Source organism: Mixophyes fleayi, chromosome 3 (assembly GCF_038048845.1).
Source record: "Mixophyes fleayi isolate aMixFle1 chromosome 3, aMixFle1.hap1, whole genome shotgun sequence".
Lineage (NCBI taxonomy): Eukaryota > Metazoa > Chordata > Amphibia > Anura > Limnodynastidae > Mixophyes > Mixophyes fleayi.
In genome coordinates, this window is record NC_134404.1 from 231,046,940 (window position 1) to 231,191,118 (window position 144,179).

Below are 144,179 nucleotides of genomic sequence, written 5' to 3' on the forward strand. Positions count from 1 at the left end.
TTTATCTGTCACGCTCCGGTCCCGCATACGGGCATCTGTCTCTTTTCCTGTCTCTAACAGACCATGAAACCGGCATATCCTGGCATCAGGCTCACACCATACGTCACCCTGCAGTTAGATCTACGCAGGTGCAGAGTCTGTCCTCTTTCGAGACCTCCTCTCTTCCCTCATTGGCTATGGGATTATGGAGCACTATTTAAACCTCCTATGTTCACTTGTCTCATGCCTGTTCTTCAAGCTCACTTCCTGCAGCCTGTGGTTCTGGTTCTTGACTTCCTTCTGGTTTGGGTTTGTTGCTGACAGTCTGCTCTTAGCTCGTGGCCGGGATTGAACTACTGCTGTTCCAAGTATCTCTGTTACCATCTCCTGAGTACTACATAATGTCAGCTTCTGTTCTCTCACCACTACCTCTCAGAGCTGCTACTGTTCCTGTGACTCCTCAGCTGTTGTCCTGAGTTACCATCGCTACTTCAGTCTGCTCTCAGCTCGTGGCCTGTATTGAACTATCGCTGTTCCAAGTATCTCTGTTACCATCTCCTGAGTACTACATCATGTCATCCTCACTCTGGCCCTCTTAATCCTCACTCTGCTCCCTCCTTCATTCTTTCGCCCCTCCATTGCTGTTTTCTATCACCATTTCCCCTCCCTTTTCTTTATTACCATACTTGGCCTTCTTTCTTCTATTTCTTCTGTCTTCTTACCAATCCGGCAGTGCCTGGGACCCAGAATCCTCCTCTCTCCCACCGCTTCTCATTGAATATGTCGGACATGATGACATCACGCCCGACATTCAGTGAGAGGCGAGGAGGGAGGAAGATGCTGGTTCCCAGGTGCCGCCGGATTGATGCATTTTTTTTTCCCCTTTTCTTCCTAGCCACGGCACCCCCTTCTTGTTTTTTTGTTCTTTTTTGATTCATATATTTGAAAATGGAAAGTCTTGTAATCTATGCATTATATTGTTGCATTGTTAGATCTTTATCTAGCTATGTTTTCAATAAACAAAGTTTAAACATCAAGAAAAAACAGAAAAGAATAGACCTTTAAAGAAGATTTTGTGTATTTTTATTCTTCAAACTAATACAGATAAAGATTCCAACAGTACCCTCATACTTGGGGAAAAAGGAAATAATATTTTGGGTTAATTATCTGTGGCTGCACTAACTGAATAAAATTAACTTCATTTATCATTTTACATTTTTCCCAATATCCATAGAATGAAAAAAGCTATTGTATTATAGCATATACATAGTGAAAAACATTGGTGTGAATTAGGCTACTATGGAGTATTTATAGGAAAAGGAATTAACTGTAAATATGATTTGCTTCTTTCCTGCTCAGTGCTCCATTGGAGCCTTAACAATGGGATGTAACCAAGCAATAATATGGAGGGCTACAAAAAAAGTGTAACAACCATATACTGTATGCTGCATGATTCAAGAATTCATTGTGTAGTTGCGTGAATAATTTGTCTCCCAAACTGAGCATCAGTAGAGGATATCACTTCTAGTAGATCATTTCTGGTGAAGGTATGAATAGATGACCACTCCACAAAAATATGCTATTGTGGCCTGAACCCTACATGCCAAACTGCTGCTTTATTTGAGTGAGCCTTCAGAATTTCTGGCAGTTTGTGTGTTTATATTATATGCCCGTGCAATAAATTCTCTAATCCACTTTGAGATTGTTTGCTTGGATGGGGCATACCCCTTTTAGAGGTCCTGTTGGAATGACAAAGAGTCGTTCCATATTTCTAAATTCTTTTGATCTAGAGAGATACATAGAGCTTGCTCTGTCTGATGTGTGTAACTTCCTTTCAATGTTACTAGCTGATTGTGATCATAAATATATAAGTAGATTGTGAATATTAGGATAGAAGAAAAATATGCTAATTAATATGGAAGGAGGAAACTAAAGGTAAGAATCCTGGATTGGTCCTCAGCACGTTATCCATATACACAAAAATGGTTCTTTACACCATAAAGTTTGCAGTTCCCTGTTTCTGAGAAGAGATTATCATCACAAGAAACATTACATTCAATGTAAGCTACCTAAGGGAAACCTGTTGCATTGCTTCAAATGGTTCAGACACATATTGAGAATGAAGTTGAGATCCCAGGGTGCAACAAAGGTCTTCATATGAAGTTGAATCCTCTTCACTGATTGAAAAAAACCTGACAAGCCAATCTGATGTCCAAAAACACACTGTGCAGAAATATTGAAATATTGGCCAGAGCTGGTTCCAGCTTAGGTTCTCACTATATTATACATTTTTTTTAAATTTTAAAATAGTTCACAGAAAAGTTATTTTTCCTTGCCTGTCACTAACTTATTCTGAGATTCCCTTATGATTCAACAGTGACTGCTTAATCTCCCTGCCATCAAAACTAGCCCCTGGATTATGAACTGGTTCTTGGTGTAGAATATCTGACCGAAGAGGTAGAGTCCAAGGTTGTTCTAGAAGCATCTTACAGGCTACTGTTAACCATGGATGTTGTAGACTTCTAGACTTAGCATACCAGTTGAGGTGTAATGGGGCTGGAGGTGCGGGTTACAGCTGTATTGCCAGATCAGACTGTTAAACTGGGAGCACCTCAGTCACTTTATCAGCCAAGTGCTTTGAGTGCCAGATTATTGTGTGCCTTCACCAGTGTCTAGCATTATTCATGTTCCTGATGTCTCTTTGTATACCGGACCTTTGGCTTACACTTGTCTCTTCCCAGTGCCTATAAACATTGAGCAGTTGTCATTAAACCTGTCTGTGCCTAATGCTGCACCTTTGTTTACATTGTGTGATAAATCCTGGAACTTTGCTTTGACTACAGTTATAGACTGCACTTTGACTATACTGTGTACCAGACCTTTGCCAATGATCATTGCTACAGATCTTTCATGGATGCTAACTGTGAGTACTTATACTTGTAAGCTCTAGTGTTCCACATGCTTGTAAATAATCACAATTTTTGGTACAGACTTCTTGTTCTTCTTAGCTTGAACCAAAGTATTTAATACTTTCCAGACTATCATCATCTTCGGGAGTTGTCTCTGTGTTGGTGCAGTATGATTAAGACTAATATTAACCCTTGTAAAGCCACCAGCCTCTGGGGTTCATTACCAAAACTAACTGCGCAAATTATTTACAGCAACCATTAAAGGCAAGAGGACTGATGGAGAAAAGAAGGCAAGACATACCCTAGCTGGAAGGACCATAAGATTTAAAGATTTACAACTATACTCTTTGTTCCTTGAACATTGTAGAGGAGGAATAACCTGACTTTTTTGATGATCTATCTGACACCATTTGGTCTATTTGGTGGAAGATTAAAAATCTTTGACAGCAGTTGACAGATTTACCGATTCAGGGTCCATTTTCCTGGATGAGCTTACTTTTGGCTTAAGTAGGCGGCCATGACATTAGGCTTGTCTGCAACGTGGAGTGCAAGAGTGACTTCAGATTTTCCTCTGCCCAGGACACAACTATTTTACTTTTGCCATCATGGTGATATTTCTACTTCCTCCTGTGACAAGACCGGGTAGCACAGTAGGAATAATGGGCCAACCTGGTCTGTCAGTCAGTGGGCCATTTGAGCTACATCGACCCACCCAGTTTAATAAATGCTGCCTGGTTGTCGAATCCAGCATTGTTTTGTGATCAAAGAGGGCCAGGGAGGATGCCCACAGGAAGTATGGAACAGCTGGGGACTCTGACACGACACAAAATAGTGTAAGGGTTAAGAATGGGAGGGTCTGGACTCTATCTAAGATCAGGAGGTGGAATTTGATTATTGACTATTATCATTGTCCTAGCACGTTCCAAAACCAGACTTGAATGCAGGGAAACAGAAGGTGGGCTTCTGCTAAGGTCATATTCTCCCTCCACCCCTGTTACCACCCAGAGCCCAGCCACTACCCATGAAAATAGATCATGGCCCAGTTTCCATCATATGCTAAATATGTCTTTAGTCATATTCTGATTGCTGCAAGAGCCTCCTTAGCTCAAGGTTGGAAGTCACCACAGATACCCTTGATATCGAAAGTAGTGGCCAAGGTGCAATTCAGCTTTGAAATGGAGACAGAGGGGATGCCCTACTCCACTGCCACCTCGTCCCCGATAATGAAGTGGTTCAGCTGGCATGTGTATGTTACGAACTGAGAAGGAACCCGCGTCCAGACCAAATAGACTCTGATTTACTACCTGCATCTCCTACACTTAGCGAAGTTCCCCAATGTCCCTATTAGTAGTTCCATGGTTACCATTCGACCAGTGTAACTTTCACGAATTGGAAGGGATCCTATTAGGTTCCCTCCCTCATGTGTTCAATATGGTTTAACAGCAGAATTGTTTAATGTGTTCCCCCCACTATGTACCCTTTCAATCCTTCCCCTTTTTATTTTGTGTCCTTTCCTTACCCCCCATCCCTTTCTTCTTTCTGTACCCCATAATTTTTGAAAAATTAATAATAAAAATACTATTGAAGTTAAAAATAGATCATGGCCCAGAAGAATGGCCAAAAAAGGGGCAAGGACTGGGAGATTTTGAAGGGAGTTAAAAGGTAACCCTGGAGGGACATTATGGTTGTTACAAAGGGATTTCCTTGGAGAAGGACTTAGACAGATGTTGAGTAGTTGTATTCTATCAGTGCCAGAGGAGATCATTTGAACAAGGAACCTGCTCAGTCAGATCGGGTGCTGTATCCTTGAGACTGATTTGTCATCACTGACATTGGGCGATTCTCGTAGATTCTGGAGTATTGGAGAACTTTCATCCGTAGGGAGACCGATGCCCAGAGTGGTGGTGAGCTGGTGGAGAGTTGGCCAAGCGGCCTGGATCAACAATTACACAGACCCACCAACTGGATCAAAACCCCTGGCACAATATCCCACCTGGATTGTTCAACTAGGGGCTTTGTTGCCAGGAGATTGCGACTTTTGGGACTCTGAGCTGTGAGGTAACCTGCTGGAAATTTTATTGGGGTTTTTGCCGACACTGAAGTTACTGACACTTTTCAATATTTGGTGGGAGAATACGTTTCTCCTTGGGGAGCAGTGTGTCATTTACTTTGTGTGAACACATTTGATCTTAAATGAAGAGGTATCTTATTTCAGTCTCCAGGACAAAACCATGTTACAATGCAAGGGGTGCAAACTAGTTTTCTGTTTTGCACATAAGTTAAATACTGACTGTTTTTTCATGTAGCACACAAATATCAACTTTAAATTTCAGTGTACAAATAAGCTATCAAGTATTTGTGTGCTACATGAAAAAACAGTCTGTATTTAACTTATGTGCAAAACAGAAAACTAGTTTGCCCCCCTTGCATTGTAACATGGTTTTGTCCAGGAGACTAAAATATGATACCTCTTCATTAAAGATCCTTAATGAATCAGGCCCGAGGTCATTATCTCTTTCTTGCCTTCTTACCTTTGTGAACTGTGAACCTAGAGGGTCGGGTACCTAGAGAACTACAGTTCCAACTCTGGTGCCTTTGCATCCTTATTTTCAGAACATTGAGATGTAATCTACTTTCTCTCTATGACCATGTTCCTTATGCTATTTTGCCAGGAGATGGGCTCCCAAGTCTTTGAACTGGAGTATTTCATGCGTGTGGTCCATTCTGACTATAGAAGCAACACTTCCCATTCCTTTAGTGTTGGATCCTGCCAACACTTGAGCGACTTCCTGTGGGTTCTTGCTAATTGGGTCACTTGATCTAGACTGGAGATGACAAGCCAATGACTGGATATTGGAGCATCTTTCTTTTGTTAAAGACACTTTGTTTCTCACAGTATATATAAGGACCCCAGGAAAATGACTTGTTGTGCTGGCACAAAATTAATATATTTGCCTTGATATTGATCCAGCCCTGTGTCTTCAGATAAGACATAACTTGACCTGTCCTAACTCAGGATGCTGCCCAGATAAGGCAAGAGAGTGATTCAATGGGGGGAAAAATCCCTGAAGGATCTATTCTAGTGCGTATTACTCCTCTCATTCTCCAGATTGGGGCAATTCAACGGGAGAGCATTTCCTTCTTAGTGATCCAGAGATCTACCAATCTGGTCATTCTTGGTCTGCCTTGGCTATGTCTCCATTCTCCCACTTTAAACTGGCAGTCTGTCATATCCTGTCCTTTCAAGGCTTATGAATGAACTCTTCTGAGACCTCTTGTATCAATTCGTAGTCATCTACTTAGATGACATCCTCATCTTCTCCAAGGACCTGGTATCTCATCGTAATACGTGTTGGAGGTTCTGACTCGGATCAGGAGGAATCGTCTGTTCTGTAAATTTGAAAAATGTACTTTTGAGCAGAGGCAAGTACCCTTCTTGGGGTATATCATTTCCGGGACCGGGCTACAGATGGACCCCACCAAATTGAGGGCCATACTTGACTGGCCTCAACCTTCTGGCCTTAAGGCTACTCAACGGTTCCTAGGATTCTCTAATTATTATCGCCGGTTTATTAAAGGATACTCTACTTTAGTGGCACCTATCACTGCATTGACCCGTAAGACTGTGAATGCTAAATTGTGGTCGGCTGAAGCTACCAAGCCTTTGGTATACTGAAGTCTCTCTTCTCTTCTGCACCCATCCTCCAACAACCTGATTGCTCACGCCCTTTTGTCCTGGTGGTGGATGCGTCTTCTGTAGGTACGGCAGCAGTGCTTTCACAACAGAATGTTTCTGCCAAACTTCGTCCATGTGGATTCTTTTCCCGTCGCCTATTACCTGTTGAAAGGAACTTTGGTATTCGTGAATTGGCTCTTTCTGAATGGAGGCATCTCCTGGAGGGAGCACAATTTCGTATAACCATCCATACTGATCACAAAAATTTGCTATACTTACGTACAGCCCACTGTCTGAATGCTCGGCAAGCAAGATGGTCCTTATTTTTCTCCAGCTTCGATTTCAACATCACCTTCCGTTTCTGGATCTAAAAATATCAAGGCGGATGCCCTATCTCACTCATTTGATCCTGCTGACGCAGAACCCTTGGAGGAGAATAAATTCATTCTGGATCTGAAATTGGGGGCAACACACCTCAATAGAGATTGCCCTCCGGGCAAAACTTTCATTTCTTCTCATCTTTGTACCAAACTCCTACGATGGGCTCATCGTTCTCTCTTCTTCAGCCATGCTGGCATTTGCAAGACTTGGGATTTGTTATCTTGAAACTACTGGTGGCCTTCCTTACCTGATGATGTAAGGAAATTTGTTTCAACTTGTTCTGAATGTGCTCAACACAAGACTCCCCGAAGGAGACCTTATGGACATATGCTTCCGTTACCTGTCCCTGAGTACCCTTGGTCGCAAATTTCCATGGATTTCATCACTGACCTTCCTCCATCCAAATCTTGTACAGTGGTCTTAATGGTCACGGATCGCTTCTCTAAAACAACCCATTTTATTCCTCTCAGAGGCCTTCCATCTTCCTCCTCCTTAGCCGTGATATTTTTTTTAAGGAGATATTCCACCTCCATGGTTGTTCTCAACACATTGTTTCCGATTGAGGATCCCAGTTCATATCCAAATTCTGGAGATCCTTTTGTAACAAATCTGGATCTGATTTTTCCTCCGCATACCACCCCCAGTCCAATGGTTTGACGGAGAGAACTAACCAGGAGTTGGAGAAATGTTTAAGAATTTTTGTTTTGGCTAATCAAGATAACTGGGTTATCTCCCATCCCAACTGGGATCTTCTCCCATGTGCTGAGTTTGCTCACAACAATCATTTCCACTAAGCTATTTCTAACTCTCCCTTTTTTTGTCCTTTATGGCTGTCACCCTAAATTACCCACCTTCACTCAAATATCACCTTCAGTGGTTCCAGCAGTGGATTCATTATTTCGCAACTTCTCTCACATCTGGGAACAAACCAAGATAAACATAAAAAGAGCTACCATTCATTCTAAGGAAGCTTACGATAAGAGAAGAGCTGGTCTAAAATTTGACTATCGGTGACAAGGTATTGCTATCCACCCAAAATATTCGTTTGAGAGTTCCCAGTAAGAAATTCGCTCACAAATTCATCGCTTCTCTGCCTTTTGGCTAAGATCAAGTGTAGTATCTGTTCTTATCAGTTTACCAACTACCTGGTGGAGGTTATGCTGAGTGTGGCTCATCCGATAGCGCACTCTAACATCGGTGAGGGGCTGATGTAGACTCTGCTGCATGGTGCACTTGTCTCTCTCCTGCCCAAAACCCAGAGGACATACCTGAGTGTGGCTCATCCGATAGCACACTCTAACCCTGGTGAGGAACTGTTTGAGACTTGTGTTACCCGATCAAAGCCGGCCAGGAGCAAGAAGACCGACCCCGGGGAAGAAGCGCTGCCGACCCCCCCTGCCTGCCGGGAATAAGACGCCGGGAGCACCTCCAGCTGAAGAAGCCCTCCTCTCCTCGGGCCCTGCTCCACCGGAAGAAGCGCCCCCTCTTCAGCGGAAGCCCCTGCTCCTCTCCACCCAGCGGGAGGATATCTGCACTGCTCCCTCCACCCCGGAAGACCAGCCTCTCTGCCCCAGGAAGAGCCAGGACGATGGCCTCAGCTACCCCAGCTCCTGCCTCCACCCCTGCTCCTGCCCCTGGGAAGAAGGGAGGAAAGACCACCGCCCCGAAGCCTCCCCCCGTGGCCGGAACCTCTGCCTCCACTGCCCCTGCTACTGCTGGACAAGGCCAGCCCAGCCAGGACACCCCCCAGAAGACCCCCACTCTGGAACCCTGGATGAGGCAGACCGTGGTCCTGAAGCTGAAGGAAGTGGAAGGAAGGGTCCCAGACATGACGGCCAAGACCTTCGGTAAGAAGATGATCCTGGACCAGGGCTTCTCCAAGGCTGAAACCCTCAGCATGCAGAATTACCTGAAAGGGATCTGGTACATCACCTTCGACTCCATTGCCATCTGTAAGAGGTACTGGGAGGCAGTGAAGACTGCGAGACCGGAGTCTCCCTTCTCCCGCTTCGTGGGGAACTGCCCCATCCAGAGAGAGGAGAGAAGAGTCACGGTCTCCATGAGAAACCCTCACACCCCTGGTAAGGACATCGCTACCTTCCTGAGCCGCTTCTGCTCCGTGGTCAAGGACCCCTCCAAGATCCTGGATGTCAACGGCTTCTGGACAGGCAAGTGGTCCATCATTATCAGACTGAGGAAAGACAGCACGGCAACTGACGGACTCCAACACCTGCCATCAAGCTTTGCCCTGGGCGGCTCTGCCGGCCTTCTTCACTATGCCGATCAGCCAAGGAACTGCAGGAAATGCGGCGAAGCTGACCACATGGCGAGAAGCTGCAAAGTCTCAGCCTGCAGGAACTGCAAGGTGGCGGGGCACGAGTCCAAGGATTGCCCAAGAAAATTGTCCTGCAACCTCTGCGGCCTGGCCAGCCACATCTACAGGGACTGCCCCCAAAGGGCCAGATCCTACGCTGCAGCTGCCGGGATTGGACTGCCAGAAAGCGGACCTGCCCCTGCCCTGCAGCCCAAGCCAGCCCAGAGGAAGCAACAGAAGCCCACACCGCAGCCAAGAGCTGGTAAGATATCTCCCACCCCTGTTGTGACAGCACCCCCCTCCCTGCTGTCACAACACCCCCCCCCTGCAGTAGCACTAACCCCCTCCACCGCTACTGCAGCTCCCTCCCTTTCCCTGGAGGATTTCCCCCCCTCCTCCCTCTTGTGTCTGCAGGTGATGAGAACAAACAAAGGAGGAAGCGGAAAGAGCTGGACAGCCCAGCTGGCGACTCTGACCCTTCCAAGAAAAAGGCAATCGAACTAGAAGAGGACCCTCTCCCGTCAGAGGGGGCCCTGGTAGAGATGGTGGATGAGTTGCTGGATTCTGAGCAGGAGGAGGAAGAATTCCTGCAACTGCCCCAAATCTGCCTATTCGACCAGCTAGTGGAGAAAGGTCTGCTCCCACCCGAAGGGGACACGGGCAGACCGGACCAAGTCCCACCGGACGAGGAGGGTAACTGATGTATTGACTGTGCTAACTCTCTTTTTTCTCCCAACTAATGGCTAACTTTTCTCTTTTTACCATTAATGTGAGGAGTGTGAAGGATAAGATTAGACGTCAGTCTGTGTTTACCTTTCTTGACAGTCAGAAATGTGATGTTTACATGTTGCAGGAATGTTCTCTCCCTTTCTCTAGTTCCTACAGGCATCTGGGGAGGCAGTGGTCTCACGGGCCCTCCTATTGGTCTGGGGGGAGTGACTGTAAGTCTGCAGGGGTCGCCATTCTTATCAGGGGAAGCCTCTTCACACTAGATTCCGTCCAGGAGTTTGTCTGCGGCAGATTGCTTATCGTAGATGGCTCCTGGGCGGGTGAGCCTATCAGGCTTATCTGTGTGTATGCATCCCCGTAAGAATGAGCGTTTGGAGCTTTTCCAGACCCTGCGGGCCCAGCTCGCAACCACCAGGGCGGTAGTGATGGCTGGGGACTTTAACTGTCCTATAGAGGAAGATGGTAGGAGTTCCTGTACTAATGCTAAACTTGATGTTTCTTCCAGGTTGTTGCAGGAGATGGTAGCCGAAGCATCCTTGCGGGATGCAGTGGGATCCATGGGGGCCGGCTCTGTGAATTATACTTGGAGTCGCCCCGATGGCTCAGTGCGTTCCCGGATTGACTTTGTGTTTACATCGAGAGCGGTAAGACAAAACAGGCATGTCATGGTTCCCTGCTTTTTTTCTGATCATAGGGCCATTCTCTTTGAAGGTGTTCTGGGTCACAGGTTTCCTCCTGGCCCTGGCTCTTGGAAGTTGAACTGCGCTCTGCTGGGAAAGGAAGAGGAGATGGTTGAGCTGAGGGATGCCTATGTAATGTGGAAAAATGACAAAATGTATTTTGACTGTATGTCTAACTGGTGGGAGTATGTCAAGGGCAAGTTTCGCAGTTTCTTTCAGGCTAAAGGCCGCAAACAGGCGTGTGAGAGGAAGAGACACTTCAGGAGGCTTCAGCGTCAGCTGCAGTCCCTGCTGGATCTCCAACTCTGCGGCTGGGATGTGAGGGATGATCTGGCTGAGGCCAAGGGGGGCCTGAAAAGGCACTTCGAGGAAGAGGCCAATCGCATCATCTTCCGTTCCAAGGTGGAGAATCTGGAGAAGGGTGAGAAATGTAATTCTTTCTTTTTCAGAAAACTCCACTCCGGCCACACGCCCCTGACTGAGCTGCGGGACGAGTCTGGCACCCCCAGGAGGGGGAAGGAGGGCGTCATGGGAGTCGTCACAGACTACTACGGCAAACTCTACTCCCCTAAGACTACAGACGACGACGCGGCTGAATCTTTCCTGTCAGGTATTACTAACCCTATTGATCCTACAGGTAGGGCAGCTATGGATGCCCCCCTCACCTTGGGGGAGCTGCACTCTGCCGCTAAATCCTTTAGGCCGGGCAGGACCCCGGGCAGTGATGGCCTCCCAGCCGAGCTCTATGTAGCGCTGTGGGACCTCATTGGCCCGGACCTGCTAGAGCTGTATGAGGAGATGGTGGTGGAGGGCAGGATGCCTCCTACTCTGAGAGAGGGCTTGATCACGATTTTGTATAAGCGCAAGGGAGAGAGATGTGACCTCAAAAATTGGAGGCCCATCTCCCTCCTGAACGTGTACTACAAGATTTTGGCCAAGGTACTAGCCAACAGGCTAAAGGTTGTCATTGGGCGAATTGTTCATCCTGATCAGACTTGTGGCATTCCTGGTAGAAGGATTGCAGACAGCCTTGCGCTGCTGAGGGACACGGTTCATTATATCAAAGACCGCCATGCACATGTGGCCCTGGTCAGTCTTGATCAGGAGAAGGCCTTTGATCGTGTCTCTCATGGTTTTATGCGTAAGGTTCTGTGCAGGTTTGGATTGGGTGATATGTTTTGTTCTTATGTTAACCTGATGTACCTTGATATTTACAGCTCGGTGTTGGTAAACGGCTGGAAGACTGACCCCTTCTCTGTACTGTCTGGGGTAAGACAAGGCTGCCCTCTTTCACCTCTCCTTTTTGTCTGTTGTATAGAGCTCTTTGCGATGTCCATCAGGCGAAACCCAGAGATCAGAGGGATCACCGCACCGGGTCCAGACCGACTAGAGGCCAAGTGTTCGCTCTACATGGACGACGTCACTGTCTTCTGCGCTGATCAGCGTTCGGTGGCAGCACTCGTCCAGACCTGCAACAACTTCGGCCAAGCTTCAGGGGCAAAAGTCAACTGCGGGAAGTCAGAGGCCATGCTATTCAGGCAGTGGCACTTGTCATCCCCCGCTACATTCCCCTTCACAATCAAGCTGGACTTCATCAAAATCCTTGGAGTTTGGTTTGGTGGAGAGGAGGCGGCCCTGAAGTGCTGGGAAGAGAGACTGGCAACAGTCAGGCAAAAGATTGGACTGTGGAGCCTCAGACGTCTTACCATCGAAGGGAAAGCACTGGTACTGCGCAACGAGATTCTTCCCGTTCTTCAGTACACGGCCCAAGCTTGGCCACCTCTTGCTGCCGTCTGTAAGACCATCACGAGGACAGTCTTTCACTTCATCTGGGGCTCCAAAATGGACAGAGTGAAGCGGTCAGTTATGTACAAGGAGCCCCACAAAGGTGGGAAAGGGATTCCAGACATCCCCACCATTCTGCGGGCTTTCTTTGTTTGCAACTGTATCCGTAGGACACTCCTTGAAAAGAACGTTTGCTCTGCTGGGAAGTCCATGTCCCGCTTTTTCCTTCTTCCTCTTTGGAGGAAACTTGGTTGGGACAAGTGGGACAGCTCCTTCCCTTACAACTGGACTACACCTTGGTTTTACCTGGATGTTGGACAATTTGTGAGGGAGCACCATCTGGAGGGACTTAAACCAGACTTGTGGAAACCTAAAACTATCCACAAGCTCATCAGAGCTAAGGACATTATGGAGTCTGTTCCAGGGCTCCCTGTGGCCGCGGCCAAACATGTTTGGGAGAATGTGGCCTCTGAGAGACTGACTAATGGACATAAAGACATTGCATGGATGGCCATTCAGGGGGGTTTGCCTCTCAGGACATTTATGCACTCCCGGAACCTGTGCAGATATGTTCACTGCCCCTTTTGTATTACCAAGAGGGAGACTGCTCAACATATCTTTTGGGACTGTCCCACTGCACAGGCATTGTTGGATGCCCTGGAACATGAACTTAAGGACAGTGTGCCCAGGACTTGCCTTTCATACCATTCGGTATTTTATGGATTATTTCCTGGGACTCACACCGTTGAGGCAATACAGGAGGCCTGGCGCCTTATGAACTGTTTTAAGGACGCTATGTGGCTTGCCAGGAACCGCCTCATCTTGAAGCGGGAGATGACCATCCAGGACTGTCGCAGGCTTATCCATAGCCTGTTAAGAGACTATAACACCCTTGACAGTCCTGAGGAAGATGAAGACGACGATTGATTGTAATTGATTGATTGTTGTCTCCTCTTCTCCTCCTCCCCATTGTGTCCATTTCCAATAAAAAAACTTTGGTTTGTGCTCCCCTCCCTCCCCCCCTTCAACCCACTCCCCTTCACAGCATGAAGTATTATTGAATGTCATGTCTATTTATGCACCCTTCCCTTTGTGTCTGTTCTCAATAAAAACTTTTTGCTCGTGACTCCATCACCCTACCCCTCTCACCTACCTCCCCCTCACATCCAATGTTATTTTATTGCACTGTGATACGCTTTAAAGTTTGAATGGTTAGTGCAGTACTTGATGTATATAGTGTAGGATGTCATGTCTTGTACTTTATGCCCTGTATTGTACTAAAACGTATGCATGATCATGTCTTACGGTGTACTGTGTACACTTGAATGAAATGTATGAACTGTGTTTTTTGTACTTTATACAAAATAAAGCTACTTTTTCAATCAAAAAATAAAAAGAGCTACCATTCATTCTAAGGAAGCTTACGATAAGAGAAGAGCTGGTCTAAAATTTGACTATCGGTGACAAGGTATTGCTATCCACCCAAAATCTTCGTTTGAGAGTTCCCAGTAAGAAATTCGCTCACAAATTCATTGGGCCTATTGCTACTTCTGAGGTCATTAATCCAGTAGCCTTTAGGTTAAGTCTGCCTCATTCCTTGCGTATACCTGATGTTTTCCATGTTTCCTTGCTGAAACCGGTGGCTACCAACAAGTTTTCTACTCCTTCCAGGGCTCCTCCTCCTATTGTTGATCAGGACCAGATTGAATATCAGGTAAAACAAATTCTAGACTCTCGTAAAATCAGAGGTTCCGTACAATTCCTGGTGGACTGGAAGGGCTACGGTCCTGAAGAACGCTTCTGGGTAAGAGCTGCTGACCTTCATGCCCCCCATCTACACAATTTTTTCCATAAGAAATTTTAAACCTTTTTAGGTGTCCGGAGTCCACCTTTAGGGTAGAGGGTACTGTTACAGACTTACCTCTCCTTCGTTCCAGCACCGCTCTGTCTATGTCGGAAGGCGCAATTCCGGGTTCGGCGGTCTCGGGGCGGGGGATTTGAATCTTACCTGGTATTTAATCTTCACTCTGACACTCGATGAGTGTCAGAGCAACTTGTCTGCTTCCTGGCTCCTGTTCTCTTCGTGGATCTCTGTGCTTGCAGCGCCTGTGTACCAGTACCTGCCTGTGTAACTATTCTGCCTCTCCTGCCCCTGTGTACCACCCGGCTTGCTGACTCTTCTTTGATTTCTGGTGACCCTGACCCGGCTTGTCTGATGTTGCATCGCCTCTGTCTTGTACCTCTGCCACCAACACGTGTACCAAACCTGGATATTCTTCATGCTGAGCCTTCTTGCTGATTCTGTACTACATTGCTCCCTTGTGTAACAGTCCCGGCTGTCTGACTACGCTCTCTCTACTTTCTCCTCCTGCCGCTATACTATATCTTGAGAAGACTCCCGGCAGCTAAGCCCATCCCGCCTTGCAGCGGTTCTTGGTGAACACCGGGGAGTTGACTTTGACAGAACATCACGAGATTCTATTTTGTATCCTCTCCTGACAATGTCCAGAATCCACTGATCCCGAACAGAATGCATCAACATTTTGGTATAATCCATGATTCTGCTGCCCACTGGAATCAATGAGGGCTGGGTCAGGCAATAATTATTACAATGCTTTTTGAACTGGCCTCTCATCCTTAAGCCTGAAAGGGGTGTTTGGATGTAATAACAACACCTTGGGGGGAATTCAATTGACTGTGAAGTTCTGATGAACATCAAGGCTATGCATTGTTACCGCTTATATGGTAAAAATATCCGCTTATTTTTGCTTGCACCTCTATGAAGCGCAAGAATAACGAGGGATGTTTCTGCGAAAAAAAATCTACACAAGGAGTCTCGCGGACATTCCGGAGACACCTTGTGCAGACTTTTTTAGAATTGAATTTCCCCCTTTGTCTAGTGTACAGTTACATCCTTAACATGTTGGCAAGATGAAGAGGAAACGAAATTGATAAAGAGGAACCAATATATTTAACCCTTCCATCTTGTGGCAGATGGTTGGATGTACCCCCAGAAAACTTCTAAATCATGGTATCTAGCTTGTCATCAAAGATCAAGAAACTTTCAAAGGAATTATAGTTAGACTATACTTAGTATCTGCTGCCCATGGACACAGCCAGAGTGCTCTTTTAACTACTGTTGATGAAGCCATAATATCCCAAGATGCCTCAAAAGGAATTATATTCCTCTATGCATAATTCCAATGTTTTTTTTAGCAAGTATTATTAATTTTCTCTTGAACATCAACATGAACTTTCTCCCCATAGTCTGAATGCTCTGCACACAAGAAGACATGCCCACACAAGCCTTTAAGGTAGTCCCAGAAAAAATATTATGTTTCTTTAAACAACTTTGACTCTTTCTATCCACAGGATCCCTAAAGGGAGAACCATCTTCTAAAGGAATAATGGTCCTAGCTTACAAACTAGCTATTGCCACATCCATTTTTTGTACCTAAACTCCATTTCAGTGCTTCTTTATAAAGAAATACATGCATTCTATTATTTTAAGGTTAGACTGCTGTTTTTCCAACTGATCCAAGGAAAAACATAGTTTATTTCCTGCCTGTACCAAAGGCTAGAAGGTACTAACCAATTGTTAAAGCTGCAATGGAGGCTTGAAGATTAAAAATATTTAGTCCAATATACTATCAATTAAAAACTTTATTTCTTCTGAATGTTATTTAAACATAAAAATATAAAATTAGCTTAAATGATAAATAAAATCTAGAATTTTTTAGTCATTGAGGTGCACTAACTCTGGTAATGAAGGGGTATAATTTAAATTGGAAATGATGGTTTTTATAGCATCTATTGTATAACAAAACTTTGTAAATGTTATAACGTGAATAAAAAAAGAATAAGTAACTTACAAAAAACACTACGGTTATTGAGTGTGTGCCTCAATTGTATATTGAATGTATAACACTAAGGTTGTTGAGTGTGTGTCTCAATTGTATATTGAATGTATAACACTAAGGTTGTTGAGTGTGTGTCTCAATTGTATATTTAATGTATAATAATGAAGTTCATCCAGAAACAAAACAGTTAATGTGTGTATGGTCAGTGTGACAGGATGGACCGCCTATGCCACCCTGTCTGTTGTTGCTGGGAACCGGCTGAGCTTACTTTGCCACCGTTCCCTTTCATTATCCCAAATGCACCCTCTTTTGCCGCAGTAGGAGGGGCTTACAGGTGCTACCATCACTGGACTCCTTACCGGCATCCTTCTGGGTAACTGACGCTGCTAGCATATCTTGTTGCTGGTGTACCTGGGCTGGTACTCCTGACCTCTTACTATGGATCAGGGAAGCTGTGGATGGATCCCCCCTGGCCTATCGCACTGACCAGGGCTGCATGGGTAGCAGGCAGAGCGGTGGTACCAGAAAGCTTGGGTCCAAACCTCAGAGACAGCCGGAGAACAGATTAGATTTAGGGTCTAATCTGCAGGTCACAGGAATACAGCAATACTGAAGATGTTTTCAAGCAGGTCTTTGAAGCAAGTGATGTTTATTTGCTCCCACACTGGTTGGAGGTACCAGTGATCAGGTCAGATAAAAATCAGAAGAACAAGTTTCCAATACAAGCTAGTGCCTTTTATACAGCTCAGACACAGGCTATTTTTAGCATCAGGATATAACCTGTTTACACAAACATGGATTTACATGCATTGCAAAGCCAATAATATTTACACTTAGCTATGAAATTCTTAAAAACCTTGCTGTGATATCCTGCATCTTATTTCAGAGGCAGGATACATGCAAGCAAGTCAAAAGGTCTAACTGACATGAATACCTTCTTCAGACAGTCGACGAATACACATTTCCACAGAACAACACAAACCCAAACAAGCCAATTCCCCACATCACAATACACCAAAGGCTTTGTTAACAAAGGCTCATTGTATCAGATATATACATCATACATAATGCATTACCTCTAGAAAGGCTAAACAGAAAAAAAACACATTTTCTACCTTGGTCTCAGAAATAAAGATTTCCTATCTCAAAATATACACAATATCAAAAATAAGTGCATGTGCAATTATATAAATAAGTGCCCTGCGCTATTTCCTTTAAATTAATTCATACCATAAGTTATTTATGAGTGATCCAGTCACAGTCAGTTTTAGTAACCTAGGAGTATATTTACTAAACTGCTGGTTTATTTAATTTGGAAATGTTGCCTTTAGCAATCAATCAGATTCTAGCTCTCATTTTGTAGAATGTACTAAATAAATGATAACTAGAATCTGACTGGTTGCTATAGGCCACATCTCCACTTTTTTAAACCAGCAGTTTAGTAAATATAGCCCCTAGAGTCTGAGTTAGGTGCACATTTTAGCAGCCAAGTAAACTATGTTGCACTGCAAGGTGAGCAAATGCAAACTTATTTTGTATGGAGGACAAATACTTCATGCTGCACACACATACTGGCCTGCATTTTAAGTACAGAGCCAAGCGCCCCGTCCCCTTACAATTCTAAATCAGGATTATGCATTTTTGTGTAATTGGATTTGCTAACTCTAAATCAATCACCTTTTATGTACAGCAGGTGAGACGTATTTGAAACGAAGGACAGAAAATATAAAGTCTAGTAGTTCCATATAGTTATTACTATTTATGTATATTCTAGTAATGCATATGCATAATTGCCTTTCCATGATACTACTTAAAGCGTTAAAGTATTGTACCTTTCATGTTATTGTGTATCCGTATTCTGCAAATATTAGTCATTTCCCCCCCAAATGCATCTTTGTGCTAACTCACCATTTCCCCCATTATATTGGCATCTAAAAATGAGATAAGTATTTCATGGTAAATTATTTTGTTACTACATTATAAGGACATTTGAATATTATAGTGCAGCGATTCTTAACCTCTGACGTAATCAGCGCCATACTGTATGCACTGACAATGAGAAACACTTGAGGGCAATCTGTCCTTAGCTGGGTGATAAACCGCCTCTCTGCAAGCAGTGCTCAGTAAATGAGTCACAGCCGCTGCACAGGCCTCAATGGAATAATATCCGTGACCTGCCAGCTGAGGGCCCCACTCGGTGACATCTTATACAACATTGCCGTCATCCTCGTTATCTTTGGAATGTAATGCGTGTTATCAACCTATTTAGTATCGACCTCATCCTGCATAGATTTGGTCAGCCCCTGCCCACCTCCATATGCAAACCAATGCCTGCTAGCGTGCCTCCCCTTTGCAGCTGCCTAATAGTGATCCTCTGTTGGAGAATGGGAGAGAGCGCCTGCGCGGGAGGATCCGGCTCCCTTCCTGGCAAATAGTGAACCACTCGGTATTTGTCGATTGCATCTTGCAACCAGAGGGGTCGAGAGAAAAAAACCCGAAAACAAACTCCCCCCAAGACGTTGGTCTGTGTATACAACCAAAACAGCAACTTTCCATTTTGTGTTTCTGCTGCATCAAAGGTCATTAGACATCATGCATGTGGTGTGGATCCTCAGGGAATCCATTAGGATGCTTTAAATAAAAAAAAGACTTGGACGTGAATTTTGTTCCTATGAGGTATGTGATTTTGAATTATTTATTGATTAACGCAACATGCAGTCATGCACTCGTCACGATCGTGCTCATTTCAAAACGCAGACATGCATACAACTTATACGTGCACCTATGTAAGTTGTGAACGGCCAGAGTGCCTCTTCTACACCCCGACGGTTTTTAGCAGAGTAGTCGCAGCCTTGGCTCGTTGCTATAATGAAAATCTCCCTTTTTATATTCTAGTACTTTTCCCTCTTTGTGCACAGCTGGTCCGGGGGAGATTTATTGACTCTTGCTGCACAAATCCCAATGCATTGATTTTCTCATCCGAGTGGAATATGTTTTTTTTTATTTATTTTTTTACATTTGTGGGTTGTTGCCCAAGTGAAAAGTTATTTTTTTTGTTTTTGTTTGCAGTTGTTTTAAATAGTAAGGGAATAAGTGACATTTAAATGGTTGAGTTGCAGAGATGCTAGTTGGTTGCTCTAACAAAGCTCAGATGGTTTGATGAGGGAAGTGACATGTAGTATAAGGGCAGGTTACCTGATGTGGTTATTGTGCCTTACTGTAAACTTTTTTTTTTTCTAAAGTGACTGTTCATAATTAGTTCATTTACTATTTTTTTTTAATATTGTTATAACTTATTTCACGATGGTACAGTCTGTATTATTGTTTGGGGTTTGGGCAACAATTCTCACTGTGAAGGAGTGGGTGGCATTTGCAACCTGTTTTACATCAGAAGGATGGCACTTCCTGTCTGTGGTGCATTGACCTCTGTTGCAGTTTGCCCAATTGCTCTATTTGAATCCTGGACCATTTTGGCACCAATTTTAGTTTTATCTTGCCTAGCATATGTACATGTAGATCCTATTGATTTCTTAATTGCACTAATTTGCTGAAATTCTATAAATTTACAGTGCAGTTCTGACATCTGTATTAAGCACTGCTTGTTATAATGCTGTGCTATAATGTTTTGTGTTAGAGTTTCATTGCCATGTACTAGTTATAATGGTACCCAGTGGATGCATTGTCAAAGAGGTATGAGTTGGAGAAGACAAGTCGAGGACACAGTCTAGTCCAGTGTTGACTAACCTGTGAAACTACAAGTCCCAGCATGCTTTGCCAATATAGAGCAGCTTATTGCTGGAATGGTATGCTTGGACTTGTAGTTTCACAACACCTGGAGTGTCACAGGTTAGCCAACACTGGTCTAGTCAGTGCAATGCATAATATGCAATGTCACTTTAAAGGTGGCTTGAAATTAGTTATTTACAAAATTGCTAGCTCCTGATTTTTGCCTAGCTTCTAACTTTAAGACTAGTCTGTCCTGGCTTGTGTTTAAATATTTCCATGATTATGTAATTATCATATAATGTTAATTATTGCTTGGGCTGGTCTGCTTTGCAGAAGGAATCGGAAATCCACTTCCTAAACAAATCTTTAAAAAGGATGTCCACACACAAGCTTTTTTTCTTTGTATATTCGAAATAGCGCTCATTTATAATAAAATCTTGATTGCTTGTATGTTATCAGTCTCCTGTAAAATCCACTTAACTTTCTTTGTAACTTATCTGGATAAGGCCTCATATCCACTTGTAAAATGCATGTAAGCTGATTTGACAATAAAAACTATTGTATCTAGTGTTACCATTCCCAATGGAATTTAGTTGTAGTTATAAACACATTGCAAAGCTTACAGTGATCTCTAAAATGCAAGTAGGTATGAGATAATACCAGAGCCAGTAGATGCTATCCTGGAATAACCCATGATTTCAGGCATGTATCCTTTGCTGTGACTGCAAAATTTGTGAGGGCACTAGCTTTGCAATTTGAAATATGCACGTGTACAGTGTATTGTGTGGAACTGCAAAGCCATGGAGTTGTGATTATATGGAAAGGCAGTGTTGTCCCCAGAATTTTTTTTCAGGCAGGTGGCATAAAGTAGTAGCCAGGTGGGGGCAATTGTAATACTTTGTAGTAATGTTGTAACATTTCGGAGGTTATTGTCCACACCTGCCAGGACTGGCCATATTGGTGGTCAAGAGTCTAACACACACACTGCTGGCTGTAGTGCTCACATAGTGCCTGTTATAATAGGAGAAACAATGGTTTATTCTATTGTATTAGGACTCTGTTGGGTTCCAAGAGCAGGATGACAAGTAGAAACAGCCCGGTGGAGCACCCTGGAAATAGGTGCTGGAGAGAACACTGAAGGAAGTAAATTACAAATGCTTGATAATGGTTAAATTTATGTAACTACTAACATGGTTTGCCTTTGAAGTACACATCTAAAATGATAGAAAGCACTATAGAGCATTGTAAGACACCAACAGGGGGATGGGGTCTTCATTAAGTAGTGACGTGTTGCCAAAGCCTTGTGTGGTGAGGCTCCACTGGAGATGTCCAGGCTGATCTTATCGCTCATCAGGGGCATATTACGTGGACTCTTATAGCACTTTGCATTTAGTTGAATTCCCCCCCCCCCCTCCCCCCCCCCCAATAAAAAGTCCCTTCAAAAATTTATATTATAAACATAAAATACAAGTTACATTATATAATTGAGTTACTAATAACATTCACAGTTAGATAGTTTGACATTGTATTTACAGTTCTTATCTAGCCGAATGCAAGATATTCTGTTATCAGCCAATTTCTACCAAAGGTGGCTTGTTTTCTGTGTTCTTTGTTGAGCAGGAAGTCAAGAAAATATTTCACCCCATGATTCCATATTGCTTAAAACAATTCCACCCTGACAAATTCCTGAACATCTTTGTAAATGTTATTAGTAGCTCAATCTTATAATAAACCAGCTTGTATTGTAGGTTTAGGTGTCATCTAATGTGGATGCCTCTTAAGTTACTTCTACCGTGCATCCATATAGAGTAGCAGCTATGCAGGTCACTGACAAATCTCATTTTGAAAGAAGCCATGAACAAGATACAATTGTGTAATGTGTTTTTAAAATGTAAGTATCATTTAATGTTACATTGTATACAATTTGATATTAAGAGACAAACAGTATAATAAGTCTACACCAGTCCTGCCAGCTATCTACTGGCACTGCATGCTAGGGCTTATAGTTGCACAGCATCTGGAGTGCCACAGGTTGGCCAGGCCCGGTCTAGACAGTTTTATTATTTTTTGCCTGTTGGTGTAAAAATTATTTACTGCCGTTTTTGTTTTATAGCCATGACCTGGAATTTTATAATGAAAACTTAGTTTTGTTCTAGCGTTACATAGGAATGAAGAGGAACATATGTTAAGTGCAACCTAGGAGCACATATCATATATGCAAATTTGTATGCACAGTGAATGCTGTGCATTACTATGGTGCTGATATTAAACACAGAACATGTCATTGCAGCATGCTTTGAGATTTACTTCTGTAGGACATGCAATGCCATGTAGATGAATGATCCTAACATTTACTACTGATTCAGTTTGTTGTGCATACAGTCTGCAGTATTAATGCATCATATCATTCGGGGCAGCACGGTGGCTAAAGATGGTTAGCACTTCTGCCTCACAGTGCTGGGGTCATGAGTTCAATTCCCGACCATGGCCTTATCTGTGTGGAGTTTGTATGTTCTCCCCGTGTTTGCGTGGGTTTCCTCCGGGTGCTCCGGTTTCCTCCCACACTCCAAAAAAAACCCCATACTAGTAGGTTAATTGTCTGCTATCAAAATTGACGCTAGTCTGTGTGTGTGTGTGTGTGTGTGTGTGTTAGAATTTAGACTGTAAGCTCCAATGGGGCAGGGACTAATGTGAGTGAGTTCTCTGTACAGTGCTGCGGAATCAGTGGCACTATATAAATAAATGATGATGATGATCATATGCACAGCACTTATCAACATCTACATGTACATTAGATCATTATGGCCTTGTTGCAAATATTCTTTGGTAATGATATCATAGTTACTCTTATATAGGTCACCATTTTTTTTTTTTTTTAAATTCCTCGACACCCCCATATGTGCAAATATTTTCTTACCCATATTAAGCTAGGTACACACTACAGGGTTTTCACCTAAATATTGTGCCAATCACACGATAAACGACCGTTAGGTCCAGTATTGTATCAGTTTGTATGCCCCCAGGATCCTGTTTTATCATACCAAAGCATTTCGTATCGTTTGATTTTTATCACTGGATTTAAAATTTCTATGAACCATGGGACGATGTTGGACAAATTCTTAAGTGTGTATGCACTCACGACCAGCAGTGCAGGCAGATCTCCGTAGAGTTTACAGAGTCACAATCTTTTCAGCCAATACAGATGAAGAGCTCCGATCTGGAGGTAAAACGGGTAGACATGAATGGGCATGCTAATCAGGACATTCAGTCGTCGGTAAAATTGTTAACAATATCGCATTGGGAGAAATTTTCTGTAGTGTGTACTCGGCATTAGTACCCATGCATTCTCTTACCTATATTATAAACTAACATGAAGGCAGTTTAAGGGCAACATTCCAAAGAAGGACATTATTATGGAATAAAAACATACTGTTGAGTGAGAAGCTGTACTGTATATCAAGTATCTATTTGCCTGCCAGCTTGCAAATATTATTCTTGTATATTATTCTGAAAAGTGTCTGAACATGCTAATTTACGCAGACATACCATCTGTCCGGAAGAAGATGCTACAAATAACTCTGTGATCTATAGCTCATGGCCTTGTTTTTAAGTAGGTATTGATTTATGTTTTAACACCTTCCTAATAGGAAAACTATGAAAACTGGGTTATACTCTTAGGCCCCTTATGCACTGGTGTAACATTTGGGCCTACAAAACCAAGAACGAACACTTTATGAAAAAGCATAAAAACTATATGCACATGCATCTGATAGATGTTTTGAGTTTTGTCTGTATGTGCTTGCTGGTGTGTCAAACTCAAGCCTTGGTTAATGGTACTGAGATTTTACCATTCATTGTCTTTGTCCCATTCATTTCAGTGGGGTTTTCTGTGTGTCCACTACATGTATAAACCCAATCAAAACTAATGGGAAAAGCTCAAGGAATCATTTAAATGATATATCATTTAAAACTCGTGCAATCTCCCACCATCCTCAACCAGCAGCAGAGAACCTGTGCTGGTCTTCAATATAGTTTCCCCCTGTCCTAGTAGAAGCCGTCCTACCAGAGATTACCAGTCTTGTGCTAAAAAAATAAGTTGAAATGGATGGCGAAAAACAAGCCAACACGTTTGTGTAACTGCTCTTTTCACTGCTTGTGGATATGTACATGATGCGTTCCATAGACATGGACTTTTTCACATGCATTCAGATGTCTTGCGATCACTGCATTAGAGCAAACCAGGTCCAGCAAAAATTTAATCATAATGCAACTGCAAGCGGACACAATTGCGAACATATGGTTATGGATTCATGCTGTGAAATCGTTTTTTTCTTCATGTATATTTGCATGACTTGCATTTGCATTTAAAATGGCACAGCATTTTAACTCCAGTGTGTAAGGGGTCTTAACCTTCTTTCAAGACAGCTACTGAAATAATAAAGCAGCTTTGGAATATATGATTTGTAGCGTGTGGTTTATTGAATGATAGAAAAGTGGGAATGATCGCTTGCATAATTATATTGTCCGAATGGCTAGCGTTTGTGGACGCTTCTATCAACATTTAAATGAACACAAAGCTTACGATTGCCATCACAAAGTATGTGTGCATGTATGGGTTCGTTCCTCAACATTGTTTTTTGTGTTTCTCAGTGTTAAATATTAATGCCCATGAGTACAAAACCTTAAGACTATGGGGTTCTTCAGAAAATTTACTTTTTTATTTTGTGGCAGTTTTCTGTATACTGATGTGGTTCCTTTTCACTGCACATAGCATCTCTGGGTGAGCTAATTAAGTGCTATGTATAATCCACTCACGTTTAAGTTCTAATGGAAGGTGTAAATTTAAGCTAGAATTTTGTCCTTTGTTCTTGGCCAAGCATTTCTTATCATCGTTTAGGAACAAGGACAGTTTAAGGCATGCTTCTTTAGACACATTAGAAACTGTCATGATGTCCAGGTTTGGCTCAGTTAAAAAGTAGTTAAAGCCAATATTTAACATTATTATATGCCAGACTGTGTTATTGAGCTAAATAATGTACTTTAACTGGAGTACTTCAATAAATATGTCACCTCTGTCAATCTCTATCTTGCAGCAAATTGCTATGTTAGTAGTGAGGGGCTTCTGTACCGCAGCAGAGACTTGCTTTGCACAATTCCACTGTTTAGATTGGTGGAAGGAGTTGCACTTGTTTCTAATGGTGTGGTGATATACAGTCATGGCCAAAGTTTTGAGAATGACACAAATATTGGTTTTCACAAAGTTTGCTAGCAAGATGCTCCATCATGCGTTGTTTGTCATCAAATTGATCAACCCTACATATGAATGATCTCGGGATGCTTTACTGTTGGCATGACACAGGACTGATGGTAGTGCTCACCTATACTTCAATTGTTTTTCCAGATGCCCCAAACAATCTGAAAAGGGATTCATGAGAGAAAATGACTTTACCCAAGTCGTTAGCAGTCCAATCCCTGTGCCTTTTGCAGGGATTAGACTGCAAACATTTTGATAATTTTTGATTGGGTCCTGTCTGTGACTGAATCATTTATAAGTAACTTATGGTATAAATGTATTTAAAGGAAATAGCGCAGGGTGCTTATTTATATAATTGCACATGCACTTATTTTTGAGATTGTGTATATTTTGGTATGGTAAATCTTTATGTCTGAGACCAAGGAAGAAAATTCGTTTTTTTCTGCTTTAACCTTGCTAGAGGAAATGCATTATTTTTAATGTATATATCTGGTACAATAAGTCTTTGTTTAGAAAGTCTTCTGTATATCTTGGTGTAAGGAAATGCCTTGTTTGGGATTTGCAACTTTTCATGGGGAATTCTTTTCTTTGGAGGAAATGTGTGTTCTGCAGCTGTTGGAAGAAAGCACCCATGCTAATCTCATGTTAATTAGAGCTTATGAGTGTCCAATACCCCTTTGATTTGCTGTCAGATGTCCACTGTGTCCAAAATAAGATGCAGGAAATCATAGCAAGGTTTTAGGATATCACAGATAAGCGTAATATTGTTTGCTTTGCATTGCATGTAAATCCATGTTTGGGTAAACAAATTGCATCCTGATGGTTTTCTAAAATTGTATAAATAGAGAGCCCTTGTACACTGAAATGTATCATTCTGATGTTCCATCTGACCTGATCACTGATACCTTTTAATCAATGGAACTGTCCTTGTCAGTACACTTGAGCGAAATAAACATCACTCTCTGCTTCAAGACCCTGCTTGACAACTTCTTCAATATTGCTGTAATTCTGCGACCTACAGTTTAGACCCTAAATCTAATCCATTCTCCGGCTGTTCTGAAGTATGGACCCAGCTCCTAGTACCACCACTCTGGCCTGCTACCCAGCAGCTCTGGCAAGTGTGATAGGTCAGGGGGGATGTACAGCACCCTGACTGCTTACTATGTATCAGAGATACCAGCCCAAGTGTACCAGCACAGGAATACACTAGCAGCAACAGTTACCCAGAAGGAACGTGGTTCTGGATGCCATAAAGGAGTCCAGTGGTGGCAGCAGGCTCCTCCTACTGCGGCAGGAGGGGCATATTCAGAATAACGGAAGGGGGCGGTGGCAAATAAGCCCAGCCGGTTCCCAGCAACGACAGGCGGTGGCAAAGGCGGTCCATCCCGTCACACAGTCTGTCCCTGATATTTTTCCTGGAGGGAAGTGGCTTCTTTGCTGGCCTTCTTGACACCAGACCATCCTCCAAAAGTCTTCACCTCAATGTGCGTGCAGATGCACTCACACCTGCCTGCTGCCATTCCTGAGCAAGCTCTGCATTGGTGGTGCCTGATCCCACAGCTGAATCAACTTTAGGAGATGGTCCTGTCGCTTGCTGAATGTTCTTGGGCACCCTGAAGCCTCCTTCACAACTATTGATCCTCTCTCCTTGAAGTTCTGGTTGATATAGGTGCAATCTTACTAGCAGCAATATTTTTCCTTGCCTGTGGTGCCCTTTTTGTTCAATGCAATGATGACTGCACGTCAGTGACTTCAAGCACCACCCTCCTTTTTAAAGCTTCCAGACTGTTATTCTAACTCAATCAGCATGACAGAGTGATTTTTGTCCTTGTCAACACTCTCACTTGTGTTAACAAGAGAATCTGATGTCAGCTGGTCCTTTTCTGCAGGGCTGAAATGTAGTGGAAATGTTTTTGGGATAAAGTTTATTGGCATGGCAAAAAGGGACTTTGAAATGAATTGCAATTCATCTGATCACTCTTCATGACATTCTGGAGTATATGCAAATTGCCATCATAAAAACTGAGGCAGCAGACTTTGTGAAAAATAATATTTGTGTCATTCTCAAATCTTGTGGCCATGACTGTAGTACTTTACTTTTTATGCATTTTGCCTTAATGATTTTCTTTGAAATACACATGTTCTCTGCGTGTTCCATTCAGATCCTTAATACATTGGAGAGTGTGTGAATTTCGTCTACATAGGTTTGTTTCTACCTTAGTTTTCAAAAGCCTTGTTGTTTTAGAATTTAAAGCTCTTTATGTGTATATGAGCAATAATACTTTTCCACTTTTCTCCCAAAAGGTGCTTCATCTTCACATAGTAAATGTAGATCTTATGAGCTTATTCTGTAGCACATAGTATAGGAAATGCGTTACAGCTGAAAACTATTGATTTATTCTTGCACAATTTATATTAGCAGGTTCTCTGGCTGTTGGTCTAAAATGTTGCAATAGTATGCATCTTTTTGTTAATCCACTCTATTGTTAAGACCACAACAATGTTGTTTTGGGTGTCTTGTATTAGCATTAAACGGCCTTGCTGCAGATCACAGCAAACAAAGGTGACTGATCTATTGACATACGAGAATTGTCTAGTTAGTCAGCATCTGATATACATGACTTCCCGAATCATAGGCATGTCATCACAAGCCTGTGTAAAGTTTGTCACTTAATGTACTCATTCATTCTCCTTTGCTCCTATATAGAGTTGAGGCTACTGGGTTCATCCATCCCTATCACTGTTAAGGTACAAACTATTTCTCTGGCACCTGAGTGATTTCCATTTGAGAACTCCTGTATGGAAACCATCGGTTATCGGCTCATGAACTTTCCGGAGATTTAACACTCTTAGTAGTACACCTTACACTTAAGGATTGCAGATGAGCATATTATAATTTTGTAAATTGTGAGTGTGCATTTTTTTTGATGTTTATTGAATACATTTCTAAACAAAAAATACTACACTATATGGAATTTTATTTTCAACATATTTGCTGAGCTGAGTTTGTTTGCTGTGACTGAACTGGGGGCTGCTGTTCTAAGCATAATATATAGACAAGCTGTCTTCACATCTGCCTTTCAGGAAGAGCTGAGGCTGTCTCCATGTATCCAAGATACAGATAAGCTGATTTATGTACTTTATTGGGTACGCTGTCATTCTGTGTTCTGTATTAAACTATCACTGGTGTTTAAGACCATTATACTCCTATCGTTTTTTTTTGTTTTTTTTCTGTCAATATATCGGCATATGGTTAGAGATTAAGGAAGCTGTGCGGTATTGATCTACTGAGCATTACATGATAAGCCTTAAAGTCTTCATTTCCGGTACGCATATATCACAATTTTGGTGATCTGGGAAATATTTACCAGATATTACACTATTTGGCTCCGCTATTCCTCCTATTATGTTATATAGGATTATTTCCTGACCGGAGTACCATCCGGAATTTCGGAGGAAGGCTGCCTCCTCGTATGAAGAGTGTACATTATTTCAGACACTATTGTTATTGATTCACAATTTTGATTTGTGCACCATTGTTTTATTTATTATATATAGATAGATATGTTTTCAATGTGCATTAAATTTTCACACTTTCACATTGATTTGTACTTGCTGGTGGTGTACAATGTGTGTTACATGTGTTGGCCCATAGTGATATGAAAGCTCTTCAGTGCTATCCAGCTCTAAAAGCATTTTACATTGAAAGTATTATAGACTACACAACTTTTAACATCTTTAGACCATGTTTTCTGATTCGGAAAAACAATTGTCACTTAAAAGCAGCCATGAGACCACAGGCTAGTGGTTGCCTGCTTGTAGTTCAGTGTTTACATTCTCTATTTGCCTACATCCTCTCCCCCCTACAGTGTTAAATTACCCAGAGCATCGCCGCGCTAAACATATTAATCCGGCCAGCATGGAAACTACAGTAATAACAGTATTTAAGCGCACTATAACGGTAATAGTGCGCAGTCCGCGTTACTTTTTATAGTAACCTGGCCAGTTGAGTCCCCCCCCCCCCCCCCCCCGGAGTGGGCTGTGCAAATGCCAAGTTGCTTACACACAAGCAATGATGAGCTCATTATATTTTTATTACCGCTGACAAGTCAACTGGTGTCTATTAAAATTCTATAAAATGTATAATAAAATAATAAGCCATGTCTAGTTGTCATTCTTGTTTATTATTAAAGTAAATTTTAGCAGCATTTTTAAAAGTAAACTTTTGTAAAATGGTTATTTTATATGCATATACTGGGCATGTTTTAAATATCTGCACAATGTCACTTAAAGCTGTGCTACCAGTGACAAAAAAAAGATATTACTAATGTGCCCCTCCCTCTAGTCAAAGTCCTAGTGACTGCTACATGCATCCTTTTTTCCTGGTATTTCATTTTACAGCCATGGGGAAAAGAGAAGCATGTAGCAGACTCCAGGGCTCATGATAGATGCACATTAGTAAAATCTTTTACATAGGTTGTAGTGCCGTTTAAGTGTACTGCTGTTTATATTGCTTCCAAACTATACAAGTGAGAATTCACTATAACTCTTTTCATAAAGTGTAACAGCTTTGTAGTTCCTGTTTGATTCAGTTTTGACCTTTGGATGCAGGCGGGATGCAGGTTGGTCTTTGAAAACAGCTGACAGTAGCCATTGGTGGGTGTGGATTCATGACTGTGGAAAATTGTTCCCAGTAACTGGAAGTGCAGAGCTCTGGGTGTTTGTGTAAACATTCAACCCCCGGTAACACGCCTTTGAATAGTGACCTTTATGGTATAGTTAAGAACATCAGGTTTGTTGCCAAGCTTTACTCATTGCGTAATGAATTTAACTTTACATAATTGTAGCTGTGTGTCTGTAGAAATCTGTTCCTTTATACATTGAGATATTCATGGTCATTCATCACACACAATTTTGTTTTGTTTTTATTGGAGACTCGGACAGAAGTGCACAGTTACACTTTTCTGTGATGTTTATTATACTTAGAATTTACAGTGGGTTATAGTATTATATATTTTTAGAACATCCCCCCTTGACAAGGAATTGTATTGCTTTGTCAATACTTATCAAGAATTTGTCAAGTTCAGAGCTGCACTGGCAATCTTCTGTTCCCATAGTAATATTTATTTCCTGGAAATAACTTGGAAAATATTTCGGTGAAAGAACACTGATCCACATTCCATTTGTGGCTTATATTTGCTGTAGGCAGAGCAGCTTTGTTGCAATTCTGTCACTTTTTGTATTTCCTGGAAATACCTCAAAAACAGTCTGCACAGCAAGTGAACTCATCAACAATTCTTACAGTGTGAGCTTGTCTTGCACCACACACTTGAAAACTGCTCCTTACTTGTCGTAAACTGGAAAAGTTGGTTGTGTGAGATATTTATTTTACTAGATTTCTACAACTGTCTAAAAGCTCTTAAAGTGATTTTAAACACTTATTAAAATGTATTTATACAGTACCAGGATACTCTACAAAACTTCATGATTTGCAATTTAAAGAATATTTTTACCTGGTCCACATGGTTATTATATAGTAGAGTTTGTAAATGAAGTTCTTTCTGCTGAAAATAAAACTGTACAGTCAGTTGGTGATGCTGTGGTTACTTTAACATATTGATAAATAAAATAGCGGGCATTGAACCTGAATTTTTGTGCCATTCCTTTATTTAAGGTTTGTGGAGTGGTCATGTAGTCCCTTTTTTTTTTTTTTTTTTTTTTTTTTTTTTTCCTCCTTCCTATCAGTGGCTACCTAATTTTACTGCATGACATCTTGTCAGAGCATGTTCACACTCTGGTATGTTTATAACATCACTGAGTTTTGCCATCCGTGCAAATTCTCCTTCGGGTAGATCATTTGACCTTGGTTTGATCTGAAGGAAATCACCTTTACAACTATTGGTAGCACCATGTGTTTAAACCTGTTGAAACAGAGTCTTTGGCAAGTGATGGACATGCATTTTTTTTTACTGACACTAAATCCTAAATTTGCACTGTTAAAATGTCGCTTGCTAAGCCCATTAGAGAGCTTACAGGGGGTTAAATTTAGTTCAGTTAGGATGTTTTCAATTTTAGTCATAGTATGTCAGCGGTTTAGCAGCCTTTTTTCTTGTTTCATTTTTAATATTTCTTTGCTTATGTAAAGTGCTATAAAACATAGATACCGTTTGGTTTGTCTTTTCAAGGTTTCACCAGTTGTAAAGAACAGTGTGTGTATGTATGTGTATATGTATATGTATGTGTGTGTGTGTATATATATATATATATATATATATGTGTATATGTGTGTGTGTGTATATATATATATATATATATATATATATATATATATATATATATAATATATGTGTGTGTATGTATGTGTGTGTGTGTGTGTGTGTGTATATATATATATATATATATATATATATTAGGGACCACTTTTGGTGTTTCATGTTTTGGATTCGGATTTCCGTGAGGTTTTGGATTTGTTTCGCAAAACACCTGACGAAAGGTTTTGGATTCGGATTTATTTTGAAAAAAAACATAGAAAGTGTTAAAATCAAGTTTTTGGGTTTATTTTCACTCATACGCTATTATTAACCTCAATAACAATCATTTCCACTAATTCCCAGTCTATTCTGAACACCTCCCACCTCACAATATTGTTTTTAGTCCAAAACAGGCTCTACTGAGGCAAGATGTCGTCCTCATCCTCAACCTCTTGATTCCTCTCCCCCCTACAGTGTGTACTTCCTCCTCCTCACACATTATCAATTCGTCCCCGCTGGACTCTACAACCACAAGTCCCTCTGTACTATCTGGAGGGCTGTACTTGATTGAGGAATTGATAATTCATTTTTATGAACATCATTTTTTCAACGTTCTGAGGAAGCAACCTCCTTCGCCACTCACTGACCAGGTTCCCCGCTGCACTAAAAACTCTTTCCGAGTACACACTGGAGGGGGGACAACTCAGGTAAAATAGACCCACTGTGTACAGGGGCTTCCAAACTGCCTTTTTTTTCCTGCCAGTAACAATATGGACTGTCTGACATGTCTATTTGGATGGTGTCGGCAAAATAATCCTCCACCATTTTTTCTATTGTGACAGCATCCAATGCAGCAACAGTAGACATGTCTGCAATGATTGGCAGGTCCTTCAGTCCGGACCAGATGTTATCAGCATCCCCGCCAGCGGGTCTTTTAGGAAAACTGAGATTTTTCCTCGCAGCTTTATTCTCCAAATTTTTGTTTTCCATTATATGTAGCACAAGAGAGCGTACCCCTAAGCCACACACACTCGGCAAAGCCTTTAAAAATTATATGCGGCACAGGAGAGTACCACTGGACTGATACTGCAGAATCAGTGAACTTTGTAATATTGCAGTACCACTGGACTTATACTGCAGAATCAGTGAACTTTGTAATATTGCAGTACCACTGGTGGACTTATACTGCAGAATCAGTGAACTTTGTAATATTGCAGTACCAATGGACTTATACTGCAGGATTGTTTTTGGATATTTTTTTTTTAATTTCTTTTTTTTATAATTATTTTTTTTTTTTTTATTACTTGGGAATAATAGGGAAATAACAATGCCCTTAGAAGGACAGAGCACAGGACACAGCACCACTGAACTGAGCACAGCACAGAATATAGCAGGGCAGAGGACCACCTAACACAACCTCCCTCTACCCTGATCAATGCCTGAGTGAAGATGGCGGCGGCCAGCGGGGAATTTATAGAATCCAAGTATCGCGAGATCCGACAACGGGATTATGATTCGGAGCCTCGCTTTCAGTTTTGCAATTGGCGGGAATACCCGGATCTGTCTCGGATCCGGCTCGGATCGGCAAGGTTCGGGTGGGCTCGGATTTCAGATATCCGAGCCCGCTCATCCCTAAAATATATATATATATATATAATTAGTTTCCATAGCAAAGATGATTGTAACATGTATTTGTATTCACAGAAGCATTATCATGACCAATAGCTGTATATTGCATTATGCAAAGCTCCAAATTGTGGGTGGTCAAGCGGAAATTGAAATTTTTATACATCATGCTCCCTCTTTATAACACCATCCTTATTTACCAGCAGATACATTCTCACAAAAGCTTGTAAAAATAAAGAGGGTGACTTATAATGGAAATAGTATATAATATAACACTCTGTTTTGTGCAATATAAAAATGCTTGTGCAACTCTGTTTCACCAGTGCTCATGAGACATTGTGGAAATATGCAGCTGATGCTATTAGCTTTTGGGAGTTGCTTCTCTTCAAAATAATATCCTTAGTTGTTTAATAAATGAGAACAGACCTGTACCAGCTATGTTACAAAATTGAATACATGCCCTGGTGCAGGGCATGATATTGTAATATACCTTTTCTTACTTTATCAATTCTATTTTGTAACGTTTTCAATATTTCTGGTTCTCATTTATTGAACAAATATATATTGCACACAAACATTTTGTTCTAGCTATATTTCTCTTTAATGTGTGGCATTCCTGGTTTTCTAGCTAAATTTAAATACCCATGCTTGTAAATCTGCAGGTATTTATATCCACCCTGAAGGTTTGGCCTCTGACACGTTGACTTGACAATTGCTTAACTGATATATTCTACTTTACAATAACTAAATTGTTAACCAAAGTATAACACTCATAATGTACAGTTTACTTATTCACAACTTCCTTCCCTTAATGGGGAAGGAAGTTGTGAATAAGTAAACTGTACAGTCTTTGTATGTCAATTTAGTGACATACAAAGATTGGCGTGTGAAAGTGAATAAGTATAAACAAAGAGGAAGTGGTAGTGATAGTTTGTTGATTTGTAATCTCTAGTGCAGTGCTGGCTAACATAACAGATTTTGGGGATCAAAATACATATATTTCTACTGGTCACCTTGTGGTTATCGTATAGATCTACCAGACCCACAGGGATCCAGACGAAGGAAGAGGACTTGTTAATCCTTTGTAGTTCTTCAGTGACACTCGGATTCTTCAGTCAGTTCTGCAATAGCCATAACTCCTCGACACACCTGATATTTAACTCTCAAACAACCAGGAATATAAGATGGTACATACTCAATGCAGTAGCATGTTATATAGAACCAAAACCAACTTCCACCCCTGTCATAAATTCAGATACACACTTGAAATACTTTGGCAAACCTAAAGGATGTTTGAACATGGTGGCCAATCTGGTAAAGGGGGTGAACTGCAATGAGTCCACCAATCAGGACTAGATTTGACGCCCATGGCAAAGACATTTTTTCCCCTGGCTTTTGAAGAGAACAGAGCTCTGTTCATGCCAACAGGGATACTTAATACAGAAATATTACATGATAATGTTTAGCAGAAGGGGGTAGTTCTAGCCACAGGCAGCATAAAATTAGGATTCAAACATAATTTACAGTAATAAATGATTTCCCAAGTAACTGCTTCAACACAGTTGCTTAAAATTAAGATATTTCTGCTGGAGATCGTTAGCATACATAGAAATGAGCACCCAGGCACCCTGATCGTTAAGTAATGCAATTGTCACAGTGGTACCCCCCCTCTCATTCCATATCACAGGCCAGATACTAATTTAACATTTTTCCCTGTTATATAGAGCCCTGCTGTGTGGTATATAACTTTTAAAAATTAAAGTAATTTTTACACTTACAATAATATTTACATCCTGGTTAAAACATATACATAATAACTGTATACATTTAAAACATAACTGGAGAAAAGGGTTAAAAAGTATTCAAATCAGAATCCCATACTATGTGAGAATAAAGGCACCTCAAATGGTGTTGTCAAATGAACCCAATGTTTCCTCCTAGCTACTACATGCAGTGCTCACCACCTCTTAAATGGAGATGGAGTTGGAGTACTAAACACAAGACACTCTCTTGATAGTTGCATGTGACTGGTCTCTTCACTTACACATACACCTGTTTTGCCCAGGATGTAAGAGGAACGAATGAATCCCAGGAAAACTACTCGCTGAAATAAATTTGTCTGTATACTTCAAAGGTCTGGTGCTAGTGAAATTTATAATCAGGGTACATTTCCTGAGGCTTTGCAATGGAAACAACCCCGTTGTTTTTTGTTTTTTTTTTAGAAATGAAATGCAAACACTATTTAACTTCTAAATCAATTTGACAGTTGCAGAGCAGGCAGCATCTTGTTGTAGACTGCTTTTGAGCCAAGATTTCCATTCTTTGTTTAAGGGAGTCCTTTACCTAAGACTGCAACTCTACGTGCACCAACAACAACAAACAAAACACTGTGGGCATTCCTAAAGTTTAGGTTTATTTTAAGTATCTTAAGCATGGCTGTGTTTTTATTTTTTTTGTTTGTTTGCCCCCCCCCCCCCCCCCCCAATGGGACGTTGTGTAAGCATACTACTTATTGGCAACGCATTCTCAACAAAAAAAAAAAATGTATTTAACTGCGGAGGGTGGAGTCAGGTTTGACTCTTTAATGTAGGGAGTTCCTAACCGGATTATCCTGGTGCAGTAGTCATTACTTTGCACATCCATGGATTGGGTTGACATATCAGTCAAGAATCTGGTGCGTCTAAAATACTCTGTTTTGAGCCAAGATATTTATTAAGATCTATGAAAATGGAGCTAGCAGATAATATATGTCTTCTCTTCAGAGAACAGTGTGGTAAGCTTATAGTCATTCCTAATGACTTAAAGGGCTGAATAAATTGTGCTATGTATTTTTTTTGGCTGTGGAGAATGTGAGAATTTGTCATTTCTGTAATGTAGCTGGCATGGAAATATTCTATTTTTTTCACTCCTTGCATTTGTTTAAAATTTTTGAAATAGTGAATGATTTATTAGGGCTGGTCCTTGTGAGGTAGAACTCTTGAAGTAATCGCTATCTGTACTACAGACTGATTGTGTACTCTGATCTGAAGCTTATTATTTTTATTTATTTTTTATCAGAAACTGCCAAGTTGATTGAAGATAAAAAAAAAAACAAAAAAAATATATTTTCTTGGAAACAAAAGTTTTACTTAGTAATGAAAAAATAACATTTGTCAGACATGGAAGTACCCTTGCATACTTGACTAGTAAAAACTACTCCTTTCAAAAGGTGTCCTGTTTCAATATATGGGGTAATTTTAAAGTTGGACGCAAGCATGTTTTTAAGCATCAAATACGCAGCTTTATACTGCACATGAGCTGAAAAATGCTTACCCTCTGTCCTTTATTGAGCTATCTATGTATCTTTGACTTAAGCCTCCTTGTGTGTTAAGAGGCAGGATGATTGAGGAAAGAGGTGTTTTAATATAGGGTAAATACGGTAAAGACATATTTCTGTACTGGCTTTATATTTAGAGGTAGATACAGCTGCAGCTACACTTTTCAGGAGGCGTATCTGTTGTGGATACTCTACCCCTGCTACAAAATACGTGCAGTGATAATTATCAGCACAGACCCACCTATCCTGTAGTGCACAAGGTACAAAATCCTAAAAAAAAAACAACCTTTCCAGTCCTAATCTGATTGATTTTGGTTAGATTATTATTTGACTCATTTCATACCACTTGCTGAGATCAAGCCAGGTGCCTGATATTGCATATTTTGCTAAAGGTGTCTGTTGAAGTAGTTTATTCAGAAAGAAAATATTGTTGAGAATATCTTGCAGACACCATTTTTTAAATAAATATGATGACTGTGGCCTGCCTTCATTTGTAACGCCCCTTATTTTCCTTTATGTTCTACATATTTGAATGTTTCATTTGCTGTATTTGCCATTTTTTAAAAAAAACAACTAATGTGATCAGTGAAATGTAAGGTTGAGATGAAGAAGAAACTTTAAAGCTGGGTACACACTACAGAGTTTTCAACCAATTATTGTGCTAATCCCACAATAAACGACCTTTAGGTCTGATATTGCATTAGTGTGTACGCTCCAATGATCTTGTTGTATCGTACCAAAGCGCATCCTAACTTTTGCCTTGATTTTTATAAACTGACTAAAAATCTCTATCAACGATGGAACAATGTCGGACAAATGTGGAAGTGTGTATGCACTCACGACCAGCAGTGTAGGGAGATATCTATAGAGTGTGCAGAGTCTGGATCTTTTCAGCAAATGGTTATGACAAATGAAGAGCACAGATCTGAAGGTAAATCATACAGGTGTGTACACCTAAATCTGCATGCTCATCAGGGCATTCAGTCGTGAAATTGTTACAGAAATCGCCTCTGCAGTTATCTTCTGTAGTGTGAACCCAGCTTAATTCTAATTGTAAATAATAATGACATATTCATTTATTGCTTCTATTTAATTATGTTTATAAAACCATGCTTGTATTTCCCTTGTGCACACACAAATTTAGCAGTGTACTAATAAGTGATAATTGTTGGCAGATGACATACCGTATTTCCCCATGTATAAGACGCACCTTTTCCCCCCCCCAAATTTTGGGTCTAAAAAAAGGGTGTGTCTTATACACTGCAAGTCTTACTTACCTCAATGAGGAAGTCGGCACCTGGATGTGAGAGGAGAGAGGAGTCCCCGCTAGCTGTATGAACTGCGTGTCCCCGCCGGAAGTCCCGCCCCGTAACCGGAAGTAGCGGGTCCGCCGGGCTGTTCCAACTCCAGCCCCTGGTCTCCACCGGAAACAGGCCACAATTGCCGTGATAGGCGCTCCGAGAGGTAGAGGTAAGGCACTCAGCTAGAAGCCACCAGGGCCAGGGGGGACTCTCAGAAGGCGGGGGCACCCGGGAATCTGGAAACCGCCAGGAGGGCAGCATGCTCAGAGCATGAGACGGTGCAGGAAAACCAGCCGGCAGTGGGAGACCCCAGTTGTCTCAAGAAGCTTTTTTTTTTCATTTTGGGCCCCAAAATTAAGGTGCGTCTTATTCATGGGTGCGTCATATACTTGGGGAAATACGGTAGGTCTGTGTCTTGATGTATTTTTGTTCGACACTCCAACAGCACCGCAACATTTACTTTATTGACGCACAGCACTTTCTGCAGGAAACATGATTCACTTAGGGTCAGGCAGATTTCTTCAAGAGCTTGGGGCACTAATTGAGATTTTATATATCTATATCTATATCTATATGTTAACCCGTGCATGATACTCATGCATTCTAGTCAAATCAAGCTACTTAAGGTGTTAAAAAGGTTCTTGTCATGCATTTGGGGCTAGGCCTCCTCTGGGGAAGAGCGTTACTTCCCGACGTAAGCGCCCTTTTTTAACGTGGTTTTGTCCACATGTCACCCCCTCATCATTCTTCTCCATCACCTCATCCTTAATCTCCATCGTCTTACTGTTGTAAAACCTCTCGATACACAACGTTTCTGCTAAACACCTTATCGCTGTGCTCAATCAGTCTTCCTTGAAGGGCAGTATTCATAACCTGCACTTTCACATCACTGCTTCTCTGTACTCATGAAAATGCGACATACAATTGTCCATGACCAAACACAGGCTCTGGTAAATAAATACCCACACGGTCAAGAGTTTGAGCCCTCAACTGGTAAATTTAGCCTTTACTACCCCTCCCACGGGGGGAAGGGGGGATGATGGAAGTTAACTGACTTCACTATTATAATTTTTTTTGTCAAATAATGTCAGTATACCAAATTTCAGGTCAATTGGATGAGCCCTTTCTGAGAAAATAGTTTTTTCCACACACACACACTGACACGCCGCCAGGCATATATATATATATATATATATATATATATATATATATATATATATATATATATATATATATATATATAATGATTCACTGATAAATGGCTTGGATATTGCTGTATTCCTGTGACCTGCAGACGCTCTTCCTGCTTCCCATGCAGCCCTGGTCGGTGTGATAGGCCAGGTGGGATCCATCCACAGCTTACCTGATACATAGTAAGAGGTCAGGAGTACCAGCCCAGGTACACCAGCAACGAGATACGCTAGCAGCCTGTTACCCAGAAGAAACCCGGTTCTGGATGTCGGAATCTGAGTCCAGTGGTGGCAGCATTTGTAAGCCCCTCCTACTGCAGCAAGAGGGCGCATTTGGGATAACGAGAGGGAACAGTGGCAAAGTAAGCCCAGCCGGTTCCCAGCAACAACAGACAGAGTGGCATAGGCGACCCACCTTGTCTAGATGGATAGATAGAGATATATATTTATTTCTCATTTGTTGCTGCTTGGAGGAGGATGATGTGCAGTTCACCTTATGCACTGTAAAAGTTTTTGTATTTCAACCCCTGAAATGTTATTTGTAAGTCCTGCTGTTAAAAATTGGCTTTCAAGGATAGTATTTTTCCACTTTTGGCACTCTCAATTATTTTGTCTTATGTGAGATGTGTGTTTGTTTTACTAAAATATAATAATAATAGTCTATAAGCATTGAATATTAGTGTTACTAATGTACATAGATTTTTCATATGCCTATCCATTAGATAAAAAAATACTTAAAAGAAACTTGGCTGCAAAAGCATAAAAGGACATATAAAACATTGTAAAGAGATATAAAAATTTAATTTTGGGTTGTGTGTGTGTATATATAATTGTTCAAATCCATATTTATTATTAGGATTTTTTTTATTATTAGACATTATAGTAATTTGCTTGATAAAGAAAGTTGGTGCTGTATGACTGTCTGAAGTGTGAGTAATTTTCAGGGTGATTACAGGAAATGAAACCTTTTGTCTATTGATATGTTGCTTTCTTTTGTGCTACTCTGTATTTGACAATCCATGTTTATGGCATATATGTCATACAAATGGCTTTTGAGAATCTCTCCCTGCTTCTTGAAATTGCTCTATAGTTCGGTTTCTTCCATACTCCTAATCCTCTGCATTCACTAAGGAGAGTGAGTGTCTTTTAATTCATTCTACTCAAGTCAGCCAATACCCAAATTGTTATTCTAAGAGGGCTCTGGGAATATATCAAAGATATATTCTTTGAATTATTATGAACGTAACCAGACAAATTGGCACTCTACTGTTTTTGTTGAATTGTTTATTACATAACTTATTTTTCAACATGGTATGTTTGTAACAAGCAATTCTAAATAGCTCATCTTTCATGTTAAGCAAAACATTGCAAAATGTTAAGCTTGTGTATGAAATGTTTAAGTGTCCCTAGATGTGAAGTGCCATATCTGTTACCATTAAAAACCATGATGAATGTAATTGTAATCTTTGCAAACATGCTCACTATGTTTAAGTATTTGTCATGATTATTATTTACCAGTAAATACCACTGAGCTCACAAACCATTCTACAAAGTGTAAATAACAAATAGTTGTGTATATATGAAAATTCTGATTTTAGCAGTAAAATATTTTATTGTGCTTGTATATGTAAGAATGAGTATTTGTGTTTGACTGATGCAATGTATATATTCCTCCATGCTTGTTATAATATTTGCCTCTGATTTGTGTGCATCAGTTTTAGCTACACAGTACAATGTACTTTAAATTTTGTATATTTGCATTTTTTTTAGAATGAATCCTTTTTCAGCATCTGATACTTTTCCCTTGTGTTCCAGGCACATGCGCAAAACAGAAAATGCTGCTGGAGACAATCTGGGTTGTGAAGCTGATGAGTTTTCAGATGAAGCAAATGTCGAAACCTTCTATAGCACCTCTCCTCCCAGCACTCCCCGACAGATGAAACGCATGTCAACCAAACATCAGCGGAACAGCAGTGGCAGGCCGGTCAGCCGCTCCTTATGCAAAGGTCAGTTAACAAGTGTCAATGACTGCTCTTTTGCTACATAACTAACAGTTTACAGAAGATTAGCTGCCACCAGACATATATTTGTAATTGTATGGTGTTGGTATACAGAAGTTAGGCCTCTTGAATCAAGCAAGGTTAATGTTTCATTATGGCGTGTATACTTGAATAAATATACTTAAATATAGTTATATTATGCTCCTTGGATTCTTAGTTATACAAAATAATTAAGCTTCACCTTTTACCTGAATAGTTTCTTACAAAGATTCTATAAAACTAGTAGGCTGAATCCGTGTTGTTAATAATACTACCAGTATTCAATGCATATTGATTACCCCCATTCTAAGTTTTTACAAACTGTAATTTAATGGGCATGTAAGCTATTTTGAGGTGTAACTATTTTATGTTTGCCTTGATAAATATTAGGCATTTTAGGTAATTTTATCAAAGTATTATTCACTTCAATAATATTATTATTTATTATATATTATTAAGTTTCAATTGATTCACATCAGCGAGAATAAAAAGGTTGTTCTTCATTCATAAATAATAAATACCGGTACTTTATTCATACAAAAGTGCAGAAATGCTTCCTTCATGCTTTTTGCCTTTTTCAATTCCTCATTTTCTGTTCTTGCGCTTAATGTAAGTGGCTGCAGTATCTGTCATTCTTATTGGTTTTCACATTCCCCTCCACACCACCTCAGATGCTGCTGTGAGGTCTGGAAATAATTGGCTGCATAGTGCAACCCTGGAGTGTCTGTGATAGTAGTGCCAGGTCTATATATAGCACTCTTTGCTGCTGTCTTGAATTAAATAACATCTGCATGACTGCACTTTTTTAGCTCACTGAGGGGTTGTTCAGCAGAGGGGGACCATTCCTTACCGGTTCAGTTGTTGCTAAACATAGGGAATGTCTCTCTAAAATCGCACTGGTTAGCCAATGTCCATTAGTTCGGGAGCTGGTTATGGAAATTGTAAAAAAAATGGACGTACTGCACTTTTCTTTAATTATTCATGCTATAATGTTGTGAAAAAAGTTTTTTTTCATAAGAAATTGATATGTGCTACACATTATAAATTCATTTGTGCTGCCAGCTTAATTTTGCATAGTGGTTTTTGTTTGTTCATTTTTTTAAATAAAGTTTATCATAGAAAAAAGGGCATTATGTAGTGTTAATATAACAAGATTACTATCTGTGTAGATTTAGGCATAATTACAAATCGTTAGGTGTGAAATTTCCACAATACTGCTGAGATAGTGATGTTTTAAACTTCACAGCGTGTAGTCTTTTAGAATAAATTTCCTTTCTGAACAATTTTTCCCCTAACTGAGAATCCTCGGTGGTATGCTTTTTCCAGTCTATGTGCTTTAATTCGGTAGATCTCTCTTCTCTCATTTTTATTTTTTCCATGCAAAGGTGCATTATAAAGGGAAGCCTGTTACATTTTACTGATAACGTGGATGAACGTAATATATTGAATATCTGAAATTTTATGAGACATTATTATTAAAATGTAGATAGAATTGGATAACATTGAGGAAGAAAGCATTACAATTTAAACTTTGCTAATGAAACTTTTAAGAATGTTGGTATTACCAGAAAAAAATACTTTATTGTCCTTTTTTATTTTTTAGATATACAAACAAATACTTTTGACAAAAACCTTAGCTTTGTCATGTACTTTTGTTTTCACTGGATGTGTACAGGAGCTTGCGTTTCTCTTTGCAATTCATGTTCCTTACTCTACAAATGTCTACATGCTTAGACATTTAGTAAATACACATTGTTATATAAGATGTCAGATTATAATCCATTAGAAGCCTGTAGTCATTGAGATATACATATGTTTAGTGTATATGTAAGTGTGATTGGATCACTTAGAAATAACTTATAGTATAAATTTATTTTAAGGAAATAGCGCAGGGCGCTTATTTATATCATTGCCAATGCACATATTTTTCATATTTTGATATAGGAAATCGTTATTTCTGAGATCAGGGTAGAAAATTAGCTTTTTCTGTTTTAACCTTGCTAAAGGAAATGCCATATTTCTGATGTATATATCTGATACAATGAGCCTTTGTTTAGAAAGTCTTTTTGTGTATCGTGATGTGGGGAAATGACTTCTTTGGGGTTTGTACCTTTCTTTGGGAATGTGTATTCTACGACTGTCTGAAGAAAGTATTCATGTGAATTATACCTTTTGGGGCATATTCAATTCTCGGCAAAAACGCAGAAAATCTCGCGGTCCGCGCACGATTACCGTTATTACAGTAATCGTGCGTGGAAAAATAGTTAATATGATGATTTACTCGCTGGATTTCAGCTCGCAGCTCCTTGCGCCGCGAGCTGAAATCCAGCTACATATTACCATATTAACTGTACTAGTTTTTCTGCGGCGCGGAAAAAAAACCTTTGACTTGCTAGATTTCCTGTGTCTATAAACAAGATGAAGGATATCACAGCGTTTCTAGAATTTCACAGATAAGCGTAAATATTGTTAGCTTTGCATTGCATGTAAATCCATGTTTGTGTAAATACATTGCATCCTGATACTAAAAATAGCCTGTGTCCAAATCAGTATAAAAAGCACTGTCTTGTACACTGAAATGTATCATTCTGATGTTCCATCTGACCTGATCATCTGGTACCTTCAACCAGTGTAAGAGCAAATAAACATCACTTGCTTCAAGACCCTGTTTGACAACTTCTTCAATATTGCTATAATCCTGTGACTTGCAGATTAGACCCTAAATCTAATCCGTTCTCGGCTGTTTCTGAGGTTGGACACAGCTTTTCTGATACCACCTTGCAGCTCTGGTCAGTGTGATAGGCCAGGGAGGATCCATTCACAGCAACCCTGATCCATAGTAAGAGGTCTGGAGATCCAGGCCAGGTACACCAGCAAGGGGGTACCTCAGTAGTGACAGTTACCCAGAAGGAACGTGGTTCTGGGCGCCATAAAGGAGCCCAGTGTTGGCAGCAGGCTACACCTACTGCGGCAGCAGGGGCGTATTCGAAATAATGAGAGGGGACAGTGGCAAAGTAAGCCCAGCCGGTTCCCAGCAACAACAGACGGGTGGCAAAGGCGGTCCATCCTGTCACAGTAAGGGAACTGTAAAATGTATAACAAGAGCTTGTGCTTGTTTAATTCTGTGAAGTTGTTCTGATATTCAATAGAGTAGTTTGTTTAGGTTCACATTCTGTGTAAAGATATTAAAAATAATTTGTAAAGTGTGGTAAGCTTAAGCAGAAGAAGGGTCTTGGGAAAAAAAAATCCAACTGTGTGGGGAATTAAAGCTTAGAAAATGAGTCACCTTGTCCTGTAAAGTAAAGATAATAACTGATCGACTCAACATTTTCATTGACAATATCAGCAAAGTTTCTTATTTATTTACTTTTAAGATAAAAGTTTGAAAACAATAAGTAACTCTAGGTCAGTGGTTTGCATCACTGTCCTCACGGAGCACCAGCAATGCATGATTTGTGTATATGCTTTCAGAGACGCCGTGAATTTATCAGATTGGGCAAATTGGTGATCAATTCCCCTATATTCCTGGCAGTAAATCAAAACAAAATGTTGATGTGTACTGAGAAAATTTTTCAGTACTATTGCTTTAAGTAACACTTAACTTTTAAAACACAACTTTATGATATCTCTGAAACTCATACCTATAGATGTGCTTTTTCCTTTTAAATATCAAATATGTATCTTCATTTCTGCAGTAGTCTAAATGGAAATGTCTTTTAAGTAATGTGAATAGATTGCTTTCTTGATATAGCCTTGACACTATTTATTTTAGTACTATAAACTGTAGTGGTTAGTATGCAAGTGGTCAGTCAGAAGCTGCTAGGTAGTGTTGCAAATAGTGCTCAACGTCAGGTGTATTGTTGTACCCGCAAGAGATTATGCATCCTAAAAGGTATATCTGCAGATGCATCCAAGTCTGGTTATGTTGCGGTAAGGTGAACGTGCCCTATGCTTGTCTGCCCCTATTTTGTCCTGTCCCTCAATGTATAACGAGATGCAAGTCAGCAAGTAACAAAAAGCAACATAGGGATGTATCCATATGCATTTTGGTGCATGTGCACAGTATGAAAATGCATGTATTCTGCATAAAATGACATACTCATCTAGTGTGCACTGCTTATTAATGGTTTAGTCTCAATTTAGTCTGCCGAACACTAGTTTAAAATATCTATTACTCTTTTTCATAAAAATAATATTCATTACAATTGCTCCAAAGTACAACTCGCTACCATCCACAAGAATTTAAGGTTACAGGAGCTCCATCTTTGGAAGACTTTTGGACCGAGTCCCAGGGAAAAATCAGGGTTGTTCCATAGTGAAGACATTAGATGCTGGTCTTTATTTAAGTCAAACATGCGGATGCAATACGCCTAGTTCGACTGTGAGAAACCAAGGGACGTGGGTTCCCTGGGGCCGGTCCTTACGGTCCATCTAGTACAGGGAGTAAGGGGGAGTACATGTGTAGGAGGTGGCCTTCTATGTCGACCCAGAGTCTGGAGCCGGCGTGAGCACATGCTAAGACCACCTGTGTGAGGTGGGATGCCAGGTAGTATTTATGTAGGCAGTGAAGGCCTAAATCTCCATCTTTTGCATGTCTGTAGAGGACTTTTAAATGGACTTTAGGATGTCTGCATGTTATCCAGAAAATATTGAATTTTCTGGATAAGGTTTTTTTTTTCTGTAGTTTGAATCATAATGTCTAAAATACAGTATATTCATTTACATTTTAGTTACGTCTCCCCCACAATGCCATCCCTTCTTAATTAAATTGTTTAGTAGTGTTCATCACAGTGACTGTAGAGAAGACACTTGGTAATCATATCTGCATATCTGACAATAATGAACAGCAGAAATTATTTCCTTTTTTTTCTTCTTTTTTTTGCTTGTTAAAACTTTCTGGGTAACATGTTGAGGTATAAGACATTCCACTCCAGTAGAAGTATCTAGATTGACAACTGCTGTAAATTGTTTCCTTCCTTTACATTTCAGAAAAGATGAGCATACCAAATCGGGCACCTCAGAAAGAAACTGGTAAAAACATTGAAAATGTGGAGGACCACAGCTATCGGCAAGGGAAAAAGAACAGAGAAACGCTCAGGACAACCGAGAGAGATAGAAAGAAAAATGTGCAATGTTCATTTATGCTGGATCCAGGCTGCGGATCGTTGCCAAAAAAATCCATACCAGATGTTGATCTTAATAAGCCTTACCTCAGCCTTGGCTGCAGCAGTGCCAAGTTACCAGTGTCTGTGCCTGTTTCAGGATTTGCCAGGACCACCCGACAGACCTCAAGAACAGACTGCCCGGCTGACCGCTTGAAGTTTTTTGAGACTCTACGTCTTTTGCTTAAGCTTACATCAGTTTCCAAAAAAAAGGAAAGGGAACAAAGAGGTCAGGACAACACATCTGCTATGTGGTTTAATCGATCTAATGAGCTGTTCTGGCTGGAGTTACAAGCTTGGCATGCTGGCCGCAGTATTAATGACCAAGACTTGTACCTTTATACAGCTCGACAGGCTATACCTGATATAATCAATGAAATTCTAACTTTTAAGGTAAACTATGGAAGGTTGTCTTTTGTCAGCAATGGGGGCACGCTCAATGGGACTTTTTCAGAGGGTCAGTTTATGGGTTCTCATGAAGCTATTGCAGATGGTCACTTAAGCTATCACGACCATATTCAGAAGCAGCGAATCTCTTTTGAGCAGGTAAAACAGATTATGGAACTGCTGGAGTACATTGAGGCACTTTACCCATCTTTGCAGGCTCTCCAGAGAGATTATGAAAAATATGCTGCAAAAGACTTTCAAGCACGAGTGCAGGCACTCTGCTTATGGCTTAATATAACCAAGGACCTGAATCACAAGCTCAGGATTATGGGAACTGTGCTAGGCATCAAAGATCTTTCTGACATTGGCTGGCCAGTGTTTGAAATTTCTTCACCTCGTCCATCAAATGGTCCTGAGGAGGACGACAATGACATGGAACAAGAACGAGATATGAGCACAGAGGGCTCTGGAACTTGTACAGAAGAAAGTGAAGGAGAAAAAGATGACAAAGACAATATGTTAGATGCTAGACAGGTCATTGACAATAACTTGAACAACAAATATAAAAGTCATTTTATAAAAGGTGACAGCTTCCAAAAAAACTTGGGCAGGTTTGTGTCTGAGGATGATTCGTGCTGGGGAATTCCAGACTGCTGCCATGACACTGGTTGTATCAGGCACTGTTTGACCTCAATATACAGGCCCTTTGTGGACAAAGCATTAAAGCAAATGGGGCTACGAAAATTGATTTTAAGGCTTCATAAATTAATGCATGGCTCACTTCAGAGGGCACGTACAGCCTTGCTAAAAACTGACCATAAATTGGAGGTAAGTTTTGAAGTGTATTGGGGATTTAATGTTTTGACATAACAAATTGTCATTTATCAGCACTTGCATATATGGTACATCAAAATATATTTGTAGTGGAGTGTTCAACTCATCGTGCCTCCGTGATAGGAAATACAAATACTTTGAGAAATGTATTTCTTGAGAAACAAATGGTACTACAACTTTTTGTGTATTTTCAGGATTTATTGGCTGAAAGATGTAATTCTGCATTTAAACCTAGATATGTGTTCTAGACGAACAACTGATAAATGAGCATTAGTATCAATAGATGGAACTGGTTACAATTATATGAATGAGCTTTGCATATGACTTGTCACATTATATTAGTTGGTAACGCTTCAAGGTACAAACACATGTTAAAAAAACACAAGTCCGTTTTGCAAGTGGGATGACCTCACACTTCTTTTCTAGTGGTATTAAATTGAGCAAAAGCAAAGTACTTTGCAGTAGATTCCAAAGTGATAAATCTGGATGAAATTGAATAACTGCAATTTAAAAGTCTATTGATATACCTAGTTATTACAAAATAACTGTAAAATGAAAGTTTTGGGTTAGATTAAGTATGGGAAAAAATAAAAATAAAATGATACTTTCCTATACTCCCAGAATCTTCTTTTCTGGTGTGTGTCCCCAAAACAGTAATGTTCTGAACAAGTGCAGGAAAGTTGAATTAGGATGAATGGCAAACTGATAGGGGATGCAGACTTGCTAAAGTTGCTATGAATTTGAAAACCACTGGCCCCTAGCAGGAGAGTGGATCATTACAGCTATCACATGACCCACTGGAGTAGAGCCAACATACCTATTTTTTATTTTTCTGTTAAAATTATGTATTTTCTTAACTGTACTTCCATAGAGCCATTTTCAGAAATTGTACTTGGAAACAATGTAATAGGAATAACATTTTGTACCATTAAGAAGTAACTGTCTGTACTTTTTTTGCATTAGATAAACAAATATGTAATGTTGGAAGAGCAACTCTTGAGGTTTTTTATTTACAGCACAAGGCGCTTCAGTCTTTTCCACATTTTGTGAAACCAGATTATTCATTTTGATTTGTGAGGGTTGCTATTCTGCCCAGTTATAGTTGTAGCTTAAAACCTCTGTTACTGTTTAAGTTTTACATAAGATTGTCACCTAGTATTTAATATACACAAAAAGTGAAATGTTTTAATTGTAATGTTATATTTTTGTCTCTATGTGAGTACAGTCTTCAGAATTCCCAGACCTCATGTTATGCTCAGATTACTTGCCTGACCTGTTGAAGCAATCCTCTAGCTCCATGGATAACTCTGAACCCTCATGTGACCTGGTCTCTTTAGAAGAGCTGAGAGCCATGGATTTACCATCGTTTGAGCCGGCTTTCTTGGTCCTCTGCCGCGTTCTATTAAATGTAATTCATGAATGTCTCAAATTGAGATTGGAACAGAGGCCTGCTGGGGAGCCATCACTTCTGAGCATTAAACAGGTTGGTACTAAATGTGCGCAAGTAAATAAGATTTTATGTGTTTTATTCTCTAAAATGTTGCATCTGGACTTCAGTACTTTAATGAAAAAAAAAAAAAAGTACTCAACAATCTTGGCATAACAGACTAGTGTCATGCAGAGACTGATTAAGCATAAGATAGGTTTTATGGGGTTTATTTTACTTTTTTTTTCTTCTTCGCGTGTTTTGTGGGAAACTTGCAAAGTATACCCAAATTTGTAGATATATATTTGACTATATAGGTGTACCTAACTAAAAACCTTTTTGAACAGATTATTGATTCGTAGGGTCATATATTTAACCTGTGTATGCTTGGCCCCCACTTCCCAGCATCACTGACTTGAACTGACTGGCATGAAAACCTATTTGTTCTAGTTCTTTGAAACCAGATGATAATTAGGTTTGTGATGCGTCAGTGGCATTCAGACATGGACAAAAGCTTGATTATGCCTGTCTTCCTTACATGTTAAGAATCTGCTCAAAAAGGTACTGGTTAAATACACTGCTAGTGAGTGTATCTCACCAGCTTTTAAATTTAAATTGTGGGTTTAAAAAGCCCACAAGGTGGACTTACACTTTCAAATGGGAAAACACTTGCTTCGATTTTACCACTTTTTAGCAAATATTCTATTCTTTCTACAACCTTTTTTCTCAGGAGACTAAATATATAAGAATATATATTCTAATAAATAATTACACACCTTAGACTGTCCTTTACAAGGTTCTGTATGTTATTTTGGGTGTTTGTTTTAATCTTCTAGATTCAATCAATTTCTAACAACTGCATTGTGTTTCATTGGGGATTAATGTTTATAAGCATAAGCGTTTTTTGTTGCAGTGTTGAGATCTATGTATACCCTTTGTCTTCATTTAATTGGACGAGTTGCCAACTTTATCATGGTCATTTGGTATACGTTCCTATTTTTTATTTTTTATTTATTTTAGCTTGATTGTCGATTTATGTGAGTGACCTTTTATTAATGAAAGTTCTTTCTTCATATGGACTTCTCAGTACGAAATATATCAGTGTTCACTCTGCTAGCTTGCAAATAATTGACTTTTGACTATGCTTATTTCAGTTGGATGAAGTAACTTGATAAAATAAAAGATATCTTTGCCTTACAATTAAATGTAATTAATGTAGGACAGGTCAGATTTCAGCATCCAGGTATCTCCTGCTCCCAATTTCTATATATATATATATATATATATATATATATATATATATATATATATATATATATATATATATTATATTAACCCGTGCATGATACTCATGCATTCTAGTCAAATCAAGCTACTTAAGGTGTTAGAAAGGTTCTTGTCATGCATTTGGGCCTAGCCCAGGCCTCCTCAGGGGAAGAGCGTTACTTCCCGACGCAAGCGCCCTTTTTTAACGTGGTTTTGTCCACATGTCACCCCCTCATCATTTTTCTCCATCACTTCATCCTTCATCTTCATCGCCACATCCTTCATCAAGCTACTTAAGGTGTTAAAAACTCCACACTGTCACCCCCGGCAACCACCAACCACTCCCAACTGTCACTTCTCCTTCAAGAAATATAGGTCAGTGTATAACTCTGCCCAGCAGGTGGCACTGCAGCTTGTTTTTTTTTTTCCCCACACACGCCACTAGGCATTTATATAGTAGAATATATATATATATATATATATATATATATATATATATATATATATATATATATATATATATATATATATATTATATATACACACACACACACACATTTAAAAAAAATTTTCTCACTTAATTTATATGGATCTTTTGTGTGTGCATCTATTACCCAGTTCTTTAACAAAAAAAAACAAAAACTGATTATTTTTAGTTTTGTGTTTCTTGATTGTTTTATCTCTACAACATTTAACCACCACCCCTGAGTTAAAAGAGAATGCCAGTATGGGACCTTATTTCCCCTGAAACCCTCCCTGCTGAGCACTGCTAAAAGAGCGAATATCCAGTCACTACTGCCAGAACTTGTAATGATCATTACCTTGCTGACGACCAGGAGAAGTTTGAAAGTAAATGTACAGTGCTGGTTAGGTCTTGGTGGAGCTGGTTTCCAGCAGCCGTCTTGACAGAAGCTATTTTTTCCGTTCCATCGACAACTATCTAACATCAACAGTTTATTTTGAATCCTTCCTAGTGTGGGAAACACAACATTTTTTTTTTTGTTGTCAAACACATACAAAACAATGAAAAGACCATTCAAAAAACAATTATACATATACAACAGATGGATATGGAGTGTTTCTCAAATACAATTGGTCTATTCATGAACAGCAGCTTATGGAGCAATGAATACAGTGATATTAGAAAATTCTTTTTTTACATCCCTCCAGATATAAGAAACAGCAATTCAGAAGAATAATATTATGCATTGCACCACTTATAACTCTTTATTAGTAGAAACAGATGTAGCAGAAAATGCTCTACCATCTGAACACTATAAAATGTCAACCTTTACTCCCGAAGGAATTCTCTCTCCCCCATCCCCAGCACATATATTAATCAAAGCGGTGGTAATCTTTTCAACAATTACGATAGCACAGACACAGAGGACACCTACAATAAAAAAATGATTGAATGAAAAAACGACAGGTAGAATGACAGACTTACCTGAAAAACGACTGTGCAGAACTCCGATGCCAGCAAAAGGATGACAGCACCTCCTTCAGACTGTCCAGGTCTCCGGCACCACTGTGTGATGTCAGTGCGCCCTTCAAGCTTTTCAATTTAAAACGGCAATGTCTGGACCCCGCAGGGACACTGTTTTAACAGGGTCCCGACAATGCCATTTTAAATTGAAAGGCTTGAAGTGCGCTCTGACGTCACACAGTGGTGCCGGAGACCTGGACAGTCGGAAGGAGGAGCTGGCATCGGAGATCTGCACAGTCGTTTTTCAGGTAAGTCTGTCATTCTACTTGTCGTTTTTTCATTCAATCATTTTTTTTTTTATTTTTTTTTAATTGTAGGTGTCCTCTGTGTCGGTATCATATGCATCGGAAACCCGTACCCCACCCAATCAAAGGACACCAAGTCGTTGCCAAAGGATACCAAACTTGGTATCTAGATGTATGCCACCTAGACCATATTTTATGATATTTAGATTTAGCATTTCCACTAGTATATACATATCTTTCGTACTGTACAGTAGTATTAACCAACGCTCTCCACTTATGGAAATCAGGTGGGTCGGGTGCCAACCATGTTCTAGAAATCACCACCTTGGCAACTGTCATTAGATTGAAAATATAAGCAGCTGCATGTTTATTAATTAAGTCTTCTAACGAGATTCCATATAGACAACATTTGGGATTTATGGGGGGAGCCAAGGGAACAGTATTAAGAACACACTTCCAGACTTCCGTCCAGAAAATATTTACAACCGGGCAACCCCATAACATATGCCATAAATCAGGAGTTGAAAAGCTACAAGGACAAGACGAATCGCTTCTCCGGCCCATACGATGCAAACCCATTGGTGTAAGGTATACCCTGTGGAGCACACATAAATGTATTTGCTGGTACCTGTCACGGTCACAAACAGGAGTACAGCTAGGAGTCACGAATATGGTGAAAACACTCTGTTTATTTGCAGAAAAGTATAAATAGCAGGTAATTGAGAGCAGTAGTAAATACCAGGTGCAAGCTGATGCAGGAAATGATACGAATGTTCAGAAACCAGCAGGTAAGCAGCTAATGCAGGGAAGCAGAAAGTATGAACAGGTTCCAAGCAGGCATGAACCAGAGGAGCAAGGCAGGAGGAAGAATCCACAGGTTGCAACAAGGATATGACATCACAGGATGGGACAACAATAACCAGCCATGTATGCTGGGAGTGACAGGTTTAAGAAGGGACACACCCAGGTGCAAGGAATAATTACAGGGCAGGTTAACCCCTGATACAAACAAGTAGGGCACAATAGCAGCACCTCTGGTGAATGAAGGTACTGCTGCAACACACAAAAAGAACAAATAATAAAGTTCAAAAGTCCAGGATGTAGGAGCTGCCAGTCAAAGCAGTAAGCTGTAAGCAGATCGTTACAGTACCATAGGCAGGAAGCAGCATTACGGAGGCACTTAAGCATGTGAGTCCACTTCTCATCCAATAGAGGACCCAGATCCACCTGCCATTTGGCTTTCAATGAGTCTAAGTCATTAGGAGCAAGCAAATCGTTAATGTTTGAATAAAGCTGGGATATAGTTGTACTCGTACCCACACTTTGCAGGAGAGATGGCTGAATTAATGGAGGGGAGGCAGGAAACTGTGTTTAGAGAATGTCTTAGCTGGAGATAACAGTAAAATGCAGAATTGGGTATCCCCTTTTCCTGCAATAATTGTGCCAGGGTTTTTAACGAACCAGACTGATACAACTGTCCAATATTAACAATACCATATATCCGCCAAATATTGTACTCTCGTAACTTATTGAGTTCCGGGAAGGAGGGATTTTGCCAGAGGGATAGAAGGATCATAGCCTTGGCTTTCCAGTATATTCTGTGAAATATGCCAAATTTCCACAAATGTTTAATTATTGAGACCACCTTACTCAGACATTTCCCCATAAGTAATATCCCCAGGGGTAACGAGCACACCACCGGAGGCACATGCCTCAGCCTGCTCCCCCAGAAAACCCAACAAATTACAGAAATTTGGTTTCCAACCCAGCTAACCAAATGTGTAAGCTGTGCCACGTAGTAGTATATGCGCAAATATGGGAAAGCTAGCCCTCCATCGGTCTTAGATCTACATAATGTAGTCAATCGGAAACTCACCCCACACAAATGAAGGAATGCGCTTATCTATTCTATAAAATAATGCCTGCGGGAGGTATACTGGAGAATGTTGGACAATGTATAAGAATTTGGGCTGTACAACCATTTTAAATAGTTATCCTGCCCATAACTGTAAGCGGAAGTCTCTTCCACGTATGAGATTTTATTTTAAAATATTCTATAATCTGGTTAATGTTGAGATACAAACTCGATGGCCAATCTGGATATCCAAACCCCCAGATACTTAAAACATTTAGTCAATTTAAGGGAGTGTTTAATCCTGTCCTATGAAGGGAGCACACCATGGAGCGGAAATATATAAGATTTGTCCCAGTTAATCAGTAAACCCGAAAAATAAGTTATTAACCACCTCTAAAAGGCAGTCAAGAGAGTCATCAGAATCGGACAGGAACAGTAACATGTTGTCAGTGTAGAGAGCTATAGAATTTAGTGCTTTCGGCACTGGGAACCCAACAATTTGAGGATAATCTCTAATCAGGCAAGGGGCTCTATGGCCAATGCAAAAAAAACTGAAAACAAGCGGTAGACTTGTCTGGTCCCTCGCCCCAGACCAAAAGAAGGGGATGTGTGGCCATTTACTGAAACTCTTGCCGCTGGCTCAGAATATAGTAGCCTAATCCATTTAATAAACTCTACCCCTAGCCCAAATCTACGCCGCACTTCCCATAGGTACTCCCACCCGACCGATTTCGAAGGCCCTGGCATCATCCAGAGACACCACCATCGCCCCCGCCTCAGCCAAATGGGGCAACTGGATGTGAGTATAGAGACGTCTTAGATTTGAAATGGTAGACTTACCAGGCATCAATCCCGTTTGATCTGGGTGAACTATCTCAGAAATAACCAAATTTAGCTTGGAGGCAAGAATCTTAGCCAATATTTTAACATCAGTACAGAGGAGGGATACGGGTCTATATGACTCGGGATATAGAGGATCTTTACCTGGCTTCGGCAAGACCATTATCAGTGCCTCTGACATTGGTGGTAATGAACCCAGGTTAAAGAAACCATTACACACCTAATTGCGGAACAAAGAAGTTTTTAAATTTCTTATATATCTCTATAGAGAGGCCATCAATTTCCTGAGCCTTATGGTTAGGGAACAAGGTTATGGCACCATCTATTTTCTCAACTGTGAGAGGCGCATTTTAAAAAGGGAAGCCGAATCCTGAAAGAGACACAGGAATTTAATGGAGTCTAAATATTCAGTTAATTGAGTGTGCGAGTACTGTACCCTAGAGGTATAAACCTCCTTATAATATTGGAAAAATGTATCAACAATTTCACCCCCCCCCTCCCCCGGGATAATTCTACTGGACTGTTGTTCCCTTGCAAGGCATGCTAAGTAGCTTCCACCCATTTCCGCTTCTGAGTATTGATGCCGCTGTGAGAATAGAAGGCGACATTTTGACTTGTCAAAGAGATAATCCCTCCATTCTACCTGAGCCTTCAACCATTGGAGATGATCTTCAAGTGTACGAGAGCTAATGTATAAACACTCCAAATCCCTGCAATGTTGTTCTTAATGTCAGAAATATTTTTAATCAGGGTTCCCCTCAAGAAGGCCTTAAATGTATTCCAAAGAACATCCGTAGATGATGGCATCTTATCAGCAAAATATCCTTCCCAAAGAACGGTAAGGCTCATCCCAGTATCCAACCAGAGTGGGTTTAGCTTCCAAAATCTCACTCCTCAATCCTTTGTCAGGTCGGTACACACAAGGACTGGAGAATGATCGGAAATAAACCTGGACAAATATTCAATAGATGTAACATATGGAGATAATGATAGGGAGGGTAAAATCAAATCTATTCTGGACAAAGTATGATAACTGGCAGAGTGACATGAGAATTGTTGTTTGTCAGGATTTCTACAGCTCCACACATCAACCAGGCCCATCTCTTCCACTAAGCGAGAGAAAGGGGTGGGACCACCATGAAGGGGTATATTTGACTCTCTCCATCTATCTAATCCAGTATGAAGGACATTTTTAAAATCTCCCAGACACACCACTACGGTGGCCGGGGATCAAGCCATGAATTAGAAAGCTTTACACAAAACTTCACTGTTGTATGGTGGCGGAATATAAATTGCCAGGATGACATGTGGAGAAAAGTTAGTAACTTCCCTAAGGAACACATATCTGCCATAAGGATCAATTTCCAAATGTACTATTGTAAATGTTAAAGATTTCCTGACTAAGATAAAAACTCCTGGAGTTAGCAGTATGCGCAGAATGATATGCCCATCCCACCCACTGACGCCTTAAAGCTAAAACTTTACTACCGTAGAGATGTCTCACAACCAAACATGCTATATCTACATTATATTTTCGAAGCTGGGATAACAAAAGGGAGTGTTTAATCTTTTCATTCAGCCCCTGATATTCCACGCTAGTAAACAGAGCCCCCACTTACAGCCTTGCAGAGTCATACCACATTGGAAAACATCGAATATACAACAGGAGGAAGGAGCAAAATTCTGAAGAGAAGAGTTTGGAGACCTGCTCCGTGCACATTGAAGAATGATCTACTACCTGAGTCATAGGCAAATATAAAGGTATTGTGGTGAAAACCATGCAAAGAACAAAAACACAAGAAAAAGTTGAGTACTTTCCAAATGCAACATTGTACATGATAGGAGAATAAAGGTTAGAAACGAAGTACCATTTAACAACCCAACCTTCACCCGGTATACCCCCATTACTCTAACTAAGGTATACTTAAACCCTAAACGAACCCTTTAAACAATATTGCTCTATAACTGAGAAATTATGAAAAATCCCTTTGAAGGAACTATGAAACGAGGGAGCTGTACAATCCTAGGTATATCTAGCATGAACCCTCCTATGAATAATATAGCAACTGGTTCCCCGCCGCCAGACCTGCAAGGCAAAACCTCGAATTTCAATACAAACATTTAAGGCACATTTCTTTCTCTCCCTCTTGTATGTCTGCCCAGCCACGCCATTGCCTCCTGTGGTGTGGAGAATTGACGCCGGGCCCTGGACTTCCACCCGAAGCCTAGCCGGGAACATCATAGAATATGGCAGGTTTATTTCTCTTAATTTTTGTTTAACTGAAGTGAATTGAGCTCTGGATTTCTGGACATCTAACGCAAAGTCTGGAAACACTGAGATGTTGGTGTTGTCAAATTTCAGAGGGCCTTTCTGATGAATCAATCCGAGGAGGACTGCATCTCTATCCCTGAAATGAAGAAGTTTTGCTATAAAGGTCCTTGATGGCGCCCCAGGTGGAGGAGCTTGGGGTGGTAAGCGATGCACTCTCTCCACTGCAAATTGGGGTGAAAAGGCTTCTCTTCCAAACCGCTCAATCAGCCATATTTTCAAAAATTGTTCCGGAGCTAAACCTGCTGCACGTTCTGGCAGACCCACAAAACGGAGATTACTTCATCTCAGGCGGCCCTCCAAATCCACCAATTTGGTTTTACACTGGGAAACTTGTGTAGCAAGACTCTGCAACTCCTCTTTCACCGGTGCAGATGCATTTTCTAAAGTAGAGATACGATTTTCTGTTTCGCCAACCATTTCTCGTATTTTTTGCAATTCGTGCCTCATCAAGGAAATATCAGCTTGTACTTCAACAATCTTATCAGTGACCCTTTTTTCCGAGGCTGTAATAGCGGATAACACCTATAAATTTGATCTTGCTGATTGGTATCAGAAGTAGATTTAGAGCTAGTTGGTGGAGCCTGCGCCTCCCCAGCAGAAGTGAAGGAAGACTGACGGGCAAAGCACTCGAGCCTGGCTGCAGGTGTCTGCCCATGTTTTCCCATACTTTCCCATACTTAAGCAAACTATGAAGCAAAGCCTGAGATGGTGTCACCCTGTTTGGCCCAGTTGTTATGTTTCTCAAAGTATTCCGGCTCCGCGGTAGCCCAGACAGATTGCCGAAACATATAATTTTCTACACCAGAGGAGTGCAAATGTTATGCAGGAATGCTTTGTATAGAAATTCTTTATTTAAGCTACCTTATGTTACCTTGCCTTGTGTTCACATCAATGTGCCAGTGGTAAGTTTAACAGGCAATTACAAACTAGCTGTCAGGCGCCGTCCCCGTGATGTGTCCTTCGCACAGGGACGGACGCTTGTTTCCGCTGACCAGCGCCTAGGCAACCAGATCCCTGTCGGCGGCGCGTCCCGTTGCCTAGCGGGACGCTACTTGCAGACTCCAGCGGTGGTGATCAGCGTCGCCACCGCCAATATGTAGCCCAGCCCACTTACACTACAAATAGCTGGCTCTGGCACCTAGTGGGTGCCAGAGTATTAGGTCCACTAATCTCCAGCACTCCAGAGCTTCTGAGTCATTGTGTCTCCCGGTGTATGACCTGGCTATCGATCCTGACTATTCCTGTTTCCAGTGTTCCACGTGTATTGACCTGGCTACGTTTGACCTCCCTCCTATCTCCAGTGCTCCTGATACCTGACCGGGCTAGTTTATTTACAACGCTTACGGACTTCCCTATTGGTACCTCCTGATTGCACGGCTTGACTCGGACCGCCTGACTCCTTCCATCATATCGCTTCACTGGTTACTCCCTCTGAGGACCGCGACCTGCGTGTCTCCCGGAGCAAAGTCCATACTCCCTTGCGGGGGAATGTTAGACTCTGCACCTCTTTGGTGAGTAGTGTTTAAACCAGTAAGCTACGTACCCTTAGTTCCGTGACAGTATACTCTGGCCGTGATGTCAGATGGAACAGGTGAGCCTTCTGCTAGGGAGCTTCTTCTCCATCTTGTTTGCCGAGTTGAACAGCAGGAGGCGGATCAGGCTCATTTACTCCAGTGTGTCCGAGGAGTGGTCTCTCGACTAGATTCCTTGCAAGGGGTCTTAACGCCTCCGACGGAACCCCCCTACTACTCAAGCAGCTCCCTCTCTCTCCGTTGCGGCTACGGTGGTTCCTCCTTCCAGGCTCCGGATTCCTCCTCTGGAGAAATTCGACGGAGACCCAAAAAGATGCAGAGGGTTCCTCAACCAGTGCGCCATCCACTTCGAGTGCAACTCCTCAGCCTTCTCCTCCGAACGTACAAAGGTAGCCTTCATGATCTCCCTGCTCAGCAGACATGCCTTGGCCTGGGCTTCACCTTTATGGGAGCGTAATGAGAATTCGGCAGCAATTCCTAGTGCTACCTCAATCTGTCAATACGCTTATTCTGGGTCTTCCTTGGCTTCGAGCCCATTCCCCGCAATTGGACTGGTCTCGTGCCGAACTTATCTCCTGGGGCCCACAATGCCATAACCAGTGCATCCTCTCACCTCGTCCACGAGTTTGTCTTACTCATACCAATTCTGATAAGATTACTCTACCCTCAGCCTACCATGCCTTCAAGGATGTATTTTCCAAGCAGAGATCGGAGATTCTTCCGCCCCATCGCCCTTGGGACTGCCCGAATAATTTAATCCCGAGTAAGCAGATTCCACGTGGCCGGACTTATCCTTGCCGGAGACTCAGGCCATGTCACAATATATCCGAGAACTTATCCCGTGGATTCATCAGGAAATCATCTTCTCCTGCCGGTGCAGGGTTCTTCTTCGTTAAGAAGAAAGACGGGTCTCTACGCCCCAGCATCGACTACCGAAAATTAAACAAGATTACCATCAAAAACCGCTATCCTTTACCCCTTATTACCGATCTTTTTGACAGGATCAGCGGAGCGCAAGTCTTCACCAAACTGGACCTCCGAGGGGCATATAATCTTGTACGAATTTGTCAAGGAGACGAGTGGAAGACAGGGTTTAACACGTGGGACGGACACTTTGAATATCTTGTCATGCCCTTCGGGCTTAGCAACGCTCCTGCAGTCTTCCAATCTTTCGTTAATGAGGTCTTTCAGGATCTTCTATATCACTTTGTCGTTGTCAACTTGGACGACATTCTGATTTTCTCTCGGGACATCCCTTCTCATCGCTCTCACGCTAAAGAGGTCTTATCTCGTCTGCGAATCCATCAACTTTATTGCAAATTAGAAAAGTGTATCTTCGAGGTCAAGCAGCTCCCTTTCCTTCGGTATTTTATGGCAGGCTCTGGATTGCAAATGGATCCGAAAAAGGTATCGGCCATTACTAGTTGGCCTTTCCCTCAAGGCACCAAGGCCATTCAAAGATTTATTGGGTTTGCTACTACAGACAATTCATCAAAACTTCTCTTCCATTATTGCTCCTATAACTGCTCCGACTCGGAAGTCGGTCAACCCCAGAAGCTGCCCCCCCGACGCCCTGGAGGCTTTCAACCTTCTGAAACGAACCTTCTCGTCTGCCCCAGTCCTTTCACAACCTGACCAACTAGAACCCTTTTACCTGGAGGTTGATGCTTCCGCCGTCGGTGTTTGGTGCCGTGCTGTTTCAGAAATCCAAAATTGGCGTATATCTCCCCTGCTGTTTCTTTTCTAAGAAGTTTTTGATTCACGAAAAGAACTACAGCATTGGCAACAAGGAGCTGCTCGCTATCAAGGCGGCCCTGAAAGAGTGGCGTCATCTCTTAGAAGGCTCTCGTCATCCTGTGACAGTCTTAACAGACCATAAGAACCTGCTTTACATAAGCGAAGATCGGTGTCTTAACCCACGCCAGACACGATGGGCATCTTTCTTTGCACGCTTTGACATAATCTTGACCTACCACCCTGGGTCCAAAAACATTTGGGCTTACGTCCTGTCCCGATCCTTCGACAATACCGACCTATGCACTTCCTTGGAGCCTCTCCCCATCCTGACGCCCACCAGAATTATTGCACTTGCCAAGACTGCTTTTAGGACACCCCCTAGGGGATGTTCCTTCCTGGAATCTAATATGCAATACAAGGCTCTACGGTGGGCACACTCCAAATTATCTGGACATGCTGGAGTCAAGAAGACTTATGAATTTCTTCGTCAATGTTTTTGGTTGCGTGCATTGCATTCTGATGTTCGGAGATTTGTGGCCTCCTGTGCAACTTGTGCTCGTTGTAAAAACCCTAGGTTGGCTCCCTCAGATCTTCTGCAACCTCCTTCCTATTCCAGAACTTCCTTGGCAAAGTATATCCATGGATTTCATCACTGATCTTCCCTCCTGCAACGGTTTTACTACCATTTGGGGGGTTGTTGATAGATTTTCTAAGATGGCCCACTTCATACCCTTGACCGCCATTCCATCTGCATCTCAGCTTGCTCTAATCTTTTATCAAGGAAATTTTTAGACTTCATGGCTGTCCCCATGAAATTATCTCAGGTCGAGGACTCCAATTCGTTTGTCAATTCTGGAGAGCCTTTTGTAAGACGCATGGTTCTGATCTCAAGTACTCGTCTGGCTACCATCCGCAAACTAATGGCAAGACCGAACGGGTTAACTAGGACCACAAAGTCTTCCAACGATGCTTCTCTTGAGACAATCAAACAGAATGGTCTAGCCTCCTACCCTGGGCAGAATTTTGCCATAACTTTCATCATCATGAATCCTCTGGTTCCTCTCCGTTCTCTATTGTCTATGGAACCCAACCCACCCTCCCTGATTTCTCCAGTCATGTTCCCGTTCCGTCTGAAATTAAATGAGAAGGGTGCTGAATATCAAGGAACATTTGCGCCGTTCCATTTGCTGGTGTTCTTTTCTCCGATTAGAGGGGATACCCCCAGGACTACCATGCTGCCGAATTCAAATTTAGCTCCCAGTTTATATATTGGTGTAGGCCCCGATAAGCAGGCCGGCAGAGAGGCCACACAGCAGCTACCTCTAATCGATATTACTTCTCCACAAGTGGTCCACAGCGTACCACCTGCCTTCCTCGCTCAACAGGGAGATCCTGTGCAGCGGGAACCAGCAATAAACAGGATAGTTATTCGGATTACGGAGGAGAGTAGGAACAAGATGTCCTACTCCATGCTATTCCAAGCCATGCCCCCCGGGAAACACAATATTTAAAGGCATTGGTTGGCAATGAGTTTCTCTTCAACCACTTGCTGAGCGTGAGAACCTTGCTATTCTATTTTCTTTTTTTGGCTTTAGTGTGAAGTTGTTGTTGTTGTTGTTCAAAAGTTTCACAGTGCCGTACATAACAGTAATGACAAAGTAACAGAAGTACAAAATTGTCAAAATAAAATTAATCCAAACAACTAATTTACATAATTACAACCCACAAAATGACATAATTACAAGGAAAGCATTGCGAAAGAGAGCCCCGCTCATCAGAGTTTACATTATAAAAGGAGTAGGCAGAGGGTGAGTTTTTTTTTTTTTTTTTGTTTTTTTGGTTCTATGGCAATGGCTATTCCATAATTAGGATACCATGACTGTGTAACCGTCATATGCACCTAGGTGTGTGAGCTGGATGATGGGAATTATAGGCATGAAGCAAAGCATCCTTTTGGGCACTCAGCCACTTCCTTCGCAGGTGGTTACACCTGTCTTTTTTTCAGTGACTTTCAAGCCTATGATATTGCAGTTAACACATGGTTTTCCCAATCCAGGGCGTAAAAAACTAACACACAAAAAAAGGAATACAAGTAAAATAAGGGGAAAAAGCAGAGACAAAACTGTAAAAACACTTATATATGAACTTTATTATTGACAAATGCACAGACCACACTTTCCACGTGATACTCATTACATATGTCAAGTTAATTTTTGTGTTGTCAAGCATAGTGAAAATATAAAAAATTATAAACTTGTTTGGGCAGTGTAACAAATAAAAAAGGTTTTTACTGCTAAACCAGCACTATGCAGTTTTTTTTTTTGATTTTTTTTTTTTAAATGGCGTGGCCTCCTGAGGTCTAAATTTGCTTAAACCCACAGCATCAAAACAGCGAATATGCTTCTTATAAAATTTCCAAACCAAAGTGTACGTTAGTACAAATAAGACCTTTGAGACAATAATAATGCAGTGTTGTCTTTCTATTGTAGCTAGCGAGAGAGTGCAAAGAAGTGATGAAGGGTGGACTGGTGATGAAGCAATACTATCAGTTTATGCTAAGGGAGGTATTGGATGACTTTCAAAAGCCTGATTGCAACATTGATGCTTTTGAAGAAGACTTGCATAAAATGTTAATGGTGAGTTTGTTTTTACAATGTTGGCTGATAAATTTGTGCACATAAAAGTGACATAACAATTACTTTTGGTTTTATTTTGTATGCATACAAATTATTATACATTTAAATTGTAGTGCGACAGTAAACATATGTTAGCAATGCAATAGTCACACATGTCTTTTAAGCTCTTGAACCTCTAGTGGAAGCACCTGGTCCCCCAGTGACCTCCAAACGACATATTGAATAAAGATGATTAACTTTATTTTTAAGGTTTCCATTTCACCAATATCATTGTTCCTCCTATAAAGAAAATAACCTTGGATTCTCAGCAGCATTTCCATTGTGTAATGTCCTTTAAATAAGCAATCGTGTGTGTGTGTGTGTGTGTGTGTGTCTGTGTGTATGATATATAGATATAGTGACTGGTTCACTTATAAGTAACTTATGCTATACATTAATTTAAAGGAAATAGCGGATGGCGCTTATTTATATAATTGCAAATGCACTTCTTTTTTTCATATTGTTTATATTTTGGTAAAAGAAATCTTTATTTCTAAGACCAGGGAAGAATCTTGTTTTAACCTTGCTAGAGAAAATGCATTATTTCTGATGTATATATCTGATACAATAAGGCTTTGTTTAGGAAGTCTTTTGTGTATCTTGGTGTAAGGAAATGCCTTATTTGGGGGTTTGCAACTTTGCTTGGGGAATTCTTCTTTTGTTTTTTGTTTTTTTTTTGGACGAAATGTGTGCAACTGTTGGAAGAAAGCACCCATGCTAATCTCATGTTAATTATGCCTTTTAAGTGTCCAATATCCCTCAAGGGAAAGGAAGGGGTAATTAGATTTGCTGTCAGATGTCCACTGTGTCCAAATTAAGATGCAGGAAATCACAGCAAGGTTTTAGAATCTCACAGATAATCGTATATATTGTTAGCTTTGCATTGCATGTAAATCCATGTTTGGGTAAACAAATTGCATCCTGATTCTAAAAATAGCCTGTGAAGCTGTGTCTAAAACTGTATAAAAAGAGATCCCTTGTACACAGAAATGTATCATTCTGATGTTCCATCTGACCTGACCACTGATACCTTTAATCAGTGGAACTGTCCTTGTCGGGACACTTGAACGAAATAAACATCACTCTCTGCTTCAAGACCCTCCTTGACAACTTCTTCAATATTGCTGTAGTCCTGCGACCTACAGATCAGACCCATAATCTAATCCGTCCTCCGGCTGTTCTGAAGCATGGACCCAGCTCCTAGTACCACCGCTCTGCCCACTACCCAGCAGCTCTGGCCAGTGTGATAGGCTAGGGGGGATCCATCTACAGCACCCTGATCCATAGTAAGCGGTCAGGGGTACCTGCCCAAGTGTACCAGCATGGGAGTACACTAGCAGCGATCGTTACTCAGAAGGAACGTGGTCCTAGATGCCATAAAGGAGTCCACTGGTGGCAGCAGGCTCCTTCAGCGGCAGGAGTGGCATATTCGAAATGACGAAAGGGGACAGTGGCAAAGCAACCCCAGCCGGTTCCCAACAACAGCAGGCAGGGTGGCATAGGCGGTCCATTCTGTCACAGTATGTATGTGTGTGTGTGTGTGTGTGTGTATATATGTGTGTGTATGTATGTGTATATGTGTGTGTGTATGTGTATATATATATGTGTGTGTATGTATATTTACAGTTTTATGGTAGCATGAAGAACATTAAATAACTTGGTACAAGCTTTTACACGTCTTAATTGAGAATGGATATGTTTTCGCTTACCAATAACACAATTGTGCTCCATTGCACCCCTCACTGACTCAGCATTGTTTTTAACAGATTATTCGGGCAGTGATGATATCAATCTATTTTTAAGTCTAGCAACTCCTGTAATGTGCCTGGTCTTTTAAGAATTTCTGAGTCAGTAATTTCAAATAATCTTGAGTAACTTGTTAGACAGCAAGTCTGATACAGCAAGCATTAGGTAACATATTTAAACAATTTTAACAGTGTTTTAATTCAAATAAATCTTTTAAAGTGCTTGTCCCTAGGTCGGGTAATAGTGTGTGAAACTGGCTCACTTTGTACAAGTAGTTTTTGGTCACTCCTGTAAAGTGAATAGTACAAAAAAAAAAAAATTCCTATTGACACTCATTCCTCAGTCTCCTGTTCTCCTCATGTTGTCTATACATTAAACTGTAACCTTATATAATATATGCCGCTTGAATGAACTCTTAAGGGGGTATCCAATTGACGGCGGGATTGCCGAAAATAGCGCGCTCTAAAAATATTACCGTTAATACGGTAATCCTGCGCGTAAAAACCGTTAATACGGTAAATTACTCGCTGGATTTCAGCTCGCAGCTCAGGGAGCTGAAATCCAGCGAGATATTACCGTATTAACGGTAATATTTTTCGAGCGCGGGATTTTCGGCGATCCCGCCGTCAATTGAATACCCCCCTTAGATTTACCCCAATATACATGGACATTTTATCTTCTTTCATTCCTTGTTTCCAGTAAGCAGGGAGTGTTCAGAAAATATTATCAGCTGAAAAGAATGCTTGTATAAGATTAATGTAAAATTTAATACATCTTTGGACTAGTAACAATCTAAAAAGTGAAGCATTTGATTTTTTTCGAAGTCTATGTAGGGACCTGTTACATGGACTCTTGTTGTGCTACTGTAGCGTATTTCCATCTGGGCTGCAGTCACAGACCCTAAAATACACTTGAAAATGGATTTGTTGAACCTTCTTGATGTGCTTGTAGTGCCTACAGGCATTTACACTGAACGCTTTGCTGACCATGATGCAAGGCAGTAGTAGACCCTTTCTGGATACTGGTCTGTCCCATATTTATATGAATGTTCTCTTGCATGTTGTGGCTGAGTTCTATTGGATATAATTTATCTGTATTACAAAGAAATGTGCCATCGCTCCATCACAGACATGAATGTATGAGCCCTTAATGTATCTGGAAATGTTTCCAAATGTTATTCATGGAACAATTTGGTCATGATATTTAATATTGTTAGGAGGAACATCCACACCTAATTGGAGTAATATTTTTTTAGGGTTATATGTTTATCCTAGCTATGAGCCTTTGTTTCTGAATGCAACTGAAACATTTATGCTGACAGTCCCTTTTATTATAGGACAGATGATTAAAATCTCATCAAAATGTGTGTTCACTTTTGCTGTGCTTTTCATCAGGCCTCCATTCATTGAATGGAGTCAATAAACATATAAATATAGAGGAGCATGTGTGTATCGTATCTCAACATGAAACCATATTCACAAACCAACTTGTTTATACACAATCTGTTTCCATTTATTCAAAATGTAGGTAAATCTAGGACCAGCACACACTCAGAAGCTCTGTCTTTATTTCTCTACATTGTTTGAAGTGGTAACAGCCACGATTAAGTGGGTATGCGTACAAATTAACTTAAGGAGAGCAGGATGAATATATTATTTATGCAAGGTCACAATATTTAATTGATGTCATAACTAGTAATCAGCCATGTCTTTCTATTTAGCCAAGTGTCTGACTGCAATCGTGAACATACCAAATACTAAATCCAGAGTGGAATCATTGACTGTACACATTTTCAGTTATTCCATTGAAATTTGGTAACTTTTATTGCATCTGGTGCCGTTTTTATTGTTCCCAGCAGTACAATATGTTCCCTAAAGTATCTCCCTTGAATTTAGTTTTCTCATATCGTGATACATAAGTTATGAAAAAATGTGCTCCTAATTTAAAGTTTGATTTAAAGTTCAATATGTGAAACAAATTGTATCAGTTGGTTGACACCAGCTTAATTTTTTAAAGACTAGAATGTCCCTCGTGGCCAGCCTATTCCCCCAGAACAGTAGTGCTGACATGCAAAATGTAAATCTGATTAAAACACAGGCCATTGAGAACTGTGTCCTCAGCTGTTACTGTGATATACCCCATTACCCTCAGACCCTTGAGGATCTGGATGTACTGTGCATTTCTGACAGCACATTCATCTTCTTGCTCCAGTTATAGCCAACGTGGACCTAACCAAGTCAGTAACTTTGTTCACAGGTAAGTCCAGGAAGCATCCAAGTGTCAGGTCATCCATCTTCCAACTCTTCCCCCTTGCACAGTGCATATTTTTGATTAAAATACATTTCCGGAGTTAAGAGGAATAAAAGAAAATGGGGGGTGGGGGGGTCTGGGTAGCTGTGAGGAGGGCTATAGGGACAGACAAAGAAGATTCCATTCAGCAGTGACATATTCAAAGCATTTGTGTAAAAAAATTAAAACCTACATTTTTTGATCTTTAGGGTTTGGGGGAAGGTTTAAAACAAATTCCAGATTTACAAACAAGTTTATGTACATGGACCGGACAGTTGCAGAGGATCATTACATAACCATTGCATCCCTTGGCTACCTTGAAGCAGCTTTGTACTGACATAATTATGTCCATATTGGTAAAATGGACATAAACCTAAAATGAAAGTGGTTTTATATAAAATAGCTACTAATAATATTCACAATATATATAAAAATGTATGGCTGTACGCACCAACCATCCTATTCCTAAGCCTAGCTTGAACACACACAGGCTAATCCAGTTACTTGGAGATACTTATAGATATATAACAAACTGCTTATAGAATACAAAACAATTAATTGCACTCATTTAGCCATTAGAATTAGATACAATTTCAAATGTCTTAAAATTTGTTATGGTATGGAAACGTGTAAGGGGCAACCCATTTGTTTTAACTGTCTTTCTCTATTAGACTCGCTCTTCAGTTGTAAAACATTGTATAAATGGGGAGTTGGTTCAAATTTGTAGAAAAAAGAGAAAAAAATAGAAACTAGCAGTGCTCAAAGAATGCTAATATTGCTATAATTTTATAAAACGTACCTATTTTTATCCACTCCATAATTTTCTCATCAAGTGTCCAGTCTGAATTTGTTGAAAAACAATTTCTTTCCTTGTGTGGTATCTAAGTGCTAGTGAAGTCTTTTGTATTTAAAATTGCTAGTGTGCTTTGAAAGTAGTGCTAACATCTTCTGTGGAAAATAACTATACATATGTAAATAAAGGGCAGTTGGCTTTTGGGAAGCATGTTAATTGAGATCAAAAAGCAAAAGTCTTTGTCATTCATTTAGTACTAGAGTTACATCAGCTGTAAGTGACTTCCTGCTGAGGAAATAATTAGAACACTTTACATCCTTAAATGCCTCAGATTAGTTGCAGGTGATAATTGTTTTCCTTTTTTCTTTCTCTATTGCATGCTTTTGTCCATATATTGTCTTTTATGAATTTCTTTCATAAATTTCAATACTATTCACAACTTCATTGGATAATGTGACCTGGCTGGTAATTAGTCTACACCTTATCAAAACATGTGTATCTACTGAACGTGATGAAAGTTTTATGGCTGTGACATGTATATTGCCTGGTTTCCTTAGAAAATCTATATTTGTGAATCCACATAGTTTTATTCAGACACTATTGGCAAAATTAAAGCATGCTATGTATAGACTTTGTACTGTATATCCCTCACTAAAGAGGTTTCTGTTAACATGTTGAAAGTGAGAGCACTTGTCGAAAGAGCTATTTATAATCCAGATCATAGAACAGGTCTGTACAACTGGTGCCTTCAGGCTTCTCCAAGATCATCCATAGACTGTGCTGTATAGTCTCATTTTCTTCTAGTTAAGAAATTCATAGATATAACGGGTTGGGTACAAATTTCCGACTGTCACAATACCAACGGAAATAATAGTGACCTCGAATTCTCGACACTGTAAATACTGACACAGAGAAAATACCAACAGTCTAATTACCTACCTGGGCAAAATGACGACACGTATAAAAAACAAGACACTCATACTGCCTGCATTAAAAGAGCAATGCCAATGGGTCCGGCGGCTCTACAGCCTCCGGCAGTAAGCAGTGAAAATAAATAAATAAAATAAACGTGTTGGTTTTTTTTTAGAAAAAAGGTACCCCCCTGCCCTCAGTTATATAATACCTAGTGCTGCTAGCCCAGTGTGCTGGTTGGAGGATTCTCAGCTAGCCAGCCCTACGGTTAACCAGCCAGATTCCCTAGGGAGTTGGGGACCACAGCAAAATAAAAATGCCAGCCCGTATTGATAGCACTAGGGCTCTTCCCACACACATGGCCGGTGGGTGTGGGGTAATAAATGAAACACTATTTTACATTTGGTGAATTACAGGTCCCAGCAAGCACTGGCTGTCATGAGCAGTCTGGGCATGCTGGTGCTTATGGTGCATGCTGGCACATGGAGAAACCATAAGTGCCAGCATGCCCTGATACCCAGGGCCTGGTTTGTCATGTAGTGCACCAATGTTAGATGTAATTAAAACACATCCCTCGTTAAAACCGCAACATTTTATTTTAAAAAACAAAACAAAAACTCTTTCTTTCTGCTTTGTGATCTGCTTTTGTAAGCTTAGTCCAAAGTGAGTGAAGTAAAATAAATAAATAAATTACAACATATAACAAAAAGAAAAAATAATCAGCCCAAAATAAAGGTTAAGAAAAGAAGTATGACTACTAACATATAGCTGGGTCAACATGTAGAATAAAGAACATTTGCAAATTATGCAAGTACAAAAACTACCTCCACTAAATATACATTTTAATTGTTGCTGAGTTCTTTTTCTTTGAATGTGTTGAACTATGAGTGGATGGGTCATCCGTCTCTGTACTCAGATGTGAATGAAGCTTGCAATCCCGACTTCCATACCTATGTGCCCTTATACAATGCTGTAGACCTGAAATATTGTGCTAGACTATGGGTGAATTCATTCAACAGAAAATTGTCTTAGAAGTCTGTGAACACCTCTGGTTAATAAGGTATGGAAATCTTTGCTCATTTTTGCTCGCACCTCTCAGATTTAATTCTGCGCAAAGCTCTAAAGCGCACATTTCCGGGTGCTACAGTACACAGAGCATTGCTGTTATTCATGCGCACCTCCTGTGCGAGTAAAAATGAGCTGAGATACGTTGCTATGGAGAGCCTTCATGGACTGTTCCTGAAGATCTTTGTGGCACATTGCCGAGAATTGAGCAACGTTCCTCTTTGCAGTAATATCTGCACCAAATGCTGGGGTTGACCAATCAATTCTGGGACCAGAGATGCTCCTCTCATCTCATTTTGATTAGTGCTCAGATAATACACCAGTGAGCGCTACGTTCACAATTGCATCTTCTACTATTAAGTGCGATTGAAAATTTCAGGCAGGACATCACCGTAGAGTTTCATCGTGTGAGGCTCCAGTGGCACATCACTATTAATTGATAACCTTCCTCCCCTATATTTGCAAAACATTGCCTTGTTGCAACAAGCGCTCAAAAAATTCCTGGTATTAATACACTATAAAGTTGTTTTGTATACGGATGAGAAATTAGTAAAATTCATAGAGGACGTTCCAAACCCAAAATTAATTGTGACAATGACATGCTGTCTTTTACAAATGACAGGTGTACTTTGATTACATGCGTAGTTGGATCCACATGTTGCAGCAGTTACCTCAAGCTTCCCACAGCCTGAAAAACCTTCTAGAGGAAGAATGGAATTTTACCAAAGAAATTACCCCTTACATTCGAGGTGGAGAAGCTCAGGCTGGGAAACTTTTCTGGTAAGGATTTACTATGTATCTTTTTATAGCATTAGTTATCTGTTTATAGCATTATCTTGCCCCATCCATCTTGTTTATGCAAATCACAATACTTCATTCAGTAATTAATATCTGTAATACTATTTTCTTGGATGATGATCTCAAGAGGAACTTTTTCATATACCGAAAAGTACATCCATTTGTTCTGTTGTCTTTCCAGTGCAAAACTGCAGAGACCACAATTATTTTATTAGCCAAAAAGCATCAGTATTTTTTTTTATTTTATTTTTTTATATGTGATTTTTTTTTTTTGTGGATTAGTAAGTGATGAAACCTGCTGTCTGATTTAAATGATGATTTTACAAAAAAAATAAATAACTTCACCCAAAACTTACAATTTAGTATTGGGCTGAGTTCACTAATTGAAATACAAAAATACATTGCTCAGTGTTAACCTTGCATTTCAATGAAACTGTTCAAGATATGTATATATGTATATATATATATATATATATATATATATATATATATATATATATATATATATATATATATAATCACACTCACACACTGGCCACTTCATTAGGTACATATGCTTGTTACTACAAATATCTAATCAGCCATTCGTGTGGCAGCAACTCTGCGCATAAAAGCATGCAGACATGGTCAATAAGTTCAGTTTTTGTTAAGACCAAAAAAAAAACAAAATGGGGAAGAAATGTAGCCTAAGTGACTTTTAACTGTGGAATGTTTGCTAGTACCAGATGGAGTGGTTTGAGTACCTCAGAAACTGTTGATCTGAAATTTGCAGAGTAGAATATACAAAAAATGGTGCGTAAACAAGTAATATCCAGTGAACTGCAGTTCTGTGAGTGAAAAAGCCTTTGTAAAGAGAGGTCAGAGGAAAATGGCCAGACTGGTTCAAGCTGACAGGAAGGTATTACAACTCATCCTGTCTGCTAAGAACGCAAAACTGAGGCTACAGTGGGTACAAGATCACCACACTGGGACAGTTGAAGATTAGAAAAATGATTCCTGGTCTGACGAATCTCGATTTCTGTTGCAACATGCAGATGGTAGGGCCGGAATTTGGCGTAACCAATTTGAATCCATAGATCCATCCTGCCTTGTGTCAGTGTTTCGGGGTGGTGATGTAATGGTGTGGGAAATGTTTCCTTGGCACTTATTGGGCCCCTTTAATACCAAGTGACTATTTTTAAATGCCACAGCCTACCTAAGTATTATTGCTGACCATGTGCATCCCTTTCTGGCCAGTCTACCCATCTTCTAGCTGCTACTTCCAGCAAAATAATAACCTCGTCACAAAGCAAATGTCATTTTAAGTTCAGTGCATTAAAATGGCCTCCACAGTCACCAGATCTCAATGCAGTAAAAGGTGTTAATCTTTGGGATGTGATGAAATGTGCTGCTGACAAACCTATATCAACTGCATCTGACTTAATTCTCATCTTTCCACTTTATTTGTGCAAGTTGCAGCAGTGTGTATATGTGTGTGTGTGTATGTATATATATATGTATGTGTATATATATATATATATATATATATATATATATATATATATATATATATATATAATTATACATTATACGTTATACACACACACGCACACACACTATATATCTCTATCATGATTAGAGACAGCTGAGTAGCCTTTCGAATGACCAAAGAGCCACTATACAGATAAGCTGGTTAATTTTTTCACATTTGGTACGCATGTTATCTTGAAGCAATTGGGCTCCAGTCTTGTATTATTCACTACACTGCACAGTGTTCGATGTCTATATTAATGCAAGCTGACTGATGCTGTCACTGTTGGACTTCACTATTATCTATCTATATATTTCTGATACATGAACTACGTGTGGTGTCCTGTAGAGGCTCTATTTAGCATTATACCCTCTGGGTTGTTTTGTTCATACTGATTGAATTTATATTGTACTGTTAATTTTATCCTGTGTTTACACATAAAGGCGTCGTCCTTCACCTGTCTCTTCTCATTGACTGATATGAGTGTGTTCTCTGTACAGCGCTGCAGACTTAGTGGCGCTATATAAATAGATGATGATTGTATTCGGATTAACCATCCGGTTTTTTGAAGTTTGGCTGCTACACATTTGTGGAGGTGTCTTTTATAAATATAACTCTTTTTTTAATTTGTATGGAGTTACCTTTTAATGTAATGTTATACATAAACATCAACATATTTTGCAGCCTTGTACCATCAGAACTTCTAATCCATTTAATCAGCAAACTTTCCAAAGAGATTCCAAAGTTCACCAACTTGTGAAGCAACTTTTATTAGTGCCAGTAATCTTGTGTCCCAGTTCATTAGGCGCCGATTGTTCTACTAGTTATTTTTAACAAATAGATATCCATTATATCATTGTTTTATTTTTATATTGGAGTATGTTAAAAGTATTCTAGTTAATTAAGCCCACACCTAAATTCTACTATTTATTATCAAATTCTCCAAAATGAGTAGTCTGTTGTGACTGCAGAAATAAGTTGAAGCAGAATAATTAAGTAAAAAATGTAATCTGAAATTATTTTTGGAAAACCATTTTATTACAATAATTGCATTCACTCTGCCCTTTGCAAAAGTAATCAGTTTCCTTAATTTATATCTGTTATTAGACAAAATAGCTCATCTCTAGACATGCAGAATAGGCAAATTAATGTTAAATGTATTGTGCTTTGTAGCAGTTAAGTGGGTAGACAATAACGCCCATGTAATATTTTAAACATTGCGTATAATAGTTTAACTTGTTTCATCTGTTTTTTGCTATTAGTTTTTCATGATGAAATATTTTAGTAAAGACGTGATTACGTTTACTTAAATATAAGATGGTTTTCAGTGCATAAATATGCTCATGTAGAGTAATCTAATAAGACTTTAATATTGTATAAACAGATCATAATCTTGTTGTCTTAGTGATATAGCAGGAATGTTGCTGAAGTCTACAGGGAAGTTTCTGGATGCAGGCCTACAGGACAGCTGTGATGAATTCTGGGCCAGCACTGATGACAGCAGTGTCTCAGATGAAATAAGGTAATCCTGGCATAGGGAGCATTACTTATGTAACACAATGTTTTGTGGTTTTAATAAGGCTGTAAGGAGTTTGTTTCTATGGAGATGACAACAATTGATTGTTCTTGTGTCACACCTGATTTTTAAAGGCTTTCATTCAGAGCTTGTTGAAAATAGCAAGTTTTGTTTTGCTTAGCAGGATTCAATTGTTTTAAAGACACAGAACACCAAAGCTGTGCACATTTTTATGTATTTATTTAAAGAAGATATGTCGCCAACATGACTGGAACCTCTGAAGGGGGGGACCGGAATGCTAGAAGTGAAGAGACAATTGCATTCTAATAGTAGCCAGAACACTCATAAATGTACACAGTGCCAAACATTGTTATCTTCCTGTTACTGGGGCTCCCAAGAGACTTGAGAGCAGTGATTAGAAGGAAATCCTCTATTGTCCTAGAAAGCAGCCGAAAGAGAGGCAATATAGACTGTTGCTAAGGAAACACAGGAGCTGTCTGTGGAAGGAAAATCCTCCCTCTGCAGGTGTCTATCAAGAACTGTGAGGTTACCAGCCCAGTTATAGTTATATACTTAGACTGGGCCACAGATTAAAAAGTACATTAAACCGTGAGAAACGGGTGATGAACACAAAGTTCTCGGTCCACTAGCACCCCATTTCCTCACAGTGTACAAAATATATTTACGAAAAGTATACAACATCACCGGGTAAGACCATATTCTGGTGTAATGCGTCTGTAGCGAGATACCAAAGCTGTTATCCTCATGCCCCCTTTCTTGGGTCAGAACATGACATTTATTTTGCCAATCATGCTAGTTCTTCAGGTGAGTGTTGTTGTGAAGCAGGTAAGACATATAACTTTACCCATATTGCTTCCACAGGAGATCAGTTATTGAAACCAGCCGGGCTTTAAAAGAACTCTTTCATGAAGCCAGAGAAAGAGCATCCAAAGCTCTTGGTTTTGCCAAAATGTTGAGAAAGGTAATATTACTGTTATGATTTGAACTTGGAATTGGTTTACTCTGTTTTTATCAAGTGTAAGGCTTAATGAAATAAAATATATTTTTTTAAGTGCTCAGGTATTGTATTCAAAATGAATTTGTTAAACCAGTCGAGCTGCCTACCATGTTTCCTGATGGTTTGGCATTCTAACACAAAAGAGCAAGCAAAACATATCCATCTCCTCTTGAGACTTATCAAAATGCTGAGAAAAAAAGGTCTGTGCTGAACATGTATAGAAAATAAAAATCAAGGAAAAACATGTTTTCCTTTTGAAAGTTCTTCTGTGTCTGGCTGATCTATCAGTATTAAGCTTGATAGTAGTTTTGTATATTATTGGGGTATTTTTTGTAATAGAGCGTCATGCTCTATATCTACAATAATTCAAATTTGCTGATAATCTGTAAATTGTCTGTCTGGCAAGAGGGTGAGAAATGACATTATGATCGCATTCAGAAGAGAAAAGATAATGGCTTCAGTCCTAGTTGACCTAGTTGAATTTAAAACGGACTTGCTGTTACACTGGGAAGGTAGGGCAGAATTCAGTTAAAAAAAAAAGTGTTGCTTTTTATTTTATGGAAATAAAAATATTGCAGATATTCATTATCTAAATTAAATTATTTAATTTGGCATAAAATAATCTGATTATAATTGTGTGTTAATTTGACCTAGTGTTGCTGTTTCCTAAGTGTGATCTGTTTCTACAGGACTTGGAGATTGCTGCAGAGTTTACTTTTTCGGCACCTGTACGAGAGCTGGTAACTTACTTAAAAACCAAAAATTATGCAAAGGTAAGTCCATAATTGTACTAAATTGCCTATAAAGTATATGTTAACATTTCGACATTTTTGTTTTTTATTTCAATAATAACTTCAGATATCACTTTTGAAGTTTAGTGGATTATTGGATGGCAGCCTGTATAGTAATATTTAGTACCTACTTTGGGATACATTCATAAACTTTTTTTTTTGTTTGTTTGTTTTGGTTTGTTTTTTTTAGCAACTGCCTCCTTTCCCAAAACACCTTTACGATGCATCATGACAAAAATGCATTTTATTTCTGCTGTTTTATGAGGGAGTTGAAGGGAACAGTTTGCTTTAATGCACAATCATCGTCATTTACGTAGCGCCACTATTTCTGCATGGCTTCATTAACAGGAATAATGTAGTAATCTAAACCTGTATATGAAGGGTGGGGGGAAAAAGAAGAGTCAGTGTGTTTGTTTCCTCCTGAATGATCAAGCTCTGATAAGTACTTACTGTATTTGTATCTTTTAAGTAGATTATACTGTGTGCTTGCATGAACACAACAATGTGAACTATACAGAGTTTTAACGCTTTAAATAGCGTTAACATTTTTGAATTTAATGGTGGTAGCAAGCCCATTAGAAACTTCACATCCTATTATTACTGCACTTTGTGGGGTTTAGCAGCTCGAAATATATGTGTAAACTTCCATTTTTTGCTTCATTATACCACCGTAGTCCTTTATAATGGGCAGCACGGTGGCATAGTGGTTAGCACTTCTGCCTTACAGCACTGGGGTCATGAGTTAAAATTCCCGACCATGGCCTTATCTGTGAGAAGTTTGTATGTTCTCCCGTGTTTGCGTGGGTTTCCTCCAGGTGCTCCGGTTTCCTCCCATACGCCAAAAACATACTGGTAGGTTAATTGGCTGCTAACAAATTGACCCTAGTCTGTCTGTGTGTATTAGGGAATTTAGACTGTAAGCTCCAATAGGACAGGGACTGATGTGAGTGAGTTCTCTGTACAGCGCTGCGGAATTAGTGGCGCTATAGAAAATAAATGGTGATAATGATGATGAAATGTGCCCTTAATACTTAAATGTCTTATGGATAACAAATGGAGATGTCAATGCATAAAACAAATATATAAATGGGGAATATATAGGCTCCCACATGTTCTATTTTCCAGAACCGTCTTATTTTTAAAACATGCACATCTATAACTGAATTCTAGCTTTTCTCAAGTAACAACCAGTGAGAATAAGTACCTGTAACTGCTATACAGTATTTGGTAACTACTTTAATTATGCCAGCCCTGTTTAAAGTGGATTTATCTGCAAAGGTATGGAAGTCCCGTAGATGTAGCAAAAATCTGAAGCACCCAACAAGTAATGATGCTACATATACTCTACCAAACACAGACAACATTTTTACACATTTTTGCTAGGTAAGGAAAATAAAAAATGGTAGTTAGTCTTCTAGCAGGAATAAAAAGAAACCTGTGCCACGAGAGTACATATGATATGGCAGTTGATATATATTCTAATGTGTATTGCTTTGCATGATAGTTGGGAGCAGAAGAATATTTGATAGGCCTATTGTATTTTTTTTATTAAATATGTTCTAGTAAGTATGTTTGTATTTGCTCAGTAAGTGGAACTTAGCACGGAGGTTATATTCTGTAGTTAGCGACTTTGCTTATAATTTAGAAATAATTGCAATGTATAGCTATACCACTGTTCAGGATTTCACTCTGCCATACTCTTCTGATGTGGATTTACAGCATTAAAAATACAGCTTTTCAGTTTTATGTATAATAATAATAATAAAAAAAAAACACTTGTGTTTACCGTACCCACCTCTGTTCTTTCTTTAGGTGTTAATTCCTACGCTAGAGAATGTGCATGTGTTTGTGCCAGACAACTTCTCTAGAGGAAAGAGGGTTATTTTGCAATTACTAAATGCAGCAGCTGGTATTGACTGTTCAAAGGACTGTGAAGATGTGGCGTATGAGGCCTTCTTGCTGATGACCATGCACTCTGATGAGGACCAAGAAGGGGAGGATGCCTGGGGTTGTTGGGATGGACAAACCATTAAAGTAGTGCCACCAGTGGAAACTGCAGATACTCTCAGAAGTATGGAGGTATGTCTAAGTACCCATGATAATGGCCTAAAAATGTCAGTGATTTATATTGCATACAGTGTTAGTAACATAAAACCCTGCAGCTTCAGAAATAATATCTATTATATGTTCAAAGTTGTTACCATAGTAAGCTACTAGTAGATTTGCCCATATATTGGCTATGCAAAGATACGTCCTAATCTCTGAGCTATCTACCACAATCCTTGTGTCAGTAATCCAGATTTGCTTATTGCTTCAGCAAAGCTATGGTAGGTACTGCTCCAATAAATGTTTGTTATATAAACTTTCATATCTTTTTTTTTTTTGTCTTGAGTAAGTTAATAGCATGGATTGCGTGTAATAAGATGTGTATTTTTTTTTGTTTGTTTTTTTTTCCTCAGGTAAAAAAATGTAGTGATCTAACAATTAAGGTTTGGGAAGTTTTCATGATCTGACTTCCAGTAAAAACCTTTTAAACAGCCTTTATGGTCAGGAGGAAAGAAACAAGTTCTTCACAGTAGTCTGTAATTTCTCCTATATCCTTTCACACTGTCAATTAATGTGAAGTTCTTCAGCAGCTGTTCATGTAGAGTTTTTGAGAAAGTGCTTGACAAGAATGCACTGACATCTTCAACTCTTCACCCTATCTCACACAGCACCATGAGTAAAACAGCCAATCACTTTAGTAAATGACATTTTATGGAAGCGCATATAAATAAATGACTTCATCATTCTATGTTTACCCATAAGGTTGACAATTTGCTGCTGGTGGTGATGCAGTCTGCCCACTTGTTGAGCCACAGAAAGGCTTTCCAGACTTCCGTTGAGGACATCTTGTCTTTGCGACTTGAACAGACATCTAGCCATCCAGTGATTGCCGAAGCTTTGCGTCAACTCAAGGTAACAATAATGGCTTGACCTATATCTGTATGCAACAACAATGGCTCTATATTATCATGCAGCTGACAAAAAGTAATACATTGCTTTTCCCACTTTAGACCATAATGATCATGTATGTGAAGAAGTATTCCAAAAGATATAACAAACCTATTAAAGTTTATAGTTAAAAAACAAAGCAATAGAGCTAAACATATAAAAAAAAAGAGGCTTCAAACACACATAATGGTGGAAATATTTTTTGCTTTAAAAACAGTGATATAGTTTGCATAAGCAAAGTTACGATATTCATGGCTGTTTTGCTCTAAATAGACTATAGGGCATATCATATTCAACTAAGTATTAAAATATGTCCGTTTAAAAGTTACTGTAAGGATTATTTATATAAAATAATTACTTGATATCTGTTGTCTGTAGAAGCGATCCTACTGTGTGCACGCTACATTACGGTCTTAAGAACTTATGAATTCTTTGGCTTTTGTCTGCTGTCATTGGTCTACATGAAACACTATAGCCACCTAGCAAATAGCAGAATCTGTCCAGTGTAGTTGTCCACATGTATGAATAAACCGGACATAGATCCAGGCATTCAGTAGAATTAATTTAAAAAATGTTTAACACCCTTTCATTTTTTATGTTACTGGTGCTTTAATTGTGTCTAAAACACACTTGTGTTTTATTCCCACACTAGAGTGATGCATTGCAACTCTGCAACAAGATCAGCAGTGCCATAGACCGGGTGGATCAAATGTATACCTCTGAGTTTGAAGCTGAGGTGGATGAATCAGAATCTTCTACTTTGCAGCAGTACTACCGTGAAGCAATGATTCAAGGTTACAACTTTGGTTTTGAGGTAAGGTTTCATATCCAGCAATGTTTACCTATTTTGCTAGATTGTTGTGTACCTGTCATTAAATTTTCAGACATCTGAATTAATTTGCTACATTGACACCAGAATGAATTTTCTGTAACAGCAGATTTTTTTTATTTGCAATTTTGCAGCCATGGAACATGTGCAAAATTTAGTACAAAAAAACATGTCTGTTTAGAAGGTACATGTAAACAGATTGAGCACACTTGTGCAATTTTGTTTTTTTCCCTTTGGCAATGTGCCTAATGTTGCTGTTTTACATATTTAATTTCTTTGCAAGCGCCATTTGGTAAGGTTAGGACTTATTGTAGTGTGATTTGTTTAGGTTGTAGTTTTTTTTTTTCTTGCTTCACCCATTCATTTTGATAATTGTCATTGTCCTAGTTAAATATTTATGATGTTTGAAATTGACAGAAATGTTTGTATGTTTTTAATATACCAAGGGTGGTTTAGAGGATTTGTTGCAATAGCATGTAAGTATTTAGAGTGAGGAATACAACTGTGCTTGTCTCATGTTTATAGGACTTTGCCTTTCTGTATATTTTTTTTAAAGCCTTTATCACTATGTGAACATATGTAAGCACATGTAGTGATAGAGGTGTGGTTATAATGAGATTTGGCTTTGTGTTAAGTGACAGCACATGATGTTACCGGTTTTAGCAATTATTCATAAATCTGTCAGCTGTAACTTGGCCCCTCCTAATACTCATTTCAGTCAGGAATTTGCCTTAAATGGACTTTGCTACATTCAGTAAATGGAAAAAAAAACCTAAGCTGCTTCCTTTGCAAGGTTCAAGCTTTTAACCATTTCCGTATGGAGTCCAGAGCTGCAGAAAACTTTCTTTTAATTGCATTTAGTTAGAATAAAAGGTCTTAACATTTGAACGGTAACCTGTGTCTTAATACAATAAAATTGCTACTGAGTAAGTGCTTCAAACCCATAAAGGAGACTGTATTACACATATTTGCTTAGTCTCCAAAACTGACTATTTTTAAAAGCACTATAGAATTAGGAGTAAAGGCTCATAAAACAGAAAATTTAAGTTGTATTGGTTTGTTTTTGCTACAGATGAACTAGTAACACTCAACAAATGCTTGTCATAGCATTAATATATTTAAGTCGATGTTGCATTTTTCATCAACTATGTGGACCAGTCATTTAAATGTAAACGTTTTTTGACTGATGCCCCCCTTTGACAGATCAATAAGACCATCAGCTGACCAGAAAAAGGGACAAACACATGTCAATCCAATTGTTTGGGCTGCCCCCAACCATCTGATTTTTTTGGGGGGACAGGTCACATAGGGGCTAATACAGAGTTGATTGCAAAATGGGAGGTATTTACTCCAAAAAAAAAAAAAGCACAGGAAAATAGTGTGTGTCTGGTTTTGTACATCATCATCCGGGAGTATTTGTATCTTCCACCTTCATTGTGGAAGGTGCAAAAGATTTGCCTCCTAGCAGGCGTATATCCATCTTTATGCATGTCTGCATGAGCCACGTAAACAAGCCTTTACTGTACACTACCAATGCTAAAACACCCCTTCCCTCCGTTGTCTCGCCATTGTATGAACTGGAGGGCTTGCACGCGTAGCCGCCAGATTTGCGAAAGTCTGCGTGGGCACATATGCATTCGCCCTTTTTCTGGGTATTCGAAGAGCAATTTTAGCGAGATATGCAACACATACTGGCATACATCCTACTCTGCATCAGTCCCATAATGTTTTCAAACCTTAGATTATAGTTGCCTTAGTGGAGTTACAATAAACCATTAATAAAATAATTAAAAGACAATACTTTGTGTACAATACAGGTTAATATTCAGCTGCTTAAGATTTAGTCAAAAACAGGAAGCCACTACTTGAGTTACTAAATTTTATTTGTTTTGTTAAAATCTGTATCTTAGGAATTTTTAGACACTTCAAACATTTTTGGGCTGAAAGCTCTGTAATTCAATTAAAATGCATAGTACAGTATAATGTATAAATAGGTAGACAAATTGTATCCCTTATTTGAAATGCAACTAAAATGAGTCTTTGTCTTTAAGTATCACAAAGAAGTAGTTCGTTTGATGTCTGGGAAATTCAGGCAGAAAATTGGGGACAAATACATCAACTTTGCCAGAAAATGGATGAACTATGTGCTGACAAAATGTGAAAGTGGCCGTGGCACCAGACCAAGGTAATAAAACAAGGCTGTTGCATAGTTATTCTGATATTCCAGCTATCAATTGTATGTTTCTTTTTCATACAAAATATAAATGCTATTTTTTTAAACTTGTATTCTGGCAGGTTAATATGTAGTGTCTGCAGTAGACAAAGAAGGTGGTGGTAAAATGTGTGTGGCTTTATCACTGACAGACATTACACTAACTCTAGACATTTTACTTATGGATAAGGTGGCTGTTGACATTTACAATTGGGCAAAACTTACATTAGTTGTGTAAAATGTGTGAAGTCTTCATTTAAAAATGGAATGTGATGACCTTTTTTGCACTAAGCATGAGAATCAAAACAAATGCAAACTAAATCCCTGCAAATAGTGTTTTCAGATCAATGCAATTATTGCTTTACTTGCTGTAACAGTAAATGTTGGGTGGAATGATTGGTTCAATTAAAATAAAGCTAGTGATGAATTAAGATTTATAGTATACATGGTAATGAAAATAAACATACTCTCTATTGTCCTTTTGGATAGGTAGAAGAAGTTGAAAATTGAGTGATCAGCAATCATGCTTTTGGATTTATACTATAATCAACTTTTATATTTCATGTGTTTAAACAAGCTAGTTGTATTTGTTTATGTAATACAATGATTAATTTGCTGTGGAAAAAAATTCTAACCAGTTCATTGTTTGAATGCACAGTATTTAAAAGTGCTTACACACAGTGTGTCTACTCCAGTGTTCCAAATACTGATAATGCATTATTGATTATCTAACAGTCTTCTGAAAGTGAATCTTTACACACATCACACAAAACAAATCATTGATTAGCTACTGGTAAATTGCTATTGTCACCAAAACATTGCATAGTAACTTGTCAATGTATTGTCTTCAGCTTAATGATGGTTCTGTCATGTACCTTACGCATTACATGTGTGCCTCAATTGAGCAAACCTACAATTGCTATCAGGACTGGCTGAAAATCTTGCACAGCAGGTTTGGTCATTTCCCTTCTGCACCGATTGAGTCTTATCAGTTTGGCCTTCGTGCCAAACGTTCAGATCTGATCAATAAAAAAAGTGGCCAAATTGCAAATGGATTTAATCGTTCTGCACTTGGGCCAAGCAGTCTGATTTGTCTGTTTATCTCTAATAGTACAGTTATATTGAAAGTGTTCCTTTACTCCTCACTTATGTTTTGTAGGTGGGCAACTCAAGGTTTTGACTATCTGCAAGCCATTGAACCAGTGTTCATTTCAGCCCTCCCTGAGGATGACTTTCTGGTATGTTTTATTTTTCTTTGTGATTGTTATAAATCATATGAAATGTTTGCAAACACCCTTAAATTACTGTAATCCTGAACATAACCACATGGTATATAGTTCTCAAGATAAATCTATTTTACACAGGCACAACATTTGCTGCTGTGCAGTAAACTGTATATCAGTATAGAATATATTTCAGAAACAGAGAGGATATACTAACAATGGAACTATGAATTTCATATTGTATTGGCGCTTGTGAGGGGGGATGGGGGATGTTTAACATAGTATCTTCCCAAGTAACTTAACTCACTTACCCAAGACTAAAAGTGGACAACTCCTTTAAAGCCTACTTGTCACTTGCACAAAAATGCACAGTTACACCCACTTAACTAAACTTTTATATTTAAAGTGTGATACAGCTGTATAGTTTCTTCCGTATTCATCTTTTGTACATGACTGCATGAAATTGGGTATTTGTGAGCAAACATCCTGTGTACTGGCAGGAATTGTGCCCCTGAGAAACATCCTGTGGCGCCATTAGTAGACCGCTTTCAGTACACTGCTCTGAATGACAACATCGGATCGGTGTCACACAGATGTTTGCCTTCACTAACAAACAATTATGCATAAGGCGGCTGTGACACTGAGAGGGAGCAGCATAATTTTATTAGACTTTCTTAGGCTGTTCTGCTAATGCTAGATTTCTGTACATGACAGGTACACTTTAAAGCATAATTGTAAATAGCAGCAAGCTTAAAATAAAAAAATGTCATTACCTAATCAGTATGTCCATCACAATCGCTCTCGCAAAATAGATATATAGAGAAGAAACCATAATGTATGAAGATTCTAATAGCAGTGTATTTTATGAATTTTGAAGAAATGTAACAATTACTTGTTTAAGCAGCGGTTGAAGTTGACAAATCGCATAAAAGAAGGCGAAATCACCTAGGTGTGTGAGGGGCTTTAGGTCAGTGTCAAGTAGGAGATTAGAAATGTAAATACAGAAAATCTGCATCCTTATTCTCATTAAGTCACATGTAAAAGTAAGTTTCCCTGTAGAATAAAATGGTTTGATTATATCCCCCCACCCCCGTATGCGTTGCTGAATGTTTGTCTGACCTCAAAGAAGCCCTATGTAATCTTGTAGCCATATAGCATCAATTAATAACTATGTTTTTATCTTGGATTTTAATTATTATTTTAATTTTTATACCGCCCTTGCCCAAAGTTACAATATTTTTAGTCTTACTGAAAAAAAATGTATGCTACAGTTTGTGTTCCAGTCATTTTATTTTTATTATTATACATAATTATCATTTAAATGTACCAAGAGCACCCACCTAGTACATATTGATTGTATGTGGCCATTCTGCGTCCTCTCGGCATTTATAGTTCTGGCTGTTCATTTTCATCAATTCCCATTCCCCCTCACTTATCTCTGTATTTACTACTTTTGCTGTGTCTCTGTAGAATTTGCAAGCACTCATGAATGAATGCATTGGCCATGTTATTGGGAAACCCCATAGTCCTGTTACAGGTTTGTACCTTGGTAAGATATTGGCCATCATACTTTTTTACATTTTTGCATTTATTGTGTTTTCCTTTTTTTGTGTAATAAATAGTTTCACTAGAGTATGTACTGATTGTAGATAGTACAACAAAATAACATTGCTAGATTTGCATTTGATGCAGTGTTAAGCTGGGTACACACTACAAAAAATTTTTCCTGATGAGATATCTGTAACTATTTTACTAACGAAAGTCCCGATCAGCATGCAGATTATGTGTACACAACTACACAATTTACCTTCAGATCTCTGCTCCTCATCTTTTATAACCATGTGCTGAAAGGATTGTGACTCTGCACGCTCTATAGAGATCTGTCACTTTTCCATGTCCATCAGCTAGGTGACTCTTTGGTGTGGCAGGTAAGCTGTCAAATGGTCACATACAATTCCTGTACAAGCTTAAATCATTTAAGACATTATTTCTCTTTCATCGATCTGGGGGACACTCCTTAACCATGGGGTTGAGTCGGGGGGAGGAGTCTGGCACCCAAAGAGTTAACTTTTTCAGCTGACAGCATATCACCCCCGCCAATTCCCACATACCTCAGTTTGAATTGGGTGCCCTTGGAAGAAGGTTACACCTGAAGAGCTCCAAGAGAGACAGTGAACAGGGTTCACTGGTTATAGGTTTTTTTTCTTTTTCTTTTGCAGTTTTTTTCTTTTGACAGTGGCGAGAGGCTCCGTGCAAACGGAGCTGACTCGTGGGAGAAGCGCCTGTCGGGGGGGCGGCCCCGCTGACAGAGAGGTAAGAAGCGCTTCTCACAGCGGGAAGCAGTTGGCAAGTGACGCTACCTGCTGATGCAGGACGGGCGCTGCCATTAGGCAGAGAGCGCCTTTACTGCTGAGGTTCCCCGGAAGCCAGCTGGAGTATACCAAGTTCCTCCTCCCATGGGGATGGCAGTGAATTCTTGAGGATGGCGCGCTTTGAGTAGCGGGGAACACATTCGAACAGGTTTTCCCCTAATATAAGAGAAAGGGCAAAACGCTGTTAAGGTAAACAACACAGAAGGAGAGCCAGTGGAAGGGGAATGTGTTTGAGGAACACCGCTCCCCCCCCCCCCCTGCTGAGTGAGCACGTGGAAGATCCCTTTTTTGGCGCCAAGCTTCAAAAGGAGGACAGTTGTAGCAGTCATTTGAAGAGAAGTGCACTGTTGACACATATCTTCCATGCTAAGTATCACTTTGTTTCTTCTGTATATGCATGTGTATTATAAGACTATGAGGTGTTGAGAGAACTGTGTTTAAGGAAAACTATAAAGTTCTCCAAACCTGTCTTATTTAATCAGAAATACTATGATATGTTAAATAACCTAGTCTGTATTTTCTGATAAAGGTTGTGGAAGTGTTTGGGCGTGCCAAACATATTGTCTGTTCCAAATGTAATGCTAAATGGGCCCAGGTGTTCTGTGCTAATTGCAGTCATTCCTGAAAAACCTGCTGCAGCCTTTCAGCTTGACTAAAAAAATTATACCTTATACTCTCTATATAGAGGAAAAGGAACAGAAATACTATCTTTTGACTGGTTCATAGATAAATATGTACCTGTATTTTGCGGTGTGGTAGCAAAATGTGAGAAAGATAAAGCAACAGGATTTCACCTAAGTAGATTGGGGAAATCACTATTAGCAGAGACACAGCAGGAGATTCCAGTGGTAGGGGAATGTGTTGAGAAACACCTCTTCCCCTCCCCCGCTGAGTGAGCACGTGGAAGATCCCTTTTGGGCGCCAAGCTTCAAAAGGAGGACAGTTGCAGCAGTCATTTGAAGAGAGGTGCACTGTTGACACATATCTTCCCCGCTGAGTATCACTTTTATTTTCTTCTGTGTGTATGTGTGTGCATGTGTAGACATGTGTATATATAAGACAATGATGTGTTGAGAGAACTGTTGTTTATGAGAAAACTATCAAGTTCTCCAAGCCTGTCTTATTTAAATCAGAAAAACTATGATATAACCTAATCTGTATTTTCTGATAAATTGGAGAAGTGTTTGTGAATTGAAACATGATTCAGTTTTTCTTATCTTGTGATGGCAGATAAAAGCAAAACAACACATTCCAAACATAATGTCTGTTCAAAATGTAATGTTAAACTAACAAGTGAACGGCTGGATCAGGGGGGGGCTCTGTGCAGCCTGCACTGTGGCTCCTGTGAAACAGCCTATAGACACCTCCACCATAACGGTAGATCCTCCTGAGTGGGCGGCTGCCTTAACACAGGGAGTTAATACCCTTGTAAATCTGTTATCTAAACCAGTTGAGATCCCAGCTACATCTGTGGTTTCTCAGGGTATAACAGTAGGAATGACAGATGAGTCATTTTCTCCAGGGGTCGGTGTATTTCCCTCCCCAGCCCTCCCGGGGGTTTCCCAGATGGGAGAGGTGGGTTGGTCAGCGGTGGCTAAAAGCCTGGACCAGCTTACCCATCTACTCGAGAACCCCAGACACAAGCGTAGTGTTAAAAGACGTAGACAAACAGCTAAAGCGCTGTGGTCAGTGTCAGACTCTGAGAGTTCCTCAGAGGAGGAGGGGGAATTGCTGGATGATTCAGATGTGTCCATTATAGAGTCAGAAGGAAACTCTAGGCACCAGGGTACGGACGATCTGGTAAGAGCAGTTCGTCAGACCCTGGGGTTTGCTGATGTAGAGGAGACGAAGTCTTTGGACCGCTCCCTCTTTAAGAAGGCTTCTAAGCAGGTGGTCAGGTTCCCTCCCTCAGTTGAGTTGAGGGATATTGTAGAGGCCTCTTGGAAATATCCAGATAAAAGGTTCTCTATGCCAAGGAAGTTTGGCGTATTGTATCCCCTTCAGGAGGAGGATATGACCCGTTGGGAACAGGTGGCAAAGGTAGATACACCTGTGGCGAGATTGGTTCGTCAGACTACACTACCTGTACCTGGGTCAGCGACTTTACAGGACGCGACTGACAAGAAATTAGAATCCCTGCTGAAGTCTATCTTCTCGGCCGCCAGTATTAGCCTCAGGCCAGCATTGTCCTCTACCTGGGTAGCTAGGGCCATGGAAGTCTGGGCAGGGCAGTTAGAGTCTGCCTTGCAGGATTCAGATTTACTGCCTCTGGCCATGCAGCTAAGGGAGGCAGCAGGCTATGTATATGAAGCGGCCCATAATTCGGCCTCCATAGCTTCGTCTATTTCAGCTACAGCTGTAGTAGCTAGAAGGGCGTTATGGTTAAGGGTTTGGAATGCGGATTCAGAGTCTAAACGATCATTAGAATCCATCCCATATACGGGTGGGATGTTATTTGGTCCAGAATTAGACTCTTGGATTTTACAGGCTTCAGGGGGCAAGAAGACGTACTTGCCTGTAAATACTCCAAGACCTAGGGCTAGGCCTAGGTTTAGTTCTTTCAGACAGCCTTCTTACGGGGGCGGGTCTGGCAGAGGCCAGACTACCGATCCAGGGGCCGTGGAATCCAGGAGACAGTCCCGTAGGGGAAGGTCATCCTTTGCCCCTGTGGCGCGGAGAGCTTCTTCCGCCAAGCTGCCAGGTAGACCAGCGGCATGACTACCACCCACCTCTGGTTCCAGAGGGTGGGGTGGGAGGACGGCTGCTTGGGTTTGCCCGGCAGCAGACGGGGTCCTCGGTAGACGAGTAGGTCCAGAATATCATGATAGAATTCATGGGACCAGCTCACCTCAGGTTTGGGAAAAAATTACCTCGCTGGCTTCTGTCAAATCAGAAAGAGCTCAGGGCTGTCGATTTGCTTCGTTCAGACGAAGCTATACAGGCTTAGAATTTCCAGTAAGGAAAAAGGTTTTAGTCACACCCATCCAGGGTGCTTAGGCTAGACGAGTTGTTCAGTCTATGACCGAACTTCTAGAGTCTGAAAGGGTCACAGAGAATCCCTTGTCTAAGAATGAGTTTCTTGAGACTAGTGAGGGACTTGGTACGCAGCAGAAGGTTGTCTCCACAGGACAAGTTGAGGTCCTAGATGGAGTGGACAGGCAGGATCCTGTCAGACAAGAGGCTGTCAGTAGCCAGGTCTTTGAAGCTGCTGGGAAAGATGGTGACAGCTTTCGCGACCTTACCCTGGGCAGGGTCCCATCCCAGAGGAGCATTCCCGTGCTCGAGGTACCAGTAGAGGAGGTAGGTCCTCAGCTGGTGGTTGCTGGACAAGAACCAAACAGAAGAACAAAGACAAATAAATATTTGGACGTAGTGAGGGCATTACGTATATATGTTAAGAGATCTGCAAAGATACGTAAGACAGAGTCTCTATTTGTGTTGTTTTACTTTTCCAAACGGGGATGGCCAGCATCTAAGCAAACTATTGCCAGATGGCTTACCCTGACTATCAGGGAGGCTTATGTCCAAAGTATTAATCTCCCTGTGCCGAAACGTATTGTTGCCCATTCTACCCGGTCGGTTGGGGCGTCTTGGGCGGCTCGTAATGGAGCCACGGCGGACCAGCTGTGCAGAGCAGCCACCTGGTCCTCGGTCCATACCTGGGTCTCAGACTTGTGCTAAGCATTGATATTACATTTACTATTTATGAAGAAACCGTTATTGTTTTCACTGAATATCATATATCCCAAAGCACTGTTACTTAATTTTGGTCTACACTATATTCAAATTTTCATTCGATAACATTAATAATACATTTCTCCCCCTTTGTTCTGATTATTCTGGTATGAGTGCAACTGATTGAGTTTCTATATATTGTATATAATCGAGACGGGATACCTTGCTGTTTTTTTTGCAACACTACTAGTCTAGTTGATCTGGTTTCTTGAGCGCAGTGTTCTCCCCGCTTTTTGCATCTATAGTGCTTTGGTACAATAAAACATAATCGTGGAAGCAAACACACTAATGTGATATCGGACCTAACAGTCGTTTATCGTGTGAGTGGCACAATAAATGGGTGAAAAACCTTTAGTGTGTACCCAGCTTTAATGGTGTTGCATTCAATTTCCCAAAAATGAAAATGTGTGTATACACACAGTTATCATATGAAGCTAAAATACATTGCCCAGTGTTACTTGCTCCAGCTTTGTTAAAAAATAAAGGTTAATTAAGCATTTGTAACCATTCTACAACAAACGGCTATAGTCACTCCAAAGCTCAGGAAGCTAAAGTGGTGCTGGTGAACATCATTTATAAAGCATGGTTAATAATTAGTGTATTAGTTATTAGTACATCACTGGATTACAAACACGGCACCATTAGAGCCTGTGCAGAGTGGAAGGGTGACCCATGTTTCGTCACCCAAGTCATATATTTAAACTTTTTAAGAATTTGAACAGACAAACCCCCTTTTTCCCCTCCCACTCCCGCCAGATTCCATTTCTATTGCAGTCTTTGATAGCATATTGGCGATCAAAAAATACTACACATAGTAAACCAGCTACAATTCAATGTGAACGTAATTACATTGTGGCAAAATTCGCTACAATTTTACTGTACTTCTAGCATCTGTAAAGAATGACAACATTTTCATTATTCATTTATTTTTATTTGTTTAAGTCTGAGCAATTTAAAACACTAATGAAATTTTATTCTGTTTTATTAGCTACACATCGTAATAGTCCAAGACCTATGAAGGTGCCTCGTTGTCACAGTGACCCACCAAACCCACATCTAAATACTCCTACACCAGAAAGCTTCAGGTATTTGTGAATTCATTATCATGAATATTGCATACTCAGATAAAGATATTTTACAGATTTTGTTAACAGAAATACAGTGGCAATTACAGATTATAAATAAAACTGTTTAGGATTAACGATGTGGCGTTATACTTGTCAGGGATGACTAAATTGCCCATGTGAATAACAGAATAGCGACAAGAAAATAAATTCTATTCTCTCATGCTTCTTACCTTTTAATAATACTTTTTCTTTCCACTGACAGACAATGGGGTCTAAAAGTGACACAAAGGCTGACTAATATTTAAATCATAAGATTAACATTTAGAATTCTACTGTGTTGGTGCCTGTAAAGTTTTGTTTTGAAATACTTTGCTTAATTTACATCCTGTGATGTTAACAAATATCCCTTTTGTGCATTTGGCCGAACAGTCCCTAAACAGAGTTTGAAAAACTGGTTATTTTTAATTCATGCAAATACATAGTACTGAATTTGATTAATTCCATTTTTCATGTTGAAGGAGGTAATGTGGAGAGATGCAGAACCTTTACTAACCTGTTAGCTGATGTTAGGTCTTACATGAAATCCTAAGTCCTTATCTTCACACTGGAGCCTTTCCTTGCATTCTCCATACAAACTGAGATATACAGTAGAACACCTAACTGTGAGGGCACTTTTATGTTGTTTATAAGATACTGTTAACTTAATGTGATTTACTTGCCATACAAAGATTTAATCTGAATTAAGTGGTATACCTAACCTTTAGGATAAAATAAAAATGGATTTCATATTTTTTCTGTGCAAAATTTCCAAATATGAACCATGGAGGTAAAATAATTGTTTAGTGTTACCTTACACCTCCACTACAGAAGAACTAGTAACTTCTGGGTAATACTTTATTACTATATTATAGATTGACAACTGAAATTCCTCCCACATCTTCAGCACAGAGGTCCTCATTGGATTTGATACAGTTAAAAAGCTGATTATTCGTTTTTCTGCAAAGCTTTTATTAAAACTCTGACATGTTAGGAGGAAGGTGCTCCTCTGACTAAACAGGCAACCTGCTTTAGAGAAATGAGAGCTCATACTGGATGGAATGATTATAAATATTCCAGTTATTTCATGAACATAATTTAGTTCAGTCAGTGGCAGAACTACAATTGGTGCATCAGGTACGGTGCACCAGGGCCCATGGAGATAATGGGGTCCACTGCAGGGGGAGCTAGTGAGCTGTGGGCCCTGGTTCCCTCCTCCCCGCTTCCCTGCACTAGAGTCCACAGCTCGCTAGTTCCGCCTCTGAGTTCACTAATACACTGCCTGTCATATATTACTGTTGAATATTGTTTTTTTCTTCACTTTAAATGATCCAATCCTGGACACCACTGGTTCCAACTTTTCAAATTTCAGTGCACCACTTGCTTACAATGTACCTAAATTCAGCTGAGTAATACACAGCCTTTGCTATATATTTGTCAAATAGCGGCTTTACTTGCTAATTAAATTGCAACAAGTTCTCTATATTTCTGAACCACTAGAACTGTTCTTGATGTTTCTCTTCTTGTCGCAGCAATCGTGTTGCGTCTTGTGATGTGAAGAGTCAATCCAACACAGCTGCCGGTCGCCCCACCCCTCTTGGTAGCGACTCGGCTCAACAAAAAACCTTCAGCAATGCAAATGATAACAGGTAGTGCCACCTGGTCAGGTCATCTATTATTACAGTATCTAGAGATGTCTTCTGCTGGGTGCACGTTGCCTTTGTATATGTGCATTCTCATGTCCTGGTTTGCAACCATTGGTTTTTTTTATGTGTGTGGAAACCCCAGAAACTTGTAACTGCTTTATGTTAAAATCTTACAGTATATGGTTAGGCCCTCTTGTGACATAGACTGAACTTGACATGACTACATCATGCCTGCTTCTCTGATAGCTGGTCTGCTGTACTCTGCTTTCATGAGAACGCTATAAACTGACTCTTTTTTTTATTTTTTATAATGGGATCTGGCTATACAGTTTTAACTTAAGGGCTGGTGATCTCCAAGCTCTCTGAGAACCAACATAGAATTAAACTGCTCTTGTCACCAGCTGAAAAACTACCTAATATGATTCTCTTGCAAACTACTGATTTAACACTCCGTTTTCCAAGTGACTTGGTTAGTTATGGCTATTAGGAGTGTAGGGTTACGTAACAATTTAGAATGACTTTCTAGCAAGTGACAGAGCCTCCTCTTCTGAAATAACATGCATGTTCCATGCCTTCAATTAGGCGACTGCACTGCAGTGTCATCATCGGACACCAAAAATTTTTTCTCGCTGACATTTTGAAGAAAAATAATCAAAGGAACAATGTGGTCATAAAGATTTTTTTCTATAAAAACAATTAATTTTGATATTGCTACATTTGATAGTCTCTGTTGTAAATGTATTCAGCTTTGGCAGTGCTGCAGCTTTATTGTAGGGTGTTTTGTCCCCAGTAGATATTTAGGTATTGTGTATATACAGTTTTTCTCAAGGACTACAACAATACTAAATTTTAGGAAAACTACAAGCATTTCTTCCAGACATACAAGGAATTAAATACACAAATTCTCAACAATTTCTTTACTTTCAGACACCAAACCAACTTTTATATTGATGTGTTGTAATTTCTCCACTTGTGAGCTTTGATAAACTGCATTTTCATCCCAGCTTCATTCTTATGTATTCACATCCTAAAAAAAAAAAGGAAATGGGCAGTATTACAGCTCTAGTAATATTGTGTTCTTTGTATTTGCATGACTTTTTATCTGAGGTGTGTGAAAGAATATATCCAGTGTTACACTTTAAAAAATCTGGATTAAAAGTTTCTGTATTGGTTGTGTCGAGATGACACATGGTGACTCAGTGCTGATCCCTTTGGAATATGACTACTTGGTATGTTGGTTTGCCAGATAGAGACCACAGAGTCAATAAAGCTTGCTAATTATTATTCATTAGTTAGTCATCACAGTAAGGTCCCACATTCATTTTTTGCTTCCCTCCCTCTTTCCCCATTTTTAGAACAAATGAGTTTGCTTCTTATCTACTGGTTAATACAAAAGTATATAGCTTCTTTACAGAAATTATGGATATTAGTTATGCGCTATGTCAATGCAAAACATAATGAACAAACCAGGCAGTTAATGCCATAATACTATAGCAATTAGCAGTAGATGTTATGGTTGACACACATTCTTGTTCCTTTTATTTCATCTTTCACAACTTTTAGTTTGTGCTGCGTAAAAATCCAACAATTGTTATTCTTTAAATGGACACTATCTTCCAAATGGTGTTTAATTTAATGAATTGCACCTCTTTCGTGGAGTTTTGCATATAGCACCTTCTGAAGCTCCTACTGTCCTCTGGAAGTCATCCATAGTAATGTCTGCATGATGTGGTGGAGTAGGACAACTGTAGACAAAAAGAGACTCTACGATCACACTGTACTTGTCTGATGATGGAAAGCGCATGTAGTTGCTATGTAAAATCTACTTGGAAACTGTGTATAAAAAGGCTAAAGATGGATTATATTTGCAGTCTTTTTGCATAGAAAAAACCCCATAAAAGGGAAGTCTAACCTTTTAATTTCTGTTTAAACACTGATTTAACAGAGATGGGTTTTCTATCATTTGTCAATACAATATTACACAGAAATCCTACCTACTTTCCATTCAGAGTTTGAAGTCATTAGAGTAAGTGCTGAGTGCATTCCTGTTAGTGAACTATTGATCACATTTTGAGTTTTCTCTTCCAGGGAAACCAGAGGCGGAACTAGCGAGCTGTGGGCCCCGGTGCAGGGAAGCAGGGAGGAGGGAACTGAGGTCCACAGCTCTCTAGTTCCCCGTGCAGCGGGCCCCAATATTTTCATAGGCACCAGCGCACCGCACATGCTGCACCAATGGTATTTTTCGTCACTGAGGGAAAACCTATTGTGACTATAAAACTGCCCATTGTTACATACCCTTTAGTCTTAATGTTTTAACTTTTTGATAACTGTGCTGCTAAACAATAATGCTAAATAGCTGGTAGTGTTATTAATAGCACCCCAAGCTTGCTGTGGATCTGCAGAGTGAATAAAAGAAAATACATTAAGTAAAGCCATTCTCCCAGTCATAATCCACTCGCCACCAGCTCTGATTGAGATCCGGTAGATCTGAACCTGCACATACAGTAATTCTAATGCAATAAAACTAAGGCATAATGTTAATGCTCCCTCTCCCACTTCCCTTTAGTCTTATTGATTACAGGACACTATGTAAATATTGTGTTCTTATTCATATTGTTGTGTTTTATAAAGAGCATTTTTTATTTAAATTTCTTGCAGGGGCTCAAGTGTTCCAGAAAATGACCGACTGGCTTCCATAGCATCAGAGTTGCAATTTAGATCCCTTAGTCGTCACTCGAGCCCAACAGAGGAGAGAGAAGGTAAACATATTGTCATGGATCCTCTGCTTCTGGTTGGACACATGATTCGTTTATTGATATTGACATTTTCAAGGTACAAAAAAAAAAAATATGAAGTGATATAGTATTGCCATTGGAATTTATAAAAATCAAATGGTGATTAATATTTTAAATGTATTCTATTTTATACATTTATTAAACATATATAATTTATATTTTTTGTACAAAAGTGACCATAGAACAACTAAAAATAAAGCTAATACATACTTCATAATATAATATTAGGTTTACAGGGGACTTTAGATAAAGGGTGGTTGAGCCAAGAGGTTTGGTCCCTTTCAGATATACTTTGCCTGATGTTTTGAATGGCATCATCCTTTCATATATACAAGGTATGTCTATTAAATAACGAGACTGACTCCACCTAGTAACCAAAGCAGTCAGAACCAGTTATAACTGCATACGTAGTAACCTTGAACCTGTCTGAACCTGCATGACAAGCCGCAACACTCTGTTGTTCAGTTGATTGTGCGTCGCCATTTAGTTTGGTTGTGTTTTCTGTAGAGTGCTGAAAAATGCTAAGTTTAAAAGTTGAACAACGTGTCAATTTAAAATTTTTAGTAAAATTGCACAAAACACCAACAGAATGTTTTCAAATGCTTACTACGGCCTATGGGAATGACTGACTGCCTGTCTCGTGCGCGCGTGTTTAAGTGGCACAAAAGATTTAACGAGGTACGCAAGAATGGCGAAGATGATGAACGCCCTGGACGACCTTTCACTTCAAGAACCAAAGAAAATGTCAGTCAGATTGTTCGAAAAGACCGGATAGCTGAATACGTGAACATTGACAAAGACACCATATGGAAAAATTTGCATGAGGATCTTAACATGACGAAAGTTTGTGCAAAGATGGTTCGAAGGGTTCTCACACCAGAGCAAAAAGAACATCGCAAGGAATATTGTGTTGACATTCTGCAGCAACTTGACACAGATCCAAACTTGTTTCATAAAGTAATCACTTGTGAATGAGACCTGGATCTTCCAATACGATCCTGAAACCAAAAGACAGTCAATGCACTGGAAAACACCGGAATCACCAAGAATGAAAAAAGCTTGTCAAAGCAAGTCAAAATTCAAAACAATGCTCATTCTTTTTTTCGATATCAAGGGTGTAATTTTGGAAGAATGTGTTCCAGAAGGCACAACAGTTAATCAGCTTTTGCAAAACTTCCTTATAATAATGCTGAGAGAGGGAGTCAGAAATAAACGGCGGAAACTGTGGAAAAATTATTTCTTTCTTCACCAGGACAATGCGTCTGCTCACACAGCACTTTCTGTGAAGCAGTTTTTGACTGACAAACTACACTTGAACATCCTCCATATTGCCCGATTTATTACCTTGCGATTTTTATCTTTTCCCAAAGTTAAATCTGTGCTTAAAGGGACACATTTTGAGTCAGTTGATGCTATAAAGAAGAAAATGGCAGATATGTTGAAGCAAGTGACAGAAATTGATTTGCTCCATGCCTTCGATAAGTGGAAAGTATATTGAAGTGGGGAGTATATTGAAGGGAACAAAAATTTAATTTGTAATACCAATAACTAAAGGTGAGTTGTTTAATCAGTCTCGTTATTTAATAGATATACCTCGTAGCATGATAATTAACCACCTGAACTACTTCTGACTTTAATTGTGGCCTGTAATGGCAATAGTTTATGCTGGATTAAGAGAGGGCAAATATCATATGTTTATGATTTTAATCCTGTAGATAATCTGTATCCATAGAGACCCCATGTTTCGGAGTGGCATTTCTCTGTTTGGGTTTTAATGTTAATAGTAGCCTTCTAATATTTCTAATTATGGTACTCCCATACCTCCATGCTTTGCATTTCTAGCGATTATATAGAAGCTGCCACTCTTGGTTTGCATTTTTTGCCATGATAGAACTGTTAATGTGTGCTTCAGCCTCTTTAAAAGAGAGCTCAAGAATTGGCGTTGGTTCATCCTGAAAAAAATATAAAAACTTTGGAAGAATGAGTTTTAAGTTGGTGACTTTTCTTATCCAAGAAATGTTAAATTGATCAAGTCTGTTTAATTTTTGCTGAACTCCTTGTAGCAGGGGAATGAAAATATGTGAATGCAATGTTCGGTAACCAGTGGACTAGACATTTCCAAAGTATGTTTACAGATGCTTTATCTCAATCTAATGGCATTCTTGACATCTGCGGTGGGGGGCGTGATGCTACATTATTTTGTGTATAGATATTTACTATAGAAGGAGTTAGTTTCATTACTTCTAAATGTATTCATTTGCAGAGCCTGTTTACCCAAAAGCAGAGCAAGGAGGTTCTACAAGACGAAGTTGGGAACTTCAGACACTTATAAGTCAGACTCGAGGTAATTTAAATTGGCAGCTGTGTACTTAATTGCCAAATGACTGTGATGGTACTGGTACTTAGCATGCACTTCACAAGTCAGGTGTATTTGTTGTAGCTATGTTGCCTAGTTTGACTAAATTCGCTTTTACATCCATTAACATGACACGACTTGCAATTAAAGCTGGAAACCCGAACTGGCCTATTTTATGTGATGTATATTGCATAGATCATTCTGAACTTCTTTGAACATTTGCTAGCTATATTGTTTCAGAACCTCTAATTCTGGCCACGTACAGCCGATCTTGCAGCTTGGCCTAAGCACCAAGCATTAGGATGTCCAATAATGATTTGATGAAACAGATTACTATATTACTCATATCAGAGCCACTCTTTGTAATGTAGGCCCAGCTGCCAATATGGATGCCGATATTAAATCATGTGTAACCAGATGAAGGATCTATGAAGCGCCTTTTTCCTCTACTAAGAGTGGAATGTAATAGATACAATAAGAAGAGAGCTAGACTGAAAACTTACTAATGACATGCGTTAAAACCCTGAGAAGTACATTATGGCAGAACAAACCGTTCATGGACCTATGTCATAGTTTTTGATATTTTTACAGACATAGCTGCCAGACACCGACCTATGGACACTATTCAGAAATCGGTCATGTTATTCGAGGATGAACGATACACAGAGATGCGAAGTAAAAATATAATTGGCCAAGTTTGTGATACCCCCAAGTCATATGACAACGTTATGCATGTTGGACTTCGGAAAGTGACATTCAAGTGGCAAAGGGGAAACAAAATTGGTACGTTTGTATTTACATTTTTGTTGCGTTTCAGAATGAAATCAATGTCAGGGTGAGTTATTAGGTTTTTGTTCGGAACATAAATATAACATAGTAAACCCCACCCAATACTAAATTTTAAGATTAAAGCTGGTGATTTATTTACCTTCAGTGTGTTATTTGCCTGAACCTGGGTCCTTAATGTCTGTAATCTCATACTGATCTCCTTTTCCATGAATTGCTAACAAATAAATAAAATCGTATGTCCTAAAACTCTACCATTATTATAATACCTCCTACATCAATGCGTACATCCATCATAATAATTTTGCATGGATTTGTCAGTATGTTATTAATAGCCTCCATGTAAATGTGACTAAGCAAGGGACTTGCAGTCCTGATGAAATGATATTATAGCAAGTGTGCCACAGACTTCACGTCGCCACACATAGTTATGCACTGCAGGATTATTATGAGGCCTGTGATATATGTGTGACAAATGGGTGAGAACTGTCAGACATTGCTGTTTTTGTGCATGTATTTGGCAAGTAGTGGGAAGTTGCTTGTCATCAGTTTATATTCTAATGTGCTTCTATCTTTTCATAGGTGAAGGTCAGTATGGAAAGGTCTACACATGCATTAGTGTTGACACTGGAGAGCTCATGGCGATGAAAGAAGTAAGTTGAATTATGTTTTAGGGTATTGCTAGAAGATTAATGTGCCACTGGCTTTTTAAAAAAAAAAGTTTTCAAAATTTACAAAACTTTAGTTATGCTGCAAATTCTTCCTTTATACCAATATGTTAATGACTAGCTTTTTAAAATGGTTCTCAGCATATATAACAAAATCGTACAGCTAAATTGAGAAAAGAAAGAATTGTAATAACGTGCTAACTAAAAAGACATTAAAACAAATTATATTGTTATATATATTGTTGTTGTTATCGGAGTTGCACTATGAATAGGCATCCCATTCATTTCAGTAATTGTTTTATGCTGCCTACAAACTGCTTTCTTTTTCCCCCATTAAGATGGTTTAACCTTCTCTTGCAGAAAGTGTACATTTTCCTTGATTTCGCTTTCTAAGCGCTTTAGCGTTTTCCATGCATTGGCACAATATCACTGCTCCCTTAATAATGAGTATTTGCAATTAACTTTTTCAAGTACCGCATAGGTGTCCTGAGATTTCCCTGCTTACTCAAACTCTTCTTACTTTCTTTTAGAAAAAAATAAAATCTATATATATATCTATCTATCTATATATATATATATATATATTATTAATAATAATGACACACAGTGGCTACTTTATTAGGTACACCTCTACAGCCACTCCTATGGCACCAACCCCATGCAAGACAGCATGCAGATATGGTCAAGGGGTTCAGTTGCTGTTCAGACAAAACACCAGAATGGGAAGAAATATGATCTAAGTGACTTTGACCGTTTGATTGTTGGTGCTGGGTGGTTTGAGTTTCTCAGAAATTACTGATCTCCTGGGATAGAGCACCTTTGGCATGGGGTGGAACAGGACATTCAGAGCCTGAATGTGCAGCCGACAAATCTGCAGCAATTTTGTGATGCTATTATGTCAACATGTACCAGAATCTCTAAGGAATGTTTACAAAACTTTGAAACCGTACCACAAAGAATTCAGGTTGTCCTGGGGCAAATGGAGGTGTCCTTTTTGTTTGTACAAAAGAGCTTAAAAAATAAAGAAACACACATATCCAAAAACCCCTTTTATAGTCACATTTTTCCTTCCTTTTACATTCTCAACATGGCTGGAGGTATGTTCATTCCAGAGTAAAAAAAAATATTATTCTACCTTTAAACAACTTAAAAAACATATTTGTACATTTTAGAATCAAATCCCTTTTATGTAGCAGTCTGTCTCATTTTACAAAAGATCACAATGCTTATTCTTACATGTCTATAAATACAAGATGATTGGGCGCTACAAAAATTTATTATAAATAATAAAAGGTAAACAGATATAACTGGAGATGAGCTGCAGCTAGAAGATGGGAAAGCGACAACCCATAAAAATAATTGCTAAGAAATCCAAAAGTCCCAGCGCAAACACATATCACCAGAAAAATATTCTTGTATGTGCACAGAGATAAATTATTTCTATATGTATGTACAGGCAGGGCTACCACCAGAAATTGTGGGGCACTGACAGCACTTTGTCGCTATTATAACATGACGTCAGCGACGCTGCAGGGAGCCTCTGTACTTTGTCATTGCCCTTTGTCCGGGAGCCGGGCACATGGGGGGGGGGGGGGACCTTGGACTGGAGAAATTTGGGGGCAGCTCTGGGGCCCCAACATCTTGGTAGTGGCAGCGTACATGCTGACACATCCTTAATTACACACAGAAGTCTCTCCCCACACCACCTCACATCTGAGCAGCTGCTGCCTAGAAATGGCACCAGTTAACCTCCCTTAATTCACACTGGAGGCCCCACTAATAAATTTGTTTGGGCCCAGGGCTGGTGGGGCCCCATACTGCTGTACTCCCTGTACCCCTCTGATGGCAGCCCTGTGTGCAGGTAGTAGATAAAAATTGGAAATGCCTGGGTAAATGAGGGACACCAAGCATATTTATAGCAAGGGCTTCCACATAGGTGTGGTTCATGCATTAATTAAACAAATACCATTGTAGTATTGTCAGGGTATTATAAGTGTATTAGGCTAAAGCGCAGGGCAAAACAAGTGAGCAACTGCAAATCATTTCATCAGTTAATTGCTCAATTTTAGCCTATGGTGCAAGCAACCAGTTTAATAAAAAAAATGATCCTTTTAAGAACTCCACGGAGAGGATTACATAGTCTGATTATAATATAGAGTAGTCTTCACATCTGGCAATGCATGTAGTGCTAAGAGCACATATAATGTAGTGTGGAGAAAGACGGTATGGTCAGATGTTCATCATTTTTTATGTTATTTTTTTTTTACAGACAAGTGCATGTGTATCTCCAGCCTCTAGATCTCTACAGCCTGAGAGCTTTTGCAATGAAAGACTGTGGAAGTATATAAATAATATACATACACATAAGGGGGATATCTGCGCGCGTGTGTGTGTGTGTATATGTATAAATATACACAATATAAAATATATTTCTCTTTCCTACCATTGGGGGACACTGTGAGACATTGGGGTATAGTAGGTGGGACTAGGAGTTTAGGCACTTATCAACTTGTTTGTTCCTCACACTCCTCCCCTACTATGCCCCTCCTCTCCTGCTCAGACCTCAGTTTTTGGTAAGTACCTAGGAGATAGGTCACTTTGGTATCGGTTCCTGCCTATACTTTAATTCGATATAGGTTTTTCATGTTTTTATTTTACTTTCTTTACAGGTGCAGTGCAGGGATCAAACTCAAGACCCAGAGGAGTGAATAGCCTTCACTCTGGGTCCCTGTGGAGGAGGGAGCAGCAGCTTGAGCTCTCTCACCCCTTGCACCATTGCCAGCAGCCTGTCCTTCTCCTAGATTAACGAGCAATAGGGGGACATATATAGACTCATTTGCTCACCATCTCGCAGGGGTAAGCATAATTTTGGCCTTCAGAGTTGTTCACAGTCAGGATCAGGATGTGGTCCACTCCTTGGCAGAGGATGGCTAGTTGGATCTTAATTTACAAAAAAAAAAAAAACCATTGGATAGTCTCAGTTTAAGCATCAGACACACTTTAACCCTTGCGGACCTTGATTCTGCGGCTCCATCCACACCTCCTCAGATGCTGGGCAGGGTGTCTGACTTTTGGCAAGAAGCCAAATAAACAATTATTAGACTGGCCAGATTTTCATTTTTTTTTTATTTATTTTTTCTTCTCCTGGCAGAGAGATAGTTAGATGGAAAGAAACCGCTGGGACTAGTCTATTCACTTATTCTGCTATCCCTACACAGGTTAGGCGTCCATGGAAGATTTTCTCTTACCAGAAAGTGTAACCTAGCCTCCACTCAGCTTAAGTGACGGCTGGCAGTTTGTTTACACCCAACAGGGTCATAGCTGGTTTTTGAAACAGGCCATTCAGCCATGGTCAGAGCAGTTGGCCAGAGGTATTCTGGACATTCCAAGAACAGAGCCTCTCACTTCTGCAGAACTACAGTGTAGTCTCTAGGGGGCCACTGGGGGTAAGAGTACATCTCTTCCTGTCAGTTCCACTAGGCCACGTCAAGGGTGATCTTAAACCCTTTGTCCATTTTTTTTATTGGGGTCGGGGTACCTCATCAAGTAATCTCTTCTGGTCTCCCATAGGAGCATATAGTACCTGCACAGGTACAGTTAGGTGAGGAACCTGCATACTTGGTGATATTCCCAGAGGTTGGTTATTCCAACCTCTTCCTGGCCCACAGATGGATCCTTTTGTTCCATTTAAGCTGGCAGCCCCTCTTCAGGCAGGCCTGCATTCTCTTCTTTCTAGTGTAGTCACTACGTACAGTCATTGTAGGCAGTGAACAGAGAGAGTTCCTGGCCCCAATATACATCATGGAGGTCTTCTCACATGTACCAGTCAGGAAGGGGCATCGGTGTCTCTTTCGCCTGGGCGGTACGGAAATTTTCAGTTACGGCTCAGGGTCCTGCCTTTTTCATTCTGGGCATTGCGCCTCAAGGGTTTCCAAGGTCATGGCGGGGCTACGCCCACCCGGTGAGTCACTATAGTACCCTGTCTGGACAACCACTTTCCGAGGTCTCCGTCCTCTCTCTCTCACACAGATAGATCTCCATCCAGTTACTGGAAGCTCACGTCTGAATGCAGAGACTACATACATCCCTACTAAATTAACAATTAAGCAATTAACCAGGAGGAATGGTCTCTCCACAGAGACGTCCTTTGCCCTCCGGGTGGAGTCTTGGGTGCACTCCGAACTTAGTTCCCAGAGCGTCCATTCTTTTTTTCTCAGGTCACTGCTTTACAGCTCATAATCAAGAGAGCCTTAAGTGGAATTTTCCGATGCCAGGATGTTCCCTGGATCTTCAGTCTGGTATACCTGTCGTTTCATCACCCCAGGTTCTCACGGATGCTAAACAGTTTATAAAAGAGTGCGGCTTCCAGCTATCCTGGTGGCCCTTTATTTACCTCGCAGAGCATGGTTCTCAGACATTGGCGGCTGGTGGCGACACCTCCCTTCCATCTACATATGTGGCCGGATCTGAATAGTCAGGGACCTTTTTCTGCCACTCTTTATATCGTCTAGCTTGCCGCCGTGACGTTGGAGACCCCCATAAATTTAGGGCCAGAGGATTTTTGCAGGGAACCGCTTGGTACTTTGAATAGAGCCTGTAAGGCATTTTCCTCATCCGTTCTCCTTGGTCTGGAAACAGTACAGCGTTTGGTGTGAATTCTATGGTTTTCACAAGTCCCTGGCTCTCTAAGTCGCTTTCTTTGGCAAGATGGATTTTTTATGGGACTCCGCCTAGATTACCGCAAGGTGCAGCTCCCGGTGCTCTACATCAGTTTCAGCGCCGGTTTACAGGATCATGGTATCTTCAGTGTTTTTCTTCGAGAGGTCTCTTCCGGGTTCAACCCTCTTTAGTTGGTTGGTCAGCTTAAGCCATGAAATCTAGTTCGGGTGATCAGAGTGCTTGTTTTGGCCACTTTTCACTTGCTACCACTGGGAAAATATGTTTATCCCAGGGTAGGGCTGTTCCCTTGCATTTCTCCCCTTCCATGGGTTCAGTGGTGGTAGTATGGATTGCACTCCCACATTTAACTTTTCTAGGAGGATAGAGAGGTGCGTTGTTCCGGCCAATATTGGTTCACAGGATAGTATGTGCATTACGCTTGACTCAGGAGCTTGTGGTCAGGAATTCTGTTATTCTTTCTCCTTTATGTGGGACACTTCGTCGGCTGGATATAGTTTGTGCTCTTCAGGACCAGATTGACCGCAGGGTCCCTATCTGTGAGCGGTTGGCGTCTCTTGGACGACACGCCAGGGTGCTTCGCTTAAGCAGTTGTGCAGGGTGGAAATGGCCACATCTTCTGCAGAGTTTTTTGGTTGCATGGCTTTTCATCCGCTGATGCAAGTTTTGGGCTCAGGTTGTGGCGCGCAGCCGTTCCAGAGACATTCCTCCCTTAGAGGCAGCTTTGGTACGTCCCCAATGTCTCGCAGTGTCCCCCAATGGTAGGAAAGAGAAAAGAAGATTTTTACTCACTGTAAAATTGATTTCTTTGACTCCATTGGGGGACACTGTACACCCTCCCTTGCTCTGAAATTAGTGCTGTGTTTGGTGCTATTTTCTGTATTGCTTCTCCTTCTTTTTGGCTTGGTTATACAAAACTGAGGTCTGAGCAGGAGAGGAGGGGCATAGTAGGGGAGGAGTGTGAGGAACAAACAAGCTGATAAGTGCCTAAACTCCTAGTCCCACCTACTATACCCCAATGTCTCGCAGTGTCCCCCAATGGAGGAGGAGAAATCGGTTGTACGTGAGTAAAATATAAATATAAATATATATTATATATTTGACAATGAATTAATGGCCGTACATCTGCTTTGTATTTTGTAAAGGAGGCTAAAATAGAACCAGCTCTGGTTATCAGAAAAGGGCATTACATTGGTCTGATTGCTATGGCTGTTAGGAATTTCAGTCATTAAACAAGCAGTGTAATTGTGTACAGCGCTCGAAAAGGAGACCTACAACACAGTGATAATTTTAGATCTGTTGTTGGGTTATAGAGCTTGATACGTCTCTGTTAATGAAATCCACTCTTGATGTTGTTCTTCATTGAGTTTTTGTTGCCTGGATACAAAACAATCCTTCCTGACCTACATTCAGAAGCATGATTCAATCCTGACATCACTGAAAAGCCTGTTCTCTTTATACTAAATCGTAGCAATGTGAATCAATCTCTGCTAAGATTAACAGGTATCATCATGCTTCATGCATTTAGTTAGTTTAACTATTTTCACTATTAAGGATAATAATATAAATATTGTATTACATTGCTTGTCCTCTCAAATGATTTTCATAAAAAAAAATTGGAAATAAATTGAAGCCGAGACCCATTTTTATCTTCAGGTATTTATAAAATGTGATAACATATTCATCTTGAAAACAATGTGACTATGGGATCATCATCATCTATTTATATATCGCTACTAATTCTGCAGCGCTGCACAGAGAACTCATTCACATCAGTTCCTGCCCCGTTGGAGCTTACAATCTAAATCCCCTAACATAGACACACACAGACAGAGAGAGACTAAGGGCAATTTAATAACAGCCTATTAGTATGTTTTTGGAGTGTGGAAGGAAACCGGAGTACCCAGAGGAAACCCACACAAACATGGGGAGAACGTACAAACTCCACACAGATAAGGCCATGGTCGGGAAATGGCAGACTTTTTTCAGTATCAACAGCTCTAAAATATATAAATTCCAATCTGTTCCTGCTGAGTAAAATCAGAGTACTGACATCTGAAATATATATATATATATATATATATATATATATATATATATATATATATATATATATATATATATATATATATATATATATATATATATAGTTTGTAGAAGCTATTGCTTGGTAATGCAATGGATACATTCTGCAGAGAATGTAAAAATATCAGTGTGCCACACTCAAGTCTCTTGATACTTCTCAAGTAATGCCACTCATAATATGCAGATGAATAAGATTACCTTCGTTTACTCATCTCTGTATATAGTTTTTCTATGCACATATAGAAAAATAAAGTAACAACAAGCATGTGTAATAAAGTATTTTTCCGTTTAATACATGGATATTTCTGCTCGTCGCTTGTTGTTTTACTTTTGTGAATTATTTACCCTAATTTTGAATAAGTATGACAGCATATCTTTTTACATATTCATAAAATGCAGAAAAATATAGTCTGTGGTGTTGTCAGGGAAGCCAAAAAGTGAAAATAACCTAGGTTGGCTGCAACTGGGCCATTTAAGAAATTAGCTATATTATTCATGTATGTTATAGAAACCAGAGTATGTATGCTACTTATTTCAAAGTAGAAATGTATATTTCGTAGAGTTGATATTTCTGCTAAATAAAAATGTACAAACAGGTCTATTTTTATTTCTATGTTCCAGATTCGCTTTCAGCCGAATGACCATAAGACCATAAAAGAAACTGCAGATGAACTGAAAATCTTTGAAGGCATTAAACACCCAAATCTAGTCCGTTATTTTGGTGTGGAACTTCACAGAGTAAGCATTATTTGTTTAAAGAGAAGCTTAAAGCAAAAACTTGTTTGAAATAAATGATTGTAAAAAAATAATAAAATAAAAATAGTATTTTCTATGATCCCTCCACATAGGGTCTCTTATATTGCATTCTGTATCACCCAAACTTATGTTAGCAGCCTTCCTTCATCACAACTTCCTGCTATATAGTGTTATGAATGGTTCTTGATCCACGCGATCGTTTCTGTACGGCATCATTAGAATACTGTGCAGTGTGTGTCTGGCTATAAAGTCACAAAGTATCCCAGTCATTAAGGAAGTTAAGAAGCTGTAAAGTAAATGTAAAACTTGCTATTACATGAAAGGTTATTTCACTGAAAGAGAACCCTGGACACAAGGAAATGCTAATCACCCAGCGCTCCACTATTCTGCACACACCTCTACATTGTCAAGTGGTCAGAAAGCGAAGGGGGCACCATGGAAGTGATGGACAACACATTCCAATTGTCAATTCTATAATGAAGCATCTATGACAGACGATACAGATTTTGGCATACATATATGGACAAAAGTATTTGGACACTTGACCATTACACCAACAGGGACTGTAATGACCTTGTCTTCATATAGTTTAATATGAAGTTGGTTCCCCTTTTGCAGCGATAACAGCTTCCACTCTTCTTGGAAGGCTTTCCACAGAATGTTGGAGTGTTTCTGTGGGAATTTGTGTCCATTCCTTCTCTAGAACATTTATGAGGTCAGGCACTGATGTTGGACGAAAAGGCCTGGCTTGACATCTCCGTTCCAGTTTAGTCCAAAGTTGTTCAATGGGTTGGGGTCAGGGCTCTGTGCGGGCCAATCAAGTTCTTCCATACTGAACTCGTCAAACCATGTCTTTGTGCCCCAGTGCAATGACTACATTCATGTTGGAATAGAAAAGGGCCTTCCCCAAACCGTTGCCAAAAAGTTGGGCGCATAGCATTGTCCAAAATGACTTGGTATGCTGAAGCATTGAGATTGCCCTTTACTGGAGATAAGGGGCCGACTCAAATCCTGAAAAACAGCCCCATACAATTATCCCTCCTCCACCAAACTTCACAGTTGACATAATGCAGTCAGGCAGGTAACATTCTCCCAGCATACGCCAAATCCAGACTCGCTCATCTGACTGCCAAACAGAGAATCGTGATTAATCACCTCACAGAACACATTTCCACTGCTCCACAGTCCAGTGTCAGTGTTCTTTACACCACTCCATCCGACGTTTTGCATTGGTCTTGGTGATGTGAGGCTTGCGTGCAACTGCCCGGCCATGGAAACCCATTCCATTAAGCTCCCGCCAGACAGTTTTTGTGCTTACATTAATGCCAGTGGAATTTCGTAACCCTTCAACATCAGCAGATCGTTGGCGACTTTTATGCACCATGCGCCTTAGAAGTCGTTGAACCCTCTCTGTAATTTTACATGGTCTTTACATGGTCTTTACATTTCTGTTGTTCCTAAACTCTTCCACTTTCTAATAATATCACTTACAGTTGGTTGTGAAATTTCAATCCTACTGGATATTCCCCTAGCAGTCTTGCAAAGGTGGCATCCTATCACTGTACCACGCTTGAAGTCACTGAGCTTTTCAGAGCGACCCATTTTGTATCACATATGCTTGCAAATGCAGACTGCATGGCTAGGTGCTTGATTTTATACACCTCTGGCAACAGGTCTGATTGAAACACCTCAATTCAATAATTAACAGGTGTGGCCAAATACTTTTGTCCATATAGTGTATATGTGACAGCACACTAGACAACTCTGTTCTGACTAAAGTTGATTAACATATTGTTTTTGATTGTATCTAATTTATTATTAACCTGCATATTACAGCGGTCTTCTTTATTTCATGTAGAGATCACACAAGTATCTTTTTTTTTTTTTTTTTTTCCCTCCCCCTCTCTTCTTACCTTAACCAAAATATTCAGTTGTAACATAAGTTGCTGTAATGTTTGTTACAGGCGAACAACATCTTTAGTACGAATATTTAGGAGCGTGACTTTTTCTTCACAACGACTGTTTACTATACTGATTCCGAGGAAATGCGATTAATGAAGAGGGTGGCAGCAAAGAATGACGTACTGTGCATGTCGACAGTAATCTTTCTACAGTTAAGGGGGCAATTGGAGAATACCTTAAGGCTACAATATCTAAGCCTTACTTATTAACATTGAAGAGGCGGCGCCTCTTACAACTGCCCCCTTAACTGTAGAAAGATTACTGTCGACATGCACAGTACGTCATTCTGTGCTGCCACCCTCTTCATTAATCGCATTTCCTCGGAATCCGTATAGTAAACAGTCATTGTGAAGTATAGATCGCACTCCTCAATATTCGTACTAAAGATGTCGTCGTCGCTCTTGTCGGGGTTGCCAGCATCGGGTATTGGATTACCACCGGTTGAAATTGTATAACCACTGTCAGCACCCCTGCTGTAGTGTGATCTTTTCTGCATTAATGTTCTGTCACCTGTTCCACCATTTTATTTATTTTGTTTTATTGTTGTAGTTACCAACTATTGTGGTTCAGAATGTGTTTTTGTTAAGATTAAATAATTCATTTGATTGAAAATACAAAAGTGTTTTCTTGCCCCAAATCCAGGAAGAAATGTATATTTTTATGGAATACTGTGATGAAGGTACTTTGGAGGAAGTTTCTAGGCTTGGCCTTCAGGAACATGTCATACGACTTTACACAAAGCAGATCACCATTGCAATAAATGTGCTTCATGAACATGGTATTGTTCATCGGGACATTAAAGGTAAAAAAAATAGTATATTGATGTTTCATGCAGAATTTTTAAGCTAGAATTACATGATCTACCTGGCAGAGTGTCTGATACCCAATATATAACACAGGAAAATGTGTTGGGCATTCAGAGAGGTAAAATCTGGTATTTATCTATAATACACAAGTGACGTGAATTGATGTAAAATATGAGTAGAGATGTCAGTTATTTGGAGAGTAGCGATATTACATCTGTAAAATGTAACTTCAATTGAGTGATATCACTTGCGTCGTATGATGAATATTGAAAACGTTTCTTGCTCTAATGCAAAGCAGTCAGTGAAGGCAAAGCTCTCCTGGGGTTGCTCGGGTAGCTATTTAATATGCCAATTAGGCTTTTCCGCATACTAATTGACCATACAAGCATGCTAAAAAGCCGACCAGCATGCTAATCATGACCACTGCCATCCCCTTGCTTTACTACTACGCTGACATGGAGCGACAGGGCTGCTGATTATCCTCTACCTTGGAAACACTTGTGTGGTATAAGTTTTGAAGGGTTGGATAGCCTGTACTAAACAAGAAGGCCAGTCACAGAGGTGTATGGCAACTTCTGTTTTACTACCTGCACACTTGTCTAACCCAATGGTATACTTTATGTTCACTTCACAGGAGCAAATATATTTCTTACATCTTCTGGGCTGATAAAATTGGGAGACTTTGGATGCTCAGTGAAACTGAAGAATAATGTGCAGACCATGCCTGGTGAAGTAAACAGCACCTTGGGGACAGCAGGTATAAGATGATACTCATAACTCTTATGTTTCCGCTCATCCTTTTAATTCTGAGCAAACAGTTAGCTGTTATAGAATGGTGGATTCTGATAACTGATTGTTAGATGTGTTTTTCCAAAGGCATGATGTCTCTTGTACTTGTCTCCATAGTTTTCTGTACTCTATAAGCAGGGCCCTTAAATGTGTGTTTTCATTTTATGTTGTTACATTACAGCAGCTGATTGTGGGAGTGAGCCATCTGCATTTGCTGTTTGTGTTCTATTTCCTTGATATTTTGCCCTTTAGACAGAATTACTGCGAAAATGATTATCCCATAGCTGGCATTAGGAACACTAATTTAAAATCAAATACCCATTTAAAACTAAGAATATAAAAAGTACTGTATTTTGACAAAGTTAAGACATGTTGTCTATTATCAGGTTATAACATAAATAATCCTTTTCCTTGTGTGAAAAATGTGTTTTTCTACAGCGTACATGGCCCCAGAAGTTATCACCAGAGCTAAAGGCGAAGGACACGGTCGAGCAGCAGACATTTGGAGTCTTGGCTGTGTCCTCATTGAAATGGTTACTGGAAAGGTAAGACAAATCTGTGTCATGTCCAGCTCCAAATTTAATAATGAACAACAAAAACACAACAACAAAAGTAGTGTTTAGAGGAGCCCATAGTTGTTGAAACTAAATAGGATCTAAATGGCCATAGTGTGATTTTAGTTGGTTAGTTTTGGAATAATTTGTCTAACCATCGTGTTAAACTCCATAGACAATAACAGGAATGACGACTGCTATCACAATGTGGTGTCATAATTTGACCTGATACATATGTCATCTGGGTGTTGGCTAGAAATCTAAACCTGTGTTCCAGTAAAATTTAGCCATCTGTACGTGTTCAAAGTTCTCAGTGATCCACTAATTTATTGGTCATGGTGAAATGTCAGGTTGCAGCATGTGTAAACACAATAACCCCTTTATTTGTTTTCACCTTACTAATAAAAGAAACAAAAATAAGTTGACCTTTAAAAATAAGTAAAATGCCTCCTTTTTAAGGGACTTTGTTTGGAAACTGAGATTGTTTCCAAACATTTACTTTTGTCATATTGTCATACTAAACCTTTTTTATATATATATTCAGCCTGTTTATCGAGTAAATGTATCAATATGACTAATTGTTAGGTATTCTATAATATATTTTGTAGAAATGCTGAGTTGCAGCCTGTAATACTTGAATTAATACTGCCAATACTTCTTTTAATAGATATGTTTCATTGTTACAGAGGCCTTGGCATGAATATGAACACAACTTCCAGATCATGTACAAAGTGGGGATGGGACACAAGCCCCCCATTCCAGATCGAATAAGCCCAGAAGGAAAAGATATTCTTTCTCACTGCATGGAAAGTGATCCAAAGAAGCGATGGACGGCTAGCCAGCTCCTGGACCATCCATTTGTCAAGGTTGGTAAAACTTTTCATTGAACTATGGGGCCATATTGGTTAAGACTTCTCATTACATTTATTTCCATCCCGCTCTAATTAATTTGTTCAGATTTCTATCAGTTATCTTATTCTGTACATGTGTCGCGATCATACCTACTGATGCTGATGTATGGTGCTTTAAAAATGAAGGTCCAGTAGGATCATAACTTACATTTCTCAGAACTTGTTATGGTTCAGAACCTTACATTAATTCAGGTTATTGACTGAATGAATGACACATGTAACTTTCTGCATTTTAGCTAGGAAACTTAATTTTCTGCAAAATGGGTAATTCCATATTAATTGCAATATAACTGCATATATCAAAAAAGGGAATTTCTCTCAAGACATATGAAATCATCATCAGTTATTTATATAGCGCCACTAATTCCGCAGTGCTGTACAGAGAACTCGTTCACATCGGTCCCTGTCCAAATGGAGTTAAAATATACACACACACAGTTAGAGAGACTAAGGTCAATTTGATAGCAACCAATTAACCTACTAGTATGTTTTTGGAGTGTGGGAGGAAACCGGAGCACCTGGCGCAAAACCACGCAAACACGGGGAGAACAAACTCCACACAAATAAGGCCATGGTTGGGAGTTGAACTGATGATCCCAGTGCTGTGAGGCTGAAGTGGTAACCACTAAGCCACCGTACTGCTAAAGTCTACACACTGTAAAGTGTATATGGGTTAGAAATGCATGCTGATCTGAAATGTAACCTATTGTATTGAATGTGTAAGAAAAAAAAAAAGAATTTGAGAAATGTGTTCATGTATGCAAATATGTGTTCAAATACTGTAAACAAACGAGTCTGATTGTGTCTTCTTCTTCCCTGGTGGGCAGGTTTGCACAGATGAAGAATAAAGCCGTTGAGAAAATATGGCCTAATGTACTTCAGCAAGTCATCTCTTAATCACTACTGTATGTAATATTTACATAAAGACTAAGCTGAGGTGCGCAGTGCAACATTGTGTATTACCGTGACTTAAGACTGCACAGGTGACAGGCGTCACTTCTCCTCCTGCTGCTCTTTTACATGTTGTTTGGCACATGTTCTCCATGTGACAACGTCCTGCACGGTTTGTTTTGTTTTTTGTTTGTTTTTTTGTTTTTATGTAAAAGCTGCATGTTTCAGTGAAGTGCCATTACTACTGTACATGGACCATTATGTTTTCATTTGTTCTCCAGCTTTTTATTTCTCATATGATTGAGAACTGTAATAAAACATAGTACTGTTTTTAACTTTTCAGACTCTGACGCAAGTTGTAGTATTACCAAGCATTCTGGATCTTGTAAATGTTTTTACTTTCCCTGTTCAGTGCACTGTGACCCTGTCATTTTATGGCCAGCTTTGAATTTGTTATGCAAGAAAAAAAGTTAAAGACATTGGAAGAACATTTTCTTATTAAATGGTTTATTTTAGGATGTTTAATAGTGTTTTATTTCCCGTTATCCAATCCGGTGTTATAGGTAGGGGAGAGGAACAGTTTAAAAAGGTTCAGGGAAAGGAGTTGATGGCTATGAGGGTTGCACATAGGAGGGAGGTTTAGGAGAATTGGAGAAGGGGATAAACGTTGGTGGGTCCATAAATCCGTGTATTTCCAGTTTGCTATGATTAGTGTGGAAAGTGTTAATTTTTCTTCTTTGGATCACACAAGCAAGAAGAGAAGGATGATGCAACTGTATATTTTATTACAGAAGATAAAACAACTGTAAATATCGTATTTCCCCATGTATAAGACGCACCTATTTCCAAAAAATTTGGAGTCTAAAAACTGGGTGCGTCTTATACAGTGGTAGTGGGGGTCCAGGGGGAAGCAGCGTTACACTGGCAGCAAGGGGGGAGGAAGGGGGGGGCGCGATTGCAAAGGCTTGCTGCCAGCGACTGCAAACTATGTGCAGGTCCGTTCGGCAGAGACAGGCAGGGAGAGTGTACTGGCCGGCTGTTCTGATTCTGATCTTCGCACACTTTTTGACAGCTACCGTAATATATATTTTTTCTAATTTTGGGGCCTAAATTAAGGTATGTCTTATACATGGGAGCGCCTTATACATGGGGAAATATGGTAATAACTAATACTTTGACAAAAATAACTTCAAATAACTTCACCAGCACCTTCAGCAAACTCAAAAGAACCCCCACAGTATCCTAGAGTCAATAGGACAATAACAGTTATGTAAATAATAGAAATTGCTTCACCAGACCAAGATGTAGTTTCCAAACCACGTTGTAAAATCTTATGGTGTAATGGTTAAACCAGGTCCAGCCAAGCTGCAGCTACAGAGTTTCCCTGTCAAGCTGTAGTTCTGAGTCTTGTGTCTTGCTGGTCCCAGCCAATTGGCTGTAAGCTCTCCATCACTGTGATAGGAATCTGGACCCCAGTCACCTTACTTCAGTAGGCACACCAGGAGGGCAGCCTCATAAGCAGCTCCTGTTTGAGTTTTTATCTAGTCAATATTTTAAAATTCCCATAATGCCAATAACCACTACCATCTTCTTACTGCATACCCTTTCTAACTAAGTTACACTTTTTTAATCAAACAAATCAAAGCTAAATCTTATTTATACTGACTATCTATTTGCCGATACTTGCAGCCGAGCCGGAAACAACATGGTATAAGGCAACTGAAGCTCTTGCAACTTTCTCTTTATATGTGTGAACTGAGAATGGCAGTTCTGTATATCCATGGCCAACTCTGGAAACACCAGAACTGTGTAGTTCACATATTTTAAAGGCCCTTGTTTTCTTGTCATTCTGAGGATAACATCTGGGCACTTGAAGTGCAGTAGCTTGCCAATAAAAGTGCGATAAGTGGCACTTTGCAGTGAAAGGACTCACCTTTTGCCACCCCAACAAAGTGTCGCAAGAATGCCTCTGTTCTGAATTCCTGAAAAAGCCAACTTTCGAGAAATGCTTCAGGGTTAGGGATTTCCACTGCTTGACTGACTGGTTTAGGAATACACCAAGGAACTGTTAAACCTTTGACAGGTATATTTATTTTTAAATTAGGTGAAACACTTTAATTATGTACAGGTGGAAACTATTCATTTAATTATGAGACACTACTTAAAAGCCCACAAAATGACGGAAAAAATAAGAGTAAGATCATGTTGGACGTTTTTTTGGTAATTTATAATCCTTGCACCAAGAATTTTAATTAAAAATTCACAAATATTGTTCATAGGCTCACAATTTTGCCTAAGAACACAGCCATGAATAAAGAATGGTACCAAAACATCCTCCAAGAGCAACTTCTGCCAACCATCCAAAAATCAATTTGGTGACGAACAATGCTTTTTCCAGCATGATGGAGCACCTTGCCATAAGGCAAAAGGGATAGCTAAGTGGCTCAGGGATCAAAACATTGAAATTTTGGGTTCATGGCCAGGAAACTCCCCAGACCTTAATCCCATTAAGAACTTGTGGTTAATCTTCAAGAGGCAGGTGGACAAACAAAGACCCACAAATTCTAGCAAACGCCAAGCATTGTTTAGGCAAGAATAGGCGGCCATCAGTCAGTGTGTGGCCCAGAAGTTGATTGACAGCATGTCGGGGTGAATTGCAGAGGTCTTCAAAAAGAAGGGTCAACACTGCAAATATTGACTCTCTGCATAAACTTAATGTAATTGTCAATAAAAGCCTTTGACACTTATGAAATGTTTTGTAATTCTACTTCAGTATACCATAGCAACATCTGACAAAAAGGTCTAAAAACAATGAAGCAGCCTTTGTGAAAACCAATACTTGTGTCATTCTCAAAACTTTTGTCCATGACTGTATGTTGACGCTCCCACTATCCTCTAACACAAAGAACATAAACCATAATCTACGTGGTAGAAATAAAAATCTCAAATATCACCGTTTCCCATGTGGGAATAATTCTCCATAGATTTCTTTGACAAACTTCTTAAACTTCACCTCAGTGTTTTGTCCAAAGTAAACAAAAAAAATATATAGTGTAGTAACTTCAGTCTTTATAAATTAACCTTTGACTGCCACAAATGTAAAAAATACTTTGGCAAACCTTTGCTTCTGGTATGAGCGGTTTCTAGAAGTTTTTTTTCTCTCCGTATGTTTTTAATCACGGTCAGCGAATGTGACGACTACAGCCATGGCCAAAAGTATTGAGAATGACACAAATATTATTTTTCACAAAGTCTGCTGCCTCAGTTTTTATGATGGCAATTTGCATCTACTCCAGAATGACATGAAGAGTTATCAGATGAATTGCAATTAATTTCAAAGTTCCTCATCCATGACAATGAACTTTATCCCAAAAATATTTCCACTGCATTTCAGCCCTGCCACAAAAAGACCAGCTGACATCAGGTCAGTGATTCTCTCGTTAACACATGTGAGAGTGTTGAGAACAAGTCTGGATAATACTCTGTCATGCTGAATGAGTTAGAACAACAGACTGTACGTTTTAAAAGGAGGGTGGTGCTTGAAATCATTGTTCTTCCTTTGTTAACCATGGTTCCTGCATGAAACACGTGCAGTCATCATTGCTTTGCACAAAAAGTGCTTCACAGGCAAGGATATTGCTGCTAGTAAGATTGCACCTAAATCAACTATTTATCGGATCATCAAGAACTGCAAGGAGAGAAGTTCAATAGTTGTGAAGAAGGCTTCAGGGCACCCAAGAACGTCCAGCAAGTGCCAGGACTGTCTCCTAAAGTTGACTCGGCTGCGGGATCGGGGCACCACTTGTGCAGAGCGTGCTCAGGAATGGCAGCAGACAGGTGTGACAGACATCTGCACGCACAATGAGGTGAAGACTTTTGAAGGATGGCCTGGTGTCTAGAAGGCCAGCAAAGGAGCTACTTCTCTACTGGAAAAACATCAGGGACAGACTGGTATTCTGCAAAAGGTACAGGGATTGGACTGCTGAGGACTGGGGTAAAGTCATTTTCTCTGCTGAATCCCATTTCACATTGTTTGGGGCATCTGGAAAAATGCTTGTCCGGAGAAGGAAAGGTGAGCGCTACCATCAGTCCTGTGTCATGTCAACAGTATAGCATCCTGAGACCATTCATGTGTGAGGTTTCTTCCCAGCCAAGGGAATGGGCTCACTCACAATTTTGCTTAATAACACAGCCATTAATAAAGAATGGTACCAAAACATCATCCAAGGGCAACTTCTCCCAACCATCCAAGAACAATTTGGTGATGAACAATGCCTTTCCAACATGATGGAGCACGTTGCCATAAGGCAAAAGTGATAATTAAGTGGTTCGGGGATCAAAACATCGAAATTTTGGGTCCATGACCAGGAACCTCCCCAGACCTTAATCTCATTGAGAACTTGTGATCAATCCTCAACAGGCGGGTGGACAAACAAAAACCCACAAATTCTAACAAACTCCAAGCATTGATTAAGCAAGAATGGGCGGCCATCAGTCAGTATGTGGCCCAGAATTTGATTGACAGCACGCCAGGGCGAATTGCAGAGGTCTTCAAATAGAAAGGTAAACACTGAAAATATTGACTCTGCATAAACGTAATGTAATTGTTTACAAAAGCCTTTGACACTTATGAAATGCTTGAAATGTTACTTCAGTATACAATAGCAACATCTTACAAAAGGTCTAAAAACAGCAAACTTTGTGAAAACCACTACTTGTGTCATTCTAAAAACTGTTGGCCATGCCTGTAGTGCCAATGAGTTGGTGAATCTCACATCCTTGTAAATACACCCAATTGCTTAACACACCGACCTAGAGAATGTGGCATCACTGGATTTCCCTACTAGGTGGTATGTCACTGATATTCATGTCTATCTTATTGCATGGTAACATATGCCTTTATATTAAAAAAAAATAAGTATTTTTCAACTATTCAAAATGAAAAATAAAGTAAAAAAAAACAAACAAAGGAAACTATATGCATGTAGTATTATGGCTCCTAAGAAGTATTTGTTTGGTACGTCTATAGACATTAGAAGCCACGTACTAAAATGTAGATGAAAAGATATCCAGCAAAACAAGAAAAAAATGGTGGTATTATAAGGCCCAATATCTGCACACACCTGTGACATCAAAAGGGTTACAGAAAACAGATCCAACAATATAATACCTTCCACCTGTTACGACTCTGCCTATACTTTGTATGTGGCAGCAGTACCTCAAATCCATCAGAGCTGCTGCTGTTCTGCCCCGAGACTTTACAACATGCCTGTAGGAGTTAATCTCCTTTTCTGATCAGAGCTGCACCTGTCTCTCAGCTTCTAATACCTGCCTCAATCTGTGCAGTTCATCATTTTTACCTGCCTGCTGCTTGTCTCCTGTTTATCCCTGTTCAAGTTTTGCTATGCTGCTATCTGATCTCCAGTTGTGACCCTCTGCCTGATTACTGGACTATGCTTATTTGTTTGTGACCCTAACCTCTGCCTAGCTATTTGATTCTGCTTGAACTCTTGTTGCCCTGACCTCGGCCTGGTCACTGGACTCAGCTAGTCTGTCTGCTTCCCTGGACTGCCTCGTGCCTCTGGCAATCTGGAATCTTGACCGCTACCTCCTTAGTCTGGAACCCTGCATTTAAATTGCATTTGCATTGCTTGGAACCTGTTGCTTCTGTGGATTATTCCTGCCATTCATCACACCTGTTCATAATTGTGTATTGAAGTATACCTGTTTATTCTGCTACCTGTAATCTGCATATTCCACAAACTCAGTCCTTCTCCACATATTTTGCCTAAATAAAGACACTTGGTATTTTTACTGCTATTGCCGTGTCCTGAATTCACTAGGAATCATAACACCACCTTTGTACAATATGTTAATTCTGTGTTATCTCATAGAGAACACAAGAATGACGATTCTTTGGATGATGTCTTGAGATATTTTAATTGTATGCAATATTTTGAGCAATTTACTAGAAATTGTGAAAGTACTGAGGGTTAAAACAGGTGATTTTATAGATATGACAAACGCAAAGTATACAGCCTACAGACAAGTTGTTTTTTATTTGTATCTGTTCATTATTTCTTCCCATCAACAGTTTGGCGGAGATCCCGATTCATCAGAACTTGATTACAACATGACAAAAAAGGGCAATTTATGAAAAAAAACAAAACATAATACATCCTCCTATACTATACTTTTGGATAAATACAAAATATATATATATCAGATTTATAGATACTAAGATATTGTCACAATCCAGCACTCACCTGAGCCTGTGTGACAACCACCGGGTCTGTTTAAAAATTATTAAAACTTTGTCTATCCCTCACTTTTGCCTTACCATTTATGCCACCACCAAGGTGTTTTTTTTCTTCTAGAGCACACACACTTACTCAGGAAGTCTTTGGTTCTCCCTTTATCTAAACTGATCTCCCATAAATTGATTTACAGGACATTATAAACATGCTCCAGGTGTCCACAGCCGACCTTCCATTGTAATATGAAAACTGAAAGTGTGTAAATGCAAATTTGTTTTTTTACGACTGTCTTCAGCACCTTGCAAGACAACATTTCTTTACACTGGCCTAACTTCTTACCAGAATTCCTACAAATATGATATCACCTCCTCACAATAAGTTTCCCTTCATTTGCATACCAGACCTGACTCCTGTAAATATAGTATTTGAGAAAATAGGGCATTTTCCTGCATCGTTATTTCCCTTCATTCAAACTTATCCCAGCTGCTCAGCCTCCTGTCACCTAGTTGAGATTTCCTGAGATATCACTGAACCACAGAGAATGTGAGTGGTATGTTTTTTAAATGCCATCTCTTTAAAAAGAGATTTCAAGAGGTTTTAGCTTTTTTTTTTTCTTCAGACCTGTACCATAAAATGGTATTGAGCACTCTGTAGTTATTCCTCTGGATATCTTTATCCATATATACCTTAGTGGTAGAGCAGAAGAATTTAGAGACAAGCAAATAGATAATACCATAATTTAGTGTCTTCCTCTAAGATTTTATCCCATGATTTCTCTGAGCCAAACCAAGCTAATACTGTGAATTGAATCACCAACATCAATTTGCAGTTTTATTAGCTAGCATAAGGCACATATCCATTTTTAATTTTAAATGCTTAATATTAAAGCTTACAGCATTTATATTAATAATACACACAAATAATGAAAATTAAACAATGAGCTCATATATATACCTAACAAGCAATTGATCCCCTTTGCTCTCAGCATCTTTGTTACATAATCGGTATGTAGCAGTTTAATAGAGCTTAGTATAAAAATATTTTATCTTAGTAAATTCCATGGCATCCCTTACATATGGGTTTAGTCACTTCGTCAGCTTAGTATAGACAGGAAAAAATGTTGACACCCCTGTATATTGTGTGGCTCCTAACATTCATGATCTCTTCAAAGTTGAGCGTGGAAGCAGTAGAGAGATTTTTTTTTCTTTACTTTAGGGCTTGGCTTACCTAGTTACCAGAAGAGATCTGAAAGGTCCCGATGTTGCAGCTTTCAGGATTTGCCCACCAGGACAAGAGGTGTGTCTTCCCTGTACTCACAACTGTGTAGGAGAAGCAGTAATTGGTATTTTTAAAATTTAATTTTACTGCACACACTTTACCAGCCATGCACACCGTCAAAGCACCTAGTGTAATTTCTAGGTCAGGCACTGAAGAGGTCAAGGCCCCTCTTCAAAAATAATTTTCTACATTGTCTAGGACTAATAGTTTGTAGCATGGATCCTGACCCTAAAAAGTGAAAGGACACATGCTTGATAAACCCCTTTAAGGAGTTTTTTCTTGCATTGTCTATTTTAGTTTAGTTAGTGTAGGTCTTTATCATGATTCATATTTTATGTCTCTTTCAGTGCCCTTGGAGCAGCTCAAATTCCTAGTAATACAGATAGATAAAGCAAAAGACAATGCATCACTGTCTTAAGACAATATAGAAATGATTCAACAGCTGGGTTACCTAATACAATCATAACAAAAATCTTCAGTGAGAAAGTGTCTCAGACTCCTAGGAATGTTCTCAACCATAGGGGTTCTTTTTCTTCCATGAGCAAGTTGGCACATGAGGAAGTTGCAAACTATAAGATCCAATAGCTCTAAGGCAAACTCTGAGACTTACACAAAACACCAAGAGTTCTGTAGACTGGTGGCAAGATCCAACATTGAATGAAAGAGATATGCTACTTTCAGAACCAGATTTAAGCTCCACTAGTTTGGGAGCACATCTGAACAGAGAAATAATAAAAGATGCATCAAGTCAAGAGAAAAAGATTACAAGAAAACATAATGGAACCAAGAGCAGGCAAAACAGAATTGTATGCCTCAACTTCAACACAAACACCTAAGAGTCTTGTCGGACAATAAGAGCATTCAGAAACAGACATGGAGGCATCAAGAGCAAGCATATGATGGCAGAAATACAGAGAATGGTGGCATAGGCAGAGTAAAACTTAATGTCCCACTCAGCACTTCATGTAAAAGGGAAAGACAAAAGGGTGGCATATATTCTCAGCCGATATAAGATCTATTCAGAAGATCCCACCAAATAGATCTGAGCCAGAACACCGAGTAGAATGATTCTAGTCTCATCACAAGGATCCACAAGCAGAAGGGATAAGTGCCTTACCTTGGAAGTTCAAGCTGGAGTATGTCTTCTTCAAATAAAAAAAGGAAGTGATAGAACGGTTATCAATTCTTCCATTTTACCTTGCAGATAATGGTTTGCAGTAGGGAGATGCTCCTAGAACAACCATGAACATTACCAAGTCACCCAAATTCGCACTTTGATGGTGTGAAGATTGAGTATTCACTATTAAAGAATAAAGACGTTTCTGACAAAATGTTTGAGGTATTGCTACTAGCAGGAGAAAAAAATCCTCTATAGCATATTACATATATTGCTATTGGCGTATTACGTGTTGAAAACATCTATTGGATGGTGCAAATTTTAAGAAGTCAATATACCTCAAGTATTGGATTTTTTTTTTTTTTTTAAAGATGTTTCAAAGAATGGACTTGCACTTAGTACATTAAAGGTACAGGTGTCTATATTTTGTTCTTAGACACAAGAGTAATATCATATGACCTAATCAAAAGATTCTTTCAAGCCACAAAGAGAATTTAACCTTGTATAAAGTCTGACACCTCGAGACCTTTTGAAGCTCTAACAATAGAACCCTTTGAGCCATTATAGAAAGTATCACTCAAAATGCTCACTCTCAAAGTAATATTTCTGAAAGCCTTCACATCCACCAGAAGGAGAAGAAAAACGTAAGCATTGTGATACAAGGAACCATTCTTAGACATACATTCAGACATGGTGGTTCTTTGAGCAAATCCTGATATTTTTTTTTGTTTAGCAAACGTAGTTTCCAAATTCCATGTGAATCAGGAAATTGTACTTCCTGCTTTATGTGCAGAATCAACTAATGAGAGAGAACGAAAGTTGCATATTCTGGACTTAGTAAGATCAATATCCAGAAAAAAGGATAATCTCTTTGTACTTCCTGAAGGTTCTAAAAAGGTCAAGTCCCTTCCAAGAATACACTGGCAATATGGATCACAGAAGTGATTGCAAAGTCTTATAAGAGTAAAGGAGCGTGAGGTGCCAAAAATATTGAGAGCACATTCCACAAGAGCAGTGGTAACTAGGGATGTGCACCGGCGACTTTTGAGGTCTCATGTTTTGGATCCGGATTTTCTCGATGTTTTGGGTTCGGATTTGTTTTGCAAAACACCTGCCGAAACGTTTTGGTTCGGATTTAAGTTTTTGGATTCTGATTTTTTTTGAAAAAAAACTAAAAAGTGTAAAAATCAAGTGTTTGGGCTTATTTTCACTCCTACGCTATTATTAACCTCAATAACATTCAATAACAATCATTTCCACTAATTTAAAGGCTATTCTGAACACCTAACACCTCACAATAATTTATTTATTTTTTAGAACAAAACGTGCAACGAGGTATCTTTCTGGACTGCGTAGAGGAGTGTTCCCCACAATTCAATTAAAAACCCATCAACTGGTCTGAATTACACCCAAAAATAGTATCTGAACTGCGTAGAGGACTGGCCACTGGCCACCACAATATAATATATAGAAAACCTTCAACAGGTCTGAATTACACCCAAAAATAGTATCTGGACTGCGTAGAGGACTGGCCACTGGCCACCACAATATAATATATAGAAAACCTTTAACAGGTCTGCATTACACCCAAAAATAGTATCTGGACTGCGTAGAGGACTGGCCACTGGCCACCACAATATAATATATAGAAAACCTTCAACAGGTCTGCATTACACCCAAAAATAGTATCTGGACTGCGTAGAGGACTGGCCACTGGCCACCACAATATAATATATAAAAAACCTTCAACAGGTCTGAATTACACCCAAAAATAGTATCTGGACTGCGTAGAGGACTGGCCACTGGCCACCACAATATAATATATAGAAAACCTTCAACAGGTCTGAATTACACCCAAAAATAGTATCTGGACTGCGTAGAGGACTGGCCACTGGCCACCACAATATAATATATAGAAAACCTTCAACAGGTCTGAATTACACCCAAAAATAGTATCTGGACTGCGTAGAGGACTGGCCACTGGCCACCACAATATAATATATAGAAAACCTTCAACAGGTCTGAATTACACCCAAAAATAGTATCTGGACTGCGTAGAGGACTGGCCACTGGCCACCACAATATAATATATAGAAAACCTTCAACAGGTCTGAATTACACCCAAAAATAGTATCTGGACTGCGTAGAGGACTGGCCACTGGCCACCACAATATAATATATAGAAAACCTTCAACAGGTCTGAATTACACCCAAAAATAGTATCTGGACTGCGTAGAGGACTGGCCACCACAATATAATATATAGAAAACCTTCAACAGGCCTGAATTACACCCAAAAATAGTATCTGGACTGCGTAAAGGACTGGCCACTGGCCACCACAATATAATATATAGAAAACCTTCAACAGGTCTGAATTACACCCAAAAATAGTATCTGGACTGCGTAGAGGACTGGCCACTGGCCACCATAATATAATATATAGAAAACCTTCAACAGGTCTGCATTACACCCAAAAATAGTATCTGGACTGCGTAGAGGACTGGCCACTGGCCACCACAATATAATATATAGAAAACCTTCAACAGGTCTGAATTACACCCAAAAATAGTATCTGGACTGCGTAGAGTAGTGGGCACTGGGCACCACAATAAAAAATATATAGAAAACCTTCAACAGGTCTGAATTACACCTAAAAATAGTATCTGGACTGCGTAGAGTAGTGGGCACTGGGCACCACAATAAAAAATATATAGAAAACCTTCAACAGGTCTGAATTACACCCAAAAATAGTATCTGGACTGCGTAGAGGACTGGCCACTGGCCACCACAATATAATATATAGAAAACCTTCAACAGGTCTGAATTACACCCAAAAATAGTATCTGGACTGCGTAGAGGACTGGCCACTGGCCACCACAATATAATATATAGAAAACACTCAACAGGTCTGCATTACACCCAAAAATAGTATCTGGACTGCGTAGAGGACCGGCCACTGGCCACCACAATATAATATATAGAAAACCTTCAACAGGTCAGAATTACACCCAAAAATAGTATCTGGACTGCGTAGAGTAGTGGGCACTGGGCACCACAATAAAAAAATATATAGAAAACCTTCAACAGGTCTGAATTACACCCAAAAATAGTATCTGGACTGCGTAGAGTAGTGGGCACTGGGCACCACAATAAAAAATATATAGAAAATCTTCAACAGGTCTGAATTACACCCAAAAATAGTATCTGGACTGCGTAGAGTAGTGGGCACTGGGCAACACAATATAATATATAGAAAACCTTAAACAGGTCTGAATTACACCCAAAAATAGTATCTGGACTGCGTAGAGGACTGGCCACTGGCCACCACAATATAATATATAGAAAACCTTCAACAGGTCAGAATTACACCCAAAAATAGTATCTGGACTGCGTAGAGTAGTGGGCACTGGGCACCACAATAAAATATATAGAAAACCTTCAACAGGTCTGCATTACACCCAAAAATAGTATCTGAACTGCGTAGAGTAGTGGGCACTGGGCACCACAATAAAATATATAGAAAACCTTCAACAGGTCTGCATTACACCCAAAAATAGTATCTGGACTGCGTAGAGTAGTGGGCACTGGGCACCACAATAAAAAATATATAAAAAACCTTCAACAGGTCTGCATTACACTGCACTTACGGCTGCTCCTCCATCCTCTCCATCATATACATGTTGGAGTTTCAGTGTGTGAAAACCTCTTGTTTTTGATAATGTCAGTGCATTTTGAATATTTTTCAATTTGCCCCACAACACTGAATGTACTTTATCTATGATACGCATCTATCTATCTTGACTGCGTAGTGTGGTGGCCCCGGTACACAATTTGGTACCGAGGCCACAATATAATTAAAAAACCCTCCACGGGTCAGAATTCCACCAAAAAAGGGTATGGACTGCGTAGTGTGGTGTGCCCGGAACACAATTTTTTACGCCAACAATATAATTAAAAAATTGGGCATCAACTGTCACCGTTGTTTAATATCTGATACACCTAAATATGGACTGCACAGTGGAGTGGCCCCGGTAGTAAATTTGGTGCCGGGGCCACAATACCTCCTCCAACTTCCAAGTGTAGTGTTTATAAAGACAGACAGCGTCGAAGTGTTATTAGTTGACTTTCTTAACCCTAAAATTGTCCCTGTTGCAAATATTCGTGCAATGGACAGTTACTTTTTCATTGAAAGACTCAAGCTTTCAAGTGTAGTGTTTATAAAATATAAACAACAATACAGTAGTTTTAGAGCACGTCAATACCTCTTGTTTTAAATTATGACAGGGCATTTTACTTTTGGTTTAATTTCTTGAATTTGTTTAAATTTGGTTTTACTTTTTGAACATGGCAAACGACTGTTGATTGGTCATATAATGCAAAAAAAAAAGTTCCAAGATGGAATTGTCCTTGGGCCCTCACACCCACCCTTATGTTGTTGAAATAGGACATGCACACTTTAACAAACCAATCATTTCAGCGACAGGGCCTACCAAACAACTTTGGCTGAAATGATTGGTTTGTTTGGGCCCCCACACCAAAAAAGCTATTCATCTCTCCCTGTACAGACTAAACAGGCTCTACTGAGGCAAGATGTCGTCCTCATCCTCAACCTCTGATTCCTCTCCCCCTACAGTGTGTACTTCCTCCTCATCACACATTATCAATTCGTCCCCGCTGGACTCCACAACCACAGGTCCCTCTGTACTATCTGGAGGGCAGTGCTGTACTTCATTGAGGAATTGATTATTCATTTTTATAAACATCATTTTTTCAACGTTATGAGGAAGCAACCTCCTTCATCGCTCACTGACCAGGTTCCCCGCTGCACTAAAAACTCTTTCCGAGTACACACTGGAGGGGGGACAACTCAGGTAAAATAGAGCCAGTTTGTACAGGGGCTTCCAAACTGCCTTTTTTTCCTGCCAGTAACAATATGGACTGTCTGACATGTCTACTTGGATGGTGTCAGTAAAGTAATCATCCACAATTTTTTCTATTGTGACAGCATCCAATGCAGCGAGAGTAGACATGTCTGCAATGGTTGGCAGGTCCTTCAGTCTGGACCAGATGTTATCAGCATCCCCGCCAGCGCCTCTTTTGGGAAAACTGAGCTTTTTCCTCGCAGCCATAGATGTGGGAGAAAATGAGGGTGGAGCTGTTGGCATGTCACGGTCCTCTTCAGAGGACAATCTCCTGAACAGCAGGTCTTTGCACCGCTGTAGACTTGTGCCCGCCGGAAACAGAGACACAACATACGCTTTAAACCAAGGATCGAGCACAGTGGCCAGAATGTATTTCTCTGACTTTAAAAGAGTGACCACCCTCGGATCCTGGCAAAGCGTACAAAGGGCTACATCCACAAGAGCTACATGCTTGGTGTAATCGCAATGGCTTACCAGCTCCTCCCTCACTTTCTCCAGCTGCTTCTGCAACAGCCTGATCAGGGGAATGACCTGACTCAAGCTGGCAGTGTCGGAACTGACTTTCCTTATGTGGCAAGTTCAAATGGCTGCAGAACCTTGCACAACACGGAAATCAGTCTCCACTGCGCTTGACTGAGGCGCATCCCCACTCCTTTGCCTATGCTGTAGGTGGCTGTGTAGGCCTGAATGGCCTTTTGCTGCTCCTCCATCCTCTGCAGCATATAGAGGGTGGAGTTCCAGCGCGTCACAACCTCTTGTTTGAGGTGATGGCAGGGCAGGTTCATGCTTTTTTGATGTGCCTCTAGTCTGCGGTAGGCACTGGCTGAATGCCGAAAGTGTCCAGCAATTTTGCGCGCCACCGCTAGCATCTCCTGCACACCCCTGTCACTCTTGAGGTAATGCTGCACCACCAAATTAATGGTGTGGGCAAAACATGGGACGTGCTGGAAATTGCCCATATTTAATGCCCGCACAATCTTACTGGCATTGTCTGACACCACAAATCCCCATGAGAGTCTAAGTGGGGTAAGCCACTGGGAGATAATTTCCCTCAGTTTCTCTAATATGTTGTCAGCGTTGTGCCTCTTATTAAAGCCTGTAATACACAATGTTGCCTGCCTTTGCACGAGCAGCCATTTTGTAGATGCTGCTACTGATGCAGCTGTTGCTGTTGCTGCGGAAGGGGATGCATCTACCCAGTGGGCTGTCACAGTCATATAGTCCTTCGTTTGCCCAGAACCACTTGTCCACATGTCCGTGGTTAAGTGGACAGTGGGTACAAACGCATTTTTTAGAGCACTGAGGACACTTGATCGTACTTCTCTGTACATTTTTGGTATCGCCTGCCTAGTGAAGTGGAATCTCGACGGGATTTGGTACCGGGGACACAATACCTCCATCAACCCTCTAAATCCCACTCCACTGATGGCGGACACCGGGCGCACGTCTAACACCAACATTGCAGTTACAGCCGCAGTTATACGCTTTGCAATAGGGTGACTACTATCGTATTTTGTGGTCATGGCAAACGACTGTTGGACGGTCAATTGTTTTGTGAAAGACTTAGCGGTCTTACGACTTCCCCTCTGGGAAGATGACCGACTAACAGCAGCAACAGCAGCAGTGGCAGTAGTAGGCGTACCGCTGCAGGATTCTTCGGATGAATCCCGTATTGAGGAGGACTCAGTCTGGCTGCTGACTTGGGCTGCAGGACTGAATCTGATGGAGATTGTGGAGGAAGTTGACGAGGAGGGTGTTGCTGGTGTGTATCCAACTGGACCACGGGATTTAGGTGTCCCTGTACCGATGAGGGTCCTAGCCCCAGTTCCTGAACTAACCACTGAACTATGAAGGTTATTCAGGTGACGTATAAGGGAGGATGTTCCTAGGTGGGCAAGATCCTTACCCCTGCTTATTTGAGCTTTACATAAGCTACATATGGCCATACATTGGTTGTCTGGATTTGGATAAAAATAACTCCAGACCGAAGAGGTGCATTTTTTTGGTCTTCTGACCAGGCATGACGATGGGCTTTTTCATCCCATGGACATCAGCTGTTTCCCCCCCTGGTGCCTCATTTACAATAACCACATCACCATCCTCATCATCAAGTTCCTCCACAGCACCAGCTACATCATCAATAGGCTCCTCCCGAGCCACCTCTTCCCGTACAGTGATGGGAAGGTCAGGCTTGACAACCACCAACACCCTTGGACTCGCCTTGAGGATTTGTGATAATTTCTCTTTAGAAGGCAGAGTTGTTTGCTGTTTTGTTGCTGACAGCATAACTCTCTTCAATTTTTTGTAGGGGGGGGGAAGGAGGAGGAGGGATAAGATCCGTGGGTGAAGCTGAACCACTAGTCATGAACACGGGCCAGGGCCTAAGCCGTTCCTTGCCACTCCGTGTCGTAAATGGCATATTGGCTACTTTACGTTTCTCCTCAGATGATTTTAAGTTTCTCTTTTTGCTACTTTTTCTTAACTTGGGCTTTTTGGATTTTACATGCCCGGTACTACGAGATTGGGCATCGGGCTTGGAAGACGACGTTGATGGCATTTCATCGTCTATGTCATGACTAGTGACAGCAGCTTCAGCATTAGGAGGAAGTGGGTCTTGATCTTTCCCTACTTTATCCTCCAAATTTTTGGTCTCCATTATATGTAGCACAAGAATGTGTGAACTTGGTAATATTGCAGTACCAATGGACTTATACTGCTGGATTGGTTTTGCAAATTTGGTTATAATTACTTTTTTTTTTAAATTTTTTATTTTATTTTTTTTTATAACTTTTTTTTTTTTTTTTTTTTAAAAACTTGGGAATAATGGGGAAATAACTATGCCCTTAGAAGCACAGAGCACAGGACACAGCACCACTGGACTGAACAGGACACAGCACAGGACCTAGCAGCACTACTGAACTCAGCAGGACAGAGCACAGGACACAGCACCACTGGACTGATACTGCAGAATGTGTGAACTTTGTAATATTGCAGTACCACTGGACTTTTACTGCTGAATGTGTGAACTTGGTAATATTGCAGTACCAATGGGCTTATACTGCTGGATTTGTTTTGCAAATTTGGTTATAATTATTATTTTTTTAAATTTTTTATTTTTATTTTTTTTATAACTTTTTTTTTATTTTTTAAAAACTTGGGAATAATGGGGAAATAACTATGGCCTTAGAAGCACAGAGCACAGGACACAGCACCACTGGACTGAACAGGACACAGCACAGGACCCAGCAGCACTACGGAACTCAGCAGGACAGAGCACAGGACACAGCACCTCTGGACTGATACTGCAGAATGTGTGAACTTTGTAATATTGCAGTACCACTGGACTTTTACTGCTGAATGTGTGAACTTGGTAATATTGCAGTACCAATGGTCTTATACTGCAGGATTGGTTGTGCAAATTTTGTGGTAATTAAAAAAAAATTAAATTAGTTTTTGGTATTTTTTAAAATAACTTTTTTTTATTTTTTTAAACATAGGGGAATATTGGGGAAATAACTATGCTCTTAGAAGCACAGAGCACAGGACACAGCACCACTGGACTGAACAGGATACAGCACAGGACCCAGCAGCACCACTGACCTCAGAAGGACAGAGCACAGGACACAGCACCACTGGACTGAGCACAGCACAGCACAGCACTGAACTGAACAGCACGAGATATAGCAGGACAGAGGACCACCTAACACACCCTCCCTCTACCCTGATCAATGCCCGAGTGAAGATGGCGGCGACTAGCGGGGAATTTATAGGATCCAAGTATCGCGAGATCCGACAACGGGATTATGAGTCAGAGCCTCAGTTTCAGATTTGAATTTGGCGCCAATACCCGGATCTGTCTCGGATCCGACTCGGATCGGCAACATTCGGGTGGGCTCGGATTTCATAAATCCGAGTGCGCTCATCTCTAGTGGTAACATCCTGGACAAGTAAAGCACAGGCATCACCAGATGGTCTTTGTAAAGCAGCAACTTGATCATCAATTCATATATTTTTTAGACATTATATTCTGGATGTTATGATTTCTCATGATACTCAGTTTGCAGGAAAGATTCTTCAAACAATTGATCAATAAAATCACTTTTTTTTGTGCATAAATTGATCAGATGTATTTTGTGAATTATTTTCTGTTATGTATAGTTCTACTTTCTTATGTTGTAATCATGTCCTTATGAAAGTGGGATCTTCATGGAGACATTGATATTAAGCATTAATAAATATATACAGGTAAAGAAGTGGTTTGTGGACTGCATACTTTACATTTGTGGATTATTATGGGTTCTGACACTCATAGATAATGTTAAAAACAATGTATTCCAATGGTTCATAAATAGTGGTTCCTGGGTGCATTGTGCATCTGATGGAAGATTCTAGTAAAATCTGCAAGTGTGTATGTGTATATCTCTGTAACCCTTACAAATTCAGTCTGTGTAGGGTACACGTGTAGTGCTTAGTTTGTGTTTCATCTAAGTGTGTGTAGTATAGTTAAAGTTATACAGGATCTTTTTCATTATCTCTACAACAGACAAGTAGGTAGGAGAAATGGATTAATAATGACCAGTAATACCATCTCTTTACCAATAAAATAGCCAGCATTCCAATGTGCAGTTTGTATTAATTCAATGATATTTTGATTCTTATACATGGTTTAAGAATTTTATTGCAGGCCTAGTGTAGGATACATGTCTAGTATTTAATTTGTGTTACAGTCTGCAACAAACTCACATCTATCTATCCATGACGTATTCCTTCAGCCTTTATGCCATTACCAAAGATTGACTCTCCCCCTTTTACATTGCTTTCTCCTACACAGTGACCAATAAGGTGGTGACAAGGCTTCCTACTGCCCCCCGGCTCCAACTTCCGAGTCATCCCTTAGAACTATCTGACATGCACTCTTATTGTAGGAGATTTCAAAATCACCATTGACAGCAATACTTACACTGTACTACCTCTAAACTCCTCACACTTGCTGTCTCCTGTGGTCTCTCCCACCATCATTATAGACACTCCCAGGACCTCACGTTTGCCCTTCTCGGCACCTTCCCACTCTCTGACCACAGCCTCCTTTCTTTCTAACTCACCTTACACACATAGTGAGATCCTCTTCTCAGCCTGAATTGAAACACAGCTGTCCAAGATCTTTTTACAGAATTACACTAATCCTTGCCATATTGTCTCTATCAATTCAAACACAATTCGGGCACTCCAAACAGACACAACACCCACACTTGGTAACACCGAATGCCAATAAAGAAAATCTCACTCCAAATCTGACTTTCCACTCCTATCCTCAAGAAAACATTCTATCAACTTTCCCTCTCCAGTAATGGCCACATTTCTCCACTCACTCCCTCTTCCAACTTCTGCAATTAGGCTTCCACCTTCTACACTTCACATCGACTGCCCTCACTAAAGTCTACTCACTGCTAAATGGAAGGAACACTTCTCCCTACTCATTCTCCTTAATCTCTATGTTGCTTTCGACCTTTGCGGCACTATTCATTACTGCTTCACTTGCTACTTCTCTAAATGCACATTCAATGTCTCTACTTGTGCCACATATTCCAAACCACTCCTTTTATCAGTTGGGGTCCCTCAAGGCTCTGTTCTTGGCCCTCAGATTTTCTCTCTTTATATGTATTTTCTCAGTAAACTAATATGCTCCAACAGCACCTTTTTCCAGATAACGCACAAATCTGCTTCTCCTAGCCTGACCTCTCACCCTCTCTTTTATCCTTTGTGTCCAACTGACTCTCCGCCATCTCCACTTGCTAATGCTACTTAGTTAAAACTAAATATATGCAGAGCAGCTCCCTATCTTCCCTCCTCCCGCTATTTAAACAGGCAGTGGATAAAACGGAGCATGGGAAAAATCTTGAATATATCCAAACAATAAAATAGTAATGGATGGGGGGAGTTTAGGATTTTGTGACATTTTCTTTAAAATGTTATGCCTTTTTATTTTTGCTTTTATAATAGTCTGTACTGCCAGGAGAAATCTTGAACTGCTGTAATTATCCAGAAAATATCTGCAGTATTGACTTTGATTGACAGTTCCAAACAAACTGGTGTCCTAGGAAAATTAAAAAAAAATTGAACCAATCCGCTCCAAGGTCTGGACAAACCTCAATTAAATAGGTTTAATTATAATACATGCTTTGAGGGGGTGCTCTCATAACTAGAAATATCTAGAGAATAACAGATACAGGTGATAATAAATATCAACTAAACAAAGTAGTGTGTGAGGCACTCCTGTCCGAAAAAAAATATTCAATATAAAATCAACTTTATTGATATGTACTTAAAAATTTCTTATATATTTTAATTCACCGATCCAGGTGGGATTTAGTTATTTGTCTATGTCAAAAAAAAAATTAAGTACATATCAATAAAGTTGATTTTATATTGAATATTTTTTTTCGGACAGGAGTGCCTCACACACTACTTTGTTCAGTTGATATTTATTATCACCTGTATCTGTTATGTCCTAGGAAAATTATCAGACAATTTTTTTTTTTATTAAAACGTACAAGACAGTGTTGTTATTATTATCTTTGATTTGTAAAGCACCGCAGTACTGGGCAGCGCCAGACAGAGGGGAAAACAGGACATACATAAAACAGGGATATACAAGATAGACAAAATAAATGAAGAAATCAGAACAAATGGTAGGAAGGGCTCTGTTCTTGAGAGCTTAAATTTTATTTGACTTCGATTGCAAATGTTCCATAACAATTGTATTGATCTGCTATGCCATACTTAAATTTATTCTATGTCTAATCAACCGTTAAATAAACAGATGTATTATCAATATAAGAAACTGAAAATATGTAACTCTGGAGATTAATCTTAAGGCATTAATGGCTCCAGAATAAATATGTTTATTACTTTTAGACTTTGATTATTAAAAAGAATGTTCTGATCACTTAATATAAACCCTGAAGGTGCTGCTTTTCTGCCACAACAACTTGGTGTCAAAAGGTGAAGAGCAGAGGAGAATCAGAGCTTTTGGACCAGTCTAAGACCAAATTCAATCAGTGTTCACTAAGTAAGACATTTTTCTTCTATGGGTCTTGCCTCAGATCCAATTTTTCTGCAAGTGTTTGTGACATGGTACATCAATCATTTGTTATGTCATCTGGAGACAGCAATTCAAAATCACTCTGCAATGTATTAAAGCAACACATTAAGATTAAAGCAATCTTATTTCTTATGTGTTCTCATTTTAGTATCTGGCCTCTAAACCTAACTTCTGAATTAATCACAAATACATAAAAGTCTAAAAATTCCTCCTCCTAAAATAAATTTGGTTCCTACAGGATGTACACAGCCACAGGATTATATCCAGGGAAGAGGGAAACCAGAACTGCCAATTTCTAAACTAGAACAATATTATTTTGCTTTTAAAATATCCTGCATCCAGAAATAAGTTGGTTTCTGCCAGTTATGATACAAGAAATCGCAGTTTGTTCTAACAAAACCCACATCCTTCCCAGCTAAGAGATTCACATTCGAACAGAAAAGCAAAGATGCTTTTTGAGCATGTGCAAACCTATTTCCTGCAAGATACACTACGTTAATGGACATATGTCTGAACATGAATCAGACCCTCTGTGTGTAACTTTGAAAGCATTGCAGCAGGACTAAACAGAATCTGCTTCTACCCTATGACATCATCACCAATTTGCCTGCAGTATGCTTGAACCACCTATTGTTTAAATCCTGTGAATGCTTGCTAGGAAGGTAATACAAAATGGAGATTGATGTGGAAGGTGTCACCAGACAATCCTAAGGCTGCATAGTAATGTATTTTGCCAAACTAAACTAAATATTTCACCACAGGAAGCCAGGCATTGCTGGATCTACCAAACAAAAGCTCACAGGTACTGTTTTGTATTAGCAAATATTAATGTTTGTGCCTAATATAGATAATGAAAACCATTTGTTTGAAAGTGGAATTATCCTTTAAGTAAAGTACATTTTAAATATACAGTATTTTAGGTTGGATATGACCCCAATGCATCAAAAAAAATAAAAGAGAAGGTTTTGGGATAAGAGCATTTAATTAGTGGAAGCTTTGTAATATCACAAAAAACAAGTCAACCCAAACAACAAAAGAGATTGTTGGCTGTGTATTGGCATGGTCATAAAGTGTTGTCCAATCTAAAAGATAAAAAAATATATGAAAACACAAGTTAAATAAACTTTCAAAAAGCATCTCCTCATATGTGAAAATAATTGCCTTTTCCAACTTCCACAGTTAGAGGATTTAGGGAATTCTTTTGAAAAAATGGTTATACTGTGCTGTATATGATGAGTTTATAGAAACTTATATAATGGAAATACTTTGCTCTGTCTTATGTAAGTAAATTTTCATAGGAACCTGACGATACCATTCGACCCTCGTGAGGCCCCCCTCACTGCCCTATTTTGTCAGCTGGACATCAGCTTGCATGTCCAGGAGGTGGCATTGCGGGCCCTCCCTCTGCTCCAGGCTCTGGTGCCGTCGCTTCCCTGGCGCCGACGATAGTTATGCCATGCATGTAAGGGTAGTTTATTAATTGTTCTATTACTTGGAATGTTAGGTGGACTAATATTATTTTAGCATAACAGCAATTATTTTCTAAACTATTTTCCACATTAACAATGCATTAGCATTCAAAATTAGCAGAGTTAGTGCAGTTTACCCATCTCCACAACGTACAACAAATACACATTTTTAGGTTTTTCTCAAATTTAATGGCTTGGTTATATCAGCATTCTTTCACCTTGCTAATATGTGCTGCCATATTACTGTGAAAGTCCATCCCAAACCTCTGTTTGGATTACTAAATAAAATGTCCTGTTAGTAGCAAACTATGTTACAGCTAACATACGTATGTTCTTTATCCATTTAAACATTACATAAAAATCACAATAATTGGATTTTTAAGGTTTGTAGTGACCATGGAAATTTAAGATAAGCAAAAGTCTAAAACAATCTGTGCAAGTCAGTAAAATATATTTTAACTGATATATTTGCATTTAGTTGTATGCATTAATAGGATATTAGTCATTTTCCTCATTACTCTAATAAAGTAAAGTCTAATCTAGTCTAGTCTAGTCTAATCTATTTACTCTAATCTAGTAAATATGCCAACTTTAAAGCATAATTATGGTTGATTTCGGTCAACAAAAGCTCAGATAAGAACATTATATAAGTTAATGTAAAATACCAATGTCTCAAGCTGTGTATGGGACATCTATTCACACATGTTGTAAAATTCATTTTTTCCACCTTCTCGTGCAGGTGATTTGAAAGTTTTACAGAGAAAATACTTATTTAAAATATTCGTTCATAAAAGAATACAAACAGAAATCTTAGGAAGAGGGCAAAACATACTTGGAGGAACCTCAAACCAAGTCCTGAGCCATCCTAAGGCAACTCTAAACCTATTCAGAATGATGCAGAGAAGATGCTAAAGCGTACATCCAGGATAATGATGATGGACAGCACCATTGCCTCATTGGTTCTGATTGGATGGTTGCAGAATCACATGCATAGCTGACACAAATGGATTTATCAACCTCAACTTTATTAACTGATTGACCGCACGCTAGTTTGTGCCATTTTGATGTTTGGTCACAGATCACTGTTTGATGGCATGTGAATGCTTTATTTTTTAATATTTTTACCACAATCGCATCTGTATATTTCTCACTAGCAGCACAGACAACTGCGTGATGCTGTGATGCTGGAGCTGCCAGAGTGGTGCCTCTGCTGACACCACCCCATTCCCGATGTTTGATTTCTGCAATAGAGCTGGTAGTGACCGGTGGTCCAGTGCAGTAGCTGCATGGAGGTAATTGCTGCACCCTTGCACACCAGAGAGTGGCCTGGTGAGTGGAACTCTCTCTCAACATATTGCTAGTAATGAAAGAGAAGGTGGGCTCCAGGGTCTGGAGGCTGCTCTCATTAGCAGGGCAGTCCCTTAGTTAGCCTGGGACCAGGTCAGGTGGGGGTTACTAGTGTAGTAAGCCCTTGCAAGCCACTTGGGTTGGTGTGAGAGAGCAATCAATAAGAGTGGTAGACATCTTTGTGCTGGGCCCTGGAGGGAGGTGCTTTTCATGTAAATTGTGGACCCTTTGCACTTCCTCCTTGGCTCTCTCATTATTAGTGAAGCAAACCAGAAGGCAAGCATTGCCAGTCCTGCTTTCCCTTTCTATACCACTGGTGCCGTGAGTTATAGCTTTTGGATTGCTTCCTCAGTGACTTTTAACTCCTTTTAAAAGACTTGAGTCTGTATATCAGGTTCACAATATTTTCTTTTGATTGTGTTCTGCTTATTGTATTCTAATTTTGACTTTCTGTCATGTCAGAAAAGGGGGTCTTCTCCAGAGCTAAGGCTGAGAAGGTGAATTCTGTAAAGATTTTTATATGTTGTAGATGCATACCTCTAACATACCTCTAGGACAGTCTGGCGTGGATGTCCTATGCGCAGCCTGCCAGTCTGAGGATCAGATCACGTGACTGTCTGGGGGCTCTGTTACTGATGTGGCAAAACTGGCCTGGGTGTTTGTTACAAAGATAACCGCACTAAGTTTGTTAATGATGTCAATAATCAATAACCCCTATATTACTGAACATATATTAGTTCCAGAATTAATCTATTGTCTTAATTGGAGGGTGCACCCTTACACTGATAGTTTTAGAATATTGAACAAAGAAAAAAGTGTGTATACAGGGGCACTCCGGGGTATGGAGTATTAAAAATTAAATTTTATTGGTATTCATTAAAATTGTAGTATCTGGATACTACAACTAGCGAAAATATAAAAATAGATACAAAGTGAGGGAAGTGAAAATAAAATTGCAGTTTCTGCTGCAAGTCGCTTGTATTCTCACTGAAATTATTAAAGTAATAGGTACTGATATAACAATATTGGCTGCTGTGATGATGAATTACTCATACATCCTTGAGGTCATAGCAGAATAAGACCCTAATGATAATTCATACTTCGGATGGTAAAGAGTATTAATAATACCTTAATTATTATTATTACACAATATCTCTCAGATGTTGGCTCTCTGTAGTTAATAACGATGAATGCAAATAATCGTGCATGCCTAAATATAGTCTATGATCCTATGTTATAAAATTGTGCACAATATAGTACTTCTATGATGACGATAGGATTGTCTTCGGCAGGGTCAAAGCAATTACTGCACTGATAGGCTAACCGATCTCTGTGACCACAGAGAGTTATCTAAAGCAGTCAATAAATAAATCTATTAGAGCCGTGATTAGTAAAATCTTGTAGCGTATATAATTATCACGGCACACTGTGTAGCGGCCATATATTGACTCGTTGCTATCTAATTTGAAGGAGTGCACTTGTAGGTTAGCTGGTCTCTATACTGCCAGAGAGTTATCTAGTGGAGTCAATAAAAGAGTCTGTTTGAGCCGTGGTTAATATAAATCTTATAGCGTATACAGTTGTCTCAGCCCATAATGAAACGGTCGTATATTGACCCGTTTTTATGACCCAATCTAGTAGGAGAGAATATAGTATAAATATAAAACTGGCCTGGGGTAAGTCTTCAACATTTCAGGAGAAGCCTGTATGGAAGTTTGGCAATTTTAATGCAGGGGCCATTCAGAGTTTCCTCCTCTTTAGAGTCTCACAAGTAGAATTCTGCCCTGTCTGAGAATGAGTCAGATTCTAACTGTTCTTCCCAGGAGGAGAATGAGTTAGTAATAGATTTGGATCTGGAGGATATTTCTAACTAGAAGTAGATGATCTGACTGTGTACCAGGTATTGGACATCCAAGACATGGACATTGTAGAATTTTCAGCAACTTCCTTATTTTTTCTTCTTCTTCTTTCCAGCTAGATTATATGCTTAGCAAGATATGGACCACAACAGCTGCAGAAGTTATCCTCTTCCTAATAAGGAAACATTTAAATGGTAATGGCCTCCCAGGGTGCCTGAGTAGCGAGTTTTGTCTAAGACAACCACTATTCCTATTCACAAAGTGGCGAACATTAATGATTATGCTGACCATTGAGAACATTCTCAATGGTCAGCATACTCCTGGACCAAGATGTACTTGAGAGTCCAAAGATAGACTCTCAAGTACATCTTTGAGGCCAGAGAGCCCTCCATGAGACCCAATTTAGCTTCTGCATTGGTTAATAAAGCAGCGGAGAGATGTTCTGAAGAAGTTTTAGAGGGCTTGATAGCTGGCTGATCAGGATCTGAATTGCTGCCTTTGGTGGAACAGATTCAAGGAGCCATTTTTGGGAGAGGTGGCTCTAGATGCTGGATTGAATGGTGCTAGGAATTCATTTTCAGCAGTCTCGGCTCAATGAACTATCTGGCTAAATGCCAAATATGGATGTGGAGTGTCAGCAGGCTCTAGGGTGCCTTCCATTCTTTACCTTCGACATCTCTTATTTGGGCATGAGCTGAATAAAATTATCAGCCAAGCTCTTTTCTTCCTGTTAATGCTCCAAGAGCTATAGGCCCCAGGTTTAAAACCTTTAATTTCTCAAGGGAAGTGCCTACAGGGAAAACAAGGTGTCATACCCCAGAAGGCACCCAGAAGATTCTTCATCATGGGGCTTGCAGCAGACAAGACAATACATCTTGATATGTGAGAAATCATTCATTCAATCTCTGATTTCTTCAGGTTTGGTTGTTCCGGTTCTGGGTCACCAGAATAGTTTGCAGTTTTACTTAAGCCTCTTCTTGGTACAAAAACCTGTTACGGCTACCAGCAAATATTATAAGCCTACAGAATTGTTAGCAGAGGTCTTCACCTATAGCAGCCACCTTCTCATAGAGCTTGATATGCTCACAGATACTCAGATGTCCCCAGGTCTTAAACTCAATGTAGTGCACGCTTATGAGTAACTCTGCAGCACGGAAATAGGAGGTGATGACAGTAGTTAACAATGGTCAGGAACAAGCCAGGGTGCAGGGACCAGAGAAGTCAGCGAGGTCAGGTTCAGACAGAGATCAAGGCCGGCAGCAAACGAGAGTATCCGAGTCACAAGCAAAGGTCAGGGCCACAAGCAAATATCCGAAGTCCAGGAAACAAATCAAAGGTCAAACACAGAAAGCAATCCAGAGATAAGCACAACAGGACAAGAGCAGGTCAGCAGCCAGGAACTGAACGCTATAACCGGCAGGGAGGCTAAGCCCTCCCTGCCTTAAATAGTCATGCTGACCAATGAAGATGCAGGATCACAAGCTACACTAATCAGCCTCAGGAGGCTGTAATTACTTTAACAGAACTGCGCCAGGCACAGTGGCAGAGTGGAGAAAGCTTTCCGATTGTTGCCCAGCCAACCAGTCATTGAGATGGCCGGGACGCAGACAGCTTGAGGCAGTGAGTCACGGAGGCCAGGGGAAATGCCGCGGCTCATGACAAAACCCAATTATTCGTTCAGGCCCATTTTGACACTGAAAAGCTTAAACACTCAGCTTCAGATGGACCTATTTAAGATGGCATTCTTGAGGCCCATAGTAAACAACATGGAATGGGTTAAGTATATGGTGTCTTCGGAAATCAAACACACATATCTACATGATCCAATCTGAGTTGCTGTGTTCTTTAAGCTCAGTTAAACAACCATTTAGGTTTGATATTGGCTTCTTGTACCTGGAGCAAAGGATAGGTACAGTTGAGAGTTAGCAGTGGTAGTCCAATCCATGATGTCAGATTATTTCACCCAGTGGAAGCATGTGTACTGCAAATAGTGTGGGAGATTGGATAGAACCCTGTGGAAAGCCACATGACCACGGGCACTGGTACAGTTGATTATACTCTTGAAGACACTCTCTGTGACCTGCCAGTGAGAAACTTTTTAAGCCAGCTACATCATATACATTTTTAGTGACACCATGATATTTCTGGATCATATTTTTACACAATATGTACACCTGGTGCATGCAAATGTGGCTGACATGTGGCAATAGTATCGTATGACACGTTACTTGTTTACTATATGAAACTGTTCATGTTTTCTATACAAAATTAACCATGCTGCATATATTTCTCCAGAACCCGAAATGTAAGTCCATCTTTTCTAAGATCACCATATAGTTTGATATAACATATTCCTTAATTATGAATAATTGACAAATGGACAAAATGACAAACTCTTCATTTAGCTTTTTCTTTAAATACATATTTCACTATTTTGATTTTGACATTGTTGTTAGTGTTTTGCCTCACCTGTCCCCGAGTTATTTGAGCAGTGGGGGCTGGTGGAGCAGAGACAGGTGTTAAATTCTCTGCTGCCCCAGTCACAGGCTGCTGTGACACGATTCAGTATTGCCGCAAAGGATTTTCCAAACCCCTCTATAGCTGTCATTAGTTGATTCTGCTGGCTTTTAATCTCTTGGAGGGTGAGAATAATATCGAACATTATTCCTGCTATTTTGCTGGTTCTTTTTTCCAAACCTTCCAGGGGGTAAATGTATAAAGATGAGTGTTTTGCAGTGGGTTTGAAAAGTGGAAATGTTGCGAATCGGGTGAGGGGCTCAGTGGTAGAGCTAGGAGGGTAGTGGCTAGATCTCCTTCAGCGTAGGTACCCTGGCACGTCAATATGACATCATAGGGTCATGTGATTGCAGCGGTCAAATGGTGCATAGTGTTAGGCGGGCTGCTGAAAGTCTATGGTAGTCGGTGCTGGAGATCCATGATTTTTTTCAGTTCCTGGCTGCATTCGTGTAGAAAAGGGAAAGAAGAAGGGGAGTGTGTGTGATGGAATTAGTGCTGGCACATGTGACGTGTGAAGGAAGCAGCGTTGGCACAGGGGGCATGTGTGATGCACAGGGGACATGTGTGATGCACAGGGGGCATGTGTGGAGGAAGCAGCACTGACACAGGGGGCATGTGTGATGCACAGGGGACATGTGTGATGCACAGGGGGCATGTGTGAAGGAAGCAGCGTTGGCACAGGGGACATGTGTGAAGGAAGCAGCGCTGGCACAAGGGGCATGTGTGATGCACAGGGGACATGTGTGAAGGAAGCAGCGTTGGCACAGGGGGCATGTGTGATGCACAGGGGACATGTGTGATGCATAGAGGACATGTGTGAAGGAAGCAGCGCTGGCACAGGGGGCATGTGTGATGCACAGGGGACATGTGTGATGCACAGGGGACATGTGTGAAGGAAGCAGCATTGGCACAGGGGGCATGTGTGATGCACAGGGGACATGTGTGATGCACAGGGGACATGTGTGAAGGAAGCAGCACTGGCACAGGGGGCATGTGTGATGGAAGCTGCGCTGGCACAGGGGACATGTGTGATGGAAGCTGCGCTGGCACAGGGGGCATGTGTGATGGAAGCTGCTCTGGCACAGGGGGCATGTGTGATGGAAGCAGCGCTTGCACAGGGGGCACGCGTGATGGAAGCAGTGCTGGCACAGGGGGCATGTGTGATGGAAGCTGCTCTGGCACAGGGGGCATGTGTGATGGAAGCTGCACTGTCATAGGGGGCATGTGTGAATGAAGCTGCTCTGGCACAGGGGGCATGTGTGATGAAAGCTGCAGGGCATAGGGGAGGCATGTGTGGCTAAAGGTGCTGGGCAGAGGGGGCATGTGTGAGGGTGCTGGGCAGAGGGGGGGCATGTGAGTTAGAAGTCTGTTTCCCACACGGCCCCTCCTCAGCCAACAATACCCTTACAACACTCACTATCTTTTCTTTGATATTTCCCATGACACGTGCTCATTATCTATTCCCTCACATGACCCGTTGCCTCAATCTTGACACCTCTTACCTCAAAATGAAAAGAGGCACCCTTTATATTAATATAATATGTGTGTGTGTGTGTGTGTGTGAGGGGCCAGTGTATTTATATTATGTGTGTCTGTATGAGTGGCTGTTTGTGGGATGGAAATAGGTTTATTTTTTAAATGGTAACACTATTAATTTAATGTTGGAGCTGGTTGGAGGGAAATAGGTCTATTTATTAAATGTGTATGCTATTAATTTAATGTTTTGGTTGGAGGGAGGTCTACTTATAAAATGTGGGTGCTATATTGATTTAACACTGGGGCTGGTTGAAGTTTACTAAATTTCTTGTACCCATTTTTTTTTCCAAATAGGGCCTCCAACATTCCAGGATCCAAACAAGCAGCAGCTGATCTAAAGACAACAGCAGCCACAAACCATGAAAGTGATGAGAACAGGTAGGAGAGAGCAGGGCAGTCTGCCAACTATCCTGAATCTGGTGGGATTTATATTATGAGGAGGTCTGACTTGTTTAAATGTTGCACTATGGGAATCATGCAGAAGACTGACATATTAACATGATTATTGCATTCCAGGGATTTTTCATGTATCTGTAGGTAGAGGGCTGCAGTCAGTAACTGTAGTGGCTGATGGTCTGTGACGTGGTAGTGATAGGAGACTGCTGTTTTTTTATTACTGGGCTTGCTAAGCATGAACTGCAGTTTCTTGACATGTTAATTATGATTAATACCTAAGTTTAGTTAAAGATAAAGTACAATTTGTGTGAATTGAAAGGTAAGCAGTGGTGGAAGTGGGGTGTATATGGTAGTATGCCATACCGCTACTTCTCGTACTGCCTTCATTGTAAAATAATAAAATTCCATTCACTTGTTTATATTCTCATTACATTTTTCATACCGCCACTTCTACTTCGACCACTGAATGTTAAATTCATCGTATGGAGCATATGACCAGCATAGTTCAAAATTCTGGTAGATACTTTGACAAAATATGGGGTCCATGGACATTATTCTTTAACTGTTGGGACCACAGTGTGATGCAGTGTAATGATAAAGGAGGGCACAGTGTGATAAGAGGGATAATAATGAGGGGCCGCATGGTGATGCAGGAGGAGCAGCGTGATGTGCGGCGGCACATAGTTTACCCTTCTACTATAGGAGTATATGCTATGCTAAAAAAAAATATAATGCTATGGATTGTTTCAGGGAGGTGGGAGGATGGGGGGGCGTAGGGGGGCTGGGGAAGGGGGGCCAAACCAATATCTTGCCTAGGGCACCATGAGGTCTAAATCCGGCTCTGCCTGGCTGCTCCACCTCCAAGTCTTCCTCTCTGGCCTTCTCCATCTTATCATGGTATTTCTTCTCTGTCTACTCTGTGACTGTTCCATACCTAACAATAAAATTAGAAATAAATATAATAATTTTCTGTTGCCAAACCAAATAATATTTACTGTAGTTAATAACAGTATTACATTACAGCAAAGGTAGATTGCAATTACAGCAAATGTAGAACCTAATCTTAAGTGGCTTATTAATACTTTTAAGTTATAAAACTGAAATTGCTAAATACCCATATGTAACAGCATGGGCTTAGATGCTGAAAATATAGCAAATGATTGCATAAAATGTAGTTTAGGGTTACTTTCAGCAAAGCATGTAGATAATATTTCTAGTTTTACATTACATTTTTTTTTCATAAGATCAGATATTATGGCAAAATATGAATGATTACTATTTCTATATATATTATATATTCCTGTTGACCTTTTTCATTTGTATGGCTATCTGTTTCTGTATACTTACTCCTTCGTTGTAGGAATGTTTGTATAAGCCATACTTGCCAACTTTTCCTCGTTGGCTTCAGGGAGATCCCAGGGGATGTGGCCGTGCAGGGGCAGGGTTTGACGAATCACATCATTTTGGCTAAGATGACGTGATATTTGCATCATTAAGCCCCGCCCCCGCCACCGGGAGGTTGCTCTGCTCTCCCGGGAGCCCGGGAGGTCTCCCAGAAATGCGGGAGAGAAGGCAACTATGTGTTAGAAAAGCAGCTAATGCATCTCTAGAGACTGAAGTGTCTTTTACATTTCTGTTTCCATTACGGAAGTTATGTTGTCTTACCTGTCAGTCTTTGATTAAATCTTGGTCTCCATGTAAATGGCCACTCCATAGGCATCAATACATGGACATAGGACACAATTTCTGAACTGTGTCATCATGCCACAGATGGCGAACCCAACCACGTCTTGTACTGGCTCAGCATCAGGGAGAATGCCAGACTCTTCGGGAGTGAGGGAGATCACCCCTATTTCAGGGAGTCTCCCTGACATTCAGGGAGAGTTGGCAAGCATAGTATAAGCCCTTTGAAAATTTGTGGTAAGAGAAATAAAATACTAAAAGACGAGAACTATATGAAATAATTGCACATGTTCTACAATTTTATTTAAGTTTCAACACGTTTTATTTTACTGAACCAGAAGGGCCATGAGGGGCATGTTACACAATATTATTTGACTGTGCCCAGTCCTTGACTTCTTGTATTCTATATATTAGTTTAGACTGCTTGTTACTCTGTCTGGGACATTTTACTGTTTGCTATGATAATAAATAAAAACAATTATTAGATATTATTGTTTAATTCCTATTTTATAGAACATTGCAAGTATTTCAACATATTAATTACCTATGTGGCCTTAAATACTGTCTAATTGAAAATGTTTGTGGGCATTTGAAACTGTATTTTTTTTGTACCACATTCTGTCAGCTAAGAGATACACCAGTATTTGGACTGCAAACACTCCATTGACCAGAATGGCCTCCTGGCAAAACTACAAAGAAAGATTTGGAGACAAAAGGTAGCAATTTGTTTTTATTAAAATAAATTGTATATTATGTAACATAGGACAGAATGTGTCCAGAAAGTAGACTAATGCTTGTTTTTATAGGCACTTCCCCTTCAAAGGTAATGCTATGTAAGTTTGATGGCAAAGTATTATTTATAATTCTGTAAAGCCCCCAAACACTTTAACACATACACAAACAATTTATATTTGAGACATATAAATGTTTGAAAAATGTATTATGCAAGAAACAATAAGGAACCATATAAAATCCATGCTCACCAAACTATCACCTTTGAGCACATTGTGTAATGATGTAGTGAATATATATAAAAGTATGATTATTGTAACCCTAATATGTTCCATTGTTTTGCTGCAGTAAAGGAACTGGCACTCACTGATGTAGGCACCGCCAGACCACCTGCTTGAATGGACTGGGTCAGGAAATAAGACTTCCCTAAACCACGTTCAGCAACATTTTGATTTAATGAAGGACACTAATGTATTTCTTTTATTACAAAATATTTTTGAGCAATTAACAAAAAATAACATTCTAATACATTATAATTTTTAAATATTTAGTATATTTTCGTTCATATGAAGGTAACATTCTA

The 144,179-nt window shown here is 39.9% G+C and overlaps 2 protein-coding genes and 1 pseudogene across 6 annotated transcripts; all 3 read left to right on the plus strand.

Annotated features, from left to right (window-relative positions):
* Positions 1-8,026: 8,026 nt before the first annotated feature.
* Positions 8,027-8,137, plus strand: LOC142146858 (U2 spliceosomal RNA; annotated as a pseudogene).
* Positions 8,138-8,464: 327 nt separating this feature from the next.
* LOC142143227 (uncharacterized) lies at positions 8,465-15,834 on the plus strand. Its single transcript, XM_075200937.1, has 3 exons — positions 8,465-9,489; positions 14,125-14,257; positions 15,826-15,834. The coding sequence occupies exons 1-3, from the start codon at positions 8,534-8,536 to the stop codon at positions 15,832-15,834; spliced, it is 1,098 nt and encodes a 365-aa protein (XP_075057038.1). The 5' UTR covers positions 8,465-8,533.
* Positions 15,835-18,434: 2,600 nt separating this feature from the next.
* Positions 18,435-111,896, plus strand: MAP3K4 (mitogen-activated protein kinase kinase kinase 4). Of its 5 annotated transcripts, none has more exons than XM_075203265.1 (27): positions 18,435-18,989; positions 40,793-40,983; positions 46,006-47,393; positions 48,625-48,882; positions 62,608-62,754; positions 70,221-70,378; positions 73,312-73,428; positions 74,305-74,404; positions 75,130-75,213; positions 77,044-77,310; positions 78,040-78,189; positions 78,878-79,039; positions 81,106-81,239; positions 82,426-82,504; positions 83,960-84,038; positions 89,585-89,681; positions 91,232-91,348; positions 94,004-94,104; positions 96,404-96,484; positions 97,088-97,279; positions 97,865-97,935; positions 105,334-105,450; positions 108,073-108,232; positions 108,871-108,993; positions 109,464-109,570; positions 110,266-110,445; positions 111,318-111,896. In XM_075203265.1, exons 1-27 carry the CDS (start codon positions 18,985-18,987, stop codon positions 111,336-111,338), a joined length of 4,686 nt encoding a protein of 1,561 aa, XP_075059366.1. In that variant the 5' UTR covers positions 18,435-18,984; the 3' UTR covers positions 111,339-111,896. The 5 variants fall into 5 exon arrangements, with proteins under 5 accessions (XP_075059366.1, XP_075059368.1, XP_075059364.1 ...); XM_075203263.1 differs by lacking the exon at positions 18,435-18,989 and adding an exon at positions 35,849-35,943; XM_075203264.1 differs by lacking the exon at positions 18,435-18,989 and adding an exon at positions 35,849-35,943 and having other exon boundaries at positions 83,960-84,026.
* Positions 111,897-144,179: the final 32,283 nt, after the last annotated feature.

What these genes read in the sequence shown, in the direction of transcription:
- LOC142143227 (XM_075200937.1), top strand. Translation starts at nt 8,534, where the DNA reads ATGGCCTCAGCTACCCCAGCTCCTGCCTCCACCCCTGCTCCTGCCCCT. An exon ending in CCCAAGCCAGCCCAGAGGAA is followed by an intron (nt 9,490 to 14,124) that starts GCAACAGAAGCC and finishes TACTCCTTCCAG; the next exon opens with GGCTCCTCCTCCTATTGTTG.
- MAP3K4 (XM_075203263.1), top strand. Translation starts at nt 35,918, where the DNA reads ATGTCTTCTCTTCAGAGAACAGTGTG. An exon ending in TCCCTGAGGATGACTTTCTG is followed by an intron (nt 82,505 to 83,959) that starts GTATGTTTTATT and finishes GTGTCTCTGTAG; the next exon opens with AATTTGCAAGCACTCATGAA. An exon ending in TGGACCATCCATTTGTCAAG is followed by an intron (nt 110,446 to 111,317) that starts GTTGGTAAAACT and finishes CCTGGTGGGCAG; the next exon opens with GTTTGCACAGATGAAGAATA.